Genomic DNA, 144179 nt, shown 5'->3' on the forward strand with positions numbered 1-144179 from the left:
TGAGGAATACCCCAGATGCCCCACTGGGTTTTATTTCATGGCACGAGCAGGTACTTGTGTGGGACCACCAGCCCTCCGAAAATGGCTCGAAGTCATTGGTGTATGATACAAGTGATTCGAAGTCAACAGCATTAGCCACTTGGCCATGGGAGACTCCTTTTACATATTTAGTACTTTACATACAGGACGAATGCTATTGCTCAAACGGCGATGTGATTGTGAAGTTGTCTTGGTTAATCTTGATCTTGGTAAACAACTGTAAGATGTTATCCGACGTCGTCAGTGACGTCGGATAAATTATCCTCAAAAACCTGTTCTTCTTTAACTAACAAAAAATGTTTTTTTTTCAGAGAATGGAACAGGCGGCTGAGCAACAGGAGAGATCATAGTAAGTAACTTCTTTTAAAGGAGTCTCGTTTCGAAAAAAAATTATAATATGTTTAAGTACGGCGAAGGAATCTCTTGGTACTTTTACAAATGTATTTTATAGCATCAGAAGGGGAAACGTCCCGTTCGTGAAGTCAAATATTGAGTTTTTCCCTACATCCTTATTAGGAAATTTCCGCTTAAGGTTCGCTAGAGGGCGTGAGAGGTGTTGCATATTTCATTACCTCATATGTACAGATCAGTCAAACCGAGGCATCTGTTATTCTTCTTTGTTGCATTCTTTGCTTCAAAAGGATCTTTTTGCAGTTTTATTGATGATAGTTTATAATTGAGCCACGTCATGGGAAAACCAACATAGTGGCTTTGCGACCAGCATGGATCCAGGCCAGCCTGCGCATCCGCGCAGTCTGGTCAGGATCCATGCTGTTCGCTGACAGTTTCTCTTATTGCAATAGTCTTTGAAAGCGAACAGCATGGATCCTGACCAGACTGCGCGGATGCGCAGGCTGGTCTGGATCCATGCTGGTCGCAAAGCCACTATGTTGGTTTTTTCATGGCACGGCTCATACAGTTATTTGCTTTCTGTTCGAGAAGTAAAATCATCGTTTTTGAATTGTTTCTTTCAAAAGGCCCGATGCATAAGAATATGAATGGTTATATGAAATGAAATACATTGAAAACTTGAGAATTATATCTACATTTCTACTTTTCATTTTTAAATACCCTAATTAAATGTTTATTTAACATTGAAATTTCTTAATTTCAAAACATTGAAATTTCTTAATTTCAAAATTTCCCAAATTGGAAACTTAACTTCCAAATCGAGAACTCATTATATAAATTTATACTGAATTGCTTGTCTATCATAGAGTACTTGAGTTACACAAATAATGCTAAAATTCTTTTTCAATATTGCCCTGCTTGATGATTACTTAAAAATATTATTTCCAGATGTATCAACACTTATTTCTGACAAATATGCCTGCATTCTGAGTGGAAAATTCAAAATGGGTCATAATTCTAACTAATTGCTATTCTATCTGTGTTTCCGACTGGGACGTTCCTGTTCGGGAAAAGTTAAGTAAGAAATGTGTTATGTTGAAAAAAAAATAATTATGGAACACTAGAAAAAATCTGAACGGTAGAAATTTAGATAAATTGTTTAATTTTAATTTTGGATATTTCTTTTAATAACACAATGTATACTTTAACGCACCGGGCCTATTGATGGAAGCAAGTCAAATATTGTTGAATTTGCTTTCCGAACGGGTAAAAGTTAGCAGAAAACCAAAAGGGATGTTTCCCTTATTGAACCTGTAATAAGAATATGCGAGTATTGTAATAATAATGATAATAATGATTATGATGATGAGGATGCTGCTGCTGATGATGATGACAAAAATACGGCTTATAATTTACGAGTAAAACCGAATAGGCAGAATCGGTAATCAGTCTACTTTTTATGGTGTATGTTGCCGGACTACTTTCATTCATGCATGACCTGACACAATCCTGTAAATAGCGCACTCAAAAAGGCTGCAACAGACACCAGGATCCGTTCTAAATGTCTGAAACTTACATCCCAGACAGCATTACATATCAAGCCTACATTGAAACAATATGGTTTTCAATATCAACCCGTCCAGTAGGTCTTTTTTTCGGCATCAAGCCTAATTCGGTTCGTAATGAAAACAACATTAGACGTTTATTAATTTTCATTTATCGGTCTGATAACTGAAAGTCGATTACGGTCTGTTGTTGTTTTATATTAGCCAAATATCGGTTTGATATCGGATCTTTATATTAGAACATTACACCGATATTACGTCAACTTTGCAGTCCGATGTTGTAAGACCTATGGCAATCGATTCCTGTCCAGTATAGTTTCAACAACCATAATTATTATGAAAACATCATTGGGCCTGTATCAAGTTTCTGATATGCGATCGATAACCGTAAATAGATGAAAACCAATTCAGTTTCACATGGTAATAAAACATATTATAATTCTGCTTTGCAATGCGAATAAACATCATTTTAAAGATCATAAGTAATGCTTTAAATATAGTTTATAAAACATAATGTTTACAATCTTTCTGTAGATTTCAAAATTTATTCATCACTTCAGTGTAGCGTCATTTCTTTTAAAAATAATATCGACAGACTCCATAACTATTACGTAGCAGACCTTTGTCTGTTATACCTTTTTCAGCTCGTAAATGTATTAATCAGCTTTTACTTTTGACATGACGTAACATAATCATAATTTTTGAAAAGCATCATGTATTTGACACTAATTTGAAAAAGAAAACATCAACAATCAAAGAATATTTGAATATTCTGCAAAATAAGAATGAATAAGATCTTAAGATCTTATTAGTAGTATATGACACTGAGAGGTAACACTGTCACATTTCAATGATATTTAGTATTATGATAGAAAAATATATTTAAATATGTATTTCTCAGAATTATGATTTTTATGTACATGTGTAGATTTTGGTACGAGTCTAAAATATGTTTTGCAATATGAGAAACGTGATATGATGTTATCAGACATTTTGAGGCAAATTACTCGATTGCCTGTAAGTCTTAATTAAAGTCTTAAATTTTTTTGAAAAAGTCTTAGTTTTTCCGCTTGAATAATCTGTAGCCTTTCTTACAGGGACCGGAAATTTCATTAACTTCATTTGTTTTGCGAAAATATGGCGATAAATGTAAAGCCGAAATATACAGTAGGGTACCCGTACTGCTTATCAAAGCCATCGTCAGCCGGGTCCCTATTCCTCACTGAGCGTTTCGCCCCTTGTCCCGGAACACTCTAAGAATGGCGGGGCATCAGTTGTGATCAAGCACTGCTTGCCTGTGATGTCTGCCGTGCCTTTTCGTTTTGACATAATCAGAGCCAACTGGACGCCTTTTCCGCTGCCTGTCCTGGAGCCTGGGCTGCTGACTTTCTTGCTCTGCCTTTAATGCCCAAAGCTCTAAGCATCCTCGAAAATGATAGGGCAGGAAACCCTTTACATCCTACCTCCACTGGAAAAAATCCAAGTTTTCCGTCCCTGTATAGTACATGCCTCTGCCAGGTCATGGTACTTTGTCCTTTTCCTCTCGTGTGCCTCTTCAGTCCTCTCTTCCCAGGGCACAGTTAGTTTCGCCATAATCAGCCGCTTATGAGACTATGCCCACAGTACCATGTCTGGTCTCAGATTTGTGTGTACAATATCTGGAAAAATTAGCCTTTTGCCAAGGTCTACACGCAACTCCGAGTTGTTTGACTCATTTAGGTGGATTGTTTCATTAGGCTGGGGTTTCTTGGTCTCACCTTTGACAAAAGGGATGAACAGTGGCCCTTTATTTATCCTTGGTCTGCTTTTCTTCCTCTCCCGTTCAACCACATCAACCAATTCTCTGAGCACCTGATCGTAGCGCCATCTATATCGGCCTTGTGCAAGAGCTGTTGGACATGCCGACATGATGTGGTGCAGGGTACCCTTCTCTCCACGCAACTGGCAATTAGAGTCTTCTGTGAGCCTCCATCAGTTCAGGTTTGTTGGTGAAGGCAATAGGTCATAGACGGAACAAAGCAGGAAACTGAGCCGAAGTGGGTTTTATCTCCATATATCCTGCCAGGTTAAGACACGTTCTGGCAAGTTCCGTACTGTCCATCTGCCCTGTTGACCAATTTGTACGGCCTTTGCTGACCTTGTTTGCTCCACTGATCTTCTGATTTCATCCTGTACCATGGAACGCCTTTCCCTGTTGTCAGCTCTTTCCCAGCGCAGACTTTGCCTGGTTCCAAATCCTTCTCTTCCCTTGCAAGTGGTGCCAACTATGTCCCTTAGCTGTATACTGCTTCTGCTTGCCCAACTGCTTGGTTTGCAGACCACTTCCTCCCTGTTCGGACTTATATCCCTGCTTTGCTAATCTTCTCATCCACAGAGTCTCTCAGTGTTAATTGAAGTCTGGCCTTGGATACCTTGTACTCTTCAACAAGCGAGGTGACTGGCATTTGGGGCTGAGTCGATTTGCCAATATAATGCCGATATTGTTTTGCAAAGCATCAAATTGTATAATAGTACTAACATCGGTTTACAAAGCTGACGTATATTGGTTCGATAATTTTTCTGACATCAAGCCGATATTGGCCGATACAAAACTAACATCGGATCACATTTGTTTCTGCTATCGACAGGATATCGAATAGTTCCAATATTCTTTTTATATCGAACCAATATCTGCTTGCTTTCGGGAGCAATGTCGGCTCGATATTTCACCCTATGTCCGCTTGATACACAATGTATAGGATAATTGCCATTTCTTTCTTCTTGATACCTACCGGTACTAAGAAAGCTTGTACTGCAAATTATGCTTACAAAGTTTTGAATGTGAATATGTGTCAGAAACTAAGAAAATATAAGTAACTGTTGATCAAATTTAGACGTACATACATCATATCATAGGCAGCAAGTTCATGTCGTCACCCTTTGATAAAAGTTGAATGTTGGACCAATATCAAATTTCGAATAGCTTGGTGTCTAAAATCGACTTATTGTCGGGCCAGTGTCATAAACTGATATCAATAAGCCGGACGGACAATATTAGACAAACTATCGGTAAGCCGATATTAGTCCAATAAACTAATTATTTACATTCGCCCTATTCTTTTCAATTGAAAATTGTGACGTTCATTTCGTGTGAACAGCAAAAGAAAAGGCGCGAAAGTTACATCAACGCTGATTAGTGATAACGAGCCGCTGTTTTGACGACGTCCGCGTATAGTCAGGGAAAACATTCCTTATTAGATGACGACGCATTTGTTCCGTCTGGTGAACAGAATGGCCGGGAACTCGTTTAAAATTTGCTGTGCATACGAAATGAACGTCATGGTTTTCAATGGAAAAGAAAAGGGCGAATGTAAATATTACAAGTTAAATATTTTCATCCAAACAACTTTGTTCAGAAATGTGATTCCAGATTTGTACTGATGGTGTATGACATCCTTGATCAAAATTCTTTGGTGTAGAGCTATATATTTTATGATGTAATTGTTGCAAAAATGTCAAGCGCAGACCTGCTATGACTCGATAAATTTAAGACTTGTATGACCTTTGGTATAGACATGTCACAGTTTGTTCTCTCCACAAACTGTGTTTGGCATTACCACCATTTTTAACGGCAGTTCATTTATATATACAGCGGTACGTAAAACTAACCCGTTTTCCTTGATTTTTACCAGAATAAACATACTCTCTGCGAGTAATTGAACAACCAGAGGTTCAGAACGAATGGCGTTAAGTCAGTCATCACAGCGAATAAACGCCGGGCCAGGCAATCCAACCTACGATCTCTCGATTGGGCGTTTTAGGCTCTGACTACTTAGCTTGTTCAGCGGAACGTTCTTTTTCTTGTTAAAATAAACATACTGAATGAAAATATTTAATATATAAATTTATTTTACAGCGAAGGCGTGAAGAGGAACAACAACAACCTTGAGAAGAAATTTTGGTCCAGGAGAAGAACTCCTCGGATCTCGATAAGAATCCCTCGAATCCCGATTCCTCGAATCCCGATCCCTCGAATCCCAGTGAAAAGATGGATAAGAAGATGGTAGAAGCAGTCATAGATATTTTAACAACATGTAAATCAAGCAGGAAGGTATACCAGAATGAATAGACCTTTTAGAACATGCAGTTCATCAATACCACTACACAATACGTTTCATAAAAAACAACATAATAAACAACTAAAAAGCCTTATGTTTCTATTCTATTTTTTTTTCTTTTTTATCTTTTATCTTTTAGTTTATCATTTAGTTTTGAAAATGCGAGTACATGAAAAAAAAGTTACTTTTTCTTTTTTATTTTAGTTTTGAAAATGCGAGTAAGTAATAAATTGTCACTTGTTCTTTTTTTTTTATCCCCCCGCCAAAGGCGAAGGGGATATTAGAAATGCTCTCCGTCCGTCCGTCCGTCCGTCCGTCCGTGCGTCCGCAACAACCTTTGTCCGGAGCATAACTCCAAAAGTACTTGAGGGATTTTCTTCAAACTTCATACACTGATAGAACACATTAGGAGGAAGTGCAGTGTGCAAGAACAATAACTCTACCTTGCCTATTTTTTGAGTTATTCCCCTTTATCATATTTTCTTTAAAACATTTGTCCGGAGCATAACTCCAAAAGTACTGGAGGGATTTTCTTCAAACTTCATACACTGATAGAACACATTGGGAGGAAGTGCAGTGTGCAAGAACAATAACTCTACCCTGTGTATTTTTTGAGTTATTCCCCTTTATCATATTTTCTTTAAAAATTTTGTCCGGAGCATAACTCCAAAAGTACTGGAGGGATTTTCTTCAAACTTCATACACTGATAGAACACATTGGGAGGTAGTGTAGTGTGCATGAACAATAACTCTATCTTGCCTACTTTTTGAGTTATTCCCCTTCTTTTATATTTTCTTAAAAAAATTGTCCGCAGCATATCTTTTTCATGCATGGAGGGATTTTGATATATTTTGGCACAAATGTTCACCACCACGAGGTGGAGTGTCATGCGCAAGAACCAGGTCCCTAGTTCTAAGGTCAAGGTCACACTTAGAGGTCAAAGGATACAAGAATGAAAACCTTGTCCGGAGCACTTCTTCTTCTTCATGCATAGAGGGATTTTGATATAACTTGGCACAAATGTTCACCACCACAAGACGGAGTGTCAAGCGCAAGATCCAGGTCCCTAGGTCTAAGGTCAAGGTCACACTTAGAAGCCAAAGGTCAGATACAAGAACGACTTTGTCCGAAGCATTTCTTCTTCATGCATGGAGGGATTTTGATGTAACTTGGCACAATTATACACAATCATGAGACGAAGTGTCATGCGCAGTTCCCTTCTTTAGAATTGCTTCCCTTTCTTGTTACTTTAAATAGCTTTTATTGTAACTTTTTCATTACTAGTCGTAGGGAAAAATCGGCACCACTTTTCGGTAGTACAACATGCATGCTAAATCCAATTTTGAGGTGTATTTTGACCAATCTCTACCTAGTAAAGATTTTTATGTGGACTTACAATTTTTTTTTTTTTTTTTTTTTTTTTTTTTTTAAAGATTAACTTCCATTAGTTGTTACTATAAATAATTTATGTTGTAACATTTTCACCACTGAATAATTCTTTCTTCCACATCTTTAAAACCCCAGATGTGGACCACAACTAAACGGTTTTTGAAAGCTTCTCCCAAAATGAATACTTTCAAACACTAACTTGCCAGGAACTTTAGCCTTCAGTTATAATATGCCCGGCGGGGGGATTGGCCATGTCTAACATGGCTCTTGTTTATTTTAGTTTTGTGTATCATTTAGTTTTGAAAATGCGAGTTGATGATAAAATGTCACTTGTTCTTTTTTATTTTAGTTTAGTATATATCATTTAGTTTTGAAATTGCCAGTAATTCATTAATTATTATTTATCTTGGAACAATAATAAATATATATCTTTATAAAGTGTAATATGAAACCTCAAGTTCCATTTACAGTTGTTTGTTCTTGAACGATAAATCTTGTAAGTGTTCATGTGTCCGTGTTGGACTTAGTGCATTTTGAATTTATATTATAATAAATAGACAATTCTTTCTTACTGTTCTAATCCTTGTACATTGATACTGTGGAAATAAAAAGAATCGCATTCGCTATGTTGTTTGTCGTTTACTTCAGCTAATTTGTCGTTTACTTCAGCTAATTTGTCGTTTACTTCAACTAATTTATTTCTAGTTCTAAACAGAGGTTAAGTTGTAATACTTTTAAATGTTTCAAAAAAAACTAATTGAAATTATGATTTCAATTACTAATGTCTCTGTGTGTAATTGGTCCTGTGTGATATCCCTAATTTCGATATCTCAAAGTGTGCTAAGTCTGTATTAGCTTGGGCCTGAAAGTGATATCTCCGTGTGTTGTATCTTCGAGTGTGATATTTCCGAGTATGATAGATCTAAGTGTAATATGTTTGAGTGTAATAGGTTTGACTGTGATATGTTTGAGTACAATAGGTTAAAGTGTTATATTTTGAGTGTGAGAAGTCAATGTAATATCTCTGAAGTTATGATGTGTTACGTCTAAAAGTAAAAGCACTGAATGCAAATGTGTTATCTTAGAGTTTGATAGGTCTAAGTGTGATATCCCTGAGTTTGATAGGTCTAAGTGTGATATCCCTGAGTTAAAGGGTAGACTTAAGACCTTAAGAAATTCTGAAGCACTAAGAAATGCTGAATAGAAATGAAAATCCAGATAAAAATAGAAACAAAACTTACACTGGATGAACGGTATTATCTGTCATAGAACAAATGACTATATTCTATACGTCATATTGTTCATTACAAATTATAAGATTCTTTCACCGGTTGTAGGTGCAGATGGGAATTTCCGGCCTCGAGAGTAACTGTTTAGGCGGTTACGAGGCTTTCTTTTTAGAACTATTTCTTCTAGTGCGTATTTAAACAAAGCGCGGGAAACCAATTGCAACGTCCGTAAACAGGAAAGACGTCATGACGTCTCAAAGACAAATAACAATGTTTATCACATGTTTGACGTCGCGGGAGTGTAATAAAGCCATTAAATAAAAATGATAATACACTAGTGTAATAAAGCTTTGACGTCGACGTCATTTATAGTATTGGAGACGTTGGTCAAATTGACTTGTTTATATAGAAAAAGAAAGTAGAAATTTTTATGTTTCGACAGGAAAGACCTACATGTGATAAAAAGAATATTACATTTGTAACTTTCCACATTGAATTTATTAAACTCGTTGAATAAAATTGATAAAATGCTCGGCAGAGCCTCGCATTTTATTATTTTATTCAACTCGTTTAATAAATTCAATATTGAAAGACACTCATGTAATATCCTCTATTTAGTTCCGGTTTTGTTTTATCAGTTGCAGCGTAACGTTATGAATTTTTGATAAAATAACGTTTTTTGAATCGAGATATATCCTATAAGGAAACAAGAGGAGCTAAAATGTAAATTGCTACATATATGTAGTTCGTAATACGTCATTTATAGCACAAGAGTCATCTTACACCCCGGGGTGTAAGATGGATTTTTCCAGCACCGATAAAAATACCGGAAATCTCCGTCTGGTATGCAAGAATATAAGATTATTTCACTGGTTATAGGTGCAGATGGGAATTTACCGCCTCGAGGATAACTGTTTAGGCGGTAACGAGGTTCCTACCGAGTGCCTATTACCAGTGACAGAATCTTTTTCTTGCATACCGATATCAAGATATAATAATAAAAATAAAATCAGTCGAACGGCTTTCTTTTTAGAACTTTTTCTTATAGCAGCGTATTTAAACAAAGCGCGGGAAATCAACGTCCGTAAACAGGAAAGACGTCATGACGTTTCAAAGACAAATAACAATGTTTAGTTCCGGTTTTGTTTTATCAGTTCCTGCGTAACGTTGTGAATTTTTGATAAAATAACGTGTTTTGAATCGAGAAATATACTATCAGGAACAAAGAGGAACTGTCAAGGTATTGGATTTTTATTCCGTTTTTCGAAATAAAATATAAATAACTAAACATAAATCTTCTACATATATGTAGTTCGTAATACGTCATTTAAAGCACGAGAGTCATCTTACAACAAGGGGTGTAAGATGGATTTTTCGAGCACCGGTAAAAATACCGGAAATCCCCGTCTGGTTGCAAGAATCTATTCATCTTTACTCAGAATCATGCGTGTAAATTTATTGAAAACAGTTCAAAAATACGAACATAACAATTTTTACTACATGCATATAAATTATATGTTGCAACTGGATAATTACACATTACACTCATGGAAAGGCGATTTCTTTTCTTCTATAAGTCAATGTTTAAGTTGTTTGTGTATAAATTGCATGTTGAAAGTTCCAGATATTAACCTGCATCCTCGAAACACATTTTAATCGGCCTATTCCGGTACGACCTGTGTCAGACAGGTAATCCATTGTATACTTTACAGTTATATTTATTCTTTTCTATCTTCTGACTGATCCTAAATGTTATGCCAGCTCGAAATTCAGCTCCTTTGAAATTTTGCATTTCGATTTTAAACAGAATCGAACTTTAACCCTTAGCAAGCTGGTGGCAAGTGATTCTGTCTTTGCGACCAGAGCAGACCGAGATCAGCCTGCACATCCGTTCGCTATTCAGTCAGTAAATTTTCAGTAAGCACTCCTTCGAATAATAAACGGTATTGCCCAAATTGGATGATTGACCAGTCCATTGTAGAAATTTAGCAGGGTACGGGTTAATGAATGTACGGAAGCAGCTGCTTTTCAGATTTTAATCTTCAATCAGGCTCGAAGTTCAATGTTGGCTCAAATGTAAGACTGAAAAATTGAGTTTCAGTCTTCGAGTTACATTCAAATTAGATGCCAACTTGAAATCCTGCATTTTGGAAATAGGAATGTCAGTCCTCAAGCCGTTAAAAAATGGTTATTGACAGTAAACAAAATTTCTAGACGCACAAAATTGTGAGAAGAAATCAGTCTTTATCGTTATGGAGTTTAAATTCCGTATTTATACACGGAAAAGTACGAGAATGTTGGAGTTTTGTCGATGCCGAAATAATACTTCAGAGTATGCAACATCTTCCTCTTCAGCCAGAAAACTAGGTAATTTGAAACAACATCTAAATAAAAATAGACTATAAAATTTTAAAGCTATTTGTAATGATCTTAAAGGGTAAATGCTTATATTCACTACATGTTTTGTAGAAATAGAAAAACAAGCGTTTATTATCATATGAACATCAATGGTGCAATAATATCAAAGGTGACGTTTCCCGCGAGACTATAAGCGCGATCTGACGTCATTCACAAAATGCATCTTTGAAGATTAAACACACACACACATACACACGCACACACACACACAAGAAAAAAAACAAACACAATTATTGGACTAAATTGTAGTTAAATTGTAGCTAAACGGTAATAGTCATGACAATATAACATTTCCTGACTTAAAGGTTATTTTACAGGCGAATTACAATTTAACGTGAATTGGTCTTTTAGGCTGTCCCGTTCATATGTTGAAAAATCGAAAGCCTGACTTTTATTTTCATAGGAAGTCAATCAAGCTACTGTAAACATTTAGAAGTAAGTATCGAATGCTTTTTTGTGCGTTTAGATGGATATAAACCACATTGTGAATTATTGCAAATTATCAAAGAATCACTAGTGGATTTGCAAGAAGTCCCAATGGGGTTCATTCCTGTCAAAACGGACAAAATAGCATTTTGTTTTTAAACTATTTCTGGTCCTCGTAAGTAATTCCAACAATTCAATTGCATGTTACTTTGTATATTAATATTACGGATATGGATAAAAGAAAATGCAATGTTCATAAGAAAAAAAATACACTGAATAATACCGTACCATTTGAAAACTAAAATATCTATGATATTTTTACTTAACAAATGATCTAGGCCTTCGAGTGGTTTATCGTCTGATTTACCACGGTTCAGAGTTCAGATGCGTAGGAATTGAACCACGAGGGCGTTAGCCCGAGTGGTTAAATAACATAACATAACATATATTTTATTGGCATAAAACTGCAATTGCACATTTATAGCCACAATATTCATATTCATACATGTAAATACATAATCAAGTTTCACAATTTCTATAACCGTTTTACAGAGAAATTCATATTAATACACAGACTATTATGTCATCGAGGCTTTATGTACAACAAACATAATAGGAATACTCAGTAAAAGGTGGTATATCGTATATTATGTTAATATAAGTATATCAAAATCAATAGAGAATTTCACATTATTACACAATATTAATATGATATGTAACCCACTGTAGTCATATCTCAGTGTATTACGACATTCAAACATGACGCTCTTTAAACGCAAAATATAAATATTTCAGAACACTATTTAAAATTCTTTGATTTTTGGAAGACATCAATAATTCATTTTTTTTAATGTTGGCCATCTTCAAAAATAGGGTTTAAGGAATTGTTTACGTATGTTGTAATACCTTGGACATACAAGCAAAAAATGGAATTCATTTTCTATTACATTCTTATTACACTGTATACATTTTCTATCTTCTCTGGGAATGTTTTCATATCTACCCTTTTCAACAGCTAGATTGTGCGATGAAAGTCTGAATTTTGTTAGAATTATCCTATATTTATTTATATTTACATGTTTCATATATTCCTCTAACTCAAAATTATGCTTATATATACTATATGAAGATAACCTGTTTGAATTGATATTTGAATACCATGTTTGTTTGTAAATATCTAATGTAAAAATTAATTTGATTAACCGGAAGTTAAGGTTAGAAATATCTTGGTTTAACCACAAATTGGACATTCCGATATCATTCAATATAGTTTTTATTTGATAAGCCCAGTTATTACCGTTATATGTAACATTATTATCTGCATCTCGTTTTAGTAAATGATACATTTGTTTAAGTAGACAGTTATCGTCTGTTTTTAGTATTTTAACCAGTATTTAATCATGATAAGTTTTCGTTGAATTTTCATTGGATGTCGTCCTAACTCCCCGTATAATCCATCAAGATTAGTTGATTTTTTTACGCAGAGAACTTTCCTTAGAAATTTACAATGTATAAGTTCTATATCTTTACCCTCATTATACCCGAACACTTCTGCACTGTAATTTAAAATAGATCCAACTAAGCTGTCAAACAATTTAATCTTGTCCTGAACAGATAATTCTACTTGATGAAAGACTATAAATAAGTTATGCAGAGCAAAAAGTGAATGTTTGGCAAGTTTCTTCTGAGTGCGATGCCAGTGACCATTTTTAAACAAGTTGACCCCTAGGTATTTAAACGATTTTACATTTTCTAATACAATATTATTGAAAGTGAAATCATGTGATGTATGTCGACCTAACTCAAATACCATTATTTTAGTTTTATTGGTGTTTACTTTCAAACCCGAAGTTGTACAGTAATTATACAGGTCATTGAGCATTGACTGAAGACTTTCCGGTTCATGCGCGAAGAGTACCGCATCGTCTGCAAATAACAATATGTAGAGTTTGATATCATCTATGGTGAAAAGACCTTCTATATTGTTGTTTATACTAAATACTGAAGCATCTGAACGATGAACCGTGGTAAATTAGACGATAAATCACAAGAAGACCTAGATCATTTTCGTTCTGACATGCTCATTGATATATTTTAATAAATATTATGCTGGACTTCATTTATGCGAGGAGTAATGTATCAGACGTCATGCGGCAATTTGACGTCATAATTGACGCCATAATGCTCTCGCGCGTCAAACGTTGTTTATCGCGGAATATACAGTTCTTGATTTCCTTCTTTGTTTAAATGGAAATCAAACAGAGTCATGTTAGAATTAGATTTAAATAAAGGAAAGGAGTCCGTCTTTGTGGTATATGCTTTTAAAAATATTTTCACCCCTGCAAAAAGTCGATGGGTCTAGTTTGACCAACAAACCTGGGATAATGAGTTCAGGATCCCGAAATGTATTTCTACACATCTCTATGCATAGTGGTATTGATGAAAAACACCGATCCAAATCAAAAAGCTCTTTAATTTTAAAAACGTGGCTGAATGTCATTTACTTCTGACGTTCGAACAGTGTCGTCAACGATGCTGTCCTTGTCGCTTTTAAATCTCTCATAGATACCATTGATAAAATGTTACTTTGCAAGGCATTGTCCCATAAACTCTCTCCCTTTCCTTTATTTTGACTCAAAAATCGTGTTTATCCGTTCAAGGCTGATTTTAAGGCAAATACCAACATAATATGCCTGTTAAAAATTTAATGATGGAAGAAAAAAAAAAGAATGACAAAATTGGACCGGATGAGGTCATATGACGTTGCCATGGGGACTAGCATTTGCTTTCCATTTGTCCAAAGAATATATTAAGGTCTTGATATATTTATATTATCACATGTTTGACGTCGCAAAGCCATTACATAAAAATGATAATACAATAGTTTATTTTATGTTTTCCAGTGAATTATAGAGTTTTCTCAGTGAAATAAAAGTGATAATCCACAGTTTTGAAACAGTAGATTATCATTTTTATTTTTTACTGTTTTTGCCGAACAAGTTCCGGTCCTCCGTCGCGACTGAAGTCAAATTGTATACCGAGCGTTATGAATACCGGGGACCATAATGACGATGACGTCATTAAAATGACGTCATTTGTGTTTTGCTTTCTGTTGATCTTTCCCGCGATTTTCGACATTTTATAAATTACGCAACAAAAGTAGAGTTTTACACATGAAATAAAAGGAAAATTTGTTTGTGACAGTGAAATATCAATTTTATTTCACTCGTGAGCACCAAAAAAGGTCATTTTCACGAGTGGCTACGCCACTCGTGAAAATATCAGTTTTTGATGCTCACTTGTGAAATAAAATTGATATTTCACTGAAACAAACAAATATCCTCTATGTAATAAAGCTTTGACGTCGACGTCGTTTATAGTATAGGAGACGTTAGTCAAACTGACTGGTATATAGGAAAAGAAAGTAGAATTTTTAATGTTTCGACAGGAAAAGCTGACATAATTATGATAAAAAGAATATTACATTTGTGACTTTCCACGTTGAATTTATTAACCCTAAGACTGCCAGAGGGCCACTTTTGTGGCCCGACTAATGTACCAAAATTGCCAGAGGGCCACTTTTGTGGCCCGAAACCCGCTCAATTTGGGATTGATGTAGAACGTTTATTTCAGTATTTTATTGCTAAAAAGAAGATTTGATGAAATGTAAATAGTTGTTATTTTGCACATTTATTGAAGTCATTTCCGCTGTGACGTCGACTACGTGAAATTTCGCGCCGTAAATATTCAATTACGTTGATAATTGAACTTGTCTATGTAGATTTATCTGATATTGTATACCTATAAAAATTGCGTGAAAACGAAATTTTTGGCACATTGAGCCTTTGTTTATACTGTCTTGAGTGAAATGCATAATGGTTAACGTATGAAATTTGTATGATATATATTGTACGAAACAATTTATTTGTCCTTAGTTCTGAATGGGATTTGCGCCTTCATTGAAAATAGACGGTGAAGTTTGTATAACTATGGTATGTTTTCTACCCTACAATTATATTACACATGTGAGAACGTTTCTTTTGCTGTCTTAAAGCATTTTACTTGCATGTTAGTTATTTTATATTGTTTTCCATCCAGTAAAATTAGGTTAATAATACACTTTTTTACAACAAACTACATGTATTTATAGGTTATTAGCTTTGTATCGGGAAATATGCACGAGTTCTTCAGCGGAAATATTGCGCGACTTTAGGAGCGCAATATTCTTCCGCTGAAGAACGAGTGCATATTTCCCGATGCAAATATAATAACCTTTTTATTACATACGCATCTACACGTATAAATATTATGTAAATATCATAAATATGTTCAATAGCCTGAATAGGATTGACAATACTGAACTAAATAGAAAAAAATAGTGCAACAACACACACTGAATTACGTCACGCACCGATATGAAATTCAGGCGTCAGTATATGGAACAATATTGACGTTTCCGGTACCAGTGTAACTTAACGGGGAATAGAAACGAGTATGTAATAAGTTGGTTTACTGCCTGCTTGAAATATTGAAGCGTGGGCAGAACTGTTTCAGATCAGAGCTTGTTCCATACGACGACAGTATTTGGAAAAAGGAACATTTATGATAATTGAAATGTACGTGGAAAGACGTTACACACCTGGACATGTATAATATCATCAGCGTAACATTTTTCAAAATGATGAACATATGGATGGAAGTGTTTTCCGCCGGAACGAAATAGTAACATCAATGCTGCTGATGAGAGTGGCCCAAAACATATGCCAGAACGTTATGCCAAGCATACGTTCATTTGACGTTGATGTTCACAATTAACATGATGATAAAAATTGTGACAAAGACGAACAAGTAACAAAATGATATTATGTTGATGACATAAAAAATATGTATGTTTATACGGTACCACCTGAACCATTACTTCCACGTTTATGTTTCCAAAGTTCAGCCTGCACCCTACCCCGAATTCACTCTTCTTTAACTTATAAATATCGAACTTTGAAACATCGAAAAACTCGTTGAATAAGGAATGGCAGTTTTAGCAGATAATAAATGAGTTCTTACGTACAGTTTCTGTTTGAGTTCCGCCGACCACTACATTAAAGTTACATTTCAATCATGATTAGAGTATAAATGATGGGGAAATAAACTTTGAAATGTAGGCAAACAAAATATTTCAATAATTTTCTAACACCACATAAAAATAAGAAATCATTTCCAACACACACACAAATACTCGTTGTATATCAAAATATATATCAAATTTTGATAAAATTGGTTGTTAGTTTGCACAATGATTAAAAAGACGACACATATATAGGGCAGACGGTTTTAAAATGTTTATTGTCTAATAAAATAAGCTTTTGGACGCTTGTGATAGCATACAGCCTATACTAGTATGTGGCACAGTTCATTCGTACACATACCGAGGCTCCAGCACCGAGGCACTATTCAAAGTTCACTGGTAGAGAAAACTAATAATAAATGAACCGAAAGTATTTATTTTCCGTCGTACATGAGTCTGATCAATAAGCCCAGGATGAACAGTACCGGCGAAAACGAGATATACAGAGTACTTAGTGGTTTAGAAATATGTTTACCCGCACCATAATCCAAAACATTTTGAAATATTTACATTTTGTAACCCGTTGAACAAGACACATTGTTTAACAGTTTTTATTATGTATATTTTGACAGTTTGTTTTTCACATCCGCTATAGATTAGCCTCTTAGTTTTTGAAAATATTTTTGACCGGAGCATTACATCAAATACATGATGCCAAATGCAATCAAAAGCAATCAAAAGCGTACAGCTACAATAAAGGATCAAAATTTAAGAGAGAAATGGCGCCGTTCTTTGCATGACATTCAAGGAAAATATATTTTTTTTAAAAAGAGTAAAAACGTTGAGTACTTTCCACGCTGCCAGCTATGGATCTATCCTCCGCTAAGGACAGATCCAGCAGCTACCGCTACGGACAGATCCAGGATCCTCCACTACGGACAGATCCAGCATCTTCCGCTACGGACAGATCCAGCATCCTCCGCTACGGGCAGATCCAGCATTCTCCACTACGGATAGATCCAGCATCCTCCACTACGGACAGATCCAGCATTCTCCGCTACGGATAGATCCAGCATCCTCCGCTGTGGACAGATCCAGCATTTTCCGCTACGGACAGATCCAGCATTCTCCGCAACGGATAGATCCAGCATTTTCCGCTACGGATAGATCCAGCAGCTACCGCTACGGACAGATCCAACATTCTCCGCTATGGAAAGATCCAGCATTCTCCACTACGGATAGATCCAGCATCCTCCGCTATGGACAGATCCAGCATTTTCCGCTACGGACAGATCCAGCATTCTCCGCAACGGATAGATCCAGCATTTTCCGCTACGGATAGATCCAGCAGCTACCGCTACGGACAGATCCAGCATTCTCCGCTACTGATAGATCCAGCATTCTCCGCTACGGACAGATCCAGCATTTTCCGCTACGGATGGATCCAGCATTCTCCGCTACGGTCTATAGGCCTAAGTTGTAGAATACTTTCCCAGTAATAACTAGCCTGGCTCCCTAGCTGCATGGCTATTTTTTCAATAAATACAGGACACATTTTATTAGAAATTTTAAGACTCTAAAATAGCACAATTTTATCTGATGGCTGAACCATACACCTATGTTTGGAACCAGGGGCAATAAAAAATATCAATGTAGAAACAACATTCTTGAGTTACTACCTTCTAAATGATATGTAAATAAGAACAAACCTAGGGACGGGGGCCAGTCTAAGTAGTGACGAGAAACACAAGATCGTAACCAAATATAATAAATACATGGGTGATGTGAACGTCAAAGATAAGCTTTTAATTAACTTTTACTTTTGATCATCAAAAAACATCGAAAATGAGGAAAAAGTTATTTTTTTTTATCTTGTTCAGAGATTTACTATTAACGCTTACATTTCATATAAACATAATATCGACCATCCATTAAAACTCATTGAAGGAGTGGTCAATTCGCTTTCTTGTGAACATCTTTCAACCAGACAGCAATTTGTGAATCAGGTTGAGGAAATGCTTGAAAGGAAGGGAAACAGGAAGGAGTCACCGTTTGCCCGAGGCGTAGGGTCTAATGACGACGCTGAACATGGTTCTCGTGCACAGATTGTGGGAAAAAAAGTACACTACCACAGATACGTCGAGGTTTACTATTTCGTACCGCAGGAACACACTGTCACCGTCTGGATATTTACTTGAACGCGAATGAACAACATCATTAATCTATTCACTTTCATAGTCCCGATCTTATTCAGAAAAAAATAATTAAGGAGACAACTTCCATAAAAGCTTAATATGAACCAGTAAACACGGGCATATTTTCACGACTGCAAAATCAAATTTAGCGTCTTTTTATCAGAACAGTACCGAATTCAGTTTAATTGAGGCGAAGTTTATTACAATGCTTAGAGTACTAGTATGCAATGCAGGGCATTGTGGTATTTATCATTTCTCTTTCCCGTTTCAGGTAATCCTAGTTAACTACATATGCAAAGTTGCAATAGATATTTTATCTTTCGTTTTGGTAGGGCCAAAATAAATGTATATATGAGAACTTATTCGCCCAACCTGTGTACTTTTGCCTTTGTTTTGTGCTTTGTAGCATAACAAATTTTATACATGTATAGATAAACTGCTTCCATTTTTGAATGTATTTGAATCATACTTTTAAATAAAATGAATGTATGCAACCTTCATACGTAAAGCCACAATTTTACTTTAGTAAAAGTCCATTAAATATATGTTTTAAATTTCACATTATAATCCAAAACTAATCATGATAACATACTACTTTTGCAAGCGTATTTGTTTACGTTTTTACATATATGTTAGGGCACCGAATTCGTTTTCACTCGCAGTTCACACCGTAATTTTATGGCAAAGTTGCGGTTGCGTCAATGACACTGCCGTCCGTTCCTGTATCAGCAGTTCTGGCATAGAATTTTATCACTATGTATCAACCAATTGAATGAGATTTGAAGACATGACAGAAAAACTATGTACATACATAAACTGTATGTTTACAGCGATGAAGAAAACATCACTGATTATGCTGAGTATGGCTTCCGTTCATCCGTATTCATCCGTTTTTCATATTATCAAATCAAGACGTTTACTAAACATGATGAATAAATAAACGTTTTTAAAAAAAGTTGCTCGAGATGTGGAATGCAAAAATTCCCTTCTCTGTTTATTGTTACGTATGTTTGTATATCTGGCGACATATACATCACTGCTATCAAGTAAAACCTCACATGTTTCAATGATAATGTAAATTTTATATTGGCTATTTTTAATTCTGATTGTATAAAGGGGAACGTTAGTACTGGTTAGTACGGAGTCAAAAGTGGTTCAAATAAGCTTGAACCTTTCATCACAATCGAGCTATAATAAAATAAGTATAAACTAACTCTGACCATATGTTTTGAATGAGAATCAAGCACTTGTATTTTATAAAAATGATAAAAAGTTCAGTAAACTATAATATCTAAAACACGCGCCTTCTTTTGCATATTTACAAACTCCCAATTACTACTCAATTAACGAAACGTCGCGCTAATATTACAAACGTCAACGTTCGAAAAGTGACGGTTTTATTTAGATGACGTCGTGAACGTCGTTGGCAATTTTGAAATTATAGTGTTGCAGCGAAAGGGTTAAACTCGTTGAATAAAATTGATAAAATGCTCGGCATAGCCTCGCATTTTATCATTTTATTCAACGAGTTTAATAGCCTCGCATTTTATCAATTTTATTCAACGAGTTTAATAAATTCAACATGGAAAGACACTCATGTAATATCCTCTGTTTATATAACAGTTTCATCGATTTTTGATGATATCTGAAGAAATGTGAACATTTACGGGTATTAATTGAATATTCTTCGTATAGATACATATATTTAGAAAAAAATTATTCCCTTATACGTTCAGTAACTTTGGTAAGTACTGCCTTAATCGTACAAAAATGGTCATACAATTCATTTGAAGACAAATATAAAAAAATTATGAGACAAGATCGCCTCTAGTATGGAATAAATATAAAACGTAGTGAAATCTTTGCGTAAAGGGTGCCGCTGTGGTCAAATACTGGTCGTTGGTAAGATAGTTTATTTCCTTTAGAAAACTGATTTTATGGTCATAAGCCATACGATCAGTTTAATTTTATGTGCTGTGTGATGTAAAAGACCTTATCTAAAATATTTAGTGCATCCTTTCTAAATATAATTAGACCACGATAATCCGTAAATAGCCAATCGCAAAGCAGACTTGTACCCGTCTATATTTCATATACAACAGTAGCGTTGTATATATATCGGGGTAAACTTGGGCAAAAAACGCGTGAATTTCGTGTCAGTTTACCATCTAACAATACAAGCTAACGCCGGAGTTAAATGACCTTGCAATATTCTCACCAGTTATCAATGAGATAAAAAATATGACAGACTTGGAGGTTAATTCAGTCGACAACGTCTAAATATTAATATCGTAAAAATGACCCCATGTTATTGGATATCAATAAAATTGAATTACAATAAACCACGTATTTGTAGTGTAGAACAAACTGGGTAAAAACGTAATTTACACATTCACTGAAACGTTTCCAACAGTTGTAACTTTTTTTGTTCATTTGTTATAAAATAGACATGTCAGCACGATCCTTACATTTGCAAACAACTGGATCCAGTTGTTCGAAACTTTATCAGGCGATTGAGTTAACGGCCGATTAACTTTTAAATTATCAGTAGATTTCGACAGTTTAGAAAATCAAATGTACTTGTTAAGGATTATAAACACTAAATCATCTTTACAGTAAAATTAAAACATCATACTAGTGTTTCCCACCCACCAAGACTAGTATCTTGAATAGAAATTTAACAGGCGGTTAGTTTAACGGCTTAATGCAGTGGTCGTGGGTTCGAGCATCATTGGGGTCACGACCATGACTTCTCATGTGACCCCAGTACTGGTTTTTCATAGGAAACGGACTCGAGAATGGTAAAATAAGCTTCAAGCTTTCATCACAATCGAGCTAAAACAAACTAGTATAAACTAAACTAAATTACAGCCTGTTAAAGTTTCGAACAACTTGGCCCAGTTAGAAAGTAGAACAAGAAGGACACGATATACTAAAAGGTGTTCGTAGTCCTACGTATACGAGCATCTACGCACTAACGATATCCTGATAAACAAAATAAATAAATAAAAAATACTAAATAACTATCTATGTAACTAACTAAATAAATAAATAAATAAACAAACACCGTCACTGGTTTCTGTTTAAATAAGAACAAACAAAAAAATTAATATAAACATAATTATTTGTCACTTTACACCGATTGTAAAAAAGTTATTTCTAATAGAATCTGATAATTTGTATGTGATTATGTATTTCACCAGTAAGCAGTATTGCATAGTAAAATACCAGATTATTTCAAACAACAATATTTTTTATCCAACATGTTTACCTCCGATTTGCTGTCAGCCTTTTTTGTAGTTTCGGAACCTGGCTATCTTCTTGAATCAACGTATCTGTCATCGTGTTTCGCCAACATGCAAACTCCTCGCAAAAACTAATTGTTCAGCATGCAGTTCAATTTTGAGTATTTTTGAGAAATCCATATTTAACTGTTTAGCATTTGTGATTGCAAATGACTCAAAGTGTTAATGAACGTTAAATCTTAGTAAATACGGTATTTGAGAAAAACTGAATTGATACAAATATCCTGCATTCTTTCATATGCCCTACTGACAAATAAGCGTTAACGGTACAAAGATGATATCACTCTTATAAAAACACGTTAATCCTAATTTCTATAGAACGCGTGGGAGAGTTTTCAATAATTGCAATTTTTATGTCACGTGGTCTAAGTCGGATAGACAACTCGTGCCGTTGTCTACGGGATATATACAACTCGCTTTGCTTTGCTCGTTGTATATATCCCGTAGACAACGGCACGAGTTGTCTATCCTATACTAAAACGATGTACATGTATAGAGTTATGTACCGCCGTAAGTGTATATATAAAGTGCAGCCATGCATTACCGGGCTCACGTTAGCGTATACTAACTTTTTATTTTGATATAATTGGTACATTAATCCGATACAAATACATTTCACCTTTTGACACCAAAAATCAAAGGAAATATTACTCCTGTGAATCTGCGCTGCTTCGTTTGGTTAATGATCTTCTAAGTGGTATGGAGAAATAGAAAGTCACGGTCCTTATTGCAAGTCCGGCATTCGACACTGTCAACAATCTGCTAGATGTCCTAAAAGCACAGTATGGTCTGTGAAACAGTTCTTTAATGGGTAGACTCCTACTTAAGGCCTCTATACTTGTAAGGCTAATATCAACAATATACGATATTTTACCAGGCCGTGCGCTTGAATGCAATGTGCACCAAGGCAGTTGCCTTGGCCAGTGGCTGTTTCTGACCTATACCGAAACTCTTTTTGATGTCATTCCCAATTCATATCAGTCTACGTTTTGCTGATGGCCATATAGCAAATAAAAGCTTTCGCCCCACATCTGCTTTCGTAGAATCACAAGCGGTCGGAGACTCCGAACGGTGCGCACTTACAACTTACAGTCAACGAGTGGGTGAATAGAAACAAAATGAAAATGAATACTTCAAAAACTAAATTTATTATGTTTGGTAGCAGACCTCAATTGAAGAAATTCGATTAACATTGCTGGTGATGATATCAATCGTGAAAGCACAATTAGATATCTTGGAACATTCCTTGTTGAAACCCTGACCTTTAAAGATCATGTTAATCGCAAATGTCATACAGTCATGTTGAATTAACTACGAATAAAGAACATCCGAAAATATTTAACCAAAGCATCCACTGAAATGCTAGTTTTGACTCTAGTTATTTCACAATGTCATCTGGATTACTGTAATGCTATACTATATTGTGTACCTAAACATGTGCGCTTAAACAGGAGGGAATTTGATAGTTCCAAACAAGATACAGTGCAAAACATTCAATGACAGAAGTTTCTGTACTACTAGTCCAAACCTGTGGAATGAACCGCCATTAGTATTACCAAAAGTTAATCACTTGATACATCAAAAAAAATAAAAAAAAAAAAAAAAGCTTAAGACACTGTGCATGCCATGAATTCCCAGTCCAATACTACCACTTTAAATTTCCCGGAGTATCGTACTATGACAAGTCTATATCTGCATACAGTTCTCGTATGGCTATCAGTGCCTAACATTATCGCATTTGCATTAACCGTTGATAAATAGGCTATAGTGTTTATATTTAAAGAGGCACCACAAACTACAGCTCGTTTCAATGGGTCAACCGTGTTGTTGCACTTATAAAATAGACTGGCCCGGTTTATAGGTTGGTCAGGGCTACGGATATGTACTATATAGTAGTCGCAACTTGACCGCGATGGTTGACCTTGGGCTGATTATTCATATCGATTATTTCATTATAGAAATCAAGGCCTTAGGGTGCTTAGGGTAGCCCTGTATATTTATATGGAATTAGTTTGTATACAGTGCAGTATCAAAGTATATACACTTACATTTGATTAACTAAAACTTTCTAATACACTAATTTATATTTACACAAATTTATATTTCCTTTTTCTCGTGCAGCTCGTGTTTTAAGTACACTCCTTTTCAGTAATAGGTTGTGCCTCATTGTGTATTATAATGCAAAGGTCAACCATCGGGGTCAAGCTGCGTCCACGTATAATATTTCGCTATGGAAATATTTATATAAAATGCTTCTTCCCCTTCCGCGTGGACCCGTCCATGTTTACAAACACGTTTGTTTATTTTATGGACTGTAACTGTATTTCCATGATGGTAATTATACACGTTTCGCATGAAGAAAATGAGAAATAACAAGTATCTAGGTACAAACTGACAGTGACATATATTAGGCCAAGACCATGTGTGTAATTTCTAAACATTTTATTGAATAACTGTAGTAAAATGTATAGAAATCAGTGTATTAAGTTAAATTTCAATCACATTTTGTTTCTACAGTGTAAGATAGTTATTCATCTATATTTTTGAAACTATGCTAAAAAGAGATCGATTGAATAAGTTTGCAGATGAAGTTGTCAAAACACTTTTATTCAGGAAAGGCCTAAATTGTCCACATGAAAACTTGTAGTATAGCTGTTTAGACCACGATAACTCGTAAATAGCCAATCGCAAAGCAGACTTGTACCCGTCTATATTTCATATACAACAGAAGCGTTGTATATATATCGGGGGAAACTTGGTCAAAATACGCGTGAATTTCGTGTCAATTTACCATCTAACAATACAGGCTAACGCCGGAGTTAAATGACCTTGCAATATTCTCACCAGTTATCAATGGGATAAAAAATAAGATTGACTTGGAGGTAAATTCAGTTGATAACGTCTAAATATTAATGTAGGAATAATACACTTTTTGTGTGTGTATTAACGTCTGCAGAAGCCCGCGGGATTGTTTGTGACCGAGACCGAACATAAACATATCCAGAAACGTGCAAATCACCCACCAAGACTAGTATCTTGAATAGAAATTTAACAAGCGGTTAGTTTAACAGCTTAATGCAGGGGTCGTGGGTTCGAGCATCATTGGGGTCACGACCATGACTTCTCATACGGCACCAGTACTGGTTTTCCCAGGCAACGGACTCGAGAGTGGTTACAATAAGCTTGAAGCTTTCATCACAATCGAGCTAAAATAAATTAGTATAAACTAAACTAAACTAAACTAACAGCCCGTTAAAGTTTAGAACAACTAAGCCCTGTTAGAAAGTAGAACAACTACATCATTCTTACAAGAAAGGCACGATATAGTTAAAAGTGTTCGTAGTCCTACGAGCATCTACGAACTAACTATATCCTGATAAACAAAACAAATAAATAAACACCGTCACTGGTTCCTGTTTTTATGAGAACAAAAATGAAAATAATCATAATTATTTTGTCACTTTATACCGATTGTTGAAAAGTGATTTCTAATAGAATCTGATAATTTGTACGTGATTATGTATATTACCAGTAAGCACTAGTCAATACTTAAGATACCAGATTACTTCAAACAACAGTATTTTTTTTATCCAACATGTTTACCTCCGATTTGCTGTCAGCCTTTTTTTGTAGTTTCGGAATCGGGCTATTTTCTTGAATCAACGTATATGTCATTGTGTTTCGCCAACATGCATCCTCACAAAAACTAATTGTTCAGTAGTTCAATTTTGAGTATTTTTGAGAAATCCATATATTTCTTTTTTTATGATTTAACGTCGCACCGACACATGATAGGTCATATGGCAACTTTTCAGCTTTAATGGTGGAGGAAGACCCCAGGTGCCCCTCCGTGCATTATTTCATCACGAGCGGGCACCTGGGTAGAACTATCGACCTTCCGTAAGTCAGCTGGATGGCTTCCTCACATGAAGAATTCAACGCCCCGAGTGAGGCTCGAACCCACATCGATGTGTCCATATTCAACTGTTTAGCATTTGCGATTGAAAATGACTCAAAGTGTTAATGAACGTCAAATTTTAGTAAATCCGGTATTTGAGTAAAACTGAATTTATACAAAGTAACCTGCATTCTTTCACATGCCCTACTGACAAATAAGCGCCTAACGGTACAAAAATAATATCACTCTTATAAAAACACGTTTATCCTAATTTCTATAGAACGCATAGGACAGTTCACTAATTGCAGTTTTTATGTCACGTGGTCTAAGTCGGATAGACAACTCGTGCCGTTGTCTACGGGATATATACAACTCGCTTTGTTCGTTGTATATATCCCGTAGACAACGGCATTCGTCGTCTATCCTATACATATTACCTGTATTTTAAGAATGATTTTCATGAAGTTTTTGTGGGTGAAAAAAGTAGGTGGTGGGTCTTTAAACAATGGTACTCAAGAAATCAGTACTTTAAGTGTTAAAGACACACCACGACCTAGTGACCTACTTTTCCTCCCACATGAACTTGATGTTAATAATTCTGGTAATATTGGTATAATCAAGGGTGGATCCGGGTAGGTGGGCACACTAGGCGCCCCCCCCCCCCCCTCCCCAACTTCCCGCACGCACACACACACACACTAAAATCGCCGGAACATAGGTAATTAGTTTTAGTTCTGGGTGAAAATGAAAGAAGTGCAAATTGCGCATTATTTTTAGCTCGCTGCGCTCGCATACGTAATTTATCGCTTTATATCTTAGTTCTGGGTGAAAAAAAATGAAATAAAAATATGCATTTTTTCTTGCTCGCTATGCTCGCATAAGTATTTATCTTTTGTTTGGGGTTGAAAATACAGAATATGAACTTTTCCTTTCTCGCTACGCTCGCAAACAAAATGTAGGTAATCTGCCTTTTGATATTGGTAAAAATATAAAATATGCATTTTTTTTCTAGCTCGCTACGCTCGCTAAATAAATATCCAACAAAGTTTGCATTAGCTTCTATAACATTCTTTACCATTTCTATGTTAATAGCCCTTTGTAACCCCTCCCCATAAAAATCCTCAGAAATCCAATAAGGCTAAGAAATTCCATTCTGAGATACTTACACGCAAGAATAAGTCTAATTAGTCATTAAACATGACTTTAATTAGCAAGTTATTTGGGATGATTTTGTCACAGAATCTGTCCTTTTGCAATACCAAATAAAATACCTTAGAACACCCAGAGTGCACCATTGTTTTCAAAGCTTTCCGGAGGACATGCCCCCGGACACAACTAGTTGCGCCCCTAACGCAAATTCCTGGATCCGCCCCTGATAATACAGCTTTTCTAAAAGATGATAGGTGGACAATTTAGGCCCTGTTTTTACAACTTTATCTGCACACTTATTCAGTCATTCTCTTCTCAGCATATACTTATAAACATAGAATAATAACTATCTTACATTGTAGAAACAAAGTGTGGTCTAAAGTCACCTTAAAGCGGCATGCCTCCAGATCGTTCGACAACAACAACAACAAAAAAATATTTTCTTTTAGATATCTTGAAATAAATGCTATATTTCTTAAGAAGGCTTTAAAACTTAATTACTGACACACTTTATGTTACGGAAACACATGAGAATTTGCTGAATTAACTAAATGAATATTCATCATCTAGAATTAGTCTCCCGTCCAAAAATATCGTCTACTATTATTCTTCTCGGTTGCATTCTTTGCTGCATCCAGAGGTTCTTTTTACGATTTATTTCATACCAACTTTATTATTTTTACATTTTAAGTATTACCATCAAAACATACTGTATTAATAAAGTTATTCGAGATTTTTCACTTGTCTGTGAATGCTATTGCACGATACGTACCGTCACCGGAATGCAACATTTCAATTACTTCCCTTGTTTTTATCAAGACCTGTATAATGCATTTCTTCCTTTTACTGAGCTATAAATATTTCGAACTTTGTAATTTCTTGCCTTTTGATTAATTGTTTTGTAATTTTCAAGTTGAGAACTTTTTGTACGCACTTTTTTCAAACCCATTAGTTTGTTGGTGCCAACTTATATAAAAGCCCTTTTTCTCCTGGTGTAGTCGTTCTGGAGCTGTAACTATCCATTCATGCAATGCGTTTACCGGCATCTGCCATTGTATTTCTATTAAAAGTAAGCAGGCATTCGACCAAGTTCTGATCTGTGCCACTAGGACAGCTGTCGACATTGGTTCCCGAAATTTTGACAGTGATGGTATTTATTATTCATTGTCTGCTGATCATATTTAGGTAGAATCGCTCATCTAAAGGTGTTTTCTTTATTATTCTAAGTTAAATAAATGTTTGTGTGAAATAATTTTAAGTATTCTTATAATAAATAGATAAGAATGCACGTAAAAAAGAATATTTAATATGCGCTAGAAGGAACCTTTTGGTAAGCTAAATCTTGTTGTATTCATAAAACGAATTAAATAAACTAGTGAAAATTGAAAGTAAGTTCATGACACAGGTATATAAGCCGGCAATACAGGTCATATATATCATATTTCGTCTTTTACCCAGGATGCCTGGGTTAACAGACTGCCTGTACATAACTATGGTGTACCATTTGGGTCGGAATCTCCTTTGCGTGCGCGCACATTTCAAAATATAGCGCATTTATAAAAAATATATGTGCAAATGTAAATATTTAGGTGCATGCTTATATGAACGTGCGCGTGTATATAAATTTACTCGTGCACGTCCATATATGCGTGCACGCGTCTATATACGTGCACCTATAATTGCAAGTTCCGGTATGGAAATACATTTATACAAAGCAAACAGCATCTGTCCACGACCTAATAAATATACTGTTAATACAAGAAATCAACATATATTTAATGTGACTAAAAGGCATATAATGACCATGTTATTTTCTTTTCTAGTTGAAAACATGTGTATTTACGTACATGTACTTTTGTAGGAAAGAAATATGATTCTATTTATTTTCACGGCTACTAAACGCTAGCGCCACCACACCATTTGCATGCACAGGTATGTTCTTACAGTGTGTCAATTAATTGGAATGGTGTTCGAATACTGGCCGATATGAAAATATGCCACTGTCAGATTCGGGAGAAAAGCTCCTGACACCACAATTTGCATATTATTTTAATGAAATTACAGCCAACCTGTAGTAAAAGTGCTATTTCACGGAACTACATTCTCCGATTTTCGAAAAAAGTTCTATCAATAAAAATACAAGATAAAATATAAATTTTACTCACGTGTTTACAAGTAGAAACGGGCGATAGCTGCACCACGGAAATGTCGATAGCTCTTTTCCTTATCACCACAATTTGGTGGTGGCGCTAGCGTTTAGTAGCCGTGATTTTGTACAAAGCAGAATTAATTCACTAAAGTGAATAACATGCGAGTGGCTAGAAAGCGGCACCATATATATATATATATGATTTGTCACGGAGGGGTTGAAGGACCCTGCCTTAAAGATACGCATACTTACATATATTAAACTTAAGCGATATATCTACGTTCCTTACTTCAAGTATAAACTTTAACGCTGAAATATTTTGTATATTTTACATGTACGAAAGTGTGGAGGTGTCTCGTATACGACTTTTACTTGGCGTCAAACGGTGATTCAGCTAAAATACAAAGAACGTTTTAATTATTTATTTGGACAAGGAATCGACATTTGTATGAGAGTGGATAAAATTATGTGGGATTAGATTGTACGAAAAATCAGGAACTTTTGTATGGCGGAAAATTAAAATAATAATATCTAAACGGTTTTGTATGTTAATATATTAATTGTTTACATCCTTAATTGTATTATAATATCAACTGAAATGATTCCAAAATAACATCGAACCAGTGCATTATGCACGTGTAAATATCTCAAAAGTCGTCTGCTAAAACCGGGTATCATACTTAATATTTCTAAAAATGTCGTCACCGGAATTGACGAAAACTCGCGCGGATTTTTGTAAATTTAAAGACATTGAAAATGATCCACGAAACTAAAATAAATGCCGGCAGATCAAGAGATTTTCCAACGGACGGGAGTTGGTAGCAGGCTATCGTTGCCCCTGGAAATATATCATCTACGAGTTTGTCAGACGAGCTGCCACAAATTAAAAGCCAAAATCATTTAACCATAACATTCCTAGTACATACACAACTAGGCTTGGAAGACCGGTTTGCCATGCCAGTTCCAAATGCTAAAAGGTCGTGCGCACGAGACAAGATGTCGTACGCACGAGATAAGATGTCGTACGCTCGAGATAAGCTGTCGTTTGCACGAGATAAGATGTCAAGCGCACGAGATAAGATGTCGCGCGCACGAGACAAGATATTTTGCGCACGAGATAAGATGTCGTGCGCTCGAGATAAGATGTCGTTCACAAGAGATAAGATGTCGTGTGCACGAGATAATTTAATGTTAAATAAGAATAAATGCATGTCCTAAACATACTACCGCACTGAGTGTGTAATATACTGAATAAGGTTAGGAATAGGTTTAACCTAGGTTTGTAGTGTACATTCAATGCGATGTGGGAAAATAAATCCGTTCTAATAACACTCGGATAACACTTTTATAGACATTGTTGTAAATAAGGTCAATATATGTGACAGATGTATATGGAGAGACAAGCGATAAAGTCATTTACTACCATAAAGTAACAGAAGCCGGACCTGGAAAGAATCATAGAAAATGAGTCTTCTTGCACGTTTCAATGTCAGTATTGTCGTAAACGTTGTCGTAAATTGCCACGTGAGCTTCCAGTTGGGCATGTGCACATACAAATGTTAAGCAAATACATTAAATACAAGTGGCTTCTTTAAAAAAGAAGCCAAGTAGAGGTCAGCTGCTTTGCACAATGTGTGAGTCTGAGCTTCTCATAGGCAGATCACTACCAAATCAAATGTAAGCCTCGGCTGGTCTAATCACAAGTAGTCCAAATATAAATAGTGCTAATCTTTCTCCCATTCCTCGTGCCCATTCTCAATAGCATCGTGTTTTCTTTTACTCTACCGCGTTTCAGTATGTATCACTTAGCGTTCTATCGAAATCGGCATGTTCCTATCGCATGCTATGTAAAAATGGCGGCGTAAGAATTTAATGTCTCGAAAAGAGAAATTGAAAGAAGCGAAAAAGAGTAAATTCAGCGGGTTGCATTAACGAACTGTAATTTTCTTATATAAAAGTTAACACCCCCTTTTCTTTTTGTTTTTCTAAAGTAGCGATGTAGTACTTTATGGGAATATAAGTCTCTGAAAATCGGATATGCTAGAAAATGTCGAAACCGTTATAAAGTAAGTGTATTTTATATGAAATAAAGAACAGCCGGATTTAGTGGTGTTCAGACTCACAGTTGAATTTCCCGACTTGGCTATGTACAAAAGAATTGCCACTGTTGCTGTGGACGAAATATTATTATTTTATTCTTTCAAAGCTGTTAAATACCTGTGCAGTAGCATCAAAAAGTTTTCTTTTGCATTTGTGCATTTGGAGAATATGTGTTAATATCATTTCAGGTCATTATGTGCGTAATTATTGCAGTTCTTTTTAATACGCAACATTTTAACAATGGTTCATAATTGAATTCTAATTTGTTTCGCATCAGCAATTTTGATCTAATTTAGTACGAAATCCAGACTAAAATTTTTCTGTATTTTACGTAACATTAAAATTTGTTTTTTTACAAAGAAATGGACCACAATTAGCTTTATGCATTGTAGAGCAATGGTGTGTGTGTGTGTGTGCGGGGGGGGGGGGGGGGGGGCGATAAAAGAGGATTTAGGAGGTTGGAGATCTATATGGATCCACGGGCATGCGCTCTTGGAAAATGTGTGGTAACTATATCTTAATTGGGCAGTCTGACCAATATTTGACGTTTGGTTTAGCCGGAATATTTTATACAACTTCATCTTTTAAAGAAGTAATTAACAAAAAGAAAACCGAGTTAGCTTTTGTATTTGACTGTCGGTTGGTCCCTCCGCTTCACCTATTATAAATACCACTAATATAAGTTTTGCCGATAATTTCTTCTATAAAAGAATAAAATATCAATATATTAAAAGTCTAAATTCGCCGGATTTTAAGGTGAATGAGAGGGTGGGGTCACTGGATCGTCTCTTATTAAATACACCCACGAGACTGAACAGTGACTTGGATCATGTTAACTTGAAATCAGGTAAAATATTCAGTATTAAATTGTACCAGAGTAAAGTTACGATAGATTATGACCTCCACCATGACCTAGTGGTTCATTTGCAAAATATCAATATTTCATTATTATCAGATCTTTTTCCTTTTATACATTTCATTTCTTTTAAAATGGAAATAAATTGAATGTCCAATGTCGTTCTGGTTTTGAATATCCAAGGTAGTTCTGGTTTCGAATGTCCAATGTCGTTCTGGTTTTTTAATGTCCAATGTCGTTATTGTTTGGAATGTCCAATGTCATTCTGGGTTCGAATGTCCAATGTCGTTCTGGTTTCGAATGTAGGGATAATACACGTTTTTTTTGTGTATTAACGTCTGCAGAAGCCCGCGGGATTGTTTGTGACCGAGACCGAAGGTCGAGGTCACAAACATATCCCAAGGGCTTCTGCAGATGTTAATACACAAAGCAAACGTGTATTGTCGCTATTCTTGCATAAAAATATATTTCACGGCGATTTATGTATTGTTTTCATACGTGATGACTTGACGATTCCGGTACATTTTTTATTTACCATTCCAGTTGTTCCTGGAAACGGTAAACATGTTTTAAATATCCGTATCCAGGGCCCGGAAATAAACAACACTATCAAAAGCACCTCCTGAAGGTTTTTAAGCGATTTTTTATCTCTCATTATTACAAACATAAAATTACCAATAATTGTTCATATCATTTCACAATTTGGTGGACTCGATCACAATTTCAAGAATAATAACTTTGCATTCGAGTTATATTGAGTACGGACACGCAGTTGGAGTACGGATAAGTACGAACGTAGTGTCAAGTTTCCAAGCTGTTTATATAAATTCTTCGAGAAATTAGATAAAAACATACCGACTGATACTTACCAAAATCATAAATATAATACCTAAAAACGAACAATAGCACAAGTTACACGCGATACTTATTTATTCACAGTTATTTACAATAACTGAACAGACGCTTTTTAAAGGGAGTGAACTCTAAGAGAAGCTAGGGCGTACATTGATGGGGGCAGTACGTTTGGGGTTGGAAACAGATACAGCTAAACATACTATGGCTTACATTGTATTTATAATGCTACAAGATGAGGATGTTAAGGAAGAAACAAGACGCAGATGCCAAATATCAGTGTGCGTAAAAATACATACATATATCCCTGGCAAAGCATTTCAAAAATAAAAATCGGGTATTAACAGCACGTGAATTGCCTTGTTTTCACACGATTTTTCTCCCGTTAATACATGGGCGGATCCAGTGAAAAAAGTGGTTTTTATGCAAGAATGTTCAATGTCGTTCTGGGTTTCGAATGTCCAATGTCGTTCTGGTTTCGAATGACCAATGTCGTTCTGAAATCGAATTTCCAATATCCTTCTGGGTTCCAATGTCCAATGTTGTTCTTGTTTCGAATGTCCAATGTCGTTCTAGGTTTGAATGTCCAATGTCGTTCTTTATCAACAAGATGTATAGCGGAATCGATAATGTCACGCGTGGCTGATTCTGAGCACCGTTCCCCGGGGAAAAACTGACTGGGGAAAATCTGAATATTACACCGGCTCCATATACGTTTTATACGTTTCTGGGGTTCAGTGAGGTCCTCCTCACTGCCTCCTCCTATCTTACTATCGCCCTCCTCTTGCCCGAGTGAGTGGGTACTCATGTTGGCGCAGAAGGTCAACCATCAGTTCCCTGAAACGACATAACTTATAAAGAGTCGGTGGTAACGATGCAAAAGCCCGCCTTTCATAAGTCTGGTTTCATCCACCCCTTTAACCGGATGTGACACGTTCAGAAGGACTCTTAGACTTTCAAGAACCGGTACCAAGGGAGATAACACCACCGAAGTAGTCCCTGTTTCTTTTTAAGTAATTTAGAACGGTCTGCGACACTTTCAAAAACACTCGCAGACCTCAAGGAACCGGTGCCAAGGGAGATAACACCGTCTCAGTAGCCTCTGTATCATTCCAACCCATTTAGAACAGCCTGTGACACTTTCAATGCAGACTTTCAGGAACCGGTGCCAAGGGAGAAAACATTGTCCCAATAGTCCTTGTTTCTTTTTCAATCATTTAAAACGGTCTGCGACACTTTCAGGAGGACTAGCAGACTTTCAGGAATCAGTGCCAGGAGAGATAACATTAACCAAGTAGTTCATGTTTCTTTTTAAATTATTTAAAACGGTCAGCGACACTTTCAGGAATACTCGCAGATCTCTAGGAACCGGTGCCAAGGGAGATAATACCGTCCCAATAGCCTCTGTATCATTTCAACCCATTAAGAACGGCCCGTGACAGTTTCAGGGGGACTCGCAGACTTTCAAGAACCGGTGCCAAGAGAGGTAACACTAACCAAGTAGTTCTTGTTTCTTTTTTAATCATTAAAACGGTCTGCAACACTTTCAGGAACACTCGCAGACTTTCAGGAATAGGTGCCAAGGGAGAAAACATCGTCCCAGCAGCCTCTGTGTCAATTCAACCCATTATAAACGGTCTATGACACTTTTAGCAGACTTCCTGGAAACGTTGCCAAGGGAGAAAACATCGTCACAATAGTCCATGTTTCTTTTTCAATCATTTAGAATGGTCTGCGACACTTTCAGGACGACTCGCAGACTTTCAGGAATCGGTGCCAAGGTAGAAAACACCGACCCAGTAATCCATGTGTCCTTTCAAACCATTCAGAACGGACTTCAACACTTTCAGGAGGACTCGCAGACTTTCAGGAATCGGTGCCAAGGTAGAAAACACCGACCCAGCAATCCATGTGTCCTTTCAAACCATTTAGAATGCTCTTCGACACTTTCAGGACGAATCGCAGGCTTTCAAGAACCGGTGTCAGAAGAGAGAACACTAACCAAGTAGTTCCTGTTTCTTTTTAAACCATTTTAAACGGTCTGTGACACTTTCAGGAGGACTCGCAGACTTTCAGGATCGATGCCGAGGGAAACTACTAATGTCGGTTTGGATTCGAATGTCCAACGTCGGTCTGGGTTCGAATGTCCAATGTCGTTCTGAAATAGTATGTCCAATGTCGTTTTGGATTCGAAAGTCCAATGTCGTTCTCAGTTCGAATGTCCAATGTCGTTCTGAAATAGTATGTCCAATGTCGTTTTGGATTCGAAAGTCCAATGTCGTTCTCAGTTCGAATGTCCAATGTCGTTCTGGGTTTGAATGTCCAATGTCGTTTTGGGTTCGAATGTCCAATGTCGTTCTATGTTCGAATGTCCAATGTCGTTCTGAAATCGAATGTCCAATGTCGTTCCGAGTTCAAATGTCCAATGTCGTTCTGGGTTCAAATGTCGTTCTGGTATCGAATGTCCAATGTCGTTCTAGGTTCGGATGTCCAATGTCGTTCTGGTATCGAATGTCCAATGTCGTTCTGGGTTCAAATGTCCAATGTCGTTCTGGTTTCGAATGTCCAATGTCGTTTTGGGTTCGAATGTCCAATGTCGTTCTGGTATCGAATGTCCAATTTCGTTTTGGGTTCAAATGTCCAATGTCGTTCTGGTTTCGAATGTCCAATGTTGTTCTAGGTTTGAATGTCCAATGTCGTTCTCAAATCGAATGTCCAATGTCGTTCTAGTATCGAATGTCCAATGTCATTTTGGATTCGAATGTCAAATGTCGTTTTGGTATCGAATGTCGAATGTCATTCTAAAATCGAATGTCCAATGTCGCTCTGGTATCGAATGTCCAATTTCGTTTTGGGTTCAAATGACCAATGTCGTTTCGGTTTCGAATGTCCAATGTTGTTCTAGGTTTGAATGTCCAATGTCGTTCTCAAATCGAATGTCCAATGTCGTTCTAGTATCGAATGTCCATTGTCATTTTGGATTCGAATGTCAAATGTCGTTTTGGTATCGAATGTCGAATGTCATTCTAAAATCGAATGTCCAATGTCGTTCTGGTATCGAATGTCCAATTTCGTTTTGGATTCAAGTGTGCAATGTCGTTCTGGTTTCGAATGTCCTATGTCGTTTTGGGTTCGAATGTCCAATGTCGTTTTGGGTTCGAATGTCCAATGTCGTTTTGGATTCGAATATCCAATGTCGTTCTGGTATCGAATGTCCAATGTCGTTCTGGTATCGAATGTCCAATGTCGTTCTAGTATCGATTATCCAATGTCGTTCTGGGTTCGAATGTCCAATGTCGTTCTAGATTCGAATGTCCAATGTCATTCTAAAATCGCATGTCCAATGTCGTTCTGGTTCCGAATGTCCAATGTCGTTTTGGGTTCGGATGTCCAATGTCGTTCTGAAATCGAATGTCCAATGTCGTTCTGGTATCGAATGTCCAATGTCGTTTTGGGTTCGATTGTCTAATGTCGTTCTAGGTTTGAATGTCCAATGTCGTTCTGAAATCGAATGTCCAATGTCGTTCTGGTATCGAATGTTCAATGTCCTTTTCGATTGGAATGTCCAATGTCGTTCTGGATTCGAATATCCAATGTCGTTCTGGGTTTGAATGTCCAATGTCGTTCTGGTTTCGAATGTCCAATGTCGTTCTGGGTTCGAATGTCCAATGTCGTTCTGGGTTTGAATGTCCAATGTCGTTCTGGGTTCGAATGTCCAATGTCCTTTTGTTTTCGAATGTCCAATGTCGTTCTAGGTTCGAAAGTCCAATGTCGTTCTGAAATCGAATGTTCAATGTCGTTTTGGATTCGAATGTCCAATGTCATTCCGGATTCGAATGTCCAATGTCGTTCTGGGTTTGAATGTCCAATGTCGTTCTGGGTTCAAATGTCGTTCTGGTATCGAATGTCCAATGTCGTTCTAGGTTCGGATGTCCAATGTCGTTCTGGTATCGAATATCCAATGTCGTTCTGGGTTCAAATGTCCAATGTCGTTCTGGTTTCGAACGTCCAATGTCGTTTTGGGTTCGAATGTCCAATGTCGTTCTGGTATCGAATGTCCAATTTCGTTTAGGGTTCAAATGACCAATGTCGTTCTGGTTTCGAATGTCCAATGTTGTTCTAGGTTTGAATGTCCAATGTCGTTCTCAAATCGAATGTCCAATGTCGTTCTAGTATCGAATGTCCAATGTCATTTTGGATTCGAATGTCAAATGTCGTTTTGGTATCGAATGTCGAATGTCATTCTAAAATCGAATGTCCAATGTCGCTCTGGTATCGAATGTCCAATTTCGTTTTGGGTTCAAATGACCAATGTCGTTTCGGTTTCGAATGTCCAATGTTGTTCTAGGTTTGAATGTCCAATGTCGTTCTCAAATCGAATGTCCAATGTCGTTCTAGTATCGAATGTCCATTGTCATTTTGGATTCGAATGTCAAATGTCGTTTTGGTATCGAATGTCGAATGTCATTCTAAAATCGAATGTCCAATGTCGTTCTGGTATCGAATGTCCAATTTCGTTTTGGGTTCAAGTGTGCAATGTCGTTCTGGTTTCGAATGTCCTATGTCGTTTTGGGTTCGAATGTCCAATGTCGTTTTGGGTTCGAATGTCCAATGTCGTTTTGGATTCGAATATCCAATGTCGTTCTGGTATCGAATGTCCAATGTCGTTCTGGTATCGAATGTCCAATGTCGTTCTAGTATCGATTATCCAATGTCGTTCTGGGTTCGAATGTCCAATGTCGTTCTAGGTTCGAATGTCCAATGTCATTCTAAAATCGCATGTCCAATGTCGTTCTGGTTCCGAATGTCCAATGTCGTTTTGGGTTCGGATGTCCAATGTCGTTCTGAAATCGAATGTCCAATGTCGTTCTGGTATCGAATGTCCAATGTCGTTTTGGGTTCGATTGTCTAATGTCGTTCTAGGTTTGAATGTCCAATGTCGTTCTGAAATCGAATGTCCAATGTCGTTCTGGTATCGAATGTTCAATGTCCTTTTCGATTGGAATGTCCAATGTCGTTCTGGATTCGAATATCCAATGTCGTTCTGGGTTTGAATGTCCAATGTCGTTCTGGTTTCGAATGTCCAATGTCGTTCTGGGTTCGAATGTCCAATGTCGTTCTGGGTTTGAATGTCCAATGTCGTTCTGGGTTCGAATGTCCAATGTCCTTTTGTTTTCGAATGTCCAATGTCGTTCTAGGTTCGAAAGTCCAATGTCGTTCTGAAATCGAATGTTCAATGTCGTTTTGGATTCGAATGTCCAATGTCATTCCGGATTCGAATGTCCAATGTCGTTCTGGGTTTGAATGTCCAATGTCGTTCTGGGTTTGAATGTCCAATGTCGTTCTGGGTTCGAATGTCCAATGTCCTTTTGTTTTCGAATGTCCAATGTCGTTCTAGGTTCGAATGTCCAATGTCGTTCTGAAATCAAATGTCCAATGTCATTCTGGTAACAAATGTCCAATGTCGTTCTGGATTCGAATGTCCAATGTCATTCTGGATTCGAATGTCCAATGTCGTTCTGGGTTTGAATGTCCAATGTCGTTCTGGTTTCGAATGTCCAATGTCGTCCTGGGTTCGAATGTCCAATGTCGTTCTGGTTTCCAATGTCCAATGTCGGTGTGGGTTAGAATGTCCAATGTTGTTCTGAAATCGAATGTCCAATGTCGAATGTCGAACTTCTCGCCAACTTCACATACTTTAATAAACCAGTGGTCTTTATATGGTTTTTGCACAACGTTTTATGATACATTCTGTATATTTTTCATTGTAAAATTCTTGACACACTTGATGCTGCTTTTCTCAGTCAAGAAACTTCTGTTATTTATCAGAAAAGCAAATTCGATGAATAAGTATCCCCGCCGAAAGGGTTTGTGGTGAGGAATGGCAAAAAATTATATCCGACAAAAAGACAAAATCAATTTAACAGAAAATGAATTTTTTGTTGTTGTTTTTTTTAGGGGGGTGGGGGGAGGGGTGGGGGCGGGGGCGGGGGCGGGGGCAGCGGGGGTGACCGAGTGAGGGTACAAAACATCACATGTTGATTACAAATATTATTGGAAAATTAAAAATAAACAAATGGATGGGTGGGGGGATCTATGATCGGGGTGGTAGGCATGACTGGGTGGAGGAGTGAGGTGGGGGAACGGTACAACTTTGCATGTTGATAAATATTCATGGAAGGTTTCAAAAACAAATAATAAAAAGGAATGAAAAGCAATTTTTTTTTTGTGTGTGGGTGGGGGGGGGGGGGGGGGGGGGGGGGGGGGGGGGGGGGGTGCGACCAAGGCAAGGTGGTGGGTACACAACCGCACATGTGTATAATAAATGTTCATGGAAAAGAATGAAAGAAGTTTAATGAAAATCTACCAATTGGTTGGTTTGTTATGTACAAATCTGTAGATAATCTACCAATTGGTTGGTTTGTTATGTACAAATCTGTAGATTTTTAAACAATTAAAGGGCAATAACTCGAAGGAAAATTGACCAATTGAAAAAATGACAAGCATCATCCAATTATGTTTGTTCATATTTATTTCAAGTTTCATGAAATTCTACAAGCTTGTTACTGAGAAATGACTGCAGACGGACATTTTTGGGCATTTTTCATTAAATCAAGGGCATTAACTCTAAGGGAGATTGACCAATCAAAAAAAAGGAAAAGAAAACGGGCATCATCGCAGTATGTTGGTTCATGTTTATTTCAAGTTTCATGAAATTCTACCTGCTAGTTACTGAGAAATGGCTGCGGACGGACGCACGCACGGACGCACGTACGCACGCACCGACAACGCCATTTCAATACCCTCTCCCGATTTCATCGGCGGGGGATAATAAAATGTAAAATATGTGTTTCGCTATATAGTTGAGACTTTAAAACAAATAAGATATCATAAGTAAAATGTCCATGTACTGTTTGGATTGTGCTCATAATTTTTATGTTAACTTTTACCTGTAAAACATCCTCAAAAGAGGCCTCCGTAGCCGATGACTTTAAATCAATTGCCCCTCGTCGATGCGGTCTCGAGCCTTACTCGGGACATTGAATCTATATGTGAGGATGTCATCTAGCTGGCTTATGGAAGGCCGCTGGTCCTACCCAGGTGCCCGCTCGCGATGAAATAATGCACGGAGCGGCACCCGGGCTCTTCCTCTACCATTAAAGCTGGAAAGTCACCTTATGACCTATAATATAAATGAGTTTGCCCTCAGAATTTTACCTGTAATACGAACAGCCTCTGATCAAATTAATTGTAATATAGATAACTAATGTGATGAATTCATTTATTTAGTATTTTAGTGTATGCTGTCTGGTTGGATACAATACACCATGGTGTGTTGACCAACCTTTTATTACACATCTGGGCTTAAGTTTTAATAGTACATTTGAACAAGATAATGTTGCATTTTTATTGAATCTCAATAATTAAATTAGAAAGTTTGATGCATTAATAATTTCAAAATATGGTTTCCTCTTTGATTGTGTCTGACGGATCATGTGGAGGACTCTATGATTAGTAGTTCTTAAATCCCACCAGGACTGAGCTATTTTGATTTCCGTCTTCTGGCCTGTTCCGTCGGGCCCTTAAGGGTGTTTCCCTTGTTGCTCTGTCTTCTGCAAAGGCATTGAGTACATGCGTTTTAGGTTCTTAAGGATTGCATTTTTATATTATATCTACAAGGGCATCTTTGTGTTTTACATTACATACCTTCTGTTGCCTTTACGTATGTTAGGGTTTCACCTGGCGGGGATTACTTTTATTTACACTGTCTTGTGACTTTGGAACATGGTGGGGGTAAGAGTGAGGTTAGGAGCACCATAAACCGGTTTCAACTCCCCAGTGGTGGTTTTGCCACTGACCGTTCCAAGGCGGTGCCTCACTGTGTTCCTGTATTTGTTTGTTTTGTCCTTTTGTGTTCATTTTTGTGTATGGTGTGCGGGGGTTGTTCGTGTGTGGCTTTGGGGAGGCTTTCCCTGTTAGATATTCTTCCTTGTTTTTTAAATTCAAGTATTTTTACTCCTTATGTATTTTGTACAGAAAGAAAATGGCGTTTATTTTTGTATAAACAAAATTGATGAAATAATATTTTGAAAAAAACGCATGCCTTTCTATACAGAAATGTAAGAGACAATTTGATCTATACACTTGAGTCTTGTTTTATACATCTACGTATTCTAAAACCTAATATTCATTACGATTACTAAGTCACTGACATAAAAGCTATTTAAGGATGTACGAGCGAATTTTTTCTAACGTTAAAAATTTTTTCATACCCTGTGGGCTTAAAGAACATTAGTTTCTAAGACAAACTAGAGCAGAAAAAACATAGGTCACCGAACTCGTTTTAATTTTATAGGGTACTTTCTTCACCCACTGTTTACGCATCTCTGAAATTTTGTAAATTTGAAACAATGTTGGTACTTTATAAAACATATAATATCCTACTTAATCTTATAGGGATTTCAGGTCTTACAGGTTAATATGAATATATGGTGATGTCAGTATAATATAAGCATAAATGTCACTAACAATTCTCTTTAATTTTTACATGTTGACATAATTACCCCACCCACTTTATTTTCAATGGAAAAAACCTATTTAGATCTACAAAAAAATTCTGACGTTAAGATTTTCAAAATATTTTGCAGCATTAATGACACACAAAAATGCTTCAAAATGGAAAGAAAAAAAGTTGGGGTCACCGTGCATCTGAGAGATTTATTAAGAAAAAACTGTTTAAAAGTGGTGAATTTTGACATTTTTTGTTCTTTTTGTTTTTATTTATATTTTCTAGATAATATAAAGTGCTATCTTGAAAACTTTTATTTTATTTATAGCTTAAAATTATACGTATATATCAGTCAGAAAAATATCAAAACCAAACCTGATCTACTTTAATAGATATTTCAAATTACCTACCCCTACCCCATTGTAAATCTTGCGTCAATTTTAGGCAAATGCCAGCCAAAAATAAGGGTGAAAATTTTTTTTTCGCAAAAAGCATAATATATTTGGTTAAATGTTACATTATTAGCCATATTTTAATTATTTAGCATTAATTTTTGGCAAAACTTTTGTTAGAAAGCAATATTCTAAGAAACATTTTTCAAAATGGCGGATATCCTGAAAAAAAACGCTCGTACATCCTTAAATGCTTATATATAAGAAGATATACCGTCCGTAAAAAGCATGAGGAAACTGAATCCATAAGAAAGTTAAAGAAAACAACAGAAAATGATTGCCTAAAGTATTGTTAAATAAATAAATCTTTTATGATATGTAAGTTGTATCAGATCAGATTTAATATATATCCGGAGAGTAGATATATTCAACGTTCCCTCTTACTATTTTCCTAAACTACAATGTTAAAATATTATTAACATTATTTACAATACAATGAAATCTTTCTGTGTTTTGAGATATTGAAACAGGCTTTGGTTGTATTCTTTACTGTATTTGTATCAGTGAATAATACACAGAATTTCTCCTCATCAGATAAATTATCAAGATCATTTAGGTATATACAAAACCTCCCTTACAGATGAATATAATAGACAATTTAGTAAAACATGTTGTGCATCTTCAATACAGTTCGAACAATTTAAACTAGTTTGTTCATTTACGTCAGATTTTCATATCTCCCTGTTTCTATTCTGATCGGTGCTATACCATATCTTGATTTTGCAATAGCACTACGGCAGTGAAATTGTAGTGACTCTTAAACATAAAATTCAGTTTCAAAATTAGTCTTTATATATTAATAAGTTACCTTTTCCTCTTACTGATTCCTCACGTGTTACTGATTGTTTCCATTTATGAATTTCAATCTCTAATAGCTTATTTTCTAACCCGTCGACAAAATAATTATATCAACTTACAGAAAAGCACTTATTTTTGAGCTTGTTTTATGTCTAATTGGGCCTAGTGTCATAATATTCTTGGAATTGAAATAAATATAATATGTGTCCATTGGTGTCACCATCTGAATTTCCTGAAAATACCTTGAGATTATTTATAACTGTTTCGCTAATAATTCATACAAATACATGCAATATTTTGTACAGAGCAGTATTATTAAAACTTTCTAGAATTTATTTGCATTATACAACTCGATATCTTTGGGCCCAATTGGAACTATTCCGCAAGACAAATTACCATTTCTGGTCCCGACATGTACAAACAAAGGGGCGTGATGTCCTTCCCTTTGGCGCTACACAGGCATCAAGAATCAGTTCTATCATATTTGTTCTTAATTTCAGACACACACAGAGAAAAAATAGAATCGAAATTATTTAAAGCAATGTTTGAACACTATTTATACCTTCCAGCTGTAATGCATCGTATGAAATAATTGCAATCGGGCTGCGCCCTCGTGAAATTTCATATAACCGATCATTGTGTAAAAATTACGGTTTTCCGTTTGGACAATCGTGACTTTTTATTGAATCCTAAACCGCGATGTACGATGGTACGATGACGAAAACGCGATGGTGCGATGGCACGATGATAAAACAACGATGGTACGATGGTGAAAACGCGATGGCACGATGATGAAATCGCGATGATGTGATGGTACGATGGTGAAATGTCGATGTAATATCGCATTTTCATCAACGTACCATCGCGTTTTCATCATCGTACCATCGCGTTTTCACCATCGTGCCATCGCGTTTTCATCATCGTACCGTCTCATTATCACCATCGTACCATCGCGTTATCACCATCGTACCATCGCGTTTTCACCATCGTACCATCGCGTTATCACCATCGTACCATCGCATTATCACCATCGTACCATCGCCTTCCGGTGGTCATGCGCAGTGGTACAGTATATCTGTCAGTAATAACTCTCATTTTTACATTGCACTATGTACCTCCTACATCCTAACAAGAATAACTATTACATCCAGCTTTTTATTTACTTTCATGCATACATAAAATACAAAGGAAGTGGCCTTGAAGATTTTACACAGTTTTAATGAGTTGAGCACTGAACATTTTGAAAAACATTTTGCAAAACAGCAGAATCTAAATGGTAAATTTCTTCTCACAAAATACATTGAGATACATTCATCTATTGTTGACAAAAATTCAAGTGCACGGAGCTACGCCTTTCTAACCGGAAGGCGATGGTACGATGGTGAAAACGCGATGGTACGATGGTGAAACCGCGATGGTACGATGGTGATAACGCGATGGCACGATAGTGAAAACGCGATGGTACGATGGTGATAACGCGATGGCACGATGGTGAAAACGCGATGGTACGATGGTGATAACGCGATGGTACGATGGTGAAAACGCGATGGTACGATGATGAAAACGCGATGGCACGATGGTGATAACGCGATGGCACGATGGTGAAAACGCGATGGTACGATGGTGATAACGCGATGGTACGATGCTGAAAACGCGACGGCACGATGGTGATAATGCGATGGCACGATGGCGAAAACGCGATGGTACGATGGTGATAACGCGATGGTACGATGGTGAAAACGCGATGGTACGATGATGAAAACGCGATGGCACGATGGTATGATGATGAAAACGCGATGGCACGATGGTGCGATGGTGAAAACGTGATGGTACGATGATGAAAACGCGATATCACATCGACATTTCACCATCGTACCATCGCGATTTCATCATCGTGCCATCGCGTTTTCACCATCGTACCATCGTTGTTTCATCATCGTGCCGTCGCGCCATCGTGTTTTCGTCATCGTACCATCGTGTATCGCGGTTTAGTTTTAAATAAAAAGTCACGATTGTCCAAACGGAACACCGTAAAAAAATAGTGTTGAAACAGGATTTTGCTATAGATTAATTCTCAAAAAATCATTTAATGTTCTACCGCACTGTTCCGTACTCAAAATATTCTCGAACAAAAATGCTCCCCCTTATCCCCATCCTTTAAAATTAATAACATTTGTAAAGAAATAAAAGTTAGCACTTTTTTTTTGTAAATACAAAAAAAGCACATATATCAGCTTAGTTGGTGAATAGTATCAGAAATTGAGCTGCATGACATTTTTCGGACAATTGTGGAAATCGCATAGCGTCGATCATAGCAATTTGAAAATCTTAGATAATCGATCACGAGGGTCTTAACTTTCGTGACCTTAAATGTATAACTGTGGAACAGTACTGTGATACGCATCTAACTTTTTATTGAAATAAGCTGTAATAGAAAAAGAAATGATACTAAAACGATCGTATTACTTTCACAGGCAAATCGTATATAAATGTCCAGTTTCTCTGATATAACAAGATATAAAATAAATGGCGTCTCGTAAGAAAGGAGAGTATTGTATTCAAATGCCTTCTAATTTTTCCCTACAGGAGAATACTGAAGAACATATCTTTTGTCCTCCGTCGGTGTATAAGACGTTCCGTCACAATTAATATGCGATCACTTTTAAAGTGTAATAGTCTTTCTTGGAAACAAGGTAAATGAATGGATGAAAATATCGAAAATTTGCATATTCTTTCGTTTTGTTCAAAATTACAATTACAAACAACCATATTACCTTTTAGATAATTTTCTCTACCGCATTCTTGATAGAGGAATATTTAAGCACTCATTACTAATCCCTTTCATTTTGTTGGAAAGTTAACACATAAAAACGTACTGCATCTAGAAACAAATTATCACCTACATGATATTACTTGCATAGTTAGTCTTGATAATTTTGAACCCATATTCTGTTATGGTAACAAAAAGAAATACACTGAAAGATTTTAAAACGCCCCATCTATGCATTTGGAAAATTTGATCCAAGAAGATTTTCGTAATGCATATATTCATGAAATGCGCAGAATAGATAAGACTATTAATGTGGCATTTTTTTCTGTGCTGAACGAAGCGTACTACCCATAAAGCTCATATTCGGATTAGTAACGTTATATAAATACGCTTGTTTACATGGACAGTTAGAGAAGTACACAAGAAGAATGTAACCTTTTTCTATTACGTATTCTCCCATAGGTTTGGGACACCCTAAAATGAATATATTTTCTTGTTACACAATTGATGGATATTCTTCTGTTTCTTAGTTCTTGGACAATACTAAAATTATCTTTTCCTGTTTTCCAAGAGGAAAGATTCTTTGGAAATTCAGTTTACATTTTATTGGCAATAACAATACTTACAAATATGAATGCCACATCGTGAAAGCATGTGCTGTCGTTTATATAGCTCCACATTTAATCGCTAATCAGCTGCAATCATTACCATGCCACTGAAGTGAGTCTGTGATAGTAGTATCCCCAGCTCTTTGTACCCAGTGACGTCATGTTGCTCCTATAGTAACTCTTTATATATAAGGACGTTAATGCATAACGTAAAGGCAGCGGCTATGTTACTCAGAAATGTACTTATAGCATGACATCATCACGCGCGACCTTCACAAGAAATTGCGATATCAGTTGGCTTATCTTAAAATTATTCTGATTGGTTAACGAATGATTTCCCTACTGCTATTTATCTTGGGATTGTGCATATCCCTAGATTGGCTACAAAAAGTATACTCAGTATACATAAAGCTTCAATTTGTAATAGAGCTATAATTATAAACAAGAGTTACAAACTGTCACATAATATGCTCTTCAAATCAATGGTACGAAAAACACTTAAAAATAAAGGGCCATAACTATAAATCGACGTAGGCACTCTAGTTGGTTAACGAACTTGGTCTATACACATGCTGACCAAGTTTGATGAAGATCAGATAAAGGTTTATTCAGCATTTTCAAGTTGGAGAGCGTACAGTGCTACTTTGGCCAAATATGACAGTTAAAAGGCCATAACTTCCGAGTGTCTAGGCAGATCTAGCTGGTTATCAAAATGTGCCGAGATATTATGCCTATAAACATTCCGATCATGTTTTGTGAATATAGGCAAATAGTTGATGAACAACTTTTGGAAGCCGCCAGAAGTCCGACGTTGGTGATCTATTGATATACTTTTATTAAAGCATATACATTGTAATACATAGTTTCATCTATGTAAAGACTCTACATAGATGTATTTGGAAGGAAAGGTGGATGTACTCTACTTTCATTGAATTTATGCACTGGGTGGGGGACAAATGGCAAGGCTAAAAAGGACCATGTCCTTTGAAAGAGAACATCAATAACCGAGCTAGAGAATTTCATATGCTTCATACAGATGTATATATTTTTACTTCACTGACGGTCTCGGTCAGCCCTGGCCTGTAAAACTGGTACTGGTTCCAGCAGTGTCGGCCTATACTGAATGCTGGACGAGTAAATATGACTCCTGCCGTGGGCTCGACTGGAAATACATACATTCCAGGTATGGATTTTTGTCGTCTTCCCACAATAAACTAGTATATGTAAGACTAGTTAAGTGTATCTATCGACCTGTACATACGAAATTAAAGCGCAACTCCAGTGAGCACAAGTAACTTATTTACGTAAATATTTATCCATGTAAGAAATATTTAACAATAAGCTCAATTTGTTTGCCCGCATAATCGACACATTGCAGTGAGCCATGGAAGTACCTCACGCAGTAAGTCACGTGAAAAAGATCCATAAAACATTGTGAGGAAACTCACAAACTCTGAAAAACCAAACTGAGGCAAAATGATATAAAAGAAAAAATATATCGATGACATATACTTTAGGCCACACCAAATTGATTATTTGGTAAACGGATTTCCCGCTCATTTTTTTTTATTTTCATAATAATTTTTTTTTATTTTTTTTTTTTTGAAATTCAGCTCTCGCTCGCTTCAATTTTTGAAGACTGATTTCAAAATTTCAGAGCGGGCTTTTCTCACTGAGTAGGGGCCTTTTTTCACTGTGTAGCGACAGGGATTCATAAAATTTAATACTGTTAATCATAATTGTCAATTAAAACACCAGGAGAACATGTTTCAGCCTCTGTATTTGTCTGTATTTGTCTCAATAATTGCATCAGTATGCAAAATTGACAGCCGATATGACAGTTAGATTGTGTAAATAAATCTGGGAAAGGTCATAAGAAGAGTTTTCGCGAGTCATTTTCTTCTCAAGATGAACATCAACATCTCATTATTTAAAATAGTGTCATCAAATAATCATTGGTGATAAGAACAAAAGTTTTGCTGCGATCCTTAAAATACATATATATATATATCAGCAAGAATTGGATACCAGTTAAATGCTGAACAGGTGGTATAATTCAATTTGGAGTACACATCCAGTGTTACATCATGGAAATTTAATTCTGTATGTGTGATACAACAGTGATTGTTTCTGGAAATTAGTTGTGATTACACATTATCCCGTTAGCCCTTAGTTTAGTTTATACTTATTTGTTTTAGCTCGATTGTTATGAAAGCTTCAAGCTTATTGTAACCATTCTCGAGTCCGCTTCCTTGAAAAACCAGTACTGATGTCATATTATCCACTAGACCACCGCTCTCCTTCAGTAAAAAGGCAGTAGGTATTGTTTACAAACTGCCAATTTGGCTAAATCTCTTGGTCGTAAAAAAAAGACTCGTATCAAATACAGTTTCAAAATATCCTCACATGATTTGTCCATCAGATTGCCCATCAAAATTATATTGCTTTCGGCAATTTTAATATTTTTTGTACACATTGGAAAAATTAAGTTCTCTTACCTAACCAGTCGAAGAATCCATGATGTGCATACCTTACCTTGAGACCAAACATGGGTAAAAACATGTGATAAAAATTGAACAAGTCTGTTTTTTTTTTTACAAATACAGTAAGGGCAATGGAACTACATACATGTGTTTGTGTAATACAATCTGACATTTGTAAAATACATTCTTTAGAGTTTATTTAGGGTTCAAGCTTTTGACATCCGTATATTTCAAAAGTTATGTAGAGCCAGAGGCATAAAATATTTTATGTTTGTCCTGCTGTTTACACTCATAACTTGTAAGGAATAACGTATTGTTGACATAAATTTGATTTTAAGGAATTGTATATTGCTTCTATCAGCTATGTAAAATGAACACAATTTTCCAGCGGAGAAGGGGTACGCACATGGAACTTAATTAGGGCAAAAAATCCTAAAGAGCTTACAAACTCTCAATCCAAGAAAACATGCATTAAAGGCTTACTTTTTTATTATTTTTAAGTCATTTATTGTTATGACTTGCAACATCAAAGGTGTGTCTTTCCTTTTCTGCCAAAGTAAAATGTTAAAACAAAGAGCAACAGAAACTGAAAAATTAGTCATTGAATTTACAAGTGAACTGGGCCATCAGTGGATGATGGATTTCCTGGCATCTGGCGAAATTGCATTGAAAGTTGACAGACACTATAATATATAGGTCATGGGTACCTAATGTACTGGTGAGGTGATTGCAGTGCTTTCCATATATATAATGATTTCTGTTATACACTACATGTCAAAGAGTAACAGCTTTCTTATTCTGATGTAGTCAGATAAAATCCAAGGAGAAACCTTTTGTTTATGTGGCTAGAGCACTGGTTTGCCTAGGATACAAACTTAGCCAACACATTAGTTCTATACACCAGAAATATGGCTAAATTGTCAGATTTTCTTTTATCAGCCTCCTGACCTTTCAGGTTGTTTATTTGTAAATATTACAATGTAGCGCGTCCCGGTAAACATAAAAATATATTGGAGTCAGGTGTTGAGTGACTGCCATGTATTTTTGAGGCAGTTTGTCATTAAACCTTCAAAATTCAATGATCTTTGGTTCTTTTATGTATTTTTAAGCCTTTTTGATATGTTTTGGCAGTGCTTCTTGATTCTTGTGACAAGGTTTTTTATTTTTTTCTTCAAATCGCTTATCGCCCGCTCCAAAAATAGGTGAAATCCAAAAAAAAAAAAAAGAAAAAAAAAAAATTTTATTTCACCCGCTCGCTCCTATTTTTTTTTCGAAAAATCCGATGACTAAGAAATCAATTTGGTGTGGACTAAAGTTGAAAAAAAGTCTTCTTATCATAGTAAATTATTTTTTTGGTAACATTCCCAATTACTCAAATTATTTCCCATCCTTTGCAAGAAAACTCAACAGCCTATGACTTTTTTAATATAACTACTGTCAAATCACCGTTAATTTGTTATTTGTCAGCAGTTTTGTAACACATCTTTCAAAACAACTGCTGCACTTAGCCATACAAAATACAAATATGTAGTACTGTGTTACACCTACCTAAACACTGAGCCGTATTATACCACAGGCGTATCACCTCTTCGTATTGTTTCGCTGTATTGAAACATGGTTCTGTTGTGTAACACTTCTTAATTCATTTCATAATGCTCAACTCTTGAAAAACACACATACAACAGGAAATGACGGGAAAGGTAGCATTAACTAAAATAGGTCCCCGCCTGTATACAGTATATTACATAACAAACATTGCATAGGTGGTCATAACTATATTTCATCATGACAAAAGTTGTTTACGCTTACATTGATGCTATACCTCATACTGAGACTTGGAGCGGACTCTTTTGATTCCATATACCTTCACTCAGTCCAAATACATACAAGTCAATTTTGTGCAAAATTTCCGCTTTGAACAATAACCTTGTTCTCCTATCGACAAACTGCGTTAATGGTGAACTATGCAAATAATCAATATAAAGAAGATCATCATTGTACATATTTGGCGTATTTTAACGTTTTATTATCAATTGTAAAGATATAATTATCGATCATAAATGTTGAATAAGTCAATACTTAGATTTCAATGAAAGAGAAGTTACGAGATTTTCGTTTTGAAAGATATTGGGTTTCAGAGTTGTAGTGTGTGCATTAGCTTTTTCTCTCTATGGAAATAAAACAAACACAGTATATATGCCAGCAGACTAGATCCGTGATTCTGTGTTTTAATGTCTTGTGATTTATTGTGATTTAAACTACACCAAGGAACTGTAAGTAATTATACAAGAAATCAGAGTTTAATCAGTATATCTGTTGAAGTAACGTATAATCAAGTGTTATCAGAGACAAGTAATATTGGACAAAATAATAACCATTAACTTGAAGAGTGAAATATTTTTTCCGTAGTTTATTGATATGCATATCTGAGACCTGCGTTATGACCTTTTCGGCGGACGCCGTCTAAGAACGAATTCGTTACCTATGCCACGTGACTTCAGTTTGCAAAAAACTACTTGATAACGCATTATAGATAATTTATCAAAATGGAAGATTTATGCAACACTCTGCCTGATTGGACGAGAGTGTCAATTTCTTTCACTCTGTTGATTGTGCTACGCTGAGTGAAATGTAGACATTTGTTCACAGTTTTAAAGCTATCTTTGGCTCAGTATATTTAGCACGAATATTGATATATCTCAAAATGATAAGTAAGTTTAATAAATATGATAAAAACCTGTTCAAATACCAACATATATCAAATTAAAGAAAGAGCTGAATACGGTCTGCGTATCACATGAATAAGAGTGTGATAAGAGTGTTTTATGTAGACAAGTGCTTTTTAAAAGATTTTCCTTGTTACAGTTGTCGTCTGTATATGAAAAGGTTTCTTGCTTTTGTGACTTATTCAGATTGCATATTAAAATGAGTACTTGTTTGCTTTGATATATTTGTTATAAATTATTTAACTGATTTATTATATATGAATATTTTTCTTTAGTATGGTATGCAAATATTGAACTCAGTTGAAATCTGTTTTATTATGTATATGCTATATAATGACTGAATCTCATTACACTGAAATGAAGGTACGCTGCATACAGTTTATCTATGTGATATGACTATGGTCAAACTTTGCTTATGCAACAGAAATATTGAAATAATTACAATTGTATCTTTTGCTTGACCTTCACTTTTTTTTATAGGTGTAACGTCATTGTCCAAAGATTCATGAATAGCGAATATGCATTTGTTAAAGCGGGATCAGTTGGCCTATTTTAGAAATAAATAAAAATAATAAATAAAAATATCCTTTAATTGATTTTTTCTCATGTATTCTAATCAAACTTGATTTGTAGCACCTTTGTTAGGCCCGCAGCAAACTTTGTTCAGCTGGAACATTTGACCCCTTTTAGGGGCTGCTAGGGCTAAAACTAGAAATGCCTTTATACAGCGTCTCATGAACAGCTTGGTGGATCTTTGTCATACTTGGTCTGGAGCATCATTATAAGGTCCTCTTCCAAATTTATTTATATAGGAACTTGGGCCCTATTAGGGACAACTATACCTAAAAGTAGATATGCCTTTCTTCGCATTAACCACTAAAATGTAATGGATTTTTATCAAACTCGATGTGTAACAATATCGTAAGGTCTCCTGCTATTTTGTTACAAATGGGGATAGGGACCAATTTAGCTAAAAATATAAACACGTTTAATGACCTCTTCTCATGAACCGCTTCATGCATCTTTATCAAACTACTGCTGTAATTATTCGTCTAGGGATAAACGAAACAAAATTGCAACCCTACGAAACCTTTGCGAAAAATTAAAAGAGAACCATTTAAGTGGTTAAAGTGCGGTGTTTAGTTTTGCAATTTGAAAAATGTTAGATGGAAGATGAATGTTAGATGAAAAATTCATAAACTTCTTTCCTTATTACAATTCGCCGACCATCATTTTTAAAGACCTTTCTTGTTTGTCATGCTTTTGGTTTTTGAGAAGGCATTACAAACATGATCATCCACGGTCACAAAAATACACAAAGATTTCATTTCTAAGAAGTATAAATACTTTATCTATTTAAATAGATAACTTTATACTAAACTATATACTAAATGTATAATACCCTAATCAATTATATCTAATTAATATTGAGGTGTCACCGGCTCAGTGTCGGGTTGCTACAAATTTCAAATGCATAGTCCTAAAAACATGTAAGTCCAATTAAATAGCACAGTTATATACAAAATGTTAATGAGTCCGATCCCGGGACTGAGTGATATAACTCAGGAATTAGTGGCTTGAAAATCATTTCGCTGACTGTCAGATGGTATCACACGCGACGAATTTTCAGCTGGCAAATTAAGAATTCCGCATTGCGAGGCCATCAGTGTAATGATGCGCGCACATTTCAGGTCCGCTTAGGTTGGATAGAGAAGATGAAAAAGAAAATAAAATATGTCTTCCCTTTTGCATGACATCTTTTTATCACCAACAGTTTATCGTGATACGAAGGCTGTCTTAGCTTCATAACTTTGTCGTAACTTATTGAAAGCATGTGCAAGATAATCAAATGAAATGCCTGTTTTCAGTCTTTAAAATAGCATCCAATATAGGTTTGCATCCTTACGTTGTACACATTTATAGAGGTGCAATCTGGTGCAGTCGAATGCACTGGGCAGTGGCTTTTTCGCCATTGTGCAACAGTGAAAATCACGTAGAATGCTCTTTAGAAATAGGTACTGTAGTTTCATGTTTTAATAATTTCTTTTGAAAATTTTCATGGACTACAATTACAGTATGCTACTCAGAATATGTAAATACTAACTTTCTTGTGTTAAATTTTATAACGTCATCTTAAAACATTAAATTGATGTGACATCAATTTAAAACTGTTCCTTTAAAACTGTTCCATGTGATCAGTACTAACTTAATTAGTCAATAACTTACAACAGTAGTTATTTTAAAATTATGATAATTTAGACCTATAAACATGTAGTTTTATATCAAAGATGAAGTGATCCACAACTTAAGAGTTTAAAATTTCAAGTGAAACACGTTGAGCGTTAAAACACAAATTACGGCAGCGTTTGGCAGAGATGTAAGTTATTTGATTTCTGATATGACACGTTAATCTGATGTTAAAACTAAATTAACGTCGTAATTTTCAATGGAAAAGAACAGAGCGAACGTAAATATTCATTTTTTTACAAGTTATGTATTCTATTACACTTTGAATGCCTTGTAAGTGGAAGATAATTGATTAGCATTGTATTCGAATACCTCTTATTATACAGCATAGAAAATATACTTGTAAAGTATAAAAGGTATTTCTGTTGATGATCTTACACATTTTTTCGATCAGTTATTTCAAAGATATATGGATAGTACATAATGTTTAGAACATCCTATCTTGCTTTTCTTTTTCATCGGCAAAAGTTTTGATTGCGGCCATCATATAATACATTATTTATAAGTTTTTGTGTGTTTTTTTACTGAACAGTTACGGCACTTATTACAGCTCTGATAGTGGATATGTATTTCTTTTTACCTTGATATTCAGGACAGTCTGATCTGAACATAAACATAGCTATTTAGTAACGGAAATATCATTATAAATATTGGAAAAAACTTTACAGTGTTTACGAATTAGAGGTGGAAGACAATCAAGAGCAACTCAGGGAAATTTCCAGTGCCTGGACCGGGATTCGAACAACGGACCTCTGGATGGTCAGCAAGCGTGTTACACTAGACCACATCTCCGGCTAGACTACCACTAATACATAAATTATACTTTATTATGGAAGGTTAATGAATGGTAGAAATGGATCGCTTTGATATGTTCTTAAATTGTTCTATATTATTTACTTTCGGCAAAAAATCACATTGATTTAACAATTGCTATTACCAGTCGGGGTTCTTCAGAATGATGTATATTATCACAGGATTAGTTTGGTATTTGTAGTACAGCGAGAGAAAACCTGTACGAAAAATAGGTTCAAAAAGGTTTCATCATCTAATTACACTGTGCCATCTACTTTAAAAGTAGTTGTTTTGAAGTTGCAATATGCACAATCGGCAGTCCCATTGATTTATATGCTGTATGTATTGACTGCGTAACTAAAATTAAAAAAATTATTTAGTCCAGCATGTTATTAGATTGATAACATGTAGTAAACATATTATTATAACTGGCGTATCTTAAACTGATTACTTTATGCTATTATTATTTTTAGAAAGATTTTAATGTTTCTTCTTTCAATTTTTTTTTAAATCAACATGTAATGTAAAGTGTTAGTTAAAGGAAAAAGATGCTATAAAGCGAATATTTGTTTTGTTTACACCAACTTTTAATGACGGCATTTTACATTCAACAGACAAATACAATGAAGGTCGTTTTACTTTGAACAATTCCACACGAATAATCTTAGTTGACCAATTTAAATTTCCAATAGACATATATCAAAATACATTGTACACAAGTTTCGTTTCATGATAATCATTTGTCGTCATAGAATGGCCTCAACTACTGTGAATTGTAAGATTGATCAAATCGTTTATATTTGTCAGTTTTGCCGTATTTGTATATAATGTAGCAGAATACGATTTTTGTAATTTTATACGTGCACCGGTAACGAGTAAACATATAAAGTAGGAAATCATAGGGATATGAATGATGACAGTGACTTAGTCATAATACTGATTACAGTGAATTGTTATGGCTTTGTGAGATGCAGAAAGGTTCCTTGTTTTGTAACTGAAATTTCCTTATCTATTGAAATCCCTATAGTATATGTAAAGATAATTGCTGGAATTGGGGACACAAAAATATTGTCTTCACGTTCGACTGCTGAGTAAAAGGCAAATTTATAACGTTCTTCGGTGTAAGTTATATTTCACTGCGTAATGCCAGTATTAAGTGTTATACCCCAAAAACCACAGAGAAAATTTAGCAGTTTGGGCGATTAATTACTTTGCGGATAAATTTATATTTTATATTTTTTCTTGGACATGAAATTTGCCGTTCGCTATAAGTCAGTACAACGATATGTAAGAGTACTCCGAATCATGGCATTATCTCAAAATTGTTACGGTTCACATTATTTAGTCGGAAAGAGAATTAAGAGTGCACTTACACTGCCTTAAGTATAAGAGTCCTGGGTTGCGAGTTATGACCAGAGCTTAAATATTGCCATTCTGTACAGTATATATTGATGATTATTCGGACAGTCCAGATGTCCTTTATTTTAGAGAACTGTTTAAGGGAGCAATCAGGTCTCTGTTGAATGTAAAATGAAATTTACACCAACAAAAAAAAAAAAAAAAAGAAATATCCAAGATTTTATGTCCTTTGGTTTATGCTCTACCATGTCCAGTAGAGTTACATTTCTTTGATTCAACAAAATTTTCTTTATATGAAAATAGCAAATGTCATAATATTTAATTTTGGTTAAATATTACGATATAATTCATTGTGTAAAAATCATTATGGACATACGCTCCATTTCAAAGATTTATCTACCTACCTATTTTTTGAATACACTAGGTACTTGTAATTCTCTATATGTCTTATTTTTGTTTTACAAATGATATATAGGCAACCAAAATGAAATGATAAAAAGATCTTTGAAACTTACTATGTTTCACAACATAATACATCCCGTATATATTCTTCATTGTGCCATGTTTTGTGTAGACATTACACCATTTCTATAAAAGTAATTATGAAAACTTACTTTTAATTTTATTTTAATCTGCCAATATTAGATAAAGAAAATAATGTCTACATGTGAAAGTGATCTTAACTTTATATTTGTTTACAATACCGACAATAAATGGTAAGAGTGTTGGCATGTTTACATTTGAATGTATAAGAAGGTTATACTTATTTAATAAACTCGACAATCAATGTATTAATAAGCAAGATAAATGCATTCTTCCTTGGTTCGTAGAAACAAATGGGTGTTGTTTTTTCAAGCAACGCATGATTAACAATGGAAATAAAATCTTAAATATCTTGCGGACCATGAACTAGAAGTCTTTTTAATGTTTTGTTATTGAAAATATTCCGTATGGCCTTTTTTAACCCCCCCCCCCCCCCCCCATCATTAGAGTTAATGAATATTTACAAAGCATGTGTCGGTTACAAACTTAGCACAACGAATATTTTAATACGTTGTCCCACAATGCATTTTTGATACACCAAAAGGCTTTTTTTCATAAGATAAACCATGCTATTTACAGATGCACAATCAACATAAATCATTTCAATTTTTTTCAATATCAAAAGAACATTGTTATTACTTCATTTGAAATTTTGAGATTTTAATTATTTTACAATTTTGAGATTAAACACTTAATAGACACTTCTTTTCCTTTTATTCAGGAATATTTTCTGAAAATGTATGGAATTAGACAAACAGGAAATGGGATTCATTCTTTGACAGCGTTCAGGAGTAAACAAAACTTCTGTTATTAAAACATTGATGATGCAACATGTTTCTTTACAAACAGCGACATCCATGGTTTGAATTACTGCTGCAATAATGCATCTCTAGTTTAGATAGAGAAATATAAGCTACAAGATAGCGCAAATAATGATGGACAATTGTAATCAGCTTGATGAGGATGTATCTACGTAATATCAACTAAATACAAAGCGAGTTTAGATATCAATACCGTATCAAATTAGTATTCTGAGTACAGATTCTCAAGAAGTAATCGATAAACGAAGTACGAAGAGGAAAGGTAACATATTTTCGAAGGAACCAAAGCAAACATAACCGCTGACGGAGAAAGTAAAAGGAAAAAGGGCCGGGGGGACAAGAAGACGCGAGCAGAAGAAAAGAGAGAAAGCTGGAAAGTATTGTTAATGGGATCTAAGTGAGGTGTGAACAAGAAGACGGAGCAGAATGAAACAGAAAAAGAAGCAGAAGTATTGGAAAGGTTCTAGTGACTTCGCCATGTTCAAAGAAGAAAGGTTGTTTTTGTACATCTGAAAACTATTTCTGAGAAGTTCAGCGGGTTAGATGTTTATTCCGAACAGGTTGCCCGAAACGGAAGGGAGATAGTAGAAGAGATGGAATAATTTTGCCCTTCATAGTATCCTCGAGGATAATTCTCATATCGACGAAGTGTATAATTTCGAAAAGAGATTGCCGTTTTCTTTATTGAATCAAATTTATTAAAACATTATTTCGAAAATAGTCATTGACTGCCCTATGATGCTAGATTATGGCAAAACTGGGTCACAGAAAAGAGATTGTTAAAACTGGCATCGATTTTGCTGTTTAATTTTACGGATGAATCCGATGTTTTAGCAAATGAAGTGGCTAAAATGGAGTAATAGATTCCTGCAATACAACTTTAGAGCTCATTGCAAACGGCATGGTAACGACGTCGTTACGGTAAGGTTGAAATCTATTCTGTATACTTAGCACACTTCTGAACATAATTTAATTTTTAGATTTTTAATAAATCGGTGCTGAACAACTGTACTAATTTCATTTTAATTGGTCTTTTACGTTTACTCTTCAATCAAGGTATGTAGTTTTGTTAATTACGATGGCGGTTCACAAAATAACGTTGAATTGTCTCTAGCTTTTAACTTTCTAAAATTGTAAGCAAATATACAAGAAATATGTATTTGTTTGAAACGTTCACGTTCGTTTTCATGCTTTTTTGACGTTGATTATGATCATACTTTTAGGAGTTTCGTCTCCTGGAAAACCATCACCTACCCTATGGCGGCGCACTGTGATCATATTTCAACGACGTTAGAAAGCACCGTCGTGTTTTTCATCGAGAGGCTTTTTGTAAGTTTGCAATTTCACTATTTTTGCATATTCTTTTATTAATTTCAATAAACAATACCCAAGTCATTAAGAAATTGTCTGGTTCGAGTGTTGAAAAACGTATGAAACAATTATGCCAAATATCTTTGACTGGATGCGCTCCTTGAGAAGCTGATCTTTAGATTGACGTTAACGTCAAATCACGGTTTCCTCTGTTTTCTCCCTCTACCTTCGCTGTCTTTTATGCAATTTCTGATGCCATTTGCGAATCGTTTGTAACACTTGAAGATCAAGACACATATGCGAACATTGTTAAGGCGTCTGATTCATAGGGTTATAATTTCAGTTGGTGTTTGCCTAATTCTCACTAAAAAAGCAAATATCTGATTTTAATAGCAAAACTCACTTGGTTAAAATGTTGTTTCTTTCGCCTCCACGTCTGAATGGACGCCATACTTTCTTTGTATGTCGCCTGACGTAATGCTGCAACTGGTAATCAAATGGATTATCAGTGCGATCAATTGCGGCATATTCAAATATTGCCAGATGTAAAATGCGACTCGCGGGTCATGCGTTAGCTGCGGTAATTAAAATGTCTACGCGCTTCACATGTCACAAAAATGTTATAAAAATTGTAGGACCGAATTACAACAGTCTTAGATTTACAACCACATATCTCACAATGTATACACAAAAAAGCTGGTTTTGACCGCTAAAGTCCGCGGTTTTTTTAGAACTTCGCATTCGTATTCATGACATTTGTTAATTATCACTTCATTTTTAAAAATCGCCTAAATTCTTCAGGCTTTGTTATTATTTTATCATGTTAAGAAAGTATAGAAACCTATCTAAAGTATTTGGAAAAAGTGCTTTACGAAGGCACTTCGTGGCGAGTGGTAAGATCGCTGACTCGGATCTCTGCCCCCTCATTGATATGGTTCGAGCTCGTCTGGTCCAGTAGATTTTGCAAGAAACCATCTTGCTGAGCTAATGGAAGGTTGGTAGTTGTACCCAGGGTGCTCGCCCGTGATGAAATTTTGCAATTCACGAAGGAGCAACGGGATCTTCCTTATCTTCAAAAGACTAGAAAGTCATATTTGATCTAAAAATGTGTTAGTGGAAGTTAGAAAAAAATACAGGTGCTTTAAATCTCTAAACTGGTAAAACAAAACATAATGGCTGTAGTTCCTTATGACTACAAGAGATGTATGTCACTTAAGGGAATAAAATACCCAACACCTTATAGATAGGGATAGCTTCCACCTTTTTTCCCATAGTACATAAAAGTTTTCCTGCATTTTATACATATTCCTGTCTTAATGGTACAATACTTCATTTTGGTTTTATATTTCTCTTGATCAATTCTGTGCCATACCGTGTGCTGGTGACAGAGGGTTATAGCCCTTTATCACACACAATGTAATAAAATGGTAAAGAAAAGGACAAGATTCTGTGACTGGTTCCTCGAGTACTGATTACTTATAAAATGAAAAAACACTTTAGGGTAAGGGCTTACCGTATTCAAAAATTTGAAGACAAAGTAAGACATTTTTATGTGTTTAGTGACATATATTTCAATGTAGTTAATATGCTTGTTGTCAGGCTTTCATCTATAGAGCGACTGGAAAAGACTTTATTTTCAAATAAAAAAAATAAACATATGTACATGATTATATACTTTCTATTAAAAACATGTTACCTATTCATGATTTTTTTTATACCAATTGATTTTTTTAATAATATGTGATAAATTTTTTCACTGTTTGTGTTTGGATTTCACAAACGAAATCATTTTGTATCGTTTGCACAGGTGTAATACAGAAACGTTTACTGTCAGTAATTGTAACGTAGAGCCTTAGAAGTCTCGACTTACAAAAGTGTTACAGCCATATCTAAAGTCTCAAATGAGGATATTAGTATGACTGCACTTACCATATTAGGCAAGCATTGTTAGTGAAGAGTGTGTTATTATCTAGGAGCGCCGTTCTCTCGTGGCACGTTTGCTGATGTTATGGAGAGGGTTTAGAAGAAATGACGTAGATGTAATGGATGGCATGCTAGGATTAGGATATGGTGAATCATCATTTTACCTATATAGGACATTTGAAAATGTACTGTCCTGCCCAAAGGCACAATTACAAATACCTTTTTTAACTAGTAGCTGTTAAAGATTTTATTTCCTTCTTGCCCTTTCATTTTCTGTAGGTTGTAGTATATATAAAAAGCATTTCTTTCCATATATGAGACCTTCAAATTTCAGGTATTTAATAGTTTGTTTGGAATACCATCAGACTGAATGACTTAAATATAATTGAGACAGTAATAACACAATGCGAAAGTATTATTCTGTGTTTACTATAACTGAACGAATACCTACCAACATTATACTTTTTATGTGTGTCCAATGTGTCTTGAGATATTTGAAATAATTAGAACTCTTTTACAGGTGGAGTTAGGTTAGCTGATAAATTGTATACAAATGGAGTCCGTTATCGTGGTTTTGAAACAAAATAAACTATCTTAAAACTGTAATGGTTAGCTTTTAAACAGATATCTTCCAACAATACTGTGTTTCATTATAAATTGTGCGATCAAAGGGATTCACACACGAGAGCAGTATTTTTGATTCATTATTTCATTTGAAAACTTCGACAAATTGTATGGTCATGATTATTTTTCTATTCAGTTATCATTTCATATTAAATGTCTCTATTTAATGAAAACATCGTTGCAACTCAACCAGGGTCAAGTTGCAATGCCTTGCTCTGGTCCTCAACCAAGCAGACACAAAATGCTGTATTAATTGAACAGGGACGAGCGGCCATTGATCAGAAATGAAAACACTTTTTTCTGGATCTAGTCCAGGGGCAGAGTGATTGCATCGACATTTCTTCAAGAAATGATAATAGTACCGAGTCATTGTACAATTCTGTCTTCCGTTTATTTTTAAGATATTGGTACCGATCACAACAAGTTACTTTGGGTAATGTGCACAGAATTTATTAATAATCTGTATTCGTTATGTATAATATCAGTATATTTAAGAAGGTGTAGATGAAACCTTTAAAAATTAAGATTAAGTCTATTTTCCTGTCTAAAACGGATCCTGGTGTTGGTAGAGTTGATTAAAGAGTCACAGTTGTATCACTTAGTAGAGTTTTGGTTTAACTAATTAAATGATATGATATTTTCCCAGTTAATTTTTGTATTGGGTCGAGATGGAACCATTTATCCTCTTATGACCTTCGGTGTGGAGAGGTGTTGCACATTTTATCACGTCTCATGAATAGACTCCGAGGTTTTTGGTTGCATTCTTTGCTTTCAAGTGATCTTTTTACGGATTTTATTTGGCAATTACATATAGCACAGTAATGCGGAAGATATTACTTAGTGAATTAATAGATAATATTACGGAATTTATATATTGCTTATTCGAGTGATTCGAGTGATTCAAATATGTCAAATGAGCTAAGATGTTTATTTTGCAAACGGCAATCAGTGCAATACAATGAAACAATTGTACAAAAGCAGCGGACATATAAAACATTTATTTTCGTTCATGTGTGATAGGTAGCTGATTTAAAGATGCCGATTTTCTAAATTTAAGGTAACTGTTTGATATTATAAATAATCTGTAAGAGCTTCATAAGCATAGAAACACAACGGAAGCATTATAATAGCAGACTCGATTAATGGAAGGGACATCCCGCGCAGTCTGCGTCAGGTTACATGCTGTTCGCTTTCAATAAGCCTATTGAAAATTAGAGAAACCGTTAGCGAACAGCATGTATTCCTGCCAGAAAGCGTGGGAATGCGCAAGCTGGTGTGGATCCATTGCTGGTCGCAAACGCATTATGTTGGTTTTTCATGGTGCGCTCTAAATTAATCAAACGTATTATAGGGCTTAATGATGGATATTTCAATCAAATTTGTAATTAATCAAAATACTGATCTCACTAAAGAATTTCGAAGTGATGTCAATAGCTTTTGTATATGGGGATGTTTATTTAGCCGTGAGGAACCTGCAAGAAATGATGCCAACAATAAACTTCTGTAGGAATCTCGAATGCACTCCAATTACTTGTTAATTGGCGAGAACTGGGTAGGAGAGGAAAAATTGGAATCGTATTTTTAATTGTTAATAACCTTCACATAGTCGTTGAAAAGGCCTTATACGAGACCAGGGAATATTAGTGAATATATGATTATAAACAATATTGAGAGGAAATTCAAACTGTGAGGATGAATTAGATACAGGAGAGGGTTGCAGTTAATTCCCCCCCCTCCCTGTCAGCGCTATGGTCGCCCCCAGTCGTATACAAGATTACCCATATTCAACCCTCTTTAGAAGAGGATAGGCTGTGCAAAAGAAAACTTATTGATGGAAATTTATTATAATGCTAAGAGAGGTTTGGTAAAATATACGAAAGTTTTTTTGTGTCAACAGGTATATGTTTTAAAGCCATATAATATATCATATACAATTCAACAAAATATATCTCTTAGTTATTTAAGATAAATTAACTGCGTCAATTTTTAGATAAACTATTTTAACTAATTTAAATTATTTTAGAAAGCGTTCTTGCTATTTGGGCTCTTGTGTTTGACGAAGAAATACGCTAAAATATAACTTCTTACCCAAGGGAACTGGAGTGGTAGGTTATTGTTAGATTTGAAAAAGGAAACAGAAAATTCTTGGCATCAAATATGCATGTACAAAGACGTTATGGAATCGTACGGGAAGAGATAACGACCTCACCAATAGGATGCATACAAAAAAGCAGGTATATAGATTCTCAAAATATCTACGTATTGGGTTACCTTAACAATGACAGCTCAGGACTTAAAGTAACTAAGACATAATTTCACACAAGAGCGGGAAACTTTGAACATCATCTTAGCCGTCCATATGGCAAACCAGATAGGCCTTTAACATCGTAGATTTCTACATCTGGCCCACTTATTTTTTGTAGCAGTAATAAATGATTTTAACGCTGGTAGAAACAAGTCCATTCACACAATAAAAATTACTTGATAAGATTTCATACTGACTTTATTTTCAGTTGACAAAATTCCTTTCAATGCCAATATCTGACAATCAAGGAAGGTCTATCATGATATCGTATTCAAGCGCAGATAGAGAGTTGCTTTGCAATAGAAAGCAATATTGAAGGAACACAAATTTAAGGTAATAAACATTTAATCATTTGGCACAATGTAGTATCTACATGTATAATTCAAAATATCTATGTGTATATTTCAAACCACCTAATAACTATCAATAAACTATCATATAAAACATTCCGTCATTAATTACAACAGTTTTTAAGTGTTTTCAATATTGTATTTCTTTTCTTACAAATTTGCAAGTAACTACAAATATAGCCTTACAGTATTCCTGTAATATTAACTCAAGAGGTTGGTGGACACTCCCCCCGGTACACGCTTGTCAGTCAATCTCCTCTTACCGGGGTTCTAATCCTGTCTGGTACTGAATATTTCTGAGATGATTTTTGAGTGCCTCCTTCCAAACTAGAGGTGAACTATGTGAGTTTTGCTTGATTTTGGGGCTATACACTAGGAACGTTAAAGAGCCAGGCTGTCTTTCAAAGCGAGCATGGCTATGACAGCCGGATTATAAAATTTCTCTCTCTGCTTGGGATCCAGTTTCATACATTTCAGACACATAAAGTTTATGTTATCATATCAGAAAATTAATTGGTTATTGAGCGCCCACAGTCTTTATGTTGTTTCTCTTTCACAGCGTTTTCTCAGCTGTTTCCTGTTTTTAAATCCTATTATCAGTGTATGAGCCATCGAATGTTTATTGGTTCGTTGCCTTACATACTCGTCCATAAATGCTGATCGAAAACTTCAAAGTTCTTCAATCCGGAATATGATGTAATGTCCACCTTTATCAGTGACATGAAAAATTGAATCGTTACTCAAAGGAGGACAATATTACAAAAAGCATTTCTAGAAGATATAAATTTCTTAAAGAAACAATACTTTTCGTTTCCATTCTTATGCGCTGATTCAGTGTTGGGTTATGTTATAAGGTAAACTAACCTGCGCATATGTTTTTCGAGAAGATTTAAAAACAGAAAGTTATTTTGAATTATTTACGAATGTACGTATCTGTATAAACGCGATATAATAAAATTGTAAAATATTTGTGAGGTTTAGATCAATTTGATGATCATCGTTTTATTCCTTCTAAACAGTATACATTGCAGAACCCATAAACTCATCTTCAGCCGTCACAAACCGCCCCCCCCCCCCCCCCCCCCCCCCCCCCCCCCCCCCCCCCCCCCCCCCCCCCCCCCCCCCCCCCCCCCCCCCCCCCCCCCCCCCCCCCCCCACCCCTTTCGAAAAAACTACACATCCGTGACCTGGTGTACCTAGTACTGGTTAATGTATGCATAAATTTCACAGTAATATTCTTCACACATGGATTCCACACATTTTGAAGAAATCGTGCGAATATTTCGCAAAAAAAAAAACAAACGTACGATATGTCACAAATTTGCAAAATGTACGTTTTCGAATCTGTACCCTATAAAATCAAAAAACATTTATTTCACCTGCCAAAACAGAACGAAAGATGCATTAATCAATTGTTTAGACATAAACGCCGCACGTACATGCAGAGCGTTACAAACAACACAACACTACAGGACAAAACAGAAAGACACAGGGAAGATAACAGAACAGAACAGAACAGAAAAGAACAAAACAATAGTCTGTTATACTGATCTGTCTAGCAATAATATGTAGTATAAACGCGTCGGAGAGTCTAACAAAACAGAAGAGTTAGAGTAGGTAGGGTTGGGTAGGGTAGGGTAGATTAGAATAATAGATTTAGTATGTGTCTATAATGATATATGGCGGCACGTAGCAACACCCGCCACCACAGCCCCCACCCGCGCCCATTCCCAATAATTATCTCTTTTGGACGCTTGCACCCCCCTCCCCCAACACACACACACCAACACACACCAACACACACACACATGCGCACGTGCGTAAACACTATACTTGTTAAACGTCATTTCCTGTAAAATGTAACCTTTTATAATCAAATTGGGTAGGGTCGAGGACTGCAATTGTACGTTGCATAATGATCACCCGGTTCAGTTCCATGACCGATCATTGTGCTGTACTGGTAATGATGATAAACCCGGACAGAAAATGAGGCTTTTTACCTTAAACTGTTTTATTTCTGCAATTGGTTGGTATCAAAATAAAGCTTAACATTTGCTGAAAAATTGACATAATTCAAATTTATATTTAGTAAGCAAACTCACACGGAGTGAGGCCCTGAAAGGGGTTTGTAAAATGGGGACTGTACAAACGTTGACTGATGATAAATTCGACCACTTTGTCATTTACAAAATTTTCTCCATTGTATTATATTGAAACTTGCCAAACAATGATGCAACAGTCATTCCGGATCAAGTAATGAAAAATGACCCTATGCCAGGCCTTCATGTGTTGACAGTGAGCATGCGCAAAAAAAAAAAACAACGTCCTCTTCCCCAGTAATTTTTAAGTTTTAACAGGAGGATAAATGACTGTTAATCAGGAGATCATGTGTTGACATAAGAAAAAAGGAAATGAACGCTTACCGATATACAATTTACATACATCTAATTCATTTTCTTACATCTTTAGTACCAAAACAGCGTTAGCGCATGTTAGTTTCCTCTTATAACATCTGCAGAATACAACACTTAGTATAAACCACTCCTGTGAAATTCTGCCGATGTTTTAACATGTAATACATGCGTTATCAATATATAATTATTTTATTTACTACGTTTATCCCACTTTCTCTAATCATCATTTTGAAAAACAATGGAAAGAGACATTTTCGCGGAAAAATGCGGAATGCGAACATAAACTGTGTTTCTCGTAGTATGTGACAGAGGCCTCTTTTATTATGTTTTAAGCAAGGTTGAATTTAAGAAATAATTTATAGCAAAAGAGTGTTTTAACACTTTTATGCACGATGGGTGTTATTTACGTCGGGTGTAATAATTTCACGATGGGAGCGGCCGAATGAAATTATTGTGCGGCGTATTTACCGCCAGAGTGTATAGATAGTGTTTAAAACACGGTTTCGGTGTAGGATTATTTCGATTAAATATGCCCTTATCCTTATAAACAGTAATAAATATAGTAGCGATCTTATTTGGTCGCAACAAAAACATTGGACGTCACCGCCACGTTAACGTGAGTCATTCTAGAGTAAGTGTGTTTTAAAACAGAGAAAAAACATATTAGAATGGAGATAAAGAAATGTTTGGATCAACCCTTCATGCTATCAAAATACTGCAAGTATTTCTTATAAAACAGGTATGGATGGATGTGATGAAAGTGTGGCTCTACTCTTCAAGCAATGGCGATGCTGTGGAGAATGCAAATGTTGTTTTACTTTCTATTCAAGGAGGATTTAAGAAAGTGACAATGCAGATTAGGTATAATTTCTTTTTGCCATGATTTTCAACACTCCATTATAACTTGTGAGTATCTTAAGTAGTTTGTTTTTTGGTCATACATTGCAGAATTGATTAAACTCTGACATGGTCAATCCTTAGAAAATCAGTAATTAGAATATTTTATTAAATGCTAGACTTGAATGACTCTTTACACTTAAAAAATTAACATGTTTTAAATTACAAAGTAGTCAAATAAAATGTGTAAATCGGTCTGCTTATTTTCATGTAAACATGGGTGCAGCCATGTTGGATTTCAAAATGGCTGCCATATTTCAATTCGTTTACAGTTATATATTCGTTCCTAGCCTCAGTTACATGTTCCCTACTAAGATACACACATTTATATTTATAAATGGTAAAGGTTTGTATATTATAATGTTTATACGACTTTTTTGTCTTAGTTTATTGATTTTTGTCTGAAAATGCAAATTTAGGTCCAAATATTCTTACTTATACATTCCAGTTTCTTAAATAGGTAAATGTGGTTTTTCTCTTAAAATTCGGTATCTTGTTTTCAAAACAGAAGCTGATGCCAATAATTTTTAGTCTTCGTATCATTTATTCAAAAACAGTGTATTATTAAATCACAAGTATGAAAGGGTAAAAGTTCTTGGTGCAATGAATGCCTATTACTCTAAAGAAAAACATGAATCGGAGATTAATTTGAGATGTTATTGTTGTTTTTTTCTTTTCGTTTACACAGCATCACCTAACACAGAAACACTCTTAAAATCATGTAACCGTAATAGCTTTTTAAAAGCTAACACATGAGTTTGTACAAAAAATATGACAGTAATTAACTGAAGGAAAATGGAAAATCTATGCCAGCATGAATTTGAATGTACTTTAAAGTTATTAGAAGTTATTAAGCTGTCTGCAGCATTACACAAAAACGAGCATTGTTGTTGCATTTATCTGATCTGGCTGGTGCAATATGGGTACATCTAATATTTGGAAATCATAATTTTTCTTGTATGGGTATATTGTGAATTCTACACACCACCTCTTCCCTTTTTTACCATATATGTAACTCACAAGACTTTTTAGATACACTTTCATTCTAACAGTAACTATTCTAGTCTATAATATGAAATGATGAAAATATTTCGTGCTTAGGAAGATATCAGTTGGATCTATGAATAAATACATGCTCTCTGATTACATATAAATATTATTTTTTTTTGTATTCTATTATGATGTGCGTTTTGGTTAGTTACCATTAATCCACTCCTTTTAACTTTGCTTAGTCAGGATGAACTTGAGTATGTAATATTACGCTTGAATGGAGTCTTGAACAAGGCCTTCTTCTATTATCCATTTTCTTGAGGAAAAAGTGCGGAGCAATTGATTAACTAATTGTGTTATACAAAAAGCCAGCTTAACGGCTTGACAACCATAGATATGCAATACAATATTTAGTACTCTGTAAATTAATGGAAATTAATAATTCACATTAATTCCTTTCTTAATTATGTATGCCTTTTGTAACCTGTTGACATACTGATTGGAAACGAAAGACATTGCTGACGAACAATTGAAGTGCCTGTTTTGTGACACATCACGAATGTTTGTTTCAAACCTTTTTACAGTTGAAGCTACGCTATACTCTTTGAGACTGTGTTTGACAGAACAGGCAGATGAATCTATAAGTAGTCCGGGACCTAGCTATTTTGATATCGGTCTTCTGGTCTGTTTCTCGCTTCCTTCAAGGTGTTTTCCTTGTTGCTATGTCTTCGCAAAGGATGGAGATTAGATGAATAAATTATACTATGTGGACCTGTGATGAAGTTTGTGAAGCCCCTTTCCTTTTTTTTTGAACAACCATCAGGTCAGGTTTGGGTATTCAGTTTTCATAAAGGCATTTGGTATTCCCTTGGAACAAATTGTACACCCTTGTCGCAAGTTGTTTTCCTATTGTTATGAAGGAGACTTTATCTTGTGACCTTTCACCAGATTACGAAGGGCAGACATTTTAACTGCTTTTTATAACACATCTCGCTATCTGGATGTTATTCTTAGGCAATGGATAATCCGTCTTTTGTCAGGTGTGGATTACTATTTATCCCCGGGAGTTCCAGTTAATAAAACTAACAATTAGGGTAATGAGCGTATCTTTAAACGTAATCTGTCTAACTATGGCAATATTTAAACATACCAAAAGTTTATGTCAAGAGGGATGATTTTATTTTAAGTATTGTTAAATTCTCCCCATTGGGATGATGTATCTCTGGCTACATATTTGGGTTTATATTTCTTATTATTCGGTTTGCAGAGCGTGTTGTCATGTTTGAGGATTTCCAGTGACCGTAATCATTCTTTACAAATAAACTTCTTCCCAGGCTATCGTTTATTACTTAAAATGCGTTGATATTTTGCTAAATTTTACTATGATGTAATTCGAATTGGTTTGTAATAAAGAAACCTTCTGCGAGAAGGTATTTCAAAACCCATTCATTATGGGGATGTAGAATTACCAAACTTCGGTAGAATTTTGGTCATGGTAAATTTTTAACTGTATTTGGTAAAAATTATAAAAAAGTTTTTATTATATGAGGTTAAGACCCACTGTTTTGAGACAACACCGATGTTAGTGTTCAACCCGTTTACAGTTGGGACATACGCTTCCCTCTTTTGATTGTGTCTTGACGGAAGAGGGGGTGGACTCTTATGGACAAGCTGTTTTTTAAATCCTACAGGACTGATACTGTTTGATATCTGTCTTCTGGCCTGTTTCGTGGGCCCTTTAGGTGTTTTCTTGTTGCTCTCTTGTCTTATAAGGGCCTATCAATTGAAATTGGACATTTTACGTTCCCTATTTATGTAAACCTCTTTGCCGTAATACTATTACTGCGCACTTAATGGTACAAAACATACATATAACATCTGTGCCACGTGTTCATCTGTCTTATTAAATTGTGTTTTTAATAACTTTGTAAAGAAAGCTGGCGATTAAAGTCTTCAATCTTTCCGCGTTTATGGAATTCCTGTTATGACACTGAAAATGAATTAAACTAATATAATGTTCTATTAGCTCGCGTCGTTCACAAATAGAACAGTATAGATCAAACTATGTCATCTCGGGCATATACGACAAATCGACGATCAAGTACAAAACTCTTTGAAAACCCATATGCATCGGAAACTGTATTACATATTAGTTTAAAATGTGGAAGTGAATTAAGTGGTAGTTGTCTTAATTCTTATATGGCAGAGCTGTCGGAATTATTCGGCCATTTGAAAATAAAGGACTGTACTGGGCTAGTTCAGATCGGTTGATTTTGGGAATGCTCAGGTCACATTTTTCAAACCGTATATAATACAGTTTCGAAGGGCGTCATTGATATGAGATGTTCGTCCCCCTACAATCATTACAAGTATTATGAATTTATTTTACCGTCAATGTAAATATATATGGAAACTGAAGTTATCTACATAGTATAATAAATCAGTGAACATCGATCTCTTAAATTTATATAAAAATCCATTAACAAGTTATTCTTGTCGTGAGCAAGAAATCAAATGTCGTGGACGATATTTACCCCAAATATTTCATTCAGGAATTATTCATTAGTTTCTTGACAAAAGCATTTATAATTAGTCGGTTTACAACTGAATTGGGTTATATATGTCTTTAAGAATAAAACGCAACAACTGTAATTTTATTTTACAGAAGCGGATATGCCCATGAACGAAAGAAGCCAAATTGTTCCCTTGAAGATGGAGATCAATTATAAGCTGGACGGTTGGCTAGGATTGATGTTGGGTCCAAGCTCTAACATAGAATTTTACTAAGAAATATATACTTGATGAAGATTGAAAAATCCTTTTCAAAGAATTATCAAGTTTATCTTAAAGGACGGAGAAAAGAAACCTCCGGCTATGGTACCTATTTTACAAGGTAAGTATCCGCTGTACAAACTTTTTTATTAAATTATTCATTTTTATTGTTTGTCTTCCCGTTGAGTATTTATAGTAAACAAATTTAATTGGCGTTATAAAGGTTTCATGTAATGCATGTTACATTTGTTTTCTGCTACTGACATTTTGGGGCATCTACTGTACAGATAGTAGACCTTACAATTTTCATAGGGTCCATTTGTGAATAAGATGCAAATCGCCACCTTTACAGCAAAATTTACTGACAACGTAGGGTCATGATTTACTCTTTATAAGTTGAACTTATTACTTACATACAGTAATACAATATCTCGAGCTGATTTTAAATGCATTCTATACATAATTTATAAAACTATGATTTCTAATAAATAATATTGCATACTGACTTCGGTTATAAACTTTATGCATTTTTCTGCCTAAAATCAGCTAGTTATAGGCAAACGAATACGAAACTTCCAATGATATGACCCCCAAAAAATTTAAATTTTGGGTTATTCGCTTTAGACATGGACGTCAACTTTGACGTTAAACTGATGTATTTGATGGCGTTCTTTACGTCAAATAGTTCACTTTGTTGATATCGAGATTTTTTTTGTCTAAACTTATAGGAGGATAGTAAATTTTTGCTTATATCAACACTACCCAAAATAGAGGTATAATAAAGGTGGCTTTTTCTAGGTCGGAATCCACACTCAAACTCGCGCCAAATGCTACATTGCAGATCAAGACACTTATAATAACACCTACTTCGACAGACGGGCGTTCTGGTAGCTTAGTAAACACTTTTATTTATTAACTCCTTTTTTCAACCTTATTTTCAGTCATGTAACTATGGCAGTTAAACCTACCCTTGTTCCTTTATTCATTAAATCTTCACTTTCCCCCTCCCCCCCCTTTTTACCCAGTACAAACCTGTTCTCCGCAAGTAACTGCCAACATCCCACATATGAATCAGAGGTTGGGGGACTATGATTTCTGACACAATGTCATTTATCAATTAGTCACAGTAGAACATAGCCACGACCGGGGTTCGAACTCAAGACCCCGCGATCCGTAGACCGACGCTTACCCTACTGAGCTAAGCGGGCCGGTCTCTTGTAATTTGACTATTACACTAATGTATTGTATTAAGTACTTATACTCTAATGTGGTTTATGATAAATAGTAAATGTACATCAAATTGAAAGGTTGATCAACCAGTTACTTCAAAACCAGTTTGACGAGTAGATTCGGCACCTCATGTTGTAGAAACAAAGACAGACTTCGATGTTATAGTACTGTGGACATATAAGACCATTCGGAGCAGAAGATGATGTTCTTGGAAATGGCTGACACGCAATGACTGAGAAGGTATCCAGACGGAGCGTTCAAATTATTTGGACAAAATGCATCGATGATTATTTATGGACTTTCAAATGAGGTTTTTTTTTCGTAAGAGCGGTAGTAATCTACAGCGGTAGTATTACTCGCGGTAGTACAATTAATTTATACTACCTTAAAATGTATACGTCTGGACTATGGGTTTTATTTAGAAGATTGTTCATGTGGTGTGTATAAAATATGTATTAGAGTGTGTAAAGCATTGGCCGCGCATTTAATTTTAATATTAGGTAGGGAATATGCTGATCTGAGGTTTATGTTATTTTTAGAGTATGACCATTGTTTTATCTGTTTTACAAGAATATTTGATGGTAATTCATTTCAGAAGAAATTTCCCTTAAAGATAAACAAAATTCTAGAATTGTCAAAGCTGCTGTCAGTCTTGAAGTCGAAGTTGTAAATCAAATCAGTTTGTACTGTCTTATGTGGTAGGAAAATAGAAAAAAAACTAAAATTTAGGATAATTGAAAAATTTTCAGGAGGCAATTTGTCTTTTACAGGTAATAGCAAAAATAATATTTTAGTGGTTTACCTGTGAAATGTAAACATAAACTGATTATTTCTTTTTAAATTAATTTTTTAGGCAAGGACTGGAGAAGCTTTCAGGTGAAGAGATAGCGTTATGGTTCTTTTTTGCGGTGGTGGCATCGGAACACTGTATGGACTGTATCCGAAATGATCTTAAAATCAAAACACTGCTTTGTCAAAGCGGAGGCTGGTCTGAGGCGTTAAACGTCTTAACCTGGAACATAAATGAATCCACATGTTGGACTTTTTACAAAATCTAGATTAGCAACATAGTTTTTTATTGCAGATAATAAGTTTACTACGTTAATTTGTTAAGATCGTCTGCTGTTCTTGCTCACACGAACGCCTTTTCTTTAATAATGATGGCAATTTTGCTTTGAGTTTTTCTTTATTTTTTTAATATTTCAGTATTTTTGCGGTATGTTAGTTTTGACCGTGATACACTGAAATTCAGTTTTGTAACGCTAAAATGAAAACAAAGACCAAAAGCATAGATTAGCATTTGCCTCTTAGGCGTTTATAGCCGCAGCAGTTTTAAGCTTGCTTTGAAGACTCACAGTGACCCTCCCGCCCCGTCATGTGAAACAGTTAATTTATGGTATATTTGTGAAGGTCTTGCTAAATTGGGACGGCAGTTGATCAGGGTTTTTGGTGATAATACCCTCTCTCTTTAGTTTTAATAAACAGCAGTTCTATTCAAGATTTTTTTCTCCTTTGGGGTTCATGTCTGGAATGGAATACTTCGGTGATTTTAATTCAAAAAAGCATTCTTGGAGTAGATCTGAAGATATTACACAAAACGAGAAGAATATATATTTCGAATAAAATGTTTTGTCATACTCAGATGTTTCAGTCACGTGTCCATGCATTCTTGCATTAGAATAGAATGCCGTGTTTCGCCGTATCTGCACTATGGATAGAAAGATCTTTAAAAGAAGAGATTGTAATGCAGGCTGTGTTGGTCAATGAGCAATGATTAAAATTATACATGAAATCACGGAGTTTTGACACTTTATCTTGAAATCGTTTCATTCAGTTGAGATGTTCGATTGCCACGTTTGTCAGAAAGTATTTTCTTTTAAAGTTCTTCATGCCCCGGGATATAAAATGATCAGGGGCCATATTGTTAGCTCTGTTACACAAAGTTTAATCTTGCTTATAAGTTATTCAATTCTTGATTGATAACATCTGAAACTCACACACTTTACTCTAATAACAAGTCTTTCAGACTGATGTGTTGGGCATTTCACTTTATTGCCTTATTTTCAAAATTTTTGTCATATCTTTTTTAATTTTTATGGTTCTCTTTCATAAGTCTCAGGATCCGTCATAGTCATTTCATTCTTTATGGGTCAAAGCTTACAAATGTATACATACTTTAGTTTTAAATACACTGTGCCGACCTTCATTTTAAAGTTATTTCTTGTTTATCATGTGAATATTTGTACCGATGCGTTTTTAAAGCCCAGTCAGTAGCTTTTAAAAAGTGCTATTCCTCCAGGTGTTTGTTAGTTATTAAATGTTTTAAAGGATAGTACACGATGCAGAAAATTCACCAATTTCTTGTTTTCTCAGTTCTTTTCATTCTTTAAACGTTCAGTGTATGAAGCGCTCACTACATGGAATTCGATTAAATTACACATCTGCAAATCTAAGTATTTTAACTTGATTTGTTCCCCAAATCTACCCTCTCCGATGTGTTTCATAAGAACACTTCGCAGTTGAAGCCAGCGGGACCATACGCTGTGCTGTAGAAGGATTCTTTAATTATTACTAATGGTAGCTGATTATGTTGCCATATTTGGTGACACGATGCATTACATATAAGTATTAAGTTATGTATTTCAATGTATTTAATTAAAAACAGTCTTTATAAATATTAACTCCATTGTTTTTTCACTACTTGTGTTTTTTCCCAACGTCAATGTTTTGCGAAATGGTTGTGGTGAGATCAAGTGTATGCAGACAGATATGATTATTTCACGACATTATTTTTCGCTATTTTTTTGAAAATGTTGATTCGTTTTTGCTATGGCGAACTACAAAACTGATGACCTTTATACGCATGTTTAACCAAATCTTTATTACTCGTGGTTATTTCACGAATGCATTTAAAATATTCCGAAATGTTGTAATGATAATCCTCCCTGTTAGATCGTATTGTTCATACATTATCACATTATCTTATTGGCACGGGGCCGCGTCATACCAAAATACGTGTAAAAGGGTAACAGTAGCTCCGTTACTTGACGATTCTGCATTTAAAGGAAACTTGATTCTCTTTCTCATTCCCTCGTGGCGATGGTTTCCTTCAGGAATGAGGGGTCGTGTGATTAACATAATGAATAAGTTGTAGAACTTGCTTCACAACTGACCTAAAATGAATGTATAAACTAATGGCCCTGACGTTAGTGCGGGACTTTTACGTACGTAACAGAAATGACGTCATGATGTTGCCTAGAGGCAAAACAGCAAAAGGTTCAGTTAGCAAATAATCAATGTCTTCAAGTGGTTTCTTGTCTAATTTATCACGGCTCAGAATTCAGATGCGCAGAAATTTGCATGGGCTAAAGCTCTCGCTCTATTATCACCTTCCAGGGCCATTATCACTCAAAGGCACCGCTCTCCCATGTATTATGGCTTTATTTCACTTCCTCGAAGCCAAACTTGATATTAAGTAACAATAATAGATATGTCTTTTTTCGAAAAGGTACCAAAATAGAAAACGTGGAAACTCCAAAGATCGCTCAACACGACAAAAACGTAAATGTTGTAGGCTCGGTTTGATTGAGCCTGTTCATGGACGGTAGTGGAAATGCATGCTACCAAACCAGCTTTCGAGGACCAGTGTATATAAAAACAAAACGTTTATTTTCTGATAACGTAACTTCCTGTGTTATTAGCGTATATATTGTACGGCCTTTTGAATATATAAATGAAAAAAATCTTCACTCTTTTTAGACGCGAATGTGAGGCATTATTTGCGGTTGACCTGCACTGAAAATTCGTGTATCATCACAATACCAGAACTACCGAAGCTTACCGAATATAAGTGGAAATTGTATCCTGTAAGGAAAAAAGATAGGATCAACGTACCCATTATGATCGCTTGATAAAGCTTTCTTTACCACCAATACCCACCACGAACTCACTGATTACTGTCTACAGCTATTAAATAAAAACAAAACAATTAGTTTATTGCTAACAGCGGGCAATTTATGTATGACAAGACTAAACATTTAAAAACTTACTGAATACCATGGGAGAAATATTTAAGATAATTTTCAAACATCAATTGAATGACTGTTCGGCCAAGATGTAAAGTAATGTTTAAGCAAGCGTGGTTAAGAAAGCCTAAGCGGACCTAAAAAATACTGGTATGGATACTGAAACAAAAACAAAAACATTTTATGGTTGGATAACTTGTTTGAATTTCGACGTTCCATGCTCCAAAAGGTTTATTGTTTCAAACGGTGTTCAGGCTAAAAAAGGTGTATGTATAAAAATGGTCATTAAAGCTGTATTTTGACATGTGGTGATGTATTCGGCTCTCGGGGCATTTTACCAGTCCGGATCACACTGGGTACAAGAGCTTCCTTGAGTCCATGCTTTGAAAAATCCACTTGAATCAAATACAACATTTCTGAACAAGGTCCTGTTACTATAAGCGTATCAGTCAACTCCGATAACGTGTGTCATACAGCCCCTAAAAACGAAAAAGCATAATTATGTTACCCCAAAGCAGGTATTTTTTTATTGTATACCAATTTTTGGCCGCATCTTCTGAGAAACAATAATGATATCTTCATTAGTATTTAAGGTTACAAGATCATGAAAAAAAAATAACTTTCTAAATTACAATGCTAACCAAAAGATAAAAAAATAATATTCAGAATTACCATACTTCAGCTTGTTAACATATTATTCTGTTCATGGCCATTGAATTATACAGCATTGTAATATATCACTGCCATGTAATATCATCGACAATGTGCTCAAACAATACCAGGGTTGCTACGCTTAAATTAGTCAAAGCTTGTGTACCGCTTTTTTATTCTTATGAATGAAGACCACAGAAAAGAGCAATGTATAAAGGATAAGATTAGAGCTCTTAATGAAGAGTTATTGCCCTTGAAAACGCAAGATTTATAGTCGTTGATATTCTGTAAATATACTCCAACCTAATAGAATGCATGGTAAACATAAAACACAATTTTCTATTCCTTTTAAAGTAGGACTATTCAATATGTACAATGTTATTTAATATTTACCATTCGTGGACCCATGGGTGCTCATGCCTGCACCATGACACTAGGTGCTACCGATTATGCACCATGCTTCAAATACCTTCCTTTAATTTTCCTGTTTTTGCATACACATACATGACTTATATCTGCGTACTTTCTGTATGAGCACCATAGGGCCATGATGGCCTCTCTTGGTAATGGAATTGTCCATGTTTTCTTCTTTTAGTTTTGATAATAGGAGTTTGTGGGCTTCAAAGATCAATTTTATTTTATTAAAGCTTCGGCAAAACTCTTAATATACCACATTTAACCATTAAAATAAGTTGTATTTTTTAACAGAATAGTTATATTATATTGAAGAGACATTTTGCCTTTGAGCAATTTAAAACCACTTAGGTAAACTAAAGATTAAAATAAAGTGTTCTTTAAAAGCGATAAAAAACATTTCCAAACCATTAATTTTCGTAATAAATGAAAACTACGTGAGTATGTCCAAAAATATTTTACTATCTGTAAAGATAACATCGACGTAGGCTGGACCGAGAATATAAAAATGAGTTATTTATGTGTGACTTCTCATATTGTGAGTAGGTTTGCAAGGAATAACAATGTTGAAGTCGTTTATTGTTTGTTTCTTCGCCATTGCGGTTGCGAAATGGAGCCAGAATGGAAACACTACTTTTGTTACGTTACTTTTATATATACTTTCAACTAGCGGCTAGTTAAAAGAGGCGTTGTGTTCAATTAAAAAAAGGAGTATTATTTCATATTTTCTCAAAGGCGACTTTTTGGGGTGGTATCTAATAAAATCTGGAAAGTAGATCCCTCGGAAGCACCGAAAACAATGCAAACAGTGAAAATTGCAGTCTCGGTTTGATTGAGTCTGTTCATGAGCAGTAATGGAAAATGCAACACTGCCCACGCCCCCTAGCACCGGCTTAAGCAGTATTCAATCTTCAAATCTAAATGAGTTGAAATCAATGATCCCGAAGGACCAAAGTCCTGTGAAAAAATGTTAAAACTTAACTTTAGTAAATGTGTCGTTTGACACAACCCTGTATGCTTCTTCAAAGTATCTCAGAGATGTACAAAAGACAGTCGTTCCTCACACGAGAGACAAAGAGGTTTTTTTTTCAGTTATGAACAGTTAGTGATGAGACTAGATTTTATATACAGATAATTGATTTCAGTTTGATATTCCTGAATTCAGATCCAATGTAATTTTAAAATTAGGATATTTGAAAGTTTTTACACGCCACGCTTTTTCATTTATAATGGCGCTTCGGTCTCTAGTATGCACTTCAAATATACTCTAACCGTTCACAACCTTTAGTTTTTTGCCAATATCGTTTTAATTGCTTCAGTAAGATTCCTGCAAGTTTATACATATTTAGAAATATCTGTCCAAATTGGAAGATGGACATGTTCATTATAGAAATTTAGCATGGTAAGTGTTAGGGAAACTGTAGTGAAATACTTTTGTGAACTCATGAATTCGGACGAATATATTTTTGACAATGTTTATGAGTCATGAGTAATGCATGCCTTCAAAAGTAACCGAAAACAAAGAGATACACGGTAGCATTAAAAATACATTTCACAGGACTGGTAGCATTTAATGTCACACACCAATGAATCAATAACAGTTAAGCGATGAGGAGTGTCCGTACCAAAGACATACTAACGACACACATTTTCACATTTTCTCTGTGTACGTGCTTTGTTATCAGTTATGGGCGACTAGCGTTGAACTGAATGACAGTTGCATGTCGTAGTACGTAGGTTTTGCCAATGATGTAGTATCATGCTATACATAAAGTTTCTTCGTTAAAATGTATTAGTTTTGTAGAAATTTTAATTATATATATTACATTGAAAAGGAACAAAACAGGCGACAGTTTTCCGGCCATTATAATTATATCAAAATGAGGGAAAACCCATAAAGAAACTAAATATGATTTCTTCTTCTAATCTGTTTGCACGTTTTACTCTAAGCATCAGTACGTTCTTTAAAAGCCTGTTAAAACCGAAGGGAATTCGGCTTTTACATTAGGAATCAAAATATGTGTAGCTGTTTACATATATGTGTCGTTATTGCAGCAGCTTGGAGTATGAAATAAAAAAAAAACCCAGAGGGCTGTATAGACACTGGGTTAAACCCTGCACTTAGACAAACGTCAGCAACTGAACATACTCGATTAAAAAGCTTTGACGTTTAAAGCTTTCAGAACAAATCCACCACACCAGCTGAAATGGACATTGTCCCTGCTGAAACATTTGAAGAAGCAGCTTTACCTCTGACATTTAAGCCTGTGTTCAATAATTCGTTTTGTCATTTGTGTCGAACTGCGTCGGTCAGCGGACAACTGACAAATACTGGTCAAAGTATGATACATACCTATTTTGAGATTGGTAATACTGAAAGGGCATACTACTCTACAAAAAGGTAGAATACCCATAAGAAATACTTGGAAGCATTAATCGCAGCCAAGCGAAAGAAAAGCAGTTCGTGTCTGTTCGTGAGAGATAATGAAATGTGCAACATCTCTAACATCTCGGAATTCTATTAGATCTATACGAAAATTGAATATACGCGAACATGCAAAAGGACCAGATCATACAACAGCAATTAATCCAAGTACTCCTTCAATACGGTACTTAGAAATCCCCGTTTTGATAGTTAATGAAAGCAATAAGAACGTCCCTAGACCAGATGCTAGAATCTAAAGGTAGAACTCGTAATAACTAAAAGTAGATTATTACCAATACATTTTTGTATAATAGACAGATAATGCGCAAACAATATACCCCTCTTCTTTTAAGGGGTGATAATATACGTACTTCAAATGCCAGTTAATAAGATACCTTTTAATTGTACGAAAACGTTCTGATTTACAATTTAAAATGAAAGCATTACATATGCCTACTAGAATTGATGAGGTCTACATTATCCTTCCAGACATTTCCACTCAAAGATATATCTTGTGTTCTTCAAGTATAACTTTACCGGTACATTTTCTCCCACCTTTCACATAAGGTCTTAGTGGTCCATAACCATATTTCGTTGTAACAGCTTTGTAATTTTCGGACAAATGACAAGTGAATTTGTAAAAGAATAGGTACTATTCCATATGACTTAGAATTATTTCGGATAATTATGTTGTAATTCTTAGCCAACCGACTAGTTAGAATGGAATCATTAGTAAGCAGTTCTGTTCCCTGGACGTTTTGAGTTAGAACGATTTGTCAGTATTTGTATAATTTGTGTTCTCTGACCTAATGCAAAGCTGCAATATTGGAATATAAGAAAAACGAAAATGCATGGCAGCTTGTCCAAACCAAAACATAACTCCCTATCTGATTCTGTGACGAGAAGACGGAACATGCAAAATAATGGTTCAAGGCAGGTATACCTAGGTCAGGTACTAGGCAGGTATACCTTTGTCAGGTACTAGGCAGATATACCTTTGTCACGTACTAGGCAGGTATACTAGTACATTTGTCAGGTACTAGCAGGGGTACCTTTGTCAGGTAATAGGCAGATATACCTTTGTCAGGTACTAGGCATGTATACCTTTGTCAGGTACTAGACAATCCTTTGCTGTAAATGTTCATTAAGTTTTACTTTCATAAAATCGTGTTATTTTCTTTGATAATTTGAAATAGTCGTACATATCCATAACATTAAAAGAATGATTTTATGTAATCATAGAGAGAAAAGTAAAATATCTTCGTTAAATACATCTGACACTGAGTTAAATAGCTTACTTTATGCATATGCAGGATCATGAAGATGCCTTTATAAACTATGAACTAAGCTATTATTAGTAGAATAGGCCTTTTGAGGGATTTGTGAACCGAGCGGGCGTAGTTCTCAAATCTCCTCAAAGTTCTAAAAGCACCATGCCGACCTATCCAAAAATGATAACTCACTTATCTACATCCTCCTTTGTTTTATACGGTTTAGGTTGATTTTGCGTTTGCAAAACGTGCGTTGAATTTATGTATAATTTTAAAATTTATAGATAAAAGAAGAAACAACACCATATGCAGAAAAGGTTGTTGAGTACTTTTGATATAACAACGTGCCCAATTTTAAGGCAGTTTTAAATACGTTTTCCAATAATTAGGACAAAACATTTGTATTGCATGAAAAACTCGTACAATTTGCAAAACATTGAGAGGGTAATAGTCTCTTTCTGAGGTCAGAAATGTATTTGTACTAAATTATTAAAACACATCCTTTCATGATATTAATTTGTCCGGATTAGACAGGATTAGACACGAATGGCATTTTATCAGTTTTTGGACATCTTAAATGATACTGTAAGTTTATTAAATTTTTAGTTTGCTACACAATAAATGCATCATTACTGTTTTGAAATTATTACAAGACATGCATGACATCTGGCATAATACCGTATTTTCCGCCTATATTCGATATATATGCTAACTGAACAGTCATATCGATCAATAAAATTCTATAACATCTGGTAAATTGATAACAGATGCCAGGCATCTGCTTCCGTCATTGGTAGTAGTTGTCTAAAAGCAAGCTTCTGATATGCTGTCGCCTATTCTACCAGAAGAGCAACATGAAATATGTTTTGAACGTAGAAAATGGTGGTTATTTAAGAAATGAAATTTCTTTTCGGAGTTCATAGAATAGGATTGGCAAATCCATGTTTAATTTGCCGATACTATTTTGTCGTTCATTTTGCATGAAAGAATTAATTCATTTCTCATATTAACATTAAAATCAGATTCCCGGCCTGTTCACCAGACGATACAACAGCTGTTGTAGAGTACTTTTACAACCTTTTAATTTCACATTGTTTCTACAACACATAAAAGAAACTCTAAACTTTTATGTATTCCACAACTTGTATTTCCACTCTTTTCATTTTTATCATTTATTATTTCATACAGTATGATTTTACTAAGCTTTACTTAACTATTGTTTTTACATACAGATTTCTCAGTACATGTAGTCTAATTTCCGGCCAAAGCATGATATTTTTATAAACAATAATAAACAAAGACATTTACAAAATATGGATTGGGAGTTTAAACCACATACAACAATCAAAGCAATGAAAGAGCTAAAAGCAAGGGGCTCATTGCAGATCATTGATGTCAGTTGGACAGCACCTTGTTTAGTCAGTATAATGAATAATATTGGAGTGGAACAAACATGATAGTATACACAATGTTGGCGGACAGCAGAGTGGATGGGGGAAGAAGCAAACAACTTCATGCATATCATGTTGATTATTCTATATTTCACTGCAAGCAATTTAAAACTGCAGTAGTTGAGAGGTCCTCTATTGTCGCATAAATTACCAACTGAATCCCTGGATTAGTTTTCTAGTTCCAGAGAAGCACAACATATAACCAAGAGTGATAATTCTAAAATGAAGGTGGAGTTACGGTTCCTTAACACTGCGGTGTCTGTTAAGGCCCTATATCTTTGTATGTAGTTTTAATAAATTCCCTTGCAAACTTTTTGTGTTATAATTCAGACAAGTTATGAACTTTTATACAAATTATAATGAGAGCTATTTTGAAAAGTAAACAGGACGGCGTAATGGTTTTTGGACAGTTTAATTTACAATAATGTTCCCTTTTATTGTGTTTACTTTGGTTAAAGTTTCAACAAAATCCCTTGGATAGTTTGTATTGCTCTGGACAAGCATAATAAAATAAAATAAAGGGAGATAATTAAAAAATGTGGTTTGACAGAGTTATAATTCTTGGTCAGTGCACTTCCTCTTAATGTCTTCTATCATTGTATGAAATATCAACTTAATCCCTTCATTAGTTTTCGAGTTTCTAAAGTTTCAGAGAAGCGTTGTACCATATAACAAAGGGACATAATTCTAAAACGAAGACTGGCGGACTTATGGTTCATTGACACTGCACTATCCCTTAAGGTGCTTTGTATGCAGTTTGAATAAATGCATGTGCATGCTTGTGGGAATTATGCTTATCCAGGTTTTATGCGACTACATCAGCACTCAGATTTAAAGCACAGACTCTTGGGGTCAGAACAACCCCACCCACCCCACTCTCCTCCGCCCCTGCCTAAGTTTAGCGAATATATTTTAGCATTTTAATATGTATTGAGCATAGGTGACGATCATAAAACGCATTGCGTAACATTTCAGCGTGTTTTAAAATATGCATTTTACATCAATGCTTTTTTGTATGTATTATCTCAAATAGGTGACTCGAACAAAATGCAAAAAAGTAAAACCAAATGTATGGGTTTTTTTTAAGTATAAGCGATATATTCATGTTCTAATATGTAAAAGGGAAATAATCTTCGATACTACAGTGTTAAGTTGAACAAGAGGGCCATGATGGCCCTATACCGCTCACCTGAGTACCATTGCTCAAAATGATATGATCAAGTTTTGACATAGAGCAGATAGACATACACATTAAATATCATCAGGATATTTTCTTGTAACAGTCCCTTTTGACCTAGTCAGGGCCAATTTCCATATCAAGTTTGAGGGTCCAAGGCTCAAATGCTGCATTTTTGTACTAACATGACTATTCCTTACCCTAAACAGTATCTTCATTGGTTACTGAGATACACCAATTTTAATTTGAAACAAAGGGAGGTAATTTGACATAAATCAGTCCATAGCTATTTACCATGATTGCCTCCGTCCAATTAAAGACAATAACTTAGGATTGCCATGATGCAAACAACAGACTTAACTACGACTGTATAGTTTCAGGACCATTGGCGTATGATCATTGTCAAATAAAAAGGACAGCATTATAACGCATTAATAACGGGAACAGCAGTGAACGACGCCATTTGTAAGGGTACTGAACAAGTGATAATAAACACACATAATTATATTAAAATAAATGAAATTTTACGAGTGTAATCATCTTCGAGAACAACGCTAAAATATACAGGAATATATTATCGCTGTGTTACCATTCGATGAAGCAAATGAAACAATTACAAGGAACATTTATGAAGATTTTATTGACTTTGTGGATTACCTTTTTCATTGTTTTTGTTGACGGACAAAGCTATGAAAACATAACAAAATTGCGTTATACTTTACTAGATGGATATCATATGGATGTGCGACCAGTAAATAATCATTCAGAAGTGATGGACATAAACATTTCCATAGGTTTGTACAATATACAAGAGGTTGATATAGTTAAAGGAGTTTTGACAGTTTCCATATCCACATTTGTGTCGTGGTTTGATCAACGCATGGTGTGGAAGCCCGCTGAATTTGGTGGAATAACAAAGATTCGAATTTCAATGAAGGAAGTTTGGACTCCTCCAATTACATTGTTAAACCCTGTAGAATTTACAACAATGGGTAATCCAAATTCGTACGTCATATATTTTTACAGCGGACTGGCTGTATTTTTACCAGCTGGGGTGATACGCAGTTTTTTGCAGATTAAACACGAGGTACTGGCCATTTGATAAACAAATGTGTGACATAGCTTTCGCTCCGATAGACTAAATGACAGACGAGGTACAACTTCATATATCACTATGCCGGCAATCAACAGGGCCTTCTTTGTACCAAATCCAGAATGGACACTTGATTGAACATCATACTACACAAGTAATTCATATACTCTTTCAACAGCACATTTCCGACTGAAGCTTAAACGCCAGTCTCTGTTCTATATCCTTACAGTGATTCTGCCAGTTGTCGGCATAGGGAGTCTAGCAGGTATTGTGTTCCTACTGCCGAGTGAATCCGGCGAACGAGTCAGTTTTACTTTCACCATCCTAGTGGCTCTGGCGGTCTTTCTTACAGTGGTTGAAGATCATCTGCCGAAATCTTCAGAACCAGTGTCGTTAATGTGCACCTTTGTTCTAATAGGAATCTTGACTAATTGTGCAGGGTGCGTGTTCGTTGTTTTGAATCTGGCCATCTTCCACAGAGACGAATCGGTTCCAAAGATGAAGTGGCATACATCGATCTCACAATGTAAAAGGAAGAATAGAGACATATACACCATACGAATGGAACAGAGCGAAGAATTCAGACCTTCCCAGAGTAATGAGGTTATTAAAACAAAGCCGATAAAGGTGAAGGAAACTGAGGTAAATGGAGATGAAGTGGTGACGTGGCGAGACGTGAGCAAAGCTATTGACAGAGTGATGATGTACATAATGATAATAGTGGGTTCTGTTCCCGTACCAATACTTATGATTTACATATCCGCTCTCTCTGAATATCCCGAAACTTAATTACATGTATCTTGTCCAGTAAGTGGAAAACCTCAGGTCGCAAAACACGACATAAATTTTAAATGTTGCATGCTCAGTTTGATTGAGCCCGTTCATGTGCAAGGTACCGTCCGCGCCCTCTAGGCTCGGGTTGTGCATTTCATTGCGTTAAACTCATTCTTCCTACTTTTCAAAATTAAGATTTATACAAGTCAAATGGTTTATCGCGGCCAGAAATTTGTACAAACCGTACAGAAGTTGGGAAATTGTCATTTGTGCAGGAAAGAAGCGTTTACCATAATGTCCAGTACTGGACAGGTATAGTGACCATGCGCGGACACAGCCAATTTTCTCAGAGGGGGTCCGATCCCCTGCCCCTACCCCCCCCCCACACCCTGGAAATTTTGAAATTTAGCACTTCATTTTTTGCATTCTGGGACAGTTTTATGGACTAACCTGTTAAATTTGGGAAAATGATAAAATCAAGCTTTCTTGAAGGTAAAATTCTTAGTTTCTTTTAGATAAATAATATGAATTATGTCGGGGTCGTATATAGCAGCAGCCGCATATACTTTACATGCAGTCCTAATGTTGCCTTTTTCGAAAAACATTTTCTTTCCTTCTTGTCTTCTTTCCTTTTTTTAAAGATTTTCGAGAGGGGGTCCGGACCCCTGGTCCCCCCCCCCCACACACCCCTCTGGATCCGCGCATGGTGACATATCATGCTTTCTGTTTATGCAGGTAAACTTGTGTTTGGTTAAATTTCAACACAGCACAATTGTCTGAACAGTGTACAAACTCATTACTGTTTTTTCAGGTAAGGGTGGAAAAAAGTGGTAGACAATGAAAGCAGTAACATTTTTATTAAAAAAAAAATAAACAATGAGACAAACAATTCCAACATCCTTGAACGGTTCAGAAATCCCATGTAAAACATACGATAAAGCCCGAATCCGAATGTAAATCGGGTGAAGTAGGCGCTCTATGTATAGAGTTAGACTATGCGTCTAGATTGATTAAACTGGGCGAGTCTACTTACTTATTACTTGAGGATGAAAAAAACGTGTTTTTTAAATGTTGCTCTTAAACAAGGGTGGCGGTTGAACTACTAAAAGTACAACAACAGTTAATTCACAACAAATCGTACGGTATGTTTTATAATCAGTAGAAGCTAGTCGTATTTACGCTTATGAGACCTGTTTCACCCATAAGTAAAGAATTCACAGGTCCATCATGAAATATTTTCCCCAGCGCGCATATACTTTACCTATTCAATATGATCGCGGCCTCATCGGCCGCGATCAATGAAATTTCAAAATGAGTTCTATAAATATTTACCGAGATAAATCCATTTTTATTAAAATCAGGGGAGGTAATCATGCATTGATATACGCATGTAGAAGATACAGGGTACGAGCCTATACAACAATATATTAGAAAAGTATTCATATTGATAAATGTTCAAGCAGGAGTTTTTTTTGTTTTATTTTTTGTTGGGTTTAACGTCGCACCGACACAATGATAGGTCATATGGCGACTTTCCAGCTTTGATGGTGGAGGAAACTCCAGGTGCCCCTCCGTGCATTATTTCATCACGAGCGGGCACCTGGGTAGAACCACCGACCTTCCGTAAGCCAGCTGGATGGCTTCCTCACATGAAGAATTCAACAATCAAGAGTTATCTAACATGACTATTTCTTACCACGAAAGACGTAAATAACGTTTCAAACCAATCTCATTAGAAGCTGCTAAGGTGTATTCATTTAGATAAAAATTAAAGGGAGGTAATTTGTCATAAATTCTGTCAATATGTATCTTCACTGATTGTCCAAGTCCATCTGTTGACATAAATGAAATTTCAGATTAGTATCTTCATTAGTTACGGAGATATACGCATTTTAATTTGAAATAAAGGGAGGTAATTTGACATAAAATCAGTCCATAGTTATCTACCCTGATTGTCTCAGTCCAACTAATGACAATAATGGCATTTCAAATGAGTCCTATAAGTACTTACTGATATAAATCCATTTTGATTACAATCAGGGGAGGTAATTAGATATAAAATAACTCAGGAACCTATGATTGGATCTGACATATTCGCCATGGAATCCGAGATTTATTGTTGTTGAAGATATTATGCAAGTTTGTGTCAAATCAAACCATAAATGAAGTCTCTATATGGCTGCAAAAGCCAAAATAGCAAATTTTGGACCTTTAAGGGGCCATAACTCTGGAACCCATAATGGGATCTGGCCAGTTTTCGATAGGGCTGGGACGATTTCAAAATTTTGAAACCGGTTAATTTTTTGTTTGAAATCGAATCCAACCGGTTAATTTTCCGCCATATTAAAAATGCTGTTTTCTTTCCTGACGAACGTATCAACGTACTTCCAGCAGCTGACTTCATAAGAAATTTACCGACTTTATCGTTTGCAAGCAGTGTAACAATTAATAAGTCAAATTTTGGTGTAATTTATTTTAAATGTAACATGACATGTAAATCCGAGACTATATATTATGTTCAGTTGACGTGTTTTAGCGGAAATAAACTGTGGATCTATGTGCTGGTCAAAGAAATGTAAAAAGTACGACTCATGATGCGAAAGCGATTACCGGTTTTGCAAAATTGAAATCGGTTTCACCTAGTAATCGAATCGGATCCGATTAACCGAGTAATCGCCCCAGTCCTAGTTTTCGAAAGGAACCGGGACATTATGCCTATACAAGTTGTGTGCAAGTCTGATTAAAGTTGATTACAAAATGTTGTCTCTATCTTGTTCACAAGCAGAAAACTGCAACTTCTGGCCCTTTAAGGGGCCATGACTCTGGAACCCATGATGGGATCCGGCCAGTTTTCGAAGGAACCGAGATATTATTCCAATACAAGTTGTGTGCAAGTTTAATTAAAGCTGATTGTAAAATGTGGTCACTATTGTGTTCACAAGCTAAAAATAGCAAATTTTGGACCTTTAAGGGGCCATAACTCTGGAACTCATGATGGGATCTGGCCAGTTGTCGAAAGGAACCGAGATATTAGGCCAATGCAACTTGTGTCCAAGTTTTATTAAAGTTGATTGCAAAATGGGGTCTCTATGGTGTTCACAAGCCAAAAATAGTAAATTTTGGCCCTTTAAGGGGCCATAACTCTACAACCCATGATGGGATCTAACTAGTTTTCGAAAGGAACCGAGATATTATGCCAATACAAGTTGTGTGCAAGTTTGATTAAGATTGATTGCAAACTGTGGTCTCTATCGTGTTCACAAGAAATTGTCGACGGACGACGGACGAAGGGCGATCACAAAAGCTCACCTTGTCACTACGTGACAGGTGAGCTAAAAATGGGGCAGATGTGTGACATTTCCTGCATATTTAATAGTGTTCAAAGTAAGTTGTATAAAGGGACGGGAATGGAATTGTTATTTTTAGTGATATTTTGATTATAAAGTTATAAACGGTAAATCTGAATTGATAATTTAGATAGAATTAGCTGTTTCACGAGTTTGTGTTATCCGCAAAGGTGTGACCCTCCATGTTGAAATCTTTACAGGCGACCGTTTGAACTCGCATGATTCCAGTCAGACATGTGAAGATTCATACGCTTTGCCAGGATCTGTTTGGTTTCCCCAAGATAACTTTTGTTTCACTTCTTGCATGTCATAAGGTATATGGCATTTGCTGTTTTGCAATTTGCCACTCTCTTTGCTGCAGATTTACTTCCATTGGCGGATAAGAATGTGCTAGTGTGGTAGTGCATCTTTGGCATTTGTGTGCACCGCAAGGACATGACTGTCCTGTACTGACTATGTTTGCAGCTGACTTGATTTTGGCCCGAACAAGAATGTCCCGCATACTTTTAGGCCTTCTATATAAAATCTGGAAAGTAGATCCCTCAGAAGCACCGAGAACAAGACAAACAGTGAAAATTGCAGACTCGGTTTGATTGTGTCTGTTCATGAGCAGTAAAGGAAAATGCAACACTGCCCACGCCCCCTAGCACCGGCTTAAGCAGTATCCAATCTTCAAATCTAAATGAGTTGAAATCAATGATCCCGAAGGACCAGAAAATATAACAACACTGAGATGAAGTCTGGGCGACTTTTTACGGCCGCAACGCAGCACTTAACTGTTGTGAAGTAAATAAAATCTGGAAAGTAGATCCCTCGGAAGCACCGAGAAGTAGGCAAACAGTGAAAATTGCAGACTCGGTTTGATTGAGTCTGTTCATGAGCAGTAATGGAAAATGCAATGCAATGAGGTGTTTCTCTGGGAACAATGTACAGAGTCTTTGTGATGACTCAATTGTAGGCCAGTTTCTGTCTACAGTTGCGCGGATATTTCACATTGGCAGAATTTGAATGGTATTTCACCACAAAAGGTATTTGAATCAGTGATTTTATGTTTGCATTGTAGCTGTTCTTCCATTGTAAATGCATGTACTTTTTCGAAAGCAGCGAGAATGGAATCTGAAGAATAGCCTCTGTTTTGAAAGTGTTCTGATTCTCTGTTCTTTTCTGATTCGTCTCTATGTCTGACCAAATTCGACGTATGCGCAGTACCTGACTGTAGGGAATGTTTTTGCAACAGTGTTTTGTTTGGATGACAACTTGCGGTGAGAAGATAATGGTCTGTGTCGGTAGGTTAACAAAATACAATCTTGTAATCTTAAATTTTGATACTGTCTCTAGAGACCCGGGCTTTTCATTTGAAACCTCGCTGGTGAAACTTATAGAAGGATGAAAGTTGTTTGCATGGTCTAGGAATGTTTGGAGAGCTTTCTGACCATGATGCTTATTTACATCGTCTATAAAACGCAACCATAGATGTGGTTTTGATGTGACCGCCGAAAGTAATTGCCTTTCCAGACGCCCATGAATATGTTGGTGTATGATTGTGCCATATTTATTTCCATCGCTGTACCTTGAACATAAAGGTAATGCTTGTCAATGAACACAAAATTATTGCATTTGTGAACCAGTGTGAGCAATTCCAATAGCATTTATGTAGGGGGATTCTTAACACTTCTGATGTCCCATACTTCTTTGCATGCATCAATACCTACCTCATGTGGTATGTTGGTCTACAAGGACGTGACATTCATTGAGACTAGTAAAGTGTCACTAGGGATCTGCTGAGAGTCATCTATGTTTCTCAAATATTCAGTGGTGTCTTGTACATAGGACTGCAGGCTACTTACATGTGACCTAAGATGCATGTACAATACAATACAATACAATACAATACAATACATGCAATGCAATGCAATGCAATACAATACAATACAATACAATTCAATACAATACAATACAATACAATTTTATTAGTCAGCCGGATGTTCACATTTACGTGCATTTTAACAATTATTGTAGTGATGATAAAAACGTTCATAGACAATATTCTCAAATAACAGTTTATTGTTGTTATTTTTGTCTTTTATCAAATTGTTGTTAATCCAACTAACATTATTAAACCTTTAAAAAATTTGCATACTACCTGGTCTATGGAAAAACTAAATATCAATGTATATTATCGCCTGCATTTTGTAAAGAAGAAATAGTTTCATATACACAGACTGCGTCTATCCTACCCTTTAATCGTCATACTTCGTGTTCAGTCATCCATTAAGGTAACTTGATATTATATTTTTCCCCATAATTAAAAGAAAAGTCGAGCACAAAGCCTAAACCCCTAGCTCCAAGGCAAATGTTTACTTGGAATTCAAAGTTGTTAACAGGACCAATATTTTGCCTGGTCCATAACTCTGTAAGTTATGGAGGGATTTCGATAATGCTTAGTGTTTCCCATAATAAAGTGTTTCGTTCGTTAAAGGTCAAGATCACATATAAACAATTTTTGATCAGTTCAATAAATTTGCTAAGCATAAATTGATACATGAATTCAAACAGTCACCATAACAAAACAATATGTTGCAGTTGAGGTATGCGGAGCGGCTTGAAGAATTGCCTTTCATGGAGTCAGGTATATCCCTCCACCTTTTGCGGGGGATAATAAATGAGGTCATATGTGTCAATAAATTAACAATGCTATTAAGCTACGGATTTGGCATGTACGGATAAAGGTATCAAGTTAATCAAGCTGTGAGGGATGACGTATTCATAGGAACTTGTAATAGAACAAGTAGTTAATTATTAACAAGAATGAAACATTGCAAATACGAATAGCTTTATTTCTTTATGGTCCTTCTAATAGCAGTTCATAATAGATCACAATACGTGTACTGTTAACAACAAGACATAACACAGTTCACTGACAATCATTTTATTCAAAATAAAATGGTTGATTACGTGGCCCTTATCCTTCATAGTTTAGAATCCTCTCCTCACTTGGGATGTAGAATTGAATTTTATCATATTAGAATCTTTTTGCGAAGGTGTTTCTGTTAGTAAGTAAATGTTCAGATTTGGCACCTGTGCTCGTCTTCTACTGTTTACTGCTATTACTACTTTGATTCTCTCAAGGTAACGCATTAGGAAATCGGCAACATTATGATGGTTGTCTTAATGGAGGACCTTTTTTGTAACACATTACCATTATATCTAGATAAAATAAGATTTTTTTTTTCAAAATTCAATAGCACTTGTGCAGGGTAACCAGGTTCTTCTCAAAATGTTACATTTAATACAGTTTGTACAAAATACCAATTTCCTCTCGACATATTACATTGAAAGACCTTGAATACAGCTTTTGTAGGGTTACCAGAAACCATTCGACATGTTACAATGAATAGATTGTGTGCAGGGTAACCTGGTTCTTCTCGAGACATTACATTGAACAGTGCTTCTGCAAGGTAACCTTGTTCTTCTCAACATATTACATTACAAACAGCTTGTTCAGGTAAACCACGTTTTTCTTCATAGGCTCCTTTTAAAAGAGCTTTTCAGAGTAACAAGTTTCTTCCCAACATGCTACACTGAATAGAGCCTGTACATAGCAACCAGACCCTTCTTAACATATTACATTGAATAGAGCCTGTAAAGGATTATCAGGCTCTTCTCGACATATTAAACTGAATAGTGCTTGTACAGAGTAACCAGTCTCTTCTCGTCATATTACATTGAATAGTGGTTGTACAGAGTTACCATATCTTCTCATCATATTATATTAAATAGAGCTTGCTTGTACATAAAAACCAGGCTCAATCGACATACAATGTATTAAATGGAAAAGAGCTTGTACAGAGTTTCCAGGATCTTCATGTCAATGACCTATTTCATTCACTAGAGCTTGCACAGAGTAACCGGATCGTCTTCTCATGTTAAATTCACTAGGGTTGTGTAACGTAACAAGGTTCTTCACCACGATTTACATTCGATAGCGTTTGACAAGGGAAATCAGGTTTTCCACAACGTATTACATTCAATAAAGCTTGTACAGGGAAACCAGGTTCTTCTTGATTTGTTACATCCAATAGAGCTTGTACAGGGAATCCCGGTTCTTCTTGACGTGTTATATTCAAAAGGGCTTGTACAGGGAATCCCGGTTCTTCTTGACGTGTTATATTCAAAAGGGCTTTTACAGGGAATCCAGGTTTTTCTCGACTTGTTACATTCAAAAGAGCTTGTACGGGAAAACATTATTCTCAAAATGATATAGCGATTGGGAATATTTGAAGAGTATTGAATAAACAGACAGAAAAGCATTATATAGGTTAATCATTTATAAGATATTATTTTTATATTCAGTTTGAGAAAAATACGTTATTGCATTGTCTTATTCCAGTTAACTATGCACACTGTTGTTTAACTCATGTTTTCAATACAATAACTACAACATTTCGGGACAAAACAAGCCTACACACAGGCATACAGAAACAATTGCACATCCGCCACTTATTCAAGATCTCTGTAAACCACACTATTTTATGCAAACATACATACATTCAGTTACGTTTGTGAACCTTCAGAAGTTCCTGGAAGGAGAGAAAAACATAGTGTGGATTCAACCATACAATTTATTAAAATCATGTATACTCTAAAATTTATTCAACATATTTCGCAGATAATAAAAGCCTTATAGTCTATTCTAAAACAATTTAATGTGAGGATTCGTAAGAAAATCACCAAAACAGCTTGGAATTTTTATGACTAGCTTTTTCAAAGTAGATATGTTCGTTTGGAAAATTGGACATATTATATGACGGCTCACTTGTCTGTCCGTCCGCCTGTCAAATATTGTGTCCGGAGCATTACTTTATAACCATTTAAAGTATTGTATTTAAACTTGCCATGGTGACAATGAGACGATGCGCCGAGCACATTACCTGGGTCTGTCGGTCAAAGGCCAAAGTCACAATGGAGCATAACTGTCAAATTTGTTTGTCATTTTTTCGTGTTCGGTGCATAACATAATAACTATTCAAGCTACTGACCGTATACTTGAAATATATGTGAGTGAAGATGAGGCGATTTGCAAAGTTTTTTTCAAGTTTTACTGCCTCTTCCTCTGATCTTAAACTTCGGACGTATATTGTCCCGCTTTACAGAACTCTGTTCTAGTTTTTAATTTCAATTTTAATTTTACTCTAATTTCTGCACAAACACTACATGTTTAACTATACATGCTAGATCTCAATACAGAAATGTGACATTTCGCAAAGCAATAACAAATAAAAGTTTTGATTTTTATTTCTTTTGATATAGCTCATCAGTACAATATCCAGTTCGAGTACTATGCGCTGGCTTGTACCCTGGAACAACAGTCTATCGATCCTCGCGTATTCGGTGATAAAAACACTAATATAGCTAGTATTTGTGATTGTATGCATGGAGAAAGAAAACTAAAATGCGTAGTCTGTTTAATGGACAAAGTAACAAATTAAAGTGAAACAAATTTTATAAATTGTATATATGTCTATTACAGTATTTATGTATTTGTTTACCGTTTGTATTTTCTATTCTAACACGACCAGCACATAACCTATACACATAGGAGAAAATCAATCAACGGTTCTTTTGCGATAACCCATGCGCGTGTAAAATAGTGACTCATCCTCTATGTATAGAAAGATCCAATTGCGTAGCACGAAGTGTAGTTCATGTCGGAAAAAACTGTTACCATTTTTTCTTACACAGTTGATACTAATATGTCGTGTTAAAATTGAAATAACATGTTCCCAAGTGTAATTCAAAACACGGGTTATTCTACGATAAACCACGCTTGGGAATTTACTATTTCTTAATTAAAGTTTTTTATGTTTTATGAGTCATTAAGTTTATGACAATAGCTAGTGTTGCGTTATACTTAGATAATTAATTAGAGCTTATGGGAATCGAGATCCCCAAAATCGTTCTGTCATGTTTTGAAGACAAAAAGACATAAACAAAAATGATTGTATTTCTACTTTCTGTCAGAAAATGACTTACTTTTTTTTTGCAAATTGAAGGATATTTTGCAGAACAAGGAGCGTCGTGCCAGCGGAAAGAATCTGAATCCACATAAGCAGCACAGTTTTCTCGTCTAGCACCCTGGGGCTGACCTAAAGCAACATGAAATCTTGAGGCGAAACACTCTAGGAATTGTAACATAAAAAATACTTTGCATTCAAAAGCATATAATTAACATGTCGCCATTTATATTACTAATAACATTTATGTCAGTTCTATACGGCCTCGGACATAGATATAATGACGTGAATAATAAATTATGATTATACAAACATAACTTACATGCAACATGACACAACACTTGAAATAAAAGAATCAATGAACATGAAATTTTTGCTGTTTATTAAATATGTGCAAGATGTTATAAATAAAAGGTAAAAATATCCAAGGCAGTGTTTGAAAACATGTGGAAAAGTTCTCTATTGCGATTGTCATGCAGAACGTAATGTAAGAAAACTCGCATATCCTTAGGACGGCCAGCACATATTTATGCAATCTCGCCAGGCATATGTATGTTTTTGACAACACACAAAATGACGTCACTCGACCTTCAGCTATTTCCGGAAGTAAATAAAATGAAAGTAGAAATGCTAAACTTGAAAACGAAAGCCGAAATTTGATTCGTAGATAGTCAGGGGTCATGCGCAGGGGTCACCCCGTCTAAATGTATGCGCGTGGACTTTTTTTTTTTTTTTTGCTATTGGGGAGCCAATTTTCAGCACTTTATTACGAATTGAAATTACCTGGGCTTTAGTACAGCATGTCAGCTTTTAATCTATGAAAAAATATTTGAGCTCTGGATAAACAGAAATCCCACAGGGGTCCGTAACGGACCAAGGGTACATTGATAATCTTGGAACTTCGTCAAATCGCTCAAAATGTCATTTTTGATGTTGTCTGAGAGTGTCAGTATATGCCTCAGATGTAATATATAACCGTATTTGAGAGCTGCAGACCTAGGCATTTCAGAAATATTTTCAAAATAAGTTTCGTGTAATAAATGTTGTTTCTACGGAAGCGTGAAAGGGCCATCAGACGCTAATACGTTTTAGTACGTTAAGGCTGCGGAAAGGATAACAATGTAATAATGCTCGAAGTAAAATTAGCCTTTTTGACATCACACTAGTATTGTCATACGTGAAGAGACGTTCCATTAAATATTAAATGGAACAAATTTAAACGAGACCCCCCCCCCCCCCCCCCACACACACACATCTCCCCGCTCCCCCTGCGAAAAAAAAAACAAAACAAACAAACAAACCACTTACCTGAAGACCACGCAGTATATCCTTCGATGGTGTTTGTGTCAACCCATTTCCAGACACCTTCAGTGCCCTGATCTGTCAAGCTTATAAACCAAGCGCTTGCTGTTAAATGAAATAAGAAATGATGTGATTTAAGAGTTTTACCAAGCAGGATATAATTTTGCTTAAGATATTACGCCATGCATCTGTCTTTTAAATTTTGGATTTGATTACATGTGTTGATATTTTTCCTATTCATGACAATGTTTATCATAGTATACATAGGGGTAGAGTTTAACGTGTATAATTGCATACTTTTCCTGGATTGATGCCAGTTTGCACTGCACCTTTATAGATCGAAAGCGAGTCTTTGTTTCAAAATTATATTGAATGTAATCCATGATGCCAGCGAATTAGAAATATCAATGCAATTTCAGTAAATAATAATAATGATAATGTCGGAGGAAAAAGGTCAGAAATGACTAAACTGATAGTATACTGCAATAATATTACAAGCATTTCAGTACTTACGCTTCAAGCGTTCAAGCATTCCGCGGATAAAATTGTTTTCCGTTTCATCGGTCACATACGCCAAGACAGCGCCAAAATTCAGACAAAAGATCTGCGGGAAAGTGCATAAAGCTAAATATTACTTCTTATTGTAAGCAAAGTAATTTTAAACAAACGATAATTGCTGATATTATATCTTTATTGCATTGTGTGCCATTTATCTGGATAATTGGACAACATTCGAATAGGAAAAAAATCGTTAACCCGAAGTAAGACAAAACAGTTCTATTTATAAAAGCTATAAGACGATCCTTCAGAAATATAGAATGCGTACAAGCAAAATATAAATAGCAGTATATGTTCATAAGAGGTTAAAAACCATAGAAATGGCTAAAGCGAAACTTTGTTACTACACTCACTGCCCCAGACGGTATACTATCGGTATTAAACTTATATGGCTGGTGTATCACCGGATCGACAAAAAAGACAGAAAAAAATCTAATGAATAATAATCTCGCATTTTCACTGAAAGTTCTGAGTTGCTTGAGCTTTTACAAAATTGTTTACTATACAATAAGTGCGTACCCTTGCTTCTTGAAAGGTGCGAGATTGGCCATTCTCGAACAAATAGCATGACCCTTTATAGGACACCCATCCGTCCGGACAAGTTGTGTTTGGGCAAGTCGTATTTGGACATTGTGCATTAACTGCCGCTAAATAGAGTACAAGAGATTACAGTGACATAACTATATTTATGAGATTGTAATATATTATACCAACCGTATTACGTTACTGTCATAACTATATTTATGATATTGTGAAATATAATACAAGCCGTGTTACATATTTTTTAGTATAACTGAAATAGTGAGATGAAATATATTTGATGACTTAAGTAAAATCCTATCGAGTGAAAAATATCAAATACACAAAATTTGGTTAAACTTATTAAAACCATGAAACTGACAGAAAGTATGTTTGTGTTACATGTAGGAGGTCAAGTTTGCCACTTGTGAAAAATATTACATCTAGTGTTTACTCCGTGGGAGATATTTTCGATCTTACACTGAAATAAAAATGTATTATGATGTATAATATCTTAAGTGTTTTACAAGAGTACATGTTATACATCTGAAAATCTATTTAGGAGACAAAAACTATTTATTCCTAATTTTTCAATACTGAATATAAAACATATTTAAAACTTGATTAATTCCTTTCACATTCATTTAAAAATAGTAAAAGTGACAAACCGTTTAGATTTTCTTTCAGAGATTTTATTCTTTTCTGAACATCATCTACGAGATTTTGCACAATGTAGAACTCATAATCCGTCTTGTTGTAACATGAGTCCTTTGCGATGGTACAAGACAGAAATCCACAGAAGATCAGCGCGCTGATGAAAATCATATTTAAAAAAACAACGTTTTCCTGGCTCTGCTTTGAATGTTAAGTTAGCAACTATAAATGTTGTGTTAGATACCTCATTTAAAACGAAACCTAAAGGTCCTATAACATGGTTCTATATACTGATAACAAAGTACTTTATCGGGTGAATGATAATATGTTTTTAAATGGTGCATAGATATAATGCACGGTTCATGATATTTTACAATTAGAACTAATACCGCAAATCAAATGATTGTTGGAATACATTTCGCTATTCAGAAATTATGCATAATAGTATTTTCAGAGGAAAAAAATAAATCAAAGCCCATTCAAAGAGAAGTAAGTAAACCAAAGTCCAAGCAGATCGAAGTCCACTCAGCGAGAAGTAAATTAATTGAAGCACAATTAGGGAGAATAAAATAAAACGAAGATCAGTCAGACAGAAGCAAGTAAACTGAAGCCCAGTCAGGAAGAAGCAAGTAAAACGAGGTCAGGTCAAGAAGAAGCAAGTAATTTAAAACCCAGTTCTAGAGTAGAAATTAAACCAAGGTACAGAAGCGAGTAGACCAATATCCAGTCGAGCAGAAGCAAGTACATTAAAGCCAAGTCAGGGAGAAGCAAGAAATCCGAAGTCAGGTCAGGGAGAAGCAAGTAAATCAAAGCCCAGTCAGAGAGAAGAAAGTAAACCGAAGTCCAGTCAGAGAAAAGTATGTAAACCGAAGTCCATTCAGGTGGAAGAAAGTTAGCAGAAGTCCAGTCAACAGGGTGCACGAATTATTTTCAAGAAGCCGTGTAATTTCCATAGTATGCCTTCGAAGTATGTGCTACCTTTATCAGTTTTTATTGTGTTTTGGCTGCTTTTATGAATTACCGCTGTCGTGCAAGAAAACATATTTGAAGAACAGTCTAACATGTTTATAGCGGTAACAGAAAGGACTGACTGAAAGTGACAACCATAGACAGGTGACCACTATATTTAGGTTATGGAGTCAAATTTGTTTAAATCCTCATTATGCTATTTCAGATATTTCAATTATTCTTCGGTGAATATGGAATACATCTGTCCAATAATTGAGAACATTTTCCAAAAATTGAGAGTGAGGTTAGGTGCGCACCAAAAACCGGTTTAAATTACCTAGTGTTGTTTTCTCCAAGGCGATGCCCCACTGTATTCCTTTATTTTTTCATTTTGTCCTTGTGTTTGCGTTGTATGTGCGCGCGTGCGTGTGGTGTGTATGTTGGTCTTGTGCACGTCCGCGTGCTTGGAGTTGCGATTTCGGGATGCTGCGGTTTTGCCACGTGGCATTGTCTGTTGGATATTTATCCTTGTTTTCTTATGATACTCTCGACTTCGTCGGGCCCTTCGTCGGGCCCTTGTTGCTCTGTCTTCTGAAAAAGCATTGAGTACATACGTTTTTGGTTCTTAAGGTTTGCTTTTTATATATTTATACACGAGCATTTTTGTGTTTTATATGCCATGCCTTTTTGTTTCCATTACGTGTGTTAGAGATTCACCAGGAGGGGATTATTTTTATTTACACTGCCCCGTGTCTTTGGAACATGGTGGAGGTAAGAGTGAGTTTGGGTGCGCACAATAAACCGGTTTAAGCTCCCCAGTGGTGTTTTTGCCACTGACCGTTCCAAAGCGGTGCCCCACTGTGTTCCTTTGTTTGTTCGTTTTGTCCTCATGTGTTGGCTTTGTATGTGCGCGCGCGCGCGCGTGTGTGTGTGTGTGTGTGTGTGTGTTTGTGGTGTGTGTGTGTGTTTGTGGTGTGCACGTCTGCGTGCTGTGGGTTTCGTTTTGGTGAGGCTGCGTTTTTGGTACGTGGTATTCCCTGTTTGATATTTGTCTTTGTTTTTTTCTAATGATAACATTACATGTTTACTCCTTATTCCTTCTGTTTCAGAATGCGTTGACAATTTTAATTGTTTTATTAAGACTTTTGCTATTGACTTCAGATGAAATTTGCTGTGAAGTTTAAAGTACATTGGTAACATTTGTAAATACAAATCATTTTGCCTAGATATTCCACTTTAAATGGTATATAAGAAAGATGATTTTAAACGGTGATTATTACTGCATTATTGTGCATAATTGTGTAAATCGTGTAGAGCTACAAGTGCCTTTAATGATATTTTTTTAAGATGAAAAGAAATGTTCTAGTATACTCAGCGAAAAAAACGTTTATAAGGTCTGACTGCTATAATAATGCCATGATGTTATTGTTTAGCAGTATATAAAACCATAACTCGATTTTATTGATATTATTTTAATTATACCTTATGAGTACAACTAGATTTCTACTATATTACATCAGTTTTATAAGGCGTGACTTACACTTTGGGAGGTTTTCAATACTGTAAAATCAAACAAGCTTTACTTTTTTAATATATGAGTACTGCCTAGAGTTTACTGAAGTGTACTTTTTATTTCAATTAAAACGTGTGAACACACGTTCTAAATTTCTAACTATTTATTTAAATTTAATAAATTGCGCATGCAGTACTGACACGCGCAATATGTGTTGCACGAGAACGTTACACATAGAGAGAAGATAAATTCATTGTGAGACATACAATAACAGAGAACAGAACAATCAGCAATATAAAAAGACTGTATTCTCCAGCATAAGCTTTTGAAATCAACTTTTTTTGCTCAGTGTAGTCATTTTTGTCCTTCTTCCTCCATCTCGTTATTTCGTGACTAATGATTGGCCTGACATCTTTCCGTTTTATCTGGTTGTATCTGTACTTCAACATAAAGCCAAAATATAAATATACTATGCACGGTATTTATATAACAAAAGGGTAGAGACTGTATCTTATTTTTTAAAACAAAATCACAAACAAGAAAAAATATGACACACATGTTAAAGTCAATATTTTCCTTATAAACAACAAATAACAAAAACATTGAAGATGTCTTTTTTCAAGTCTAAGGTTACGAAAACAATAAATAGTAAACCACTTGAGCTTTGACAAGGTCGCCAGCGAATCACGGCGTGCGAGAATGATTACCATTTACATCAGTAGTAAATACTTTTAAAGGCATAGGGCTATATTCATAGCAATTACTCAAACCCAAAATTGAGTATGTATCATATAAGTGGGCCTCGAGTGGACCTTGCAAGAGTGTGAGTGAAGTTCGGATGTCATTTTTGAACTATAGGAAGAACAATTCAAGTATAAGTACCGCACATTATTATGGTGCTTTTATTATTAATTAAGAGTGTGTAAATAAATGATCAGTAGCGTTCTAGTTTACGACAAAAGATATATTTAATACTTTAAATAATATACGGCATGTTGGCACAGGGGATTAGTGGAAAGAAATGAGATCATTTTGTAGTGATCTTTCCGACGGTTCGATTCTTGCATCCCTTGAAAATATTTTTTTTATATTTTTGCGTTACTTGTTTTATGTAAATTTGGGTTTTCTTTGATTTCAAATTTATTTTCGTGTAAAATTGGATATATCTGTGAAATAATTAGTACTGAAATTACGACAGGGCAAAGTAAAGTACATGTATAAGACTGTCGTAAAATGTATAAAACTTATCTCTTATTCTTTAAAATATGACAGGAAAACCATGACATAATATCATAGAAAGATAGTATTTAAATATGCGTTTCTTTTCTTTAAACAAAGACAAAGTTCAGTAATTTAAATATACTAACAGGAGTTTCTGAATATGAGTGATGAGCACGGTTAAGCTAGGTTTTGTATATCTATACTTATTTGCCTATATTTATTCTCAAAATGTTTGCATAAATTTACAGTTCGTTAATTTGTTTTCTTTCATGTGATTACGTCTTCCTCAACACAATTTTTAAAATGTGCATATTCACATTTTTCCCCCTCAAAGTACCTTAAATATATACGCAAATACGAATGAGTCAACCGAGTATGACCTATTCGACAACGAGAAAGAACAACTTCCTCCCTGCGAACAGATCTATTTCCTTGGTGCCATTCACCTAAAGTAGGTTTAATTTCACGAAGTTTATTGAACGAAGCATTGTTCCATGAGGACTGCCATTTAGTTAAAATGTATTTGTTGATATTTGACCTAAAATCAGTATATGGTAATTTCAATTTAGATTGATTTAATGAAAGTGATTTCCCCGCCGCAGTATCAGCATCTTCATTTCCATAAATACCAACATGACTAGGAATCCTACAGAATATGATGGACTTTTTAAAAGATAGTTCATGAACCCTGAGAAGAATGTTTTGAATGAGAGGATTTTCTGTATTATGGTTGTGTATTGATTGTAATACAGGAAGTGAGTCGGAAAGATGATAAACTTTTCTTCATAATATTCTGAAATAAAATTCAGGGCCAAATCAATAGCTTTTGCCTCGGCTGAAAAAATTGTAGCGTTATTTGGTAAACGTAATTTTGATTGATGCAGATGGCTAACGGCGGCACATCCAACCTTTGAATCATCTTTTGAACCATCTGTATAAATAGGAAAATGATCTTTGTAAGCCGACTTGATTTCGTTATATTTGGACTTGAATATTTCAGGGTTTGTTTCAGCCTTTTTCAATGCGGTTTTCATATCAAAAAGAACTGTTGGAGAATTAAGAATCCATGGTGGTGTATTCAGAACTAAATTATCTTTTACATCATCAAATTCAAAATCTGTTTCCTTCATAGAATTATCAATGCGAAATCCAAAAGGTTTAATTTGTTTTGGTTTTCTGTCATACGAATCGTGGTATTTGGGTTTAAATATGATTTTATGAGCAGGGTTGGATTTGTTGGCAGCTACCCTCAGAGCATATTGCAATGACAGTTTTTCACGTCTCGTGTAAAGGGAGGGTTCGTTTGCTTCAGCATACAAGCTTTCAACAGGCGATGTTCTAAATGCGCCAAGAGCAATACGAAGACCTTGATTATGGATAGTATCCAACATTTGTAAATACGATTTTCTGGCCGAACCATATACAACACAACCGTAATCTAGCTTGGACCTAATCAAAGCTCTATAAAGTCTTAACAAAACCTTGCGATCTGCTCCCCAATCAGTATTTGAAATTACCTTTAAAAGATTCAACGATTTCAAACATTTGGCTTTCAGGTATTTTATGTGTGGTATAAAAGAAAGCTTTTTATCAAAAATAACACCAAGAAATTTTGCTTCGTCAACAACGGGTATTTTTGTACCATTTAGAAAAAGCTCAGGGTCACAATGTTGTTTCCGTAATGACAAAAGTGGACACACTGAGTTTTTGATTGGGAAAATTATAAACCATTTTCCATGGCCCAAGTTTGAACTTTGTTCAAAACACTGCTGTAATTGGCGTTCAATCGTACGCATATTTTTTGAACGATAACATATTAGAAAGTCATCAACATATAATGAACAATCTATCCTGGTGACAACATTCACAATATTATTATTTTTGATGCTAAAAAGTGTGACAGATAAAATAGAACCTTGTGGAACTCTCTGTTCTTGCTCAAAAGAGTCAGAAAGGGTAGAACCAACACGTACTTTAAAATTGCGATCTGATAAAAATTGCGATATAAATGTTGGAAGACGACCTTTTAAACCTAAGTCGTTAAGATCATTCATAATACCATATTTCCATGTAGTGTCATAGGCTTTTTCTAAATCGAAAAAGACAGACACTAAATGCTCTTTTTTAACAGATGCATCACGAATAAAATTTTCCAGTCGAACAAGATGATCAGTTGTGCTGCGCTGCTTGCGAAAACCGCTTTGAAAGTTTGCAATTAGGCCTTGAGATTCAAGATACCAAACTAGTCTAGAATTGATCATACGTTCTAGCGTTTTACATAAACAACTGGTAAGTGCAATCGGTCTATAATTACTGGGGTTAGTGCTATCTTTCCCGGGTTTTGGTATTGGAATAACTATAGCTTCTCTCCAGGAATCTGGAAAAATGCCAGTTTTCCATGTAATATTATAAATTTCAAGTAGGAGGTCTAATGATTCTTGTGGTAAATGTTTTAAAAGTTGATAATGAATTTGGTCCGGACCAGCTGCGGTATCGTGACATTTATCTAAAGCGTCAAGCAATTCTGTGAGTGAAAAAGGTTTATTATAATCTTCATCATTACTTGAATCAAAATTTAATGGTTTACTTTCTTTAGTCCTTTTCATGTTTTGAAACCTTTTATCATAATTGTTTGATGAAGAGTTTTTTGAAAAAGTTTTACCAAGTGTATTGGCAATGTCCTCCTTGGTAGATGCAATAGACTGGTCTGACTTTGTAAGATGGGAAACATTTGAAGATGTTCCTTTTCCACTTATTTTGCGAATCATTTCCCATATTTTTTTAACCGATGACCTAGAATTAAGTTTTGAAACGTATGAATGCCATGATTTTTTCTTTGCTTGTTTTATAGTTCTGCGAGCTTTTGCTCTCAGAATCTTAACTGATTGTAGGTTTTCTTTTGTCGGCCGTATATTGAACTTTTTAATGGCCGCTCTACGTTTTCGAACAGCAGTCTTACAATCATCATTGTACCAAGGCTTATTTTTATGTTTACCATTTCTTGAAGTTTTAGGAATGGACTTGTCAGCAATATCGGACAGAAGAACTGAAAACCGATCAATAGGATCATAAGAATTAGTAAAATTCCCCAAAGTCAAATCATTTTTACATAGTGTTTCAAATTGCTTCCAGTCAGCTTATTAAATTGAAATATGAGGGTGGTCTGATGGCAGATTAGAAGTATTTGAAATAATAATTGGAAAATGGTCACTACAGCAAGTCATCCAGTACTTTCCATTCAAAATCCAGAAAGATGTTCGGTTGACAAATTGTCAAATCAAGCGAAGAAAAGTTACCTGTTGCAGGATGAAGGTAAGTTTTGGATTTATCATTTAATAAACAGAGGGCATTTCTTTCAATAAAAGTTTCAATATTTTGACCTCTAGTGTTGCTGTCAGAACAGCCCCAAAATTCATGATGACCATTAAAATCTCCCATAAGCAAAATGGTTGTGGTAACTGTTTTATAAGATCATCAAGATCTTCAGATTTAGTTTAATTTGGGAGGTATGTAAATCGAACAGATAGTAATTGGTCGATGTAATGTTACGTTTATTGCAACTGATTGAATACTTGTATTTAGAACAATTTGTCTGTGCGGACATGCATTATTAATAATAATTAGATGTACCACCAGAAGCTCTATCAGTGTTAGTATTTATGAAGTTATACACTGAATAATTTTTGAAAGCTATTTTGTCCGTTTCCTTTAGAAATGTTTCACTAAGGCACATAAGTGAAGGATTATATTTTGATAAGAGAAGGAGAATTTCATTATAATTTGCTTTAAGTCCACGGCAATTTCACTGGATAATTTTACTTTCCATTTACACTGGCAAACAAAAATTAAACGACTGGAAATTTAAAGTATTAGTGTTGCATTGATTCAGGAGGTGGGAACCTTTTGATCTTCCCCTCTTTTGTGCTAATTACACTGGACGGAGCAGATAATGGCGGATCGTCCTCATCCTCCCCCGTCAACCGGTTCATATCAAGAGGGAACCGGTTATGAGTTTGAATGGGATCGTTTGATCCCTTTCCAAACCCATCAGTTTTCAAGTCAATTTTTTGTTTGGGTGTTTGACTCACCCCACGTTGATTAGAATTTTGCTTTGACGACAGCGAATTTGTGTAATTGGGAACATTTTGTACAGCTGGTGGCAGCCTTGGTTTAGCAGCTGCATTTTGAACTACTGGTGTCTGAACAGGTTTTGCTGGTAGTTTTGGCTTTTCGTTTTGAGCATTTGGAATAGGCACGGAATCAGTTTGCGTAGACGCATCAATACATTGAGTAGATTTGTTTGAGTTAGATTTTGTTATGGACGAATATGTTGCTGTCAGTGATGGAGATACGAATTTAGCATTGGCAATTTGTCTAGCTTCAGGAAATCCAATGCCCTGTGTGAATTTGACATGGAGAACTTCCTTTTCGTCTCCATATGTCTTGCAGTCTCGAGACTTGGCTGAATGGGGCTCGCCGCAATTCACACAACGCAATGGATATCTGCAGGTGTCATGTTCATGAGAATAGCCATCTTGGCAGCATTTGGGCAAATGTGATCAGCTTTACAGTTCTTTTCATTGTGGCCAAACTTGAAACAATTATAACATTGAAGAGGATTTGGAATGTAAGTTGAAACTTTTGTACGAAGATAGCCAATGTTGATAACAGAAGGAAGAAATGGAAGGCCAAATGTTAGGATGATAGTGTTCGTTTGGATGTCTTTGCCTGTTTCTTTATTTTGATGCGTCTAGCAGCAGTGACTGTTGCGCAGCAAGTTCTCGCACAATTTCCGTCTCCGATACTCCTGCAAGATCAGGACAACGAATGATCCCCCTTGAGGAGTTCAGAGAACGGTGTGGGATACACTTGCATGTGTGGTTAAAAAAATGACGTCATGCCAAGTAAATTATGTGCATGCGCTGCTTTGTCAACCTCCACGAGCAGGTCCCCTGTACGCAGTTTCTTAACTGATTTTGGAACACCAGCGACACTCTCGAGTGTTTTTTTCAATCACAAATGGAGAGATACTTGACATTTAAATGTTTCGTCGGTGGGAATGAATCAGAAGAAATCTAGGGTAAATAGTGTTTGAGTCAAATGGTCGGTGAGAAGAATTCTCACCTTCCTTGTCGTCAGAGTCTCTTTCCGAATGCGGTCGTTTATTTTTATTTGTATTTTCCATGCTTAAATGTTTCAGATTCATCACTTGCAGCCCCCACCCGCCGCGGAGTCCAACAAGGGAACATGTAAACAAAGCGGATATCCAGCTTATACATGTTAGGGATACTGTAGTGATATACTCGGCCAGATATTTTGCAATCTTTTTATATCACCAGCTGTATTGCAGAAAACAATAAGGGGATTGAAGGGATTGCTACTCTACCCAACCAATTGACCCTAAGCCACCGCCTTCTAGGAAATAAGATGGAAATACATATTACAGTGAAGTGTTCTATAACTGTGTGAACGTACAATGAAATTTGCTGAGCGCAGTAAGATATGACAATAGAGAGAGACATTAGATTTTGTATAACATAAATTTGCAAAAGTTCAGAAAGTTGTACAATCTAGAAATGAAAACACATAGATGTAATTCAAAGTGAAGAACAAGAAGATGCAAACGTAATTAAAGAGATTTCCTAGGGCTTGGCATGACTAGCCGATTGATCGTATCGGGCCAATACGACCGCCAAAAACGTCTACACCGAATCAGAGGCCAAAGATGTGTATTGGCATCCACAGCCCGCAAAGAGAATGTATACATGTAAACAAGTACACATCATCTCCCCGGGATGCCATGGGGCACCTCAACATCCAGGACCCTCTTCTCCGGCTTACGGGCCGCCACCCACGGCAAACAGGTGGCTCCATTTTCGGGGGAGTCGTACCCCTCTGCATGGAGATACAGCCGGCATTTTCTATCCCCCCGCCGGCAATGACATCATGTATGGGAATCCAATTCAAATTTGTTCCCTGTTTGAAAGCTACCCAAAGCTGTACAAGGCCAAGCCCTTCCAGCTCAGAAAATACATGAAATGCGATGACAACAAAAACGAAATGAGGTCATGGCGCCAGACGAAGGGTTACTAGCAACAGGAAAATCCCACCCAATTGGTGTAGTTTCTTGGGGGGAAATGATTTCGGCCGACAGGCATGTTGAAATGCACACACAAATAACTGTAATTTTGACCAGAGAGGAAAAGACTGTATGCAATCAGGAGAATAAGTCTTGAAGGTCTGACGTCATGCAGTCATGAGAAATTCGATATACGGTTGGTTATGCATGCATGCTTTTGTGGAGGGTCATAAACAGCTTGCCAGTAAAGGTACAGACACAGATTTAGTTGCCACCGCTATTCATGTATTTTCTGAACTGAAAGATCGTGGCCTTGAACAACTGTGGGTAGCCTTCGGACAGGGAACAAATTTGAGATGGATTCCGATGAATGATGTCATTCAGTAAATTGGCCATGAGAAAGCAAAAGGTATTGGTTTTTTTCATGCGTTGACAGGTTTTGATGTAGTGTCAGGTTTCCGGGGAAAAGATAAAAAGACTGTTCGACAAACTTGGAATGTTTGTTCGGAAGTGACAGATGTCTTTAAGATTTTAGGTGTATATCAGCCAGTGATATCTAATGAGGACAAGGGGATTCATGAAAAGCTTGTCGTCTTTATGTAAGACAGGTCAAGTTCTATAGCAGATATTTATGGCGTCAGACTGGACATGTTTGCCCGAAAACAGATGTCATATGATGCTCTTGGCCCAACACAAGCAGCCCTTGCCAAACACACAAAGCGTGCTGCATACCAAGCTGGTTGCAAATGGGGACAGGCATTGTTTGCCAAATGGAAGTCGAAAATCCTGCTGAATGGGCATGGGAGAAACAATGTGACCTTTGGCAGATGCACTGGACAACATCCCACCAGTTGCAAATAGCTGTAAAGAACTGACCAAATGTGCATGTAAAACAATGTTGTTCTAGGTGTGAATGCAATCGTTTATGGATTTATACAGCTGCAAATGTGACAACTATTTGGCAAAAATATAAAGTTTTGAGACATGCCTTCCAGCGGAAACAAGTACAGTAGATCTGCATTGTTTCACCTATGACACAAAGCAGGTCTTTTGTTTATCAAAATTGTTGTGTCTACGTGGAATGCTATATCCACTTTAATTTTAAAAAAATGTCTGTGTTATATAAAGCTGGACCACATGTTCTAATCAGCAGTGACGGCCATAAAGGGACATACATTGTGATTGAATAACATTCAATGTAGAGACATAAAAACTTAACGTTACAATTTCTAATATTGAAAGGGGGAAAATTTTGTTAACATTCATGTCATGAGTTATGAAACTTGACTTTGTACAGTGCCTAATGACCATGAAGGCATGTGTGAAGTTTAAACTCTATAAACCTAACAGTTTCTGAGAAACATACTTAATACGAAAACCTAATGTTGAAAATTGTAAGTGGAAAAGGGAGATAATTCTGTTAAAATCTATGTCAGAGTTATGGAACTTGACCTGGTACAGAACCTAATGACCACATTGGCATGTGTGAAGTTTCAACCCAATAAACAGAATAGTTTCTGAGATAAGGACTTGACATACAAACTAAACGTTGACGCCACTACCATTCCGCTAGAAAAGCTACGCCTTAGTGTTTGCCGTCAGTTCCTAAAGTCACAGGCGAGACAAAAACTGTCCTTCAACACTCTAAATATGTTATTCGACTATAACATTAAAATTGGTTCATTTAGGAACGTCAGTATTAATGACAAATTAGTTCTTCACATAAAACGGTGGCCATCTTGAAAAAACGCCATATTGGATTTTGAAACCAGTCTTACTGTGTCTCAAAAATAGATTTTGCACACTCAAAACATCTTAAAAGATACCTTTTCCTCAAAATTGACAAAAAAAAGAACTCGGTTTAGGTCTGTTCAAGTCAAAAATCAACTTCCTGTGGTGGCCATCTTGAAAAATGCCCGCCATATTGGAGTTTCAAGTGGCTAACGGGTTTTTCGAAAGAAGGAAGCTCAGACGAGTACACATGCGAAATTTCATGCTTGCATCACCAAATGCAGTGTTTTCCCGAATAATTGACTTAATCTGCCCAGCTAATATGTAGGCCTAGCATATTTCGCGAATTAACACATTTTGTTTTGAAAAGATTTGTAATAACATATCCGATGCTTTTGAGGTTTTAAACTATAAGTTAAGTGTGGAATCTTATACTATGATATTTTCTCTTGATAATGTTTTATATTTTGTAAGTGCTTTCATTTCTTTTATTTAGTAAAGGTAAAATGTGGTTTGGTAAATGAAATGCAGTATTTATTTAGAAAAACACTCTTGTGGTGTGCAAAATATGTAAAATAGTTCTCTTGAGCGTTAGTCACGAGAAAGAAATATAGTACAATAGGATGCAATTTGGCTGTCCTTTATAGCATACTAAAATAAAACTGATTTATGTTTTAGATGGATATGTTATATAAGTTTCAGTATACGTTTCTTAAATCAAAGACAAGCTTATTGTAACTGTAATCTTACACAATGAGATAAATGGTTTTATATGACATGTAAACGACACCAGTAACAAACAGCAAGAAAACAATTCTATGGAAGTTACAAAATACGAGACTTGCGATTTATTATAATTCAAATTAGAACCTAGCCACATCTAGTTATCCAACGAAAATACCTTATGTGTCAAGTGCCTTATCTGATCTTACAGTGGTAATTAGAGTATTGTTTACGATGAGTAATTGAATTATTAGCACCCCGCTGTTAAATAATCACGTTTACTTGTAATTGTTATACGATATCATCTGCTTCATAGACGACGATTATTTTTGTTGGATATTCCAATCTAACTTCTTGTTGTGTAAAATCAAAGAGAAAATATCAAGATTTCAAGATTTTATTTAAGTATCAGAAAATATGTTCAATGCTACAAGATGTCTTTTTCTATAATCGAAAGAATCAGTTATGTACCATTATTTGCGTTGCTAAATATATGTTACATGAGAAACCGAAGATACATAAAACACATTCCCTTTGTGACATACAAATTGTATCAAGCGATTTTGAACGTATTATTTTGCGGAATCACATATACTGTTCCTTTTTCTTAAACGGTCCAGAATATTTTCTGGAGAGAAAACGTTTAATGATATAAGACTATCAGAAAATGAAAACTGTGTGTATACATATTGTCGTACTCATTTTTACATTGTATTTTCATAGTGGTAGAGCGCCCGCTTCGAGTGCAGGAGTTCGTGGGTTCGATCCCTGGCCGCGTCATACCAAAGACGTAAACAATTGTACTAGTAGCTTCCTCGCTTGACGCTCAGCATTAAGAGGATAGTGCTAGGACTGGTCAGCCCGGTGTCAGTATAATGTGACTGGGTGGGATATCATGTCACGTGTCTACGGGAGGCAGCACTATAAAGTAGGGCATTGTGCTCACTGCTACAAGTAGACACCGTCGTTTATATGACTGAAAAATTGTTGAAAAAGACGTTAAACCTGAACACACACACACGCATACACGCACGCACGCACACACACATGTAAATAATCAACTCCCCTTCACCGTCTATTATTTAGGTATGTAGATACACATGTACTAGGGAAAACAACTGGTTCGTTTTTTTCTCCTTTTTTGAAAAAACAAACCATGGCGGGGTGTGTGTGTGCGGTGGGGGGGGGGGGGGGGGGGGTGGGGGTCGGGCGAGGGGGGAACTAACTAGGGTAAAAAAATGGTCAGTTTTTATCCCTTTGTGCATAGAGACCAGGAGGGAAAAAAGCTGACTGCGGGGAGAGAAACCAACTGGTTGACTTTTCCCCAGGGAACGAATCAACCGGTTGCTTTTTTTACTTTTCCGCCGAGGATGAAATTAGCGGTTTTGTTTTTACCCTGTTGAAAAAACTGACTTAGGATAAAACTGACCGTTATACCTGGTTAGTATGTCGGTTTAAACTAGTTGTGTTTTTTTTTCTGTCTGATAATAATTAATAATAACTGGTAATATTTTAGGTGCAGCAAGCCAGGAAACAAACATTGTACATAAAAAAAGATTTGATTTTATCAGGGGCCTCAATGCCCGTATGGTTAAGGTCGCTGACTTGAAATCCCATGCCCCTCATTGATGTTGGTTCGAGCCTCACTCGGGGCGTTGAATTCTTCATGTTAGGAAGCCACTCAGCTGGCTTACGGAAGGTCGGAGGTTCTACCTAGTTACCCGCTTGTGATGAAATAATGCACGTAGACCTGGGGTCTTCTTCCGCCATAAAAGCTTGAAAGTCACCATATGGCCTATAACTGTGTCGGTGCAACGTTAAACCCGGTCCGGTGGATTACTACTTCTGTACATGCAATTTGCTACACACGTTCATTTACAGTATGTGGTAATTTAACAATGACACAGCGGCAAAAAATAGCACATTGAAGTCCTAGTCAAATTTTATGAAAAGACGCATTGGCTTATTAATTTCGGAGATCACATTACATATACATATTTATACTCAGGGTTGGATAATTCGTTTTTTTTAGTTAATGTCCCATAAATGGAGATCCTTACTCAAGAATTTTGGCGACTATTTAGTTAGTTTTCTTTATACTTCATCTCAGCTCGATGATTATGAAAATTTCAAGCATCTTTGTATCACTCTTGAGTTCGCTTCATGGCAAAACTAGTACCATGGAAAAAGGTGTGAAAAGGTGTGCTCGTGACTCAAGATGGGCTCGAACCCACGACCTCGGGGTTGAGAGTCTTACATGTATGGCAAGCCAACGACCTCTAATACGATACGTAAATTCATTGTTCATGGAAATTAGATTAGGTATAGTAGTTTCGTGACCTCCAGTTCCCACACCTAATATATATATATATATAAGATGGAAATACAGTTGCTGTACGCGGTAACACAAGAAATGGTTGGATGACGAGTAAAATATAAAATGTCGGTAATATCTTGCTTTTGTACTTTTTGTAACGGCTGTGACGTCAATCACTTCGGACGTTTTGTATATGTTTTTGTGTACAAGAAATAAAAATACTATAAGATTCTTTCACTGACTGCAGGTGCAGATGGGAATATTTGGCCCGAGGGTACTGTTTAGGCTGTACTGAGGCTCTGCCGAGTTACCGTGTACACAGTTACCCGAGAGCTGGATACTCCCATCCGCACCTACAGCCAGTGATAGAATCTTTTTCTTGCATGCCATATTCAACAAACAATTGTAACAATAACATCAAACATGACTTTCTTTATAGCACTTTTTTCTCACATTACAGTTATTTAGATAAAGCTCGGGAAATCAACGTCCGTATACAGGAAAGACGTCATGACGTTTCATTCACAAATAACGATGTTTAATTCCGGTTTTGTTTAGTATTTGCATTTATAATTGTTTCCATATAATAACGTTTTTGTTGTTTTTTTTTGTTTTTTTTTTCAATCGAGAAATATACTATAAGAAACAAAGATAAACTATCAAGGTATTTGATTTTTATCTTGTTTTATGTGATAAACTATAAATTACTGCATAAATCTTATACATAGATGTAGTTCTTTATACGTCATTTAAAGCAAGAGAGTCATCTTTCACCCCGAGGTGTAAGGTGGAGTTTTTCAGCACCGATGAAATCATGGAAATCCCAGTCTAGTATGCAAGAAAATCGTTAGATCGAAACCCCATCAATATTTTTGATACAGCTGTATTTTAAACTGACAATACAGGTTTAATTTAACAATAATATGTTCAGATTATAGGAATATTTCACTGGTTGAAGGTGCGGATGGAAACATCTGGCTCGAGGTAACTGTGTAGGCAGTAACGAGGCTCTGTCGAGTTACCGCAAAACAGTTACCCGATACTCAAATTTTGAAAACTTGTGTGAGGTCCTAAGTTTGTTTTCAAATCAGTCTAGCAAAACATCAAGCACACGACCCTATCTTTTCTATTTGCCGAATTCTCTAGATGTAGTAGGAATTTTTGAAAAAATCAGTATTTAAATGTGGAAAAAATACATTGTGGAAAAAATTATCCGAACGTGCAGAACTATCTTAAAACAAAAAAGAACCTTGGCGAATGTATAAAGTCAGTTGTGCATAAATTGAAATAACGAGCAGGCCTCAAAACTAAGGTGGCGTGGTGGTCTAGTGGTAGCATGCTTGACTGTCAATCCAGAGGTCATTTCGAATTTCGGTCCAGGGACTGGAAATTTCAGAGATGCTCTTTAGTGTCCCCACCTAACTAAGAGGCTTGTATTGGTTCTTCCCAGGAAAGACGGTTTCGCGTGTATCGGTGCTATATACCAGGTACGTTAAAAATCCAAACGTCTTTTCGCAAAGAGATAGGCTAAGATAGCCGGACAGGCCTGTATCTAAAGATTTCTCCTCCCCCACCCTCTCTCTCTCTCACTCTCTCTCTCTCTCTCTGTTTTGGAGGCTTTGTCTCACTCTCTCTCTGGTCCGATCGCACTGTGTCTGTACTAGAGGATGAATTTGGCACCCTAAATGGCTGCCTTTGCGCTACGTAAAGCGCCTTTGAACGTGTTTATTATGAAAAGGGTGCTATATAAATTTGGTATAATATAAATCTGGAATATTATTGTAAAACTGCTTAATGAGTCCCGATAAATATATTGATACTGCCTTCTGACAGTGTATTCACGATACAAAATCTACCAAATCAATACTTGTAAAGGAAGTTTAACCTAGTTTGGGTTCGTAGAATTCTATCATGCTTAAAAGATATTTTTTAAAAAGCAATTAATGCATGCACTTCTTGCAAGATCGCTGTTGGAGTTGTAGCGTTGAGCCGGAGGAAATCAATTTGATGAATGAAAGAAATATGTAAATGTGACATTTTTATAGTATCTTAATATAACCGTATATAATAATGCTTACAGAGTATATACACTATATTTTCTTATTGGTAAAGTTTCATTAGAAGACAATTTTGAGTTTGACAACATTTTAACAGGATATTTTCAGTAGAAATGAGTCTAGTCTAGTTCAAAGATTGTTTGGAATAAGATTGCAAAAGGTCTTACGGAATACGATCATTAAAAACTAACAATATTTCCTGATTGTTTGTGTGACAATTTGGAAAGTAACAGTTTCGGATGGAGATCTGAGCAAATCGTCAAGGATTTCAGTACGGTTTCTGTGTTATTTATCGAAAACAAAAGAAGATATTGATATTTCTGTTCAATATTTAATTTATTTTTGATAACTTGATAATATAGTGTTGTTTTATTATAAAGTGACGATCATTGAGCAGACAGTGTAAATAGAAAAAATAAAAAAAATATAAATGTCATTTTGTCTCTTAAATGACGACCCATTTTGCCAAAGTAGCTATGAATGAATCAATATACTTGCATGAATATTTGGCTGTTGAATGTCATGGAATACATTTAGGTACTATAATAGAGTTCTGCTTCAGCTGGCGCTAGGGTGTGAGGGTGTTGCACATTTCATTTCATGTCATAAAAAGACTCGGTCTGCTATTATTATCCTTGGTTGCGTTCTGTGCTTCCAAAGGCTCTTCTTACAGATTTTATTACACATTACAGTTAATGTACTACGTACCAGTAGTTTGCACATTCTTTTTGAATGTCAGCATACATACCAAATAACAAGGTATCTTATCGCTACGTTCACTCGGTGTGTTGAATTCTTCATGTTAGCCACTCATCTGGCTTACAGAAGGTCGGTGGTTCTACCCTTGTGCCCGCTTGTGATGAAAGAATGGACGTAGACCTGTGAACCTCCTCCACCATCAAAGCTTGAAAGTCGCCATATGACCTATGACTGTGTCGGTGCGACGTTATACCCAACAAAATAAATTAAGTAAGTTGCACAGATAGAGTCAAATTCGTTAGCATTAAATTTTGGAACTAGGCCTTACAAAAAGACCTTTAAATAATCAATTTGCAAAAGCATCGTTTTCAAGCATATCTATAGTAATGGCATTTCGCTTAACTGTTTGTACAGAACAAGCACTTCATTAAACTCACACCATACATAAACATAGGTACATGAGTATACAGAACAAGTTCATCTTTACAAATCAGATCACGTGACAATATAACTGTCAACATGAAGCACAGACAAAACAAGAAACAAAATATATATTAATAGATCGCGATAATTTTATTTTAACGTACTTGGTAAAATCCAAAAACAGGTAATGCAGGTTTATTATCCGATAAGTGGTGTTAATTTGTATAATGTAGTATTCTTAACTCTAAATACGATGCAACATAGAAGAAGGTTTTATTTCAGATTCAATAGGCCATAGGCCCATGTGAACATATACATGAATTACAATTAAATAACAATAGCAAGTCACGTGACAAAAATTGTGTTGATATAAACCAGCTTTAAAAAGTGCATGTATAAACACAACGTTCTGCTCAAAATAAATAGCAACGGGACATTCTTAACTAGCAAAAGTAAGAAAGATTAAGGGTTCAGCTGATCGTCAAGTAATTATCATAATATCATAATAGATTTGTAGTCAAGTGGATAGTGTGTCGGTCTTCTATTCTTTTTATGTTTGTATGGTGTATGTTCGAGCCCTTCTTTGTGATTTTTACTTATTCTTTTTTTTTTTTTGCAGGTATTTTTTTATATCGTCTTTTGTATCTATTTTTCTTTCATTTTTTATTTATTTGTTTAAGTTTATTTTTCATGTCATGACAAATATGTATACAGAAGTTCATTAAAAAGCACTGTCGGTATCTGAGTAGTCATCCTGCTCGCTAGCACTGTCTGTAGCCACTGACCTCAATAATGAAATGCTCACACGAGTCGTTATAAATATGTTACTGATATGTCTTAAACATAACATTTTATTAACCTTCATAGTGTCTTTAACGATCGCAACTTTGGTTTTATTTTCCCTGCAAGAGGTTTTTTTTATTATTTATTTTGCAATGTTAATAGATTCAATGTCTATTCTAATATGATATCCTCTGCAATCTGACTAAAGTACATATCCTATTACGCTACGCATAGGATCTGAGAACGACCTATTCATTGCCTCGTTCTGACGACCCTTTCGCTAGCCAATCAGAGCCTAACTTACAACATCTTGCAAATCTACCTGTAGCCTTGACTTTTGATATTTACAATTTTTATGTCATAATGTATCACATAGCCGGTTAGCTCAGTCGGTAGGCCACTTGCTTTGTAAGCGAGGGGTCCTGGGTTCGAGCCCTGGAATAACTGCACATTTTTCTTACTCTTTGACATTCGAACATGTCGTCTGATTGGATAAAATAAAAATAGCAATACTGGAAATCCAAAATATACAGAAGACGAATGTGAATGGGTCGTTCTCAGATCTTCGTTTAGAAGATCAAGTACTTTAGTCAGATTGATATCCTCTGCAAAATGTCAATAAGTACTCAGTATATGTTACCTGTATTCCTTCTTCAGGTAGAAACATAATAGGTAAAAAATGTACCTCGTCATGTATTCGAACCAGCACCGTAAGCTTACAAATCATACGTGTTAACCACTAGACCACGCCGCTTCTTACATTGGTTTTGCGATATAAGATATTTGTCATATAATATGTCTACCTGATTCCCGATTTCATTGTTATGGGTTAATCCGGTTTTAGTAAATAAAGGCCACAGTTATCGCGTTTTGTTAATACATGCAACAGAAATAAATAAAGAAAGAAAAGGTAACAACAAGAAACGGGCGGTCTAGTGGATTACCACTTCTGTACATGCAATTTGCTACACATGCAAAGTTAATTTACCCTACGTCCTAATCGGAAGAAAAAAACAGCACTTTGAAGTTTCTGACAAGTATTATCAATACACGCCTAGGCGTAAGAATTCTGGAGATCACATTACATACACACATTTATACTCTGGGTCAAATATAGTTAGTTATTCTTTTTCTAGTTTATTTCCCATAAATGGAGATTCTTACTTCAGAAATTTTGCGACCATTTTAGTTAGTTTTGTTTCGACTTCATCTTAGCTCGATGATTATGACAACTTCAAGCTTATTTCTATCACTCTCAAGTTCACTTCAAGGAAAAACTAGTACTCGTCCCACTGAGAGGGTGTGATTGTGACTGAAGATGAGACTTATATGTACAGTAGGTCAATAAACTCTAATAAGAAACGTACATTCGTTGTACATGTAAAATTTAATCAGGTATAGAAGTATGCCCTAAATGTGAAAACTGACATGCAGGGCCCTAATATTTTGCATCACATTTACCCCATGTAAATCAGCGATGACAAAAGCATTTATAAATTGTGGGAGAACAATCTGAATAGGTTGGAGATATATTTGAAACGGATTTAGTTTATAATATCGATGTCGATCAGCGAATACAGACAAAAAATCTAAACTTAATGCACTTTATACGCGTATAATCAAATAAAGCAAGTTTAACCTAATGTACTTTCGTAGAAATAAATAGCGCATGCGTCATAGGCGATGAATTGAAAAAAGGAAATATGTAAATACAAAATTTTATATTATTCTGTTATATTCATATTAAATGTCAACAATGCATTCATCCATTCTAAAATAATTTGTAGGTGTTTTGATAAAGATTAGATGATGGAAACAGCTATGTTTCTTCAGACTAATTTTATATAAATTTGACTAGTATAATAAATATTTTTCAGTGAGTTTTTACATTGCACAATCATTTGCTAAAACTAATACAAATAAAACCAACTGTATGTGATAAAATATAAATATCTACATAAGTGGCAGAACATGGTAACACGAGAAATGGTTGGAAGACGAGTAAAATATCGGTTTGATGACGATTAATGTCTTGCTTTTGTAGTTTTTATAACGGCTGTGACGTCTGAAGATGAGTCATTTACTTCGGCAGTTTGAATATATTTTGTGTAGACAATCGTTAGATCTAACCCTTACCAATATGTTTGGAACAGTTGTATTTTGAAAAAATAAAACCTGCTTAAATTTAACTATAGTATGTTCAGATATACAGATATTCGCTGTTTGGGAAAGCCATGACATTAGGAATTAGAAAATCTAAAAAGACGTGACATTAGATTTTATCGACATCAATTTGATACATTATTCTTCCTCCAGCCTTACCTCGTATTACTTAGTACAGCTCCTGCGTATACAGGCTCTTGCAGTTCAGCATGGTTTACTATTATTGTTTTAGTTCATAGTTTTAGACATGATGTTTGATTAATTAGTTTTTGAGTTGAGACTGGTGTAATTTGACTTCTGCACAAAACGCATTAAATACGACCTTTACATATCCATATTAATTAAATATAAGGTTTATAAACGTCCACACGGAATGGGAAACAGGAGTATTCAAAGATTTGTTTTCGTTGCTTACTAACAGAATATAATTTAAGCTATTAGCCCCTGTGGAGAATAACCTTAATTTTGTCAGTATTGAGTCAGTACTTCTAGGTAAATCTTCATCATGTATAAACACGCTAGGGTATTAAACTACAGCTTTGCACTAATGACATTGTACACAGCAGTATAAAATTTTACTCAGATATTCAAAGATATTAAATACGGAATTCCATTAGGACCAACGCCTTTAAATGTGTTGATCTGAAACGCGATACTCGATAGTACTCGATAGTACGATGATGAGAACGTGAAATCACTACGGTAACAAAAACGCGATAATACGATGATGATAACACGATACTACGATAGTACGATGATGAAAATGCGATATACTATACTGTTTTCACCATCGTACTATCACGTTTTCGTTATCGTAGTATCGTGATTTCGCAATTTCATTATCGTACTATCGCGTTATCCCCATCGTACTTTCGCGTTATCACCATCGTACTGTCGCGTTATCACCATCATACTGTCGCGTTATCAAACTCCAACGTAGTGATCTCACTTGCCGCTTCGCTCATTGATCACTGCCAACACAATGTTTTTAGCTAAAATTCAGCTTAGTGGACATCTTTTAGTTATATGATTATTTAGTTATGTTTTCCCCAATGATTTCGAAGTTTACACTGGCGAATGTTCCATAATGAAAAAAAAAAGATTCTGGATGAAATAGGTATTTATTTACACGACCGGTAAGTATCCTGAAACGAAACTGAAAGGAAAGTAAACAAACGAGTATGTCGACGTTAATCTTTGACTCCGTTCACTATTATAAGGCTGTCATTTGACCCAAGCCGAAACAGATGGAGGCTTTTGAATATTTTCCTGCTGGCCAAGATATGTTATTGTCAAAAGTTTGGTATTATCATAATGACATAATAATATATAAGTTAATTTTTTAAACGATCTGACATTACGTGATGAACCATGGTCACGTGAATGTTGTGACGGCAGTGATCAATGAGCGAAGCGGTAAGGGAGATCACTGCGTTGGAGTTTGTCGCGTTATCATCATGTACGGTCGCGTTATCATCATTGTACTGTCGCGTTATCAGCATCGTACGATGGTGATAACGCAATAGTACGATAATGAAATTGCAAAATCACGATACTACGATAACAAAAACGCGATATCACGATATTACGATGGTGTAAAGGCGACAGTACGATGGTGAAAATACGAAAATATATCGCATATATCATCATCGTACGTTCGTATTATGGCGTTTTCGTTATCGTAGTATCGCGTTATTATCTACGTAGTATCGCGTTTTCGTTATCGTAATTTCATGATTTCGCGTTTTCATCATCGTTCTATCGAGTATCGCGTTTCAGATCAACAGATTCAAAGGCTATGGCCCTAACGGAATTTCGTAATTAAATAGCTATGTGCAGAGATTTATTTCAACTAGTTAAAGTAGTACAGCACATTTGATAAACCGAAAGTATTGGCATAACGCCACGTAAACTAAAGATTTGACTCGGCGTACGGAAATGAAAACAATCTTACCAGTAAATGGCAATCCGTGAGAAAATTTATCAAAACGACAATGTTACTATCTTTCTAAAGTTAAAATATGATATTTAAACATTTGACACCCTCTAAATAATTTCTTAAAATCAACTGTTATGTGCGGATCTCTTTAATCCAAGGCAACAATCTCAAAATCAAGCACACGGACCAATACATTTTACAATATGCTTATTTACGACTTTTAGACGTTTTGCAAAAATTTACATTGTAGAAAAATTTCTATTCGCCAAAATGTTATCAAAGTGGGAATTTACAATATACTCCCATTGAGGTCAAATATTTTCAAATAAGTCTAAGAAAAAATCAAGTACACGATCTTTTTTATTTGCCCAATTTTCGCAGTGTAGTCTGGACATTTGAAAAATCAGAATTTCGTGAAATTCTACATTGTAGAAAAAAGTTTGATCCGAACGTGCAGAACTATCCTAGAACAAAAACATATATGATAACGATTGTGAATAAATTGAATTTACGCGGAGGTTAAAACTGTTTATTGAGTCCGGTTCAATATATTGATACTGCCTGTCACAACATGCAGTCTGACATGCAAACAACCCTATCAATATTTGTAAAAGGAAGTTAAATAAAACTTTCTTTGAATTCGTAGAATCCTATCATGCTTAAAAGATAAACGCATTCGCCTCTTGCATGATTTGCTGGGTGGATTGTAGAGCTTGAGTGGAAGGTAGTTAAATGTGGTGGGAGCCGATCCACAATTTTGGGCGGATCCACAATTTTAGGGGCCAGATCCACAAGAGCACCCTACCATTGAAGTTTAAAATGTAGACGTTAGCAGACTATTATAATGGAGGGACTACAATATAGGATATTTTCGACCCCACCCGTACTATGAGCAAGGGGTTGTTTCCCTTTGCTTATAGATCTATTAACCTGGGGGTGGAGGGTTTTATATGTAGAATTTGCCACTTTGATGGGACTCGAATGCGGTGATATATGAAGCACTGAATTGATGTCTTGAGCGGGCACTTTTGCTCTGGGATTTACCTTGACCAGCAAAAGCTATGGAGTCATACTTATCTTATGGAGGTAAGTCCTTAAATAGGACCAGTGTGGTGTGTCTTACATTCATTCATTGACATCAGTCAGGCATACGTTATCTGAAAAAAGAGGTGCTATTGAAGAAATACTATTACAACGCAAAATCCAGCATCTTACAGTGGTTTGTAGCTAAATTGTTTTATGCACTGAAAGAATGATTATCCTGGCGAATTCAGTCTTCAGTTTGGAGTGTATTAGAAGACTGGTTAGATAGCAGGACTCCCTTACACCTTCAGAAACAAGTTCCTCATCAAATCAAGAGTGGCTTCAAGTTCGTGTGAGTCATAGAAATGAAAAGTGGGATATAGATCTGCTTAGCATGGCGAATTTGTCTAAAGAAAATGATGGCGTGCGCTTTCTTATAATTCTGTATTGAAGCTGCGTGTTCCAGAAAGCTACGTTTTAACCTTTAAAAGATAAAACTGCGAAGTCGAGTGACAAAAGCGATGAAGCATTCTTAAGGATGTGAAACCATTAAAAATTCGTTTCAGACAAAGGGTCTGAATTTGTTAATCAATGGTTTTAAAAAGCTCATGAAAGAGAAGGATGTATCTATTTTTTTTACTACGCAAAATTCACCAAAAGCTAACTTCGTTTTGAACGCAGTCAGAGAAGCATAAAAACCCGGCTCGTACAGAATGATGAGACAAAGGACGTTCCTATACTATATAAGTGATTCTGAAATAAATTAAATAGCCAGCTATAATGACACGCCTCATAGGATGCTTAAACAATTTAACGCCAATCAAGTCAATAAAGTGAAAATGGAAGCTGCTGTGTGGGCTTAATGTACTTGAAAACATCTGGTGTTCATAAAAAGGCCGAAGCCAGTATACCTATTTAAAACAGGTGATCTAGTGCGTGTATATCTTTTGCTACGCATCCATTTCGCAGGGCTAATCAAGAACAGTTATACTGCGGAAGGTTCTTCAAACTAAGCAGAACATTTCTACTACGGCCATACCCAGTATAAAATGAAGGGAACATTGTATCAGAGTGAAATTTACAGAAAGTGGACTATTGATCCAGACCAGGAATTTTAAAATAGAACAACTTCTCAAAACTAGAGGCAAGGACAGTATAAAACAATACTTTGTAAAATGGAGATATTATCTTAAAAAGTTCCACAGCTGGTGAAAGTATGACCTGCAGTGATTTTTACATACATATTGTTATATACAGATTTTGATTACTAAACAGAAGCTCTTTTGTATAGCTTGGTATTGTATTGTTTTTCTTGTAAATATCTGTAAATTATTGACATGAACTATATCAGTCTGTTATTTTGAATGTTTAAAACTAAAAGGATACTGGCGCGTGCCACCTCCCTGTCAAATATGAAAGATGAAAAACCACTTTGAAATCTTTACCCCGTTTACAAAATATCCTACAAAATACCTAACCGGCCTATTTAGTTAATGCATTGTTCGAGTGTATATGGTCAATTACCCGTAGCAAAAATTAAAACCTTTATTTAAGTGGTGAAAAATAAAAGATTATCTGTTAAAATTATCTGTATTCATGCTACGTCTGTTTGAATAATGACAACCGTTTAAGGGAATCGTGGTGTAGTGAAAACTATTATCCGTATGGCCAAAATAGTTGTTTACTATTTCTGAATCGTATTGATATAGAAAAAATCTGAATTGCAAATAAAGGGGGGGGGGGGGGACATAATCGACTTTGTTCCAATAATGTTTTTGTTAACGTCTCTATTTATACATAAAATATTATAATACGTCTAATCAAAACATTTCTTAATTGGTTATTTACGTAAACTGCTTTTCGCATGCAGCAAATACTGAATTAATTTGGCACTATGTCATATAAATAAACTGATAAATACACAAAATATGTAGATGCAAATTTCAGTTATATATTTTGTTTAAGATGGTATCTCATAGGTCATTATTAAAGAAAGTTTAACTTGTGAATGATCTTTATTTACTCTTTATTAAGAGTTATTGTATAACTCAAATTGGCATTGCGTTAAAAATGCACATGTCTTAGTACCCGTGCTTGTTTTACCGGATATGAGGAGTTATGAACGTGGATTGTTATATATCTAAATAGGAAAAGATCCAATATTTGATACTATTAGTAAAACTTGACACGATTTCTATATTTGCACACTTGGAAGTTACAATATATATATATATAGAGAGAGAGGAAGAAGCTTCACCTTAATGGCTTATTCGACCCGGGGGAAGAAAAAAGTGTGTCGGACTGCTAATGTATAGTATGATGTTGCATCGTGATAAGCTGTTAACAAAATATAAAGTACTATATTCGAAGGTGGATACTTTCCTAAACATGTTTATACTTGTTTTGATATTGACAGGGTTGCAACTGTTTATACCAGAGCATTTAAATAGTTTAAAATGGAATTCAAAAAATGATTGATATTTTATTGGGAGGGAGGGAGGGTCATATTCAAACAATACTTAACAGTTCCTATAGAACTAAATAAAACATAAACATAAATATAATAAATAAACTAGTTTGTAGTTACATGTAAAGTGTTAAATTGAACAAATTGATGGATCTTGTACATGAGTTGTATACTATCGATGGGTAACACTTGGAACGGTGACTACGTTCCTGGCTCTGATTTTCAAAATTTCAGTTGCCATAGCTTGGCTACTATGCTACCTAGTGACATGCCTGTTATTTAGTATGTGTCTCATAAAGGTTTAAATATAAACAGTTAAAAAATGTTAAATTCGGTGTACCTAATATATTCTCTACCACGATAACGTTCCTCCAAGAACGATTCTGATAATTCCCTCCTAAACCCGATTGCATTCAATTAACATAGAGTATAGAAGGAAAATAGGTTATCAGTTCGTCTGAAGAGATGAGGTTTAACTCGGCACTTCCTCCAGAAATAGGATCATCAAATCTAACCGTTCCTTAGCTCAATATGAATGGTATCATGGTTTTCCAAAAAAAAAGAACATGGGGCGCATTATGTCAAGTCCATTGTAGTAGTGGAACCAGAGTTCCAGTGCTTTTTTAGCCCCCTTTTAGCGTTCACCCACTTAACCTTTGATTGAACACCATGTAATTGAGCTCCATATGGTAAAGTTGTGTCAAATCTGATTCATATCCATTTGGCTATTAGAAAGATGTGGAAGAAGATGCGAATGCTATTTTTCTACAAATGGGCATTATCTATGCGTTCAAAACATGTTTTACAATACTTGTCCTCTAAACTACCTTTATTTATAAAGTATATTTCTTGTTCTTCCTAACAAACATTTGCATTTTCTGCCCAAGTTCTTCAAACATATGCATTCTTTAAGTAAAAGCCTGTGGTTAAAAATTTGTTAATAAAATGTATAAATCTGAAAATGGCGAATATAATAATGATGGACAAAAGTTAAATGTGGTTCTAGATTGCTCACATGAGGATGGTTAAATGTGTCAAATTTTCTCTCTTTTTTTAATTTATGGTTGTTCTAATAATAACCTGTTCTAGGTTAAAATTGCCTGACTAGGTAAAATTAAAACTGGATTTAACCAGTTTTAACTGCCTTCATCTTGCTGAACTAGAATCACTTGGCTTTAAGCCAATACATAGGTATGTGATAAAAGGTAATAAAGAGTAAGGAAAATAACTGAGCCGGTCCCCCCCCCCCCCCCCCCCCCCCCCCCAAAACACTTTTTTAAGGGGAACTTGTTAATGCAGGTTAGAATATCTATATTTTTTTAACAAAAGCAACTTCTTAAATTATGGACCAACTTTAAAGAGTTAATTTTGGAACACTTAAAGTATAGCACGCGAAAAAAAAAAGGACAATATTTAAATATATACATAAACGACAACCGTTTTTGAAAACGGAGAGAAGCAAGAACAGGAACTTATTACAAAGAAAAATCTAAATCTTTATGGCTTAAAGTGGAGTGAAACTACTTAAACATTAGGGGAGCAATTGACACGCTGGAACGACAAATTGTGATACTGAAGAGGTAAGTGTTTTTTTTTTTTTCTCAATACATTTCTTTTCTTTTTACAAGCTTAATCAGTTAAAAACAACTTTTTATGCTTAATAAAAGTTTTGTTTTACTTATAGTATATTTTTTTATCCATTGTAATCTTGATTATCTAACAACATGTGGCAGTGAATAATTTGAGCAATTATTTAAAAGGGAGCAACATTGAAGAAAGACGTTGAAGTCAACGAAAACTGCTACATAACCAACTCTACTGTTGCTTATTCATACAATCAACACCAGTGCTGCTTTCAAAGAAGGGGAAAAACTGGTATACAACCAAACATATTCCAGTTTATAAAACCATTATTGAAAAATCAACAAACAGTTTTAAAATTAATCAGAAGGGACTTTCATTTGAAATGTGACTGTTGTGAGGTTCTATTAAGGAGTTGTACTGTTTATTGTGAAAATACCTTCTGTGATGAACTACGACATTTGACTTAGAAAAGCAAACAAAAATAATAGTAGACAAATTACATATTGATTGGAAAAAAAAGAAAAAAAAAAAACACAACTGGGAATAACATTTTTTTTTGAAAACATGACACAAGCGCAACTTGACGAGATAAAACGAATCTAGCTAGTAAATGATGATTTTGTGAACATAGATTTTGATAGTAGTATGAAGAACATTACTTTGCTTTAAAACAAAAGGTTCATTAATATTTAAAACGTGGGAGGACAGAGTTGGTTGTCATTATGAAAAGGGTACCAAAAGCGTTGTTTTACAATAGAACTGTTCATTTCATATGCGATTCAAAATTTAGCATTTTTCATAATTGTTATCTTTTTTAGAACATAATGAAAAAGATCAAAATGTTAAAAAAAACACATTTTGCATTGTTTGTGAAAAATGGCTGACATTTTTCTATTTTGAAAGACATATAAATAGTCAAGCACATCGCAAAAAACTTACAAAAATACTACAACAGTATAGTATACAATTTGACCCCGCTGCATAAACACATCAACCACGAAGGATAATACGTGTATAAAAAATATTAACTTGTGATGGTAAACGGGTTACAGGAAAGTGAGGAACATTTACTTGTGATGAAAATACATTCAGGAATTGTCCCTTCACACATATCAGTTTTAATGAAAGAAGAGACTGTAGTTTTTGCCTCCGGCTCATGTTGTTCAACCATGGTTCTATTAAGGGTGATATATTTGACATGTTGTAAAACAAAGGCAAGAAATTTTTGAAAAGGACAGTAGAATATGAACAGAACAAAAACTAATTGAAATGGATGTGCCACAATCATTGGATGTGGTATGAGTTACATACTCGATTTAGATACCCCACCCCGCGCAGACAAGAAGGGGGATCACGGACGTTTTAAATGAATGCTTTCCAATGACGTTTTAAGTGGAGTATCGGACAGTGAATATGTGAGGTAGACCTTTAAATCACAATGGGGGGAATGTTAATGGGTCAAATTTGTAATGCGGAAAGAGTATCAAACATGGAGAATATTTATGAACATGATGAGGAGACGGTTCTGTTACTTCCCAAACAGTTAAAAAACGAAAAATGGAAGAACAAAAAAGGGAGGAGGAGGAGGAGGAGGAGGAGGAGGTTTAGGAGGAGGATAATTAAAGAAGACCGAAATAGTATGAAAAAAATTTGGGTTTTTGCCTTTATCAAACATTTTAGCTGAAAAGGTACCATTTTTACGTCTTGCGAGATGTAATGGGAAACCAGCGTTGTGTGAGTGAAAGCAAAAAGCGAGGCAAACGTTTGAGTAGGCCTAAAAAAACTTTTTAATTCGAGTTTTTAAACAGCTCCTTAAATATGGATGCATGGACTTCATTATTCTTATTTCAATGTGAAACTTTCATCAGAAAGCAATGAATGTTTCAGATAGTCATCGCTCTTACACGTGTTGTTGTAAGAAATTACATATATTTTGACGATAGGCTTGTCTTCCTTTTTAACCTGCCTAAAAGATATCACCGTCTAGAGAAGAGTTAGCATATCGCTGGGATTATTTTACACGGCAGGACAATGTGACAATGGTGAATGTTTTTATGTGTGGACTTCTTGAATGATGCCAGTGGAACTGTACTGATTTACAGCGTTTTAAAAAGAGATAGAATATGGTCACGTGACTGTGGTTACTTAAAATGATTTGGACAATCTTCATCAACTAAGGGCCCTGTTTGATGAAACATCTTTTTCAAATACTATTGGGTGTAAACAGTATCTCAAGGCTTTAGTTTTTAACCAACGCGAAATTCAACGTAAACTAGATTAGTTGGGAATTTTTTAATAAAAAAACTAGAAGTTAAAATCATGGAGAGCAATGGAGTGAGTTTACTGGACTCTTATTTTAACGGACATTATGCGCAGGAAATATAAAAAAATCGCACATCGTCATAAAAAGTAAATGTGTTGGATGTCAAGAAGGACTATTATCGCAAAGGGAAATCACTCTTCTATCAAGAACGAAAACAGAGTTGTTGGACTTATATTTCGATGAAATACTAAACTTAAATTGCAGAGGAGGGACCTCATATTTATCGTTGTGTATCAGAATGTGATATGTTTGGAATTTCACCTGAGCTCATAGCGAAGTATAATTGAAGATTAAATGTAAAGAATGGCGCGCAGTTGAACTTAAGGACTCCTTCTTTTAGACGTAAAATGAGGCGCCTGCAAGTGATATTACCCAAATTTTAGAACCATAAATTTAAAGTGATGGATACTACCAAAAATTGTGTTCAATTTGTTTTATTATTTATTAGATTCGTTTATAGGACCTACATTATTTATATATATGTTATTCATATGGTCCTGTATTGTACTATTTTTACGATCTTTTCTATCTAATAATAAGACTGTTTCACCACCATATATTATATCCTTATATATCATATGTATCATTACAACAGTGTATGTGGGGAAAAAAAAGGAATGTGCTAATTGTGTGGATCTTTTGTATCTAGTGGAATAGTAATCATTATAAGGTATTTTATTTGTTGTTTTGCATCCATTACTTTTCTATTTATAACTTAACAGTATATAACCCAGGTCGTCATTTGCTAACTGGAGTAGTTGGACTAATGAATGAGGTATGGAAAGCGTAATACAATTTGGAAAACCCCTTCAACGTGTCTTGTGTGGGGCCCTCGGGTATTGGCAAAAACTTCCTTCGATGTTGAAATTTTTAAAAATGCTATGGTGTTTTTTAAAGAACCACCAGTGGTGATTTATTACTGACTATGGCGTTTTTCCAGCCTATGTATGATCAAATCGAAAGAAGCTATTTCAAATATAGAATTTGTAGGAAGGAATTGCACAATTGAAATGCTTCATAACCTGGTCAGATGTACACCCAGGTCAAAACAAAAAATTCTTTTACTAAAGATGATCTCTAAGAAAAGGAGTTAAAAGTTGTGGATGTTGTTGACTTATATTGTCAAGATGTCACCATCTAGGTTACCTGTGGTTTTTGTGTCAAAAAACCTATATAATGTTACAAAGAATTTCGTTACCATAAGCTTAAACACACACTATTTCATTCTGTTTAAAAACCAAAGGGATGAATTACAAATACAAACCCATTTTTAGGCTCGTCAGCTTGGACAGGCCCAGTAATAATGTGTGCCTTAGAAAAGCATGCTCTAAAAAAATATGGATAATCTTGTCATTGATATCAGTCCACATTCTGAGTGGAATATTAAACTGCGTACACACATCTTTCCCCATCGTATAATGCTTAATTATCATTCCGGAGAGGCAGACATGATGTGATAAGAAAAGCACGGGATTTCTTGATAATTTCTACTATCATCCAAACGCAATAAGCAGCGCATGGTGTAATTAATTGACGATAGAGGCACCTCTCAGATTAAAGCAATTGTTCAAAATTGTGATATAATGTGAGTGGGTAATAGACCTATTTATCACCTGTAGTATAAAAAAGCTGGTGGAGAAGCATAAGCGATCATTCGTCGATTTGTATGAAAAGGGAGTAACACTCGAGCAAAGAAAGCGTTATTGAAAAAACACTTTGGATAAGATCATTCGTTTCATTGAAGTTATCAAAACGATATTATAAATAAGGTGTATTAAAGTCATGGCCAAAGAATTTTTGCTTATACCTAAAGCGAGTATGAGTCACTACTCAAGCAATAAAAGAGAAAACACAGGATGACAAACAGGTGGTATTGAACGGACAGGTGGATAGTATATCAGATCAAAAAGTCCAGAAACAATCAAGGGAAAATGCTCCCCAAATGGAAGAAGATTGTCCTATCTGAAAAGGAAAAGGGGATAAAATAAGGAGGATGTAAAAACAGTAGAAACAAGATTATTCGTGGAGACACCGCTTTCAAAAATGCTTTCAACGGCGAAATTAAAAGGAAAAAATAAATCATTACAAAATCTAAGATCTTAGAAAGCTGAAGTGGTAAATTATTCGATTTTAAAAAAGAAATGTTAAGCACAGTTTTGATGCATTTTTTTTCGTAAGAAGTAAAACTGGTTTTTAAAATTACTGTAGCTGGGGTCCAAGTAAAGTGTGGTGTATGAGTGAGCTGTATGAGTGTTATACATAACACTTTAATGCTTTTATTAATATCAATAAAATTGCATATAATGCACATTTATGTTTCTCATTCCATTTCCTAGTTAAACAAGGGGGAAGGCAATGAAAAGACAAAACAGGTCAGGCGATGATGATAGTGAGGATGATTTTGAAAGCCAGAAAAGACAAAAAAGAAAGGAAAATAACGCTCCAGCTATACTGTCTCAATGAGGATTGTACAGTGTAATAAAAATGTGAAAAACAAAAACTGTTTCACTGTGTAAAGTTTGTATATAAATACGTTTCACATTACTCAAAAATTTATGCAGACATGAAATTTCAACACCGATCTGTGGTGAAGTGGTGCGCAATGTGGTGGCTCATTTTCAAGACAAGATAGTCTGACAACGTCACAAGAGCACAATGGTGTAATGAGAACGACGAGATAATATTAAGGGAAGAGACGTGAATATGTAACATTTATTTGTGATCAAGTTGTTTAACAAATTTTATAATTTAAAACGACATATGCGCACTGTGCCTAAACAAGTTTCAAATAAAAGTCAAAAACAATTGTTACTTTGTTGATACTGTGAGAGTGAATTTGGGGAGTATTCTGCCATTGTTTGCTCATGTCATGGAAAATCATCCACTAATCAAAGTGGGAGGGAGAGATAGGGGAATAGAAAGATCTTTAATAGATACTGCTTCTCCCCCGTCTGAAAGCAAATCAGCCTGCTGAGGAATCAAAATAAACTGCAGTCTGAAAATGCTTCATCCTCAGTCTGAAAGCAAATCAACTGCTGGAGACTCAAAAATACAAATCAGTCTGAAAATGATGAAAAAATAGAATTGTCTAATGAAAACAAAGATAATCAAGACTCATTAAATACTGGACAATGAGCGAGATGAGAGTGCTTTACAAAATTCAGTGCAAAATAGAATTATCCTTCAAGGAGCGGGGTTGTGTTGAAGATATGATTTGTTAACATTTTTTGCATAATGTTTGAGGGCCATGAATTCTCATACCTTCAGTCTAGCATCGATGTGTGGAGGTATTAAATGGAACTTGTGCGTTCAGGTGGAAATGGAACGAACTGGATAATGGGGGAGAAGCAGTGATCGAGACGCTCTTTTTCAGAAGTAGAACTTATACGTCACTGACTTAGGATGTTTAAACGGAACCATGATTTAAATGAAGCGTTACAGAAAATGCATGCCAGCTTGGAGAAATATATGGGCGAGTGGCTTCTGGCTGGTTTCTCAGAAAAGTGCTAAAAACTTGGATTTACACCATCAAGTATCAACCGTTATCAGGCTCAAGTTATCACCTTTACCTAGGACGTTGCTTTACACTCAAGTTTGCTTAAATTGAAATGAGGATGAGAGTGTTTCCTGTGGTGCATTTTGCTTCTTTACATCCCTCAGAAAGGTATGCTGTTAAAAGTTGAAAACTTATTGTCCTTTACAAATGAACTGAACTATGAGTGGTATACAATATCCTGTATCTTTAGCACAAATAGATAGATTTAGGAAAAATACAAAAACGAAAATATTTCAATAACGTATTCCCTTTCAAGAAAATGAAATTGGTCCATTGAAAATCACATCAAATCCAGTAGATTACATCATGTGGATTTGCTATGGCTCAAAATATGGTCAAAGTCTCTCTTACGTTCTCATAAGAGACTTGAATACTTTTCTTTTTAGAGCAAGTCACATAACCAAAGAAATGTTTTTCTGTCATACTGTGTGCATGGTTGTGTTACGTAATGAGTCTCTGCAAAAATCATTCACATACTGTGTACAAATGAAGCTCAAAGGTGGAACTACCTGCATCGGTGCGTGCTATACGGAATTTAAGGACTTTAAAAAGAACTTAAAGTTTCATTTCAGATTTATGCAGATTATGAAACTTTAAATAAACGGGTTTCAAATGTCTTCCAGAACCTACACACTCGGCACCCACGTCTACCAAAAAACTTGAGTTTGCGGTTTCGCGTATCAAGGTAGTTTGTGCGGACAATAGATATACGAAACAACGGTGGTGTATAGGGGAGTAGTGATGCATCACAAAAATTATTACATGCTTGCTGCAGAGAGCAAAAAGAAATTGAAAATATTCTCTCTATTATAGAACCATTGAATCATTACGAGTGCGATTTTGAGGAAATTTAAGTCGCGCTTCGCAGTGTTGTTATGTCAAAAAGGACTTCACTCATTGAAAAAGTGCATACACTATAGTAAGACATCATAATCACTTTAACGGGAGACTTTATTGGAATGGCTCACAACCAATGCAATTTGAAATGCAAGCAGGCGAAACTTTTACGTGCGTCATTTTTCACAACTTGAAGAAGTTTGATGCGCAACATCATTGTCCAAAGTATTTGGTGAGTTTAAGGGGGGGGAAAATCTTAAATGTATTGACTCAAAGTACAGAAAAAACTATGTGGTTTTTCCCTAGGTAACTTGAGATTTCATTGACATCTTACAGTTTCTACCCTCCTCATTGCAAAGTTTGGTGGAAAATTTAAAGTGTGATGGACAGGATTGCCTTTGAACACCTTATTGAGGAATTTCCCAAATTTCTGATGATGTCAAGTTGGCTATTACGAAAAGGGGGTGTTATCCGTATGAATATATGGATCGTGCAAAGTAAATTTGATGGAACATTGTTTACCACCAGCAGGAAAGCATTTTATAACGCTGTAACCAAAACAACATATATCTGAGCAGGATTACAAGCACGCCTGTGATTGTGGTTTGCCCTATTTTAAAAAGACAAGCATGGGGTCTTATCACGACCTTTACTTGAAATGTGTGTAATACTTCTGGTGTTGCGTATTTGATACGTTTGAAAGTATGTGTAAGGAGCAATATGGTTTGGATCCATGCCATTTTTATTCCAGTCCCGGCTTAAAGATGGGCTAGTTGTTTGAAAGATGACGGCGTGTTGCAACTAGAGCTGATGAGGACATAGATCAAGTGTATTCATTGAAAAAGGCATCCGAGTGGAATATCACAAATTTCAATAGATATAAACAAGCAAATAATCCATTTCTCTCAGATTATGATAGTGAAAAGAAATTGTCACATTTCTATATTTAGTCTGTGCAATGGGTTCGTATGGGGATTCGCCATGCAACTACCACTTCCAACATCAGATTTCAATTTTTAAAAGAAACGAGAAAATAAAGCTATATTAGACATAGGAATATTCCAGCGCGATGGGGAGAAAGGTTACATATTTGAAGTCAATTTGGAGGTATCCCTGAAACTATGACAAACCACAACAGACTATCCACTAGCAACCGGAAAAGAAAATGCTATCTCGATGATATGCTTTCCCCTATGCACAATACTTAGGAAAAAACTACATAAACAAGACAGAAATATGAAGCATTACCACCGAGGAGTTTAAGTTGAAAAAACTGCATTGTACATCGTTAGAAGATAAGGAAGTACGTGGTACACTACAGAAATCTTCGCTTTACCTAGAGCTGGGGTTGGAGATAATGGAAATTCATAGAGTACTTGAATTTACGCAATTGCTTGGATGAGACCATACATGACTTCACCATGCACAAAGAAAGAAAGCTATGTCTGCCTTTGCCAAGAACTTCTACAAGCTCATGAATACAGCTGATTTTGGAAGGTTTGATATTTATTCGTCTTTTAATTTCTTCGAAAAAAAAAATAATTTACGTGTTTAACTGAATGATTAACACAATGAAGGGATTAGTGCAATGATCTACCTCAGTAATTTAAAGTTTTGTAGGCAACATGTAACTTGTGTTTTATTTAGATAGTCAAGAGGGGTATAGATATATAACAGACTCTTTCGCTAATGAATATTATTAATAATTTTTTTTTTATCACACTTAATACATAACTATCGAGCTTCTTTATTTATCTTTTTCTCCCCACTATTTTATCAGGACGATGGAATTGTCAGGAAAACATTAAAAACATTGAGCTCGTGGCATAATGAAAGACGTCTTTTGAAACTGAGTTCAAAATCACTATAAAACTACAAAATATTCAACGAAGGCCTTTACAGCGTTGAACTTTATAGAGTGAGGGTGTTAATGAAATAACCATCTACAGTTGCTTCGTGTATATTAGGTAAATAGTTGTATTGATTTTTTTCTTCTTTAAATTTCATAATCTACACCAGATTAAGTTAAACTCTCCCTCGTATTAATGAACGTTTATATTTCTCATTTAAAAATGGTATCATTTTTGAGAAAAAAAAAAGTGCAGAGCAATCTATGTGTTTATCATTTTATGTTGTAGACTTGGAGTAAAATGGGCCGCCATGTATGACTTCTATTACAACAAACTGAAAAAACACTTTGGTGAGGTCAGATGACCTTGTTGCTTACAGACACAGACGTATTTTATGTTATGTGGAATCGATTTCAATCCCGTACTATAGAGAAAGTCACACTGAAATTCAAGTTTACAGAGAAACGCGTCTTGACTTAATGTGACCCATTAAAACCCAAGTCGTTTAATAACATGTTCGAAAAACTTCGCTGATATCTGTTTTCATTATCGCCATGGCTCACAACTTATGGCCGAGGAATTCAGCTAATTTCCGACGAGTTCTGTACACTGAATTAAATTGTTCTGATTCGAAGGACATAACTATAGTTGGTACAGTAACGGAGCACATTTGAAATTGGGCCTCAACAAAATAAAATCACAAAATAGAAAGTACTTGTATCTAATACAGCAATACGCGTATTCATTTAGTGTCCTTCTAGTAAGGTCATGCTTATTGTGAATTAAATTCACGAAACTCATGTTATACACACAAGGGGAGCAAAAGTCACCTTGGAAAAGTACCACATTCAGAGAATGGAATGGCAACTGCTTATACGTCACTCACATGAAAAAAGGGGTACAAGTAAAATCACTTATATGTACGCAAATCTCATGTCACTTGAAAAGAGAATGGTTAATTCTGCTACAGATGCATTCGAATTATAATCATACGTTTCCTTATTTGACCAAAGTCATTATGACTTGAAGTCGTACACTATGTTAGGAAAAAAAGCCAACAAAGGCATGCAATAAACCCAGTATTAGTTATCTCCTTTATCATCCTCTCGTACAAATTCTGCAATAATGACTTGGTTTAATTCAATCCTTTTAATACCCAGGATTTAGTGACACGATTTCATTAAATTTTCCACTTGTATTCTCATACGAGTACTTGTATTCTCATCGTACTTGACCTTACTTTGAATCTTTTTTTAAGAACAGGTCAAAGTCCAAGATAAATGTCTTTGACATTCCTAATTTTATTGATTTATTATAACTGTGTAATAAGGTGAATGTGCCTGATATATACCTTTCTTACTATGATGAATTAAGATTTATAGAACGTGATAATAACATAAGTCATGCTTTTAAAACGGGAGTATAAGTTTAGCAGGTGGCATTGCAAACTAGAAAGTAAGTGAGCAGCTCATAAGATAAGATTATTAACGTTATTAAGATGCATCTGATCGGTTGTTTTAACTCTTACCCTGCCTAAACTTGCTAGTCTTACACTGGTCGCAAAGGCAAGAATCAATTGTGCCCAGCACGATATAGGCTGGGTGTTTAAACGCAAAATAGAGTGAAATTGACTAAGTCTCAAAGTAGAAGTCTGAAACCCGGTTCAAAAGGCACCCTTTTGGTCGAAAAGAGTCAGTCTACCAGAGTACAACAATATATTAATCATCTAATGAAGGACTTTTTGTTTATGGATTCAACAGAAGGGACTAGAAAGTTATATACTTTATGATTAAACGATTAACGTCTTGATTGAAAGTCATAATCGGGACCTATATTTGATACGCCGTCTTTTGGATGTTTACTACTGGTAAAGGAGAAAGTTATTAAATGTGAGACAGAAGGGATACAAATGATAGATTCGTAAATTTGAAAAAAGAAAAGAAATATAAGACAGTTATTGACAAATGTCTTATTCGCATAAAGGATTAAGAAGCTGAATTTAAAGAGCGCAAAGATGAAAAAGAAAATAAAATATGTCTTCCCTTTTGCATGACATCTTTTTATCACCAACAGTTTATCGTGATACGAAGGCTGTCTTAGCTTCAGAACTTTGTCGTAACTTATTGAAAGCATGTGCAAGATAATCAAATGAAATGCCTGTTTTCAGTCTTTAAAATAGCATCCAATACAGGTTTGTATCCTTACGTTGTACAAATTTATAGAGGTGCATCTGGTGCAGTCGAATGCACTGGGCAGTGGCTTTTTCGCCATTGTGCAACAGTGAAAATCACGTAGTTTCATGTTTTAATAATTTCTTTTGAAAATTTTCATGGACTACACAATACAGTATGCTACTCAGAATATGTAAATACTAACTTTCTTGTGTTAAATTTTATGACGTCATCTTAAAACATTAAATTGATGTGACATCAATTTAAAACTGTTCCTTTAAAACTGTTCCATGTGATCAATACTAACTTAATTAGTCAATAACTTACAACAGTAGTTATTTTAAAATTATGATAATTTAGACCTATAAACTTGTAGTTTTAAATTAAAGGTGGTCAATCACATTTAAGCAAAATTTAGTGACATTTTTTACTTTTTGTATATTCTGTTAGAGATTTATTTAAAAAAAAACAAAAATACCCATTACTTAGAGTTAGATCCCTGTTAGAAATGTATACTTCATTGATTTTCATAAAAGTTTGTAATTACTCCCCTTTAATATGAAAAGCTTGGTATTTCTTTTTATTTCCATATAATTCCGAGTTTTACATTCGTATAGATATACCAAATATTTAACAATCTGAATCAAAAGGTGGGTTTTAAAATGCATGTAGCTTCTGAATTTCATTTTTTCCCATTCTATCTTGGTTGCGCAACCAAGATAGGCAAAGGGAGGTAATAATAATTTTTCAAACTTGCATTTCTAATGAATTCAATTTATATATGTAATTGTTAATGCAATTATTTTACGAATATAATACAATATATCGGTTAGTTATACATTTTCTTAGGTAAAGTATATTTATCACATTTATACTTATGATAAAATAACTCGATCTTGGTTGGGCAACTGCAATAGGAAAACCAATTATTAAGAATATCTCCAGTGAAAACTTGTATTAAGCGCTACCTGAACATAAATGAGTGTAAATGATCAGATGTTAAAGTTTAAAACAAATCCGTTACTTAGCCAAAATCTGATTATCCACCTTTAAAGATGAAGTGATCCACAACTTAAGAGTTTAAAATTTCAAGTGAAACACGTTGTGCGTTAAAACACAAAATACGGCAGAGTTTGGCAGAGATGTACTGATATGACACGTTAATCTGATGTTAATACTGAATTAACGTCGTAATTTTCAATGGAAAAGAACAGAGCGAACGTAAATATTCATTTTTTTACAAGCTATGTATTCTATTACACTTTGAAGGCCTTGTAAGTGGAAGATAATTGATTAGCATTGTATTCGAGTACCTCTTATTATACAGCATAGAAAATATACTTGTAAAGTATAAAAGGTATTTCTGTTGATGTATCTTACACATTTTTTCGATCAGTTATTTCAAAGTTATAAGGCTAGTACAATAATGTTTAGAACACCTATCATACTTTTTTTTCATCGGCAAAAGTTTTGATAGCGGCCTTCATAATAATACATTATTTTATAAGTTTTTTAGAGTGTTTTATATTACTGAACAGTACGGCACATATACAGCTCTGATACGTGGATATGTATTTCTTTTTTACCCTTGAAATTCAGACAGTCTGATTCTGAACATAAACATAGCTATTTAGTAACGAAATATCTTAAAAATATTGGAAAAAAACTATTACAGTGTTTACGAATAAGAGGTGGGAGACACTCAAGAGCAACTCAGAAATTTCCAGTGCCTGGACCGGGATTCGAACACCGGACCTCTGGATTGACAGCCAAGCGTGTTACCACTAGACCACCGGCTAGACACCACTAATACATAAATTATACTTTATTATGAAGGTTCAAAATGGTAGAAATAGGATCGCTTTGAATTCTTAAATGATCTATATTAATTCTTTCGGCAAAAAATCACAATTGATTTAACAAATTGCTATTACCACCTTCGGGGTTCTTCAGAATGATGTATAATATCACAGGATTAGTTTGGTATTTGTAGTACAAGCGAGAGAAAACCCTGTACGAAAACAATAGGTACAAAAAGGTTCATCAAATTACACTGACCATCTACTTTAAAAAGTAGTTGTATTGGAAGTTGCAATATGCACAATCGGCATGTCCCATTGATATTATATGCTTTATGTATTGACTGCTTAACTAAAAATAAAAATTATTTAGCCAGCAAGTTATTAGATAGATAACATGTAGAAACCTTATTATTATAACTGGCGTATCTTAAACTTGATTACTTTATGCTATTATTAATTTTAGAAAGATTTTAATGATTCTTCTTTCAATTTAGATTTAAATCAACATGTAATGTAAAGGGTTAGATAAAGGAAAAAGACTGCTATAAAGCGAATATTTGTTTGTATACACCAACTTTTAAAGACCAGCAGGAAGTTGGCAGTTAGCAGTTGCAGCAGTTGCAGCAGTTAACTGCTACAACTGCTGGCAGTTACAGCAGTTAACTGCTACAACTGCCAGCAGTTACAGCAGTTAGCTGCTACAACTGCCAGCAGTTACAGCAGTTAAACATTGCGAATGTATGAATGTCAATAATTACAAAGCTGAAAAATAAAAAAGTTTTAGTAAGAATGTAACATCTATACAATGTATACAGTTTGAAGTAGCATAAACCTACGGATCACCGGAAGTTTCCCACTGGAGTAGTACTTGCAGTGTTGCTGCTTTTAGGTTTTAATGCATTTACGGTAACAACGTCTTTTCTATTTTTTGTAACAACAAACATTAAATTAACAGAATCCATGTTACTACTGTATTCCCAATTTTGAGGGCGAACCATATGTAGCTACGTTTATTTCTGAAATAATATCTAGCATAAACATATTTTAACATAAAATTCATATAAACAATACACAGATAAAAGGGCCTACACCTGCGAAAGATTCCACGGTCTTGCCCGAGTGGATTATCCACGCAGCTTGTAACTGATAGTATAGTTTAGATAATTAAAACATGGTTCCGCTGATTATTTTTTCGATGTTGTAATATGTTTTTTTATGTAAAAACGTAGATGGAAAGAATGGGGAAACACTATTTCACGTCTCATTTAAGGCACCCAATTTTGTAGGTGGACACGTCCCCGTGCAACGTGTATTTGTGCTAACAACGCTGAAAAAAAGTTAGGAGTGCGTAGAGTGAGTTCTATCCTGCGTACCTAGAAATCCATACACTGGTGTAAATAGCTTTTAAGTGTAACAACCCTTTCATTTTGAAATAGAAGTTTAAATGTATATTAGCAGCACTCTTTATTCGTACCTGTTAAATGTAATGTTCATTTAGAATCAAAACTATCATGTATTGCTTCAGCAACGGTTTGTCAGTATGAAAAATACCTAATTACAAAATGTGCATATATCTAGGGGCTTGTCATTATACAGCATTAAAAAGCATTTTTTTTTTCCGAAACATGTTGGTTCATTTTGAAAAAAAATGTTACAGTTTTAAATTGTTGCGACATCAACCATTTCTGTCAATTCAGCATAAAACCCGCCAACATCATGTCTTTGGTACTGAATTAATAGAATTATTGTGTCTAATACCTTTATAAGAAAAAAAGACCTCGTATGTTTAAATTGTAGTTACTTAATGTAACTGTTTGATATTACATTGTTATAGTACGTATAATATTTGTCGGAACAATGTTGTCTTTTCCCCTAGTATCTTTGTGCGCGGAACTAATGTTTTCAAGGTTCCAATTTCATGGTTGCATTTCCCAAATGTGGTTTGTCTTTTGCCCGGCATTAAAAGTTTAGTCCCGCTGGAGATCACATGGAGTTAATTTTGGCTAGTGATTGATTAAAAAATCTTTAAACGGGGTCAGTGTAAAGGTGTTTGCCTTTCGATCCTGGGGTTGTAGGTTCAAGCTTTATAGGGTCGCGACAACACCTTAATCTTACTTTTTTTCAAGGAAGTGGGCAGAATAAGTGTGAATCTTTTCACAATTAGGGTGAAAGGAATAGATAAAAACGGGAGACCTTGTGAAACGCAGTAGGAAATCATTACTACAAAAATCTAACGTAAATTATACTATAGCGCATTGTCCCTCATTCTACATTTATTTACCCAGACTCATTTTATTTTATATATTATTTTTTGTGTGTGTGTTGGGGGTGGGGGGGGGGGGGGGGGGGGTTTATATATAAACCTACTAGTGAATGCTATTTAGAGAGACATTTCGCAACGAGATACCGGTATAGCTTTCTATACTGAAACCTGTCCTTGGAAGTGAAAATGGTGTTTCAGTCAAAACTAAACGATGATTATCCCAATGGGAGAAACATTAGAAATAAGCAAATAAGCAAGTCAAAAAAGGGGAGAAGCGTTCCCGGCCAAACACCAAAGTCCACCCTTGCTCGGAAACCAGAACCTTTAAACCAGGATGGCCACCACCGGCGTGTCGGGCGTCCAACCCCCTCTATAAAAGACCACCGGTGGCACCCCAGTTTCTTCTACGGTTGCGGGGGTGGACCCCGACACCGAAACTCGCCATTTACGTTCTGCCCAGGGCTTTGACGCACGCTCACGAAAAAACCAGACCTTAACCCGGGGTGGCCGCTATGCCGGTCCGCATGCACGGACCCCCTCTACAAAAGCCCAGCCGGTGGCACCCCAGTTTCTTCTACGGGTTCGGCCAGGCAATCAACTGCTGAGGCGAAATGGCGTTTTCGGAGCGTTCTCGGCCAAACACCAAAGTCCACCCTTGCTCGGAAACCAGACCTTAACCAGGATGGCCCACCACCGGGGTGTCGGGCGTCCACCCTCTCTACAACGACCCCCCCGGTTGGCACCCAGTTTCTTCTACTGTTTCGGGACTGGACCCCGACACCCGAAACTCGCCATTTTAGTTCTGCCCAGACTTTGACGCACGCTCACGAAAAAACCAGACCTTAACCGGGATGGCCGCTATGCCGGGGCCGCATGCACGGACCCCCCCTACAACGCCCACCCGGTGGCACCCCAAGTTTTTTCTACGGTTACGGCCAGGCAATCAATGTGGAGGCGAAATGGCGTTTTCGAGCGTTCCCGGCCAAACACCAAAGTCCACCCCTTTTCGGAAACCCGACCTTAACAGGATGGCCACCACCCGGGGTGTCGGGCGTCCACCCTCTCTACAACGACCACCCCGGGGGCATCCAGTTTCTTCTACTGTTGCGGGATGGACCCCGACACCGAAACTCGCCATTTTTTCGTTCTGCCCGGACTTGACGCACGCTCACGAAAAAAACCAGAACCTTTAAACCCGGGGTGGCCCCCTATGCCGGGTCCGCATGCACGGACCCCTCTACAACGCCACCTGGTGGCACCCCAGTTTCTTCTACGGTTACGGCCAGGCAATCAAACTGCTGGAGGCGAAATGGCGTTTTCGAGCGTTCCCGGCCAAAACACCCAAAGTCCACCCTTGCTCGGAAACCAGACCTTAAACCAGGATGGCCACCACCGGGCGTGTCGGGCGTCACCCTCTCTACAACGACCACCCGGTGGCACCCCAGTTTCTTCTACTGTTGCGGGACTGGACCCGACACCGAAACTCGCCATTTACGTTCTGCCCAGACTTTGACGCACCCCACTCATTTCGTTTCTTGTCATACATTATGTTTATTCTTTTTACCTCTCCTTTGTTCAATTTTAATGATAAATAACTACTTGAATATTAATGCATGTAAAATGCATATACGTGTTATATTTAAATTTAGTGCCCGGGACACATGCGAAACTATCAAAATCTTTTCAGTTTCCACTTTGAAATTTGGAATTCCCTACTTTCGATTCAGTGAAAGATAATAATAAAATATAATTATTATATAATGGTTTTCACTTTTCTTTATGCTAATACGAAAGTTTAGTAAATCTTACTTAATTCTGTAATATCACATGAATTAATTCCCTTTTATTACGAAATTTAATTACATATTGTTTCATAGCATATATACAGTTGTTAGAATTACATATTAATAATTATTCTAAGAGCAATTTTATTTCTCTTTAAAATGTAAAAGAATTCTGATTATGATATGAGTAAAATATTTATTACTTATGAATATGTTAATATGCTAATTTCATACCAGTTTAACTGTTACTGAAAGTTTACATAAATACTAATGAAATCAAATCGACAGGTCAGCAACTTTGACCTACGTTTAGCATATTTGTTTGTCACAAATCCGTAGGGGTTAACGGGCAGTCATTTTCTGTCATAACCCAGTTGATCACATAAATTTCTACATCTAACCTTTACCTGCTGAATTTCTAAAAGGACTGTTCCATCATTCAGTTTGGGCAATACCACTTACTATTTGAAGGGGCGTTAATGAAAATTTATGACTGAATAGCAAACAGTGCAAACCATGATCTTGGTCTGCATGGTCGCAAAGGCAGAATCACTAGCCTGCAGCAGGCTAAAGGCTAAAAGGGTACAGGCAGCCCAATTCTGTCATAACCCTTATATAGTATATGGTACATTATAGGTTACGGACGGCCCTCTTCCGTCACAACCCGCAAGTTCTTAGCAAAGCCTCATCTATGAACTGTACCTAGTATTCATGATTTTACTTGTCACATTTTATTTTATGATGTATTAACTTAGCTGTTCGCTATTGTTAAGGGTTTTGTAGATATATTTGAAAACTGCTATTCAGCTTGGTTTTTACTTGGTCTAACTTTAGATTAAACTAGATATACCCAGTGTACGAACCTAGGGTAGTAACCATCCCGCTGAAATATCTGCTCTTTGGAGCTATAGCATGGCTGGAAAGTTGCATGCTTAGTGAAACTTGAGTGAACTTGAGGGTTGCTAGTTAAGTGCATCCTACAAGATCAGCTTAAGTTGGCACTATTTTAAGTCTGAGCAGATGGAACGGTTACAATTATAAGGGAAGGCAATTCCGAGGAATTCTTTCTGATTAATTTCCCTTTGATGGACTATAATACAAGTATGTGTAAACTGCTGCAACTGCCAGCAATTGTAGCAGTTAACTGCTGTAGCTGCCAGCAGTTCTAGCAGTTAACTGCTGTAACTGCTAGCAGTTCTAGCAGTTAACTGCTGAACTGCTGCAACTGCTAACTGCTCACTTCACACCAATCTTTTAAAGACGCATTTTACATTCAAACAGACAAATACAATGAATGGTCGTATTACTTACAATCACACGCATAAATCTTAGTTGACAATTTAAATTTCCAATAGACATATATCAAAATACAGAACAGAACAGAACAGAACATAGGTTTATTTTGATTTAAGCATGTACAGCTTATCATCAATAATACATACATATTACAATATTACACAAGCATGCAAATGGCAGGAATTGCATATTAATAAAAGGTGATATCTGAGAGGGTAGTCTTTATACCCTAATATATAGAAAATATTAAAAGTTACTCCTGGACAAGTATAAATAAAAAAGAAAAACATCCAATGGGTTTCCTCTATCTGTACAGAAATACAGATAGAGGAAACCCATTGGATGTTTTTCTTTTATATATATATATATATATATATATATATATATATACAAAGAAACGTCAATAGCTCACGTCAATACCAAGAAGTCTTATCACGATATAGCATTGATCATACTGTTCCGAAATTGTAATGCCTTGATGGTGTAATTTGCTAAACGGTTCAATAACTTTTTATTTTTGCTGCTTAATAGTTCTATAAATTTAATCATACTAGGTCTTCGTGTATTAATATGTAGGTATATATTGTTTTTCTCACGTCTTTATAAGATTCACATATAAGAACAAAGTGGAATTCGTCTTCTATGTCGTTCTTTGACAAAGTTCACATTTCCGTTGTTCACGTGGTTGTTTCGGTGCTTCCCAAGTTCAATATTAGTCTATGCGACGACAAACGTAGTTTTGATAAGGCGTTATCTATGTTTACTATTGTCTAAAACACTTAAGTAGTCGATAATTCAAAGTTTGGTTGGATCTCATGAAACAAACGATAGCGAGCTAGAACTCGAACACTTTCTCTCCATTGTGAAATATAATGTCCTTTAGACGTACCTTAAATACTGATAAAAAACATTTTAACATTTATGACAGAATCATGATATATCCAATG

General features: G+C 35.6%; 2 protein-coding genes across 2 annotated transcripts; one reads left to right on the forward strand and one right to left on the reverse strand.

Annotated features, from left to right (window-relative positions):
- The first annotated feature begins 5982 nt into the window (after window positions 1–5982).
- Window positions 5983–85301, forward strand: LOC128549371 (uncharacterized). Its single transcript, XM_053525999.1, has 6 exons — window positions 5983–6045; window positions 18584–18697; window positions 66856–66977; window positions 72859–72941; window positions 84145–84411; window positions 84691–85301. Exons 1-6 carry the CDS (start codon window positions 5983–5985, stop codon window positions 85299–85301), a joined length of 1260 nt encoding a protein of 419 aa, XP_053381974.1.
- Window positions 85302–91445: 6144 nt separating this feature from the next.
- On the reverse strand, window positions 91446–97945 carry LOC128549769 (perlucin-like protein). The gene is made up of 6 exons (XM_053527321.1): window positions 97695–97945; window positions 97027–97154; window positions 96463–96553; window positions 95956–96054; window positions 94667–94779; window positions 91446–93213 (listed from the first exon to the last, which is right to left on the reverse strand). Exons 1-6 carry the CDS (start codon window positions 97849–97851, stop codon window positions 93184–93186), a joined length of 618 nt encoding a protein of 205 aa, XP_053383296.1. The 5' UTR covers window positions 97852–97945; the 3' UTR covers window positions 91446–93183.
- Between the last annotated feature and the right edge of the window lie 46234 nt (window positions 97946–144179).

The sequence above is a fragment of the Mercenaria mercenaria genome, chromosome 16, assembly GCF_021730395.1.
Source record: "Mercenaria mercenaria strain notata chromosome 16, MADL_Memer_1, whole genome shotgun sequence".
Lineage (NCBI taxonomy): Eukaryota > Metazoa > Mollusca > Bivalvia > Venerida > Veneridae > Mercenaria > Mercenaria mercenaria.

Excerpts from the sequence above, each read along its gene's own strand:
- LOC128549371 (XM_053525999.1), top strand. The coding sequence starts at position 5,983 with ATGGATAAGAAGATGGTAGAAGCAGTCATAGATATTTTAACAACATGT. Across the intron at positions 6,046-18,583 it reads CATGTAAATCAAGCAGGAAG|GTTGAGGAAATGCTTGAAAG; the intron begins GTATACCAGAAT and ends TTTGTGAATCAG. Across the intron at positions 72,942-84,144 it reads ATCGGAACACTGTATGGACT|ATGGATATCATATGGATGTG; the intron begins GTATCCGAAATG and ends ATACTTTACTAG.
- LOC128549769 (XM_053527321.1), bottom strand. The coding sequence starts at position 97,851 with ATGATTTTCATCAGCGCGCTGATCTTCTGTGGATTTCTGTCTTGTACC. Across the intron at positions 96,554-97,026 it reads GCACCTTTCAAGAAGCAAGG|ATCTTTTGTCTGAATTTTGG; the intron begins GTACGCACTTAT and ends ACTTTCCCGCAG. Across the intron at positions 96,055-96,462 it reads AATGCTTGAACGCTTGAAGC|CAAGCGCTTGGTTTATAAGC; the intron begins GTAAGTACTGAA and ends TTCATTTAACAG.